General features: G+C 53.9%; 6 protein-coding genes across 6 annotated transcripts; 3 read left to right on the top strand and 3 right to left on the bottom strand.

Moving 5' to 3' along the window:
- Positions 1-56,881: 56,881 nt before the first annotated feature.
- On the top strand, positions 56,882-63,436 carry EGFL7 (EGF like domain multiple 7; the record flags this gene model as incomplete). Its single annotated transcript, XM_079544545.1, has 8 exons — positions 56,882-56,961; positions 58,247-58,369; positions 58,459-58,571; positions 59,323-59,418; positions 60,510-60,674; positions 61,393-61,457; positions 61,733-61,895; positions 63,344-63,436. The coding sequence occupies 8 exons, from the start codon at positions 56,882-56,884 to the stop codon at positions 63,364-63,366; spliced, it is 828 nt and encodes a 275-aa protein (XP_079400671.1). The 3' UTR covers positions 63,367-63,436.
- A 2,578-nt stretch (positions 63,437-66,014) lies between these two features.
- Positions 66,015-72,351, bottom strand: AGPAT2 (1-acylglycerol-3-phosphate O-acyltransferase 2; the record flags this gene model as incomplete). The annotated part of the gene is made up of 6 exons (XM_079544891.1): positions 66,015-66,166; positions 66,928-67,000; positions 68,173-68,268; positions 68,369-68,544; positions 68,756-68,889; positions 72,164-72,351. 6 exons carry the CDS (start codon positions 72,349-72,351, stop codon positions 66,015-66,017), a joined length of 819 nt encoding a protein of 272 aa, XP_079401017.1.
- A 4,814-nt stretch (positions 72,352-77,165) lies between these two features.
- On the top strand, positions 77,166-81,480 carry DIPK1B (divergent protein kinase domain 1B; the record flags this gene model as incomplete). The annotated part of the gene is made up of 5 exons (XM_079544527.1): positions 77,166-77,228; positions 78,841-78,975; positions 80,081-80,188; positions 80,345-80,521; positions 80,668-81,480. The coding sequence occupies 5 exons, from the start codon at positions 77,166-77,168 to the stop codon at positions 81,478-81,480; spliced, it is 1,296 nt and encodes a 431-aa protein (XP_079400653.1).
- Positions 81,481-87,796: 6,316 nt separating this feature from the next.
- On the bottom strand, positions 87,797-89,370 carry MRPS2 (mitochondrial ribosomal protein S2; the record flags this gene model as incomplete). The annotated part of the gene is made up of 4 exons (XM_079544711.1): positions 87,797-88,484; positions 88,974-89,103; positions 89,195-89,263; positions 89,343-89,370. 4 exons carry the CDS (start codon positions 89,368-89,370, stop codon positions 87,908-87,910), a joined length of 804 nt encoding a protein of 267 aa, XP_079400837.1. The 3' UTR covers positions 87,797-87,907.
- Positions 89,371-89,463: 93 nt separating this feature from the next.
- On the top strand, positions 89,464-90,258 carry PIERCE1 (piercer of microtubule wall 1; the record flags this gene model as incomplete). Its single annotated transcript, XM_079544710.1, has 3 exons — positions 89,464-89,570; positions 89,648-89,726; positions 90,073-90,258. The coding sequence occupies 3 exons, from the start codon at positions 89,464-89,466 to the stop codon at positions 90,256-90,258; spliced, it is 372 nt and encodes a 123-aa protein (XP_079400836.1).
- A 4,421-nt stretch (positions 90,259-94,679) lies between these two features.
- Positions 94,680-98,720, bottom strand: PPP1R26 (protein phosphatase 1 regulatory subunit 26; the record flags this gene model as incomplete). The annotated part of the gene is made up of 1 exon (XM_079544709.1): positions 94,680-98,720. One exon carries the CDS (start codon positions 98,718-98,720, stop codon positions 94,680-94,682), a length of 4,041 nt encoding a protein of 1,346 aa, XP_079400835.1.
- Between the last annotated feature and the right edge of the window lie 18,840 nt (positions 98,721-117,560).

Raw genomic sequence — 117,560 nt, 5'->3', positions numbered from 1 at the left:
CCCCCTATGCAGCCCCCCCGTGTAACTCTTGCATAGACCCCAAACAGCTTCGGACTCTCCAAGCAGCCCCAGACACCCCTGTGCAGCCCCCCCGTTTAACTCCCCCCATGCAGTCCCTACATTCCCCCAGTGCAACCCCTCGCCCCCAATCCCGTAGAGCCCCCAGCCTCTGTGCAGCCCCATCCCAGGGCCTTACACAACCTCCTGCAGCTCTTGTGCAGCCCCCCCCCAGCCCCACGGGTCGCAGCAGCTGCTCAGCACCCCAACAGGGGTGAGATTGCCCCCACCACAGTGCAGTGCACCTCTGACCCACTGCAGATGTGTATGGGGCTGCTGAGACATTTCCCACCTGTAGGCCAGGCGGGGTGCTGCTGTGTTGTGCTGTGGGCTCCTAAACTCAGGGCAGAGCCCAGCCCATGTGCTGCAGCAACAACCAAACAAACAAATGCACGAGGGGAGACGAGCAGCCAACCCTGCCATGCAGCCCCACGAGCTGCAGGCGTGTGCAGCTCCTGCATGTGGTGCAGGTCCCAGTGCCTCCACCTCCAGCCACCAGCACTGCCCTGGATCCTGCAGGATGGGAGCATGGGCATGGCCCACCCAAAATCCAGCTGTGTCCTGGGCCTGAGGGCAGCCCCCTGTGCTGCCAGCACAGCTCCCCCCACGAGGTCACCTCACGCAGTGTGCACAGTTCCCATCGCATCTCAGCAGTGGCAGCAAATTGGAACCAGGTTGTGACTTCAGCAACCAAAATCGAGGCTTGAAACTCCTATTTGTGCGTGGGGATGCGTGGGACTCCAAGCACTGGAAGAGGAAGAGGCGGTTTGGGGTCAGTGCTGGGCTGATGGAAAGGGGCTGCCCCACCTGTGCCCCCCATCGCAGGGCATCCCCGCACCAGCGCTGCGTTCATCCCAGCCCATGCCATGGTGCTATCCCACTGCTTCCTGCTGTAAATTATTTCCAGAGCAAGTGTGAAACGATTAAACAAACCGAAGGGCAGAGTCTGCTCATTAGATCAAAGCTGCGAGCCCTGAAGCGCTCCCTCATTCTGCTCCTTCCCCTTCTTCCCACAAGGGAACAGGCCAGGCTCTGGGGTGCTCACTGGGGGCTGGGGGACGTGGGGCCATGGGGGCTGGGTGATGCCGAGAGCTGTGCAGGACTTCAGAGCGTCCCAGAACCACGCGCTTTGCTTTGCTGCATTGCTGCAGGACAGGGGCAGGGTAAGCAGATGCAAAACAGTGCAGGAATTTGGTGTAATGCCCACCTGCACGGACCTTTTGCACCTTTTGGGAAGTGGGTACCCCCGTCCCACCCCCTGCAGTGGCTGTGCAGTGGGATGCAGCCCTTACTCCTGCCCTGGCTGAGCGATATCTCTGTGCCACCAGGTTGTGTCACCTCCACTGGAGACGTGCGGTGGCCCCTGGAACTTCCACCACCCTCTGGCTATGGGGATCTGTGCTCTGCTCCCCCCATCTCTCTCCCCTTTCTCCCTCCTGCTGCAGCAACCTCGCTTTGCCCGGACATGTTCTCTGCGTGCAGAACCTCTCACCGTGCTGCGTTTCCTTCCCCACATCTACAGAAATGCCCTCAAACAGGTGGCCACCGGGGTCCCCAGTGTGCCCTGTGCCAAAGTGGGGACCAGTGGGGAGGTGGCATTGGCCACTGTGCACGGAAGCAGTGGCAGCACCGTGCGCCTCGGGGTGATGGCACAGGGCAGGACCCAACCTGGACATGCAGTTTTGTGGCCTCGGTGCCCTCCGTGCCAGCCCCAGCTGCACCCTGAGCCACCTCTGTGCTGTCCCATTGCCCACCCATTGCTCCTGCAGGGATTCCTGCAGCAGAAGGGGAGGAAGGAAGGAGGCAGAACCCCACGCACGGCGCACATCTTTTTGCAATACGAGGTGGATGTGACATCAACCCAAAAGCCAGTTTCTCAGTTGGAGCGGTTTCAGGGGTTAAATGCAATGGGGGTTTCAGAGCCTTTTAAAAACACTGTTCATAAAAGGCTTTAATAGAAACCTTGGCGCACGTCCATGTGATTAGTGATGTAAAAACCCGAAACCTCCGCACATGCTTAAAAGTTTTAATAAGTCCAAATTAAACGAGTGAAACTCTGGGAATATTTTTTTTGTTACTGCGAGCTAAGAAAATTACGTCCACGGAGCAAAACTTCGTACAAACACAAACAGGTAACGCACATCTGTAAATTATTTTCATGTCTCCAGGGGCTGGAAAAAAAAAAACCCGAGCGAGAGCAGCGTTCTTATATATATTTTGCCTTGACAGCTCAGGGAAAAAAAATTGCCAAAAAGCAGAGTTAGAGAGCTGGGCTGGCGTGGGAAAGTTGGTTTAGCGAGAAATGTGCCCGGGGCTATTTAAATAAAAACAGGCGTTTTTAATGGCAAATGCCTGTTAAACACAACCAACGCGCTGCCGACCGCCCCGGTAAGCGGTGCGAGAGCTCCTCTGTGACACTTGCATCTCTTCATCAGCACCGGGGATGTTTTTGCTTCTGCGCTCGGTGCAGTGGATGCAGAGGGTGGCAGAAGGGGCCCTGCACCGTGTGGGGGTTGGGGTGGCGGCGGTCCGTGCAGTGCTGCTGTCCTCGGGGAGAAGAGAGCAGTGCTGGGAATGAGGTGCGAATGGAAGCGGGTGCATCATCCTGCGGTGCTGGCAGAGAAAGATGCTGCCGGTTGTAGGGATGGCGATGTAAAACCCAAACTGCCTCATAATGGGATCATGCTGCAGTTCCCGGGGGATCTGGAGAAAGGAGGGTTTGCAAGAATGGGATAAAGCTTGATTTGGTTGTTTGCGTGTTTTTTTTTTCCCCTCAAAGAGCTGAGTGAAGGAATTGGAATGGGCAGTGCTGCAGCTGCACCAGCACAGCGCTCTTCAGTGGTGGCACGTGGCACATGGGGACGGGGGGACGGTCCAGCTGGGTGCTGGCAGCAACTTCTTCTCAGAAGCAGTGGTGCACTGGCACAGGGTGAGCAGGGAGCGGGGCAGTCCGGGCACTGGGGGTGTTCCAGAACCACGGAGAAGTGGCACAGAGGGCTGTGATCACTGGGCAAGGTGGGGGGTTGGGCTTGGGGATCTGAGAAGGCTTTTCCAGCCTTCATGGCTCTGTGACTGCATGACACCACCTGCCCCAGCCTGCAGGTCTTTGTACCTGTGGCCACTGGGAAACGCTGCCATTGCAGTGCTGCTCCTGGGCACTATTTCTCTGTGTGCAACGTGGGCGCAGGAACAGTCCGTGTGGGATCAGGAGTTGTTCCAGGGCAGCAGACCTCCCCGCACCGAGTGTACCCTGGTAAAAGGTGCTGCCAAGCTATATTGCGCTGTAAAATCTGTGCCGTGTTTGGAATGAAATGCCTTTATGGGCCGGGAGGGAGAGCAGGTGTTGTGCACGAGCCTCAGCCCAGCCCTGGCCTCCTGTCCCCGGCGCTGCTCTTATCCGCCTCCATAAAACAACTGAAACATTCTCTGTTGTGTAAACAGAGGCAGACTGGGAGAGGGTTTGTGGAGCTGCCGTGACGGAGTGTGTCTGGCACCCGGCTCCACAGTGCCACCTCCAAAACACTCCTGCAGCCCTCCCTCGTGCCTCTGACCCTTCTGCTAAAGCAAACTGTGCCGTACATCTTAGCCGAGAAAGTGCTCACCTGCAAGAAGAAGCCAGGATTGGGCCTCCCGTGATATTTGCCTTTAATAATTGAAAAGCATTCCTTGCAGCAGCGAAAGCCTGAGTGCAGCTCTGTGCACACACGCTCAGGCATGAGCCCAGTGCGGTGCTCCCGGACCACCACGTGATGCTGGCATCACCCCGATAGCTCCCAACACCCCTTCTGTCCTTCCGGGTGGAAACTGGAAGATATCAACGTTTCATTTTGCAGAGTGGCTGCAAAGCAGCTCCTTTCCCTCTAAAACACGGATGGAAACGACCAACCACACATCCCCTGTGCTGCCGCAGCGCCAGGCACGGGGCACTGCTGCATGCAGCACAGCCACACGTGTGCTGGGCCACCAGCGGGGAACGCTTCCCACCCAGCTCTGACCTTGAGCACAGACACCTCCTGGATCGGGGCCAAGCACAATAGCCGGTTCCTTCTACTCCCTTCCTTCCCAGGCTGCCATACTATCACAGGGCTCTGCCGCCCACCGAAGCCCTGCGCACAGGGATGGGTGCCATGAGGACACAGCCCCGTGATGCTGCTTCCACCCACCTCCGTGCTCATCTGCTGGTGCCACGGAGCATCACGGCGCTGCAGCCGGAGCTGAAGGGTTTGGAGAGGCCCCAGGGCCCTCTGCCACCGTATGGGCAACCAGAGATGAGTGATTTATATCCTGGGAAATAGTTGTGGATTTACTAGAGGATTAGGCTGAAAAATAAAGAAACCAAGAAAAACCAAAACCCCTTTGCTCACTCAGCAGCCATGGGGCAGGATAGAGTCATCACAGAGGAAAGCACACAGACACCACTGAGGGCACTCTGTGCTGTCCCCTTCTACCCCCCCCATCCGCCCTTTGCCGCTGCCCCGTGCTCTCCCGGTTGAGCTCCCTGTTCCACTCATGGGGCTTCTCCCCATCCCCACACCCAGGACGATCCCCATGCCCTGAGGCAGTGGCACAGACCCCGCCGTGTGCTGCACCCCCCAGCACAGGCTGGGCAGGCAGCGGCTGGGAACGGCCGGCACAGAGGTGTGAAACCTCCCCAGCGCCAGCAAGCTGTGGATCAAAGCCGTTCCCATGCAGCGGCTCTTCTCAGAGCAGTGACTCACAGCCTGGAGGAAACGCCTGTCCTGCAGAGCTGAAACGTGGGGACTTTAAGAGGGGGACACTGCTGGCACCCCGCTGCCCCTCCAGCACAGCATCCACTCCATGCACGGCTGAGCTGTGCTCCGAGATGCACGTGGACTTCGAAGCGTGCCAGCCGTGCCCATGCACCATGCAGGGCCGCTGGGTGTTGTGTGCTTGTGCACACATCTGGCTGCGGTGCAGTGCAAGCTGGGTGAGCAGCACAATGTCACCCCCTTTTGCTCCCCAGCGTGTCGTGAGTGCACAGGGGAAAGTGTCTTTGCCTTCCCGCTGGGAGAGAATGCCTCCTCTCCCATGGATGTCCAGCAGCAAATACACATCAAAGCCCGTCTGATGGCAGCGAGTAAACAGGAAGGGAGAGAAAGACAAACAGGGCTACTTGCAGCCAGCGGGGAGAAAAACAACTCACTTTCCAGGCTGCAACCCTGGGGAGAAATGAAACAAATGAGCCCAATGAGCCATATGAACCATATGAGCCAAATGAGCCAAATGAGCCAAAAGGGCTTGGGAACGCCTTGCCAAATTCTGCTGAGGCTGTTGTGGTCAGGGCTCCTGGGGTGGCTCCCACTGCCTGGGTGTGTTGGTGCATTACCCCGACACCTTGCAAGCACCGATGGAGAAGGATGGAGGCACTGCGTGGTTTTGCTGCAGAGCACAGCCCAGTCCTCGCCCAGTGCCGCCTCAGCGCCCCGCAGGAGGTTGGTTCCCAGGGCAGGGGTGCGCCAGGGTCTGGTTAATAGGATTAGGGGCTCCTCACCCGGTCAGCCCATCCTAATCCCACTGGGAGGGGAAAAGTCAGCCTGGGACAAAAGGCAGCAGCCGCCCGCGTCAGGCTGTGCCCGCTGACCCCTGTGCAGGCGGCGGGGATGGGGCAGCAGTTGCAGAGCGTGCGGGTGGTCAGAGCCAGCACTGAGCTCCTTGTGTGCACTGCAGCTCTGCTTCCACGTGCCTGCAGGATGCTGGGCACGGAGCATGGAGCTGGCACTGCTGTGCTCGGTGTCAGCAGGATGAGGCGATTCCCCGCCTCGCAGCAGCTGCTGTCCTCCAAAGTTCCTGTTTTGCAGTGAAATCTCCAGCTCCATGCGTGGAAAAAACAAGTGAGAGTGGAGCAGGTGCCTGGCCCGGGTGCTGCTGCAAACAAAGTGCAGAGAGGAGCTGGTCTGTGTTCACCAAATGGTGAAAGTGAGCATAAAACGAAACGAAATGAGACAAACCCTGAAATGAAGGGGTTGGGAGGGAGTCAAAACTTCTGCCTTGGAACAAGAGCCAAGCACAAGAGCTGGGAAAATGAGAAGGCAGCCTTTTCTGGGCAGGGATGACCCCATGTGCCCCCCAGCCGCAGGGCATCGCTGCCGCCCGTTGCACCGGAGCGCATTGGAGCGACGGAGTGATGGGACCGCAGTGTCACCAAGGACATCCCAACCAGCACAGCTTGGCTCGAGCTCACATAGCTTCACTTTGCTGAGAGGGATGTTTTCAAACCTGCACTGGAGGGAGGAGGTTTTTGCCAACGGAAATATGCAACTGACTGTAAATAATGGCTTTTATCTTCAGAAGTACCGTGAAGCGTGCGGGAGGCGGACGGGGCAGGTGATGCAGAGGGGTTGGGTTATGGCTCCTGTCCCCACCGTCTGAGATGGGTTCATTGCACTGAGCACTGCAGAGCTGTGGGAGGTTCGGTGTACAGGAGTGCTCCTCCCTTGTCCCGGTGCAGGTTCCACTGCTGGGATCATGCATGAGAGCACAAGTTCAAACAACAGCAACAACAACCAAAAATAAAAAACAAACAGCTGGGAAAAGGAGACCTGTTAAATAGAACCCGTTAATAACGAAATAATTGTTCCTCTGCATGTGATTCAGACAGCTGCCTAATTGTTAATTACCCCAATCTGAGAACAACAGGTAATGTGCAGAGCTGGCTCTCTCTGCCCACTGCTTGCTGCTGGTGGTGCCGGAGCTGCAGCGTGTCCCAGCAGGTTGGGATGGAGCGGGGCAGGGGAGCTCGTGGCTCTGCAAAGGAGAGCTGTGCCATTGGAATCCCAGCACCACGTTCTTCAGGAGACACTCTCAGTCCATTCGATCGCTGTTTGCCTGTTTGCTCTTTGTCTACAAGCTCATGCACACCTGCGTGCAGCTGCCAACCAGGCACCCCCCAGCACACCCTGATGTTTTCGGGGCCAGGAAATGCTGCTGGGTTCCTTTCTCTTGCAGCAATCTGGCGCCAGTGAAGCCGATGCTGTTCCCCACGTGCGCAGGCCAGCAGCCAGCGGAGCTCCGTGCAGGATGCAGAGCTGACAGCAGCCCTGGGGAAGGTGGCACTTTCTGTCCTTTAGCAGCCAGAGAGGTGCAGGGACTCAGGGTTTGTCCCTGGTTTTGCTATATCCTCCAAGAACAGACAAGGATGCATCGTTCTGGGGGAGAGCTGCACATCTCCATGCTTGCTTTATGGAAGGTCCCATGCCCAAGGCCCATCCCCTCCACTCCTGTCCCTGTCCTTTCTCATCCCAGCATGGTGCAGGGACCATGGCTGCTGCTCCTTGCAGCCCTGGCAGTGGGCACGTCCCACTGCCAGAAACATGCTGGGGAGCGAGGGATGCTCTGCTCGTCCCTGGCTTCCTGCAGGCAAAAATAGCAGCATAGGAAGCCCTGTGCTGCAGCCCTGCGTTGTTGTAGATCGGGTGTATTTATAGAGTGAATGGCCCCACAGCACTCTGCCCTTCTGGCTCTCACCTGTGCTTTGGGGAGGAAATATTTTCCCCCTTTCAGTTCACAGCTTTCCCACCGGAGAAGCCTCGCGATTCCCACCAGCACCAAGTCACTGTGGGCCCAGTGATGGGAGCTGTGTGCTTGCACCCTGCCATAGGGCGTGGGGCCAGCCTGAGCCCCTTCCTGTGCCATCCCAGGGCTGCAGTGCCCATCCCTGCGGCTGCACAACGCCTGCGAGCCCATGGGCAGTGCTGGCACAAACCACCTCCCACCGTGCTGACAGCAGTTTATTTTTCTAAGCAAATCACCAAAGAGGTTAAATAGACATTTTCCATTCAGGTCCCCAAAGCAGCGATAGTCCGGAGCCTAAAAATAAATCCCTTTCAATTGTGCCCAGTCCTGAATTAGATTGCCTTTGGACCAAGGCCTCGTTCCGCCCCATCCCACGCTCAGATCTTTCTCTGCGCTCCACGCATGGGACGGGCTGTTCCTGTGTCCCCCACGCTGCCCCCAACCTCACATCACTGTGTGCCAGGGGACCCTGCCTGTCCTCCCCTCTGCTGCTGGAGCTGTAACTCCTGTTACGTCTCAGTGAAATAACTCACTCGAAAGAAAGGGGGGGAAAAAAATCCGCCCCAGACCCCGTAAAACTGAAATTGTAGTTCTCCGGGGATGCAACGTCTGAAATATTCCCACAACCTTTGCATAATGCATTGCTCATGTCAGACCTCGGGAGACAGGACTTAATGGCTAACAGCACCAGGCATGGCACACACGTGGGGGCTGAGAGCCGGGGATCCTTTTCCTTTCCGCTCGGCTCCAACCATTCCCTTTTAAAAACACACACGGAGAAAAGGAGCGCGGAGAAGTGAAGGAGCGTTGGTGCCAAACAGGAAACATTCAATAAATGTTTATCCCTCAGCACAATGGTGGGTTTTGAGCACTTTCTATGGACGTGCTTTCAGGTAGAAGGCACCCAGGTGACTCTCTTGGCGCTGGGCTCAGGCTCTGCCCACGGCTCTGGGGATGGATCCTCCCTCACTGCCACGGGCGCCCACAGCCCTCCACCCCATGCCTGGTTTCCCCAGCAGTGCTGGGAGCATCCCACAGAAGCACAATGCTGCTGAGTCCCCCATTCCTGACTCGCTCTTTCCCAACGCTTTCCCGATCCCATCGGCTTTTTCCAAACCTTCCTTCCCCTCCCCCAAGAAAATGTGAAAAAATAGCTCCATCTGGATGCTGTTTCCACCCAGGCGCAGGCCCCGGGGCCGGGAGCCAAGAGCGCGGCAGCGCCTGTGAACAGCCGACGTGGGAGCGGGGAGGATGTGATGGGGAAGTGTGAGAACAGCCCGGGGTCTGCAAACCTTCGGCCTCACCACGGGACCCGCTGTGCCTTGTGGGATGGGGCGATGCGCACCCCTGGTGTTCGGGGATGGGTGGATGGAGGGGGACGTGGGGATGCTCTGTGCTGGGGGGCCCCGTTTTCCCCTCCTGCAGAGCATCTTGGGGACGCTGTGCTGCTCCTTCAGCGGGAGGGGATGGGCCGGCTTCCTGCTTCCCAGCCTTCCCATGCCAGCACGTGTTATTTATGACCCTCAGGTTTTCCAATGAAACAGAAATGATGGGAGGTCGGGGGCGAGCCGGGTCCCGAGCGAGCGAGCCCGGCGTGGGAGGGGTTAACTCAACCCGGCGTGGGGAAGCCACCTCCATCCTCCAAAATACAATCGACCAGGAAATAAACAGGAGCTCGTGTTTGTTTCAGTTCACAAGTGAAAAATAAAAGGATTTCCTCCGAGCCGCAGCGCCCCGGGTCCCGCAGCCCGGCCTGGAGCTGCCTGCCGCCCCGCGCCCATTGTTTGCCCCTCCAAATGGGACATTGTTCCCTACAATGGGAGCTGGAAGTGCTCCCCGGGCTGTGTGAGCAAAGCAAGGCTGCCCATGGGGTTCACCCGTAGACCCACAGGCACCCGACGTGCCGTCCCCCAGGACTGGGATGGCAGAGGCACCCCGGTGTGTCTGTGGTGACACCCAGCCCTGGTGGGGACGTGGGGGACAGGGTGGGGCTCTGAGCCCTCTCCCAGGCGGGTTGCTTTCGTCCCCTCCTTATCAACTGCATCTCCTTGCAACAGCAAAACCTCACGTTTCCTGCTGTTGGGTGATATTTGATGACTGCGGTGTCACAACAATGGTGCTGGATGAGTGGAAAGGAAAGAAAGGCTCAAAAAGGAGCTCTGCGTGGGGGCACGCTGTGATCCTGAGCCCCAGCAGTGAGGGGCTGCTGGAAAGCTTTGGGCCCAAAGGGCAGCATGTAGCAATGGGGCCCCGCTGGGCTCTGCGCAGTGCTGGCATGGGCTGCACACCTTGGTGTGAAGTGCTCCGGGGCTGCAGCACGCTTTCACTGCCTGATGGATGTGTTAAGGCAGTCTGAAAACAAGGGGAGTTTGCATTTCAAGCCTTTCCCCACCTGCGGGGTCAGAGCACGGGCAGGGAGTGGCCTGAGGCTGCTTAGGAAAACCTGAGCCCAGGTAGGAGGTTTTGCAGCTGAAAGCCAAACCTGCTCCTTTCTGCTCTTGGGAGCGCAGTGGCTGCATTGCTTCAGCCCAGGGAGCACAGATGGGACACGCAGGAGTTGCATGCAGAGCAGCCCCATGCGCAGCAGCGAAGGCACTGCCGTGCCTCCTGTAAATACAGTTTGTCACTTTTTTCTTCGTGTTCTTCTCTCTTGGTCCCAGCCTGCTTGCCCTCCCGCCTTTGTTTTGCCTTTTGGCCGTGTTTTTGTAACCAGCACTGGGTGGCAACATCCCAGTGCCACACTCGGGCTGCTGGAAGCTTCATTGATGGCTCAGATCACTGGGCAGCCTCTGGGTTGGGAAAAGGCAACAACACAATGACACTCGGAGCAAAACTTGCCAAAATGGGGATGAAAAAAAGAAATAGTTTTTTTTTCTTTTTTTTTCTTTTGGTCTTTGACAACTGTAACCAAAACCCCTCGGGCTCAGCTCAGCATCTCGGCTGCTGGGAGCTCTGCTGGGATGGCTCCATGGGTTCCAGCTTCATGAATTCAGAGGCAAAACTTGGGACAGATACGCTGAGCTCAGCTGGAAGTTTCAGAGGGGTTTTTTCTTCACACCAAACTGTCACATTGGAGGTGATAGTGCAGTGACACCTTGGTCCTAATGGCATGGCAGGATGCAGGCAGCTGTCCCTGCCTGGGGCTCTCCCCTCCCCGATGCGCCATCGGTGTCCCCATGGTGGGACACGAAAGGCACTGCTGTCCCTGCAGCTCCTCGCAGGCAGGTGGGACATCTCACAGCTACGGACAAAGTGGGAGTGCAGCATTAAAACCCAGGGGGGTGCCTGTGGGAACGCTGCCCTGGGAGCAGCCCCTTCCCAACCCTGCCCCAGCCAAAAGGAGGGGGGAACCAAATATAGTCCCTCGGTCCCATGGGAACACGCACAGACATCGCCAGCCTGCATTTCCCTTGCCCGTCCCGCAGCTGTCTGCGTTCCTAGAAAACCACCCCCTCCAGTTCGTCCCCCAGGTTGGATTTTGCCCAGCTTTGCAGCTTTGCAAACAAATCTGGGAACGCTAACAGCGCAGCAGCCAGAGCTGCTTTGGTGTCCCTGCGGTTTATTTTTCTTGCGGCTGCAGCCGGAGGGGCTGCGTCACCCAGAGACCTCAAATCCGGGGGCAGAGAGAAGGATCCCACATCGCAGCCCCTCCTGCACCAAAGGGATGCTCAGCAGTGGGTGAAGCTCAGCTGCTCGCTCCCACCCTGCCAAGGCTGCAGCCCCAGCCAGGCGTCGAGCCGGCAGGTCCCGTCCCACCGCAGCCACGTGGCTCAAAGAGAAGCAGCGCAGCGACAGGAGGGGGAGAAGCGGCTCCGGTTGTGTCTCAGGGAAGGAAAAAAAATCTCCCAACCTTGGGGAGAGGGAGAGAGGAAGCGAGGGGGGAACCCCATGGGAAAGCACATACATGTTTGGGCAGCGAGAACAGAAGTGCTCATTGCTCATGAAAACACACAGAAGTTCTTTTCAGGCATCGGCTTCCAGCAACAAAGCCAGATTGATGGAAAAAAAAGAAGAAAAAAAAAAAGTGCTTTTATTTTTTGCGTTCGCCAATGGAGAAAGCTAAAGAAAAAAAAAAAGAAAGAAAGAAAGAAAGAAAAGGATGCAAAGAATAATCAGGGGAATGCAGAGAGTCAGTGGAGGGAGCGGGGTCCCAGACAATGCAGACAATGCCTCCTGCCCCCGGGGTTTTTAATTCTTGTGCTCAGGAAATCAAACAAGCGTGCTATTATTTATTCGGAGTCGGCATCGGTTTCCGCGTGTTCCGTGGGGCTGTGCCTGGGCGCCGGGCTCGGTGCGTTTGGGGCCGAGCCCGCAGCTGCCGTTGTGCACCGAGATTCGGCCCCGTTGCCCCGCGGCTCACAGATCAGGTGCAGATTTTGGGGTGCCGAGGGGTGAGCAGTGCCTTTTCCCGGTGCTTTGGTTCTGCATTGGGTGCGGGCAGGAGCCGAGCGATGCTCCCTGGGCCGCTGTGCTCCCCTCGTCCCTTCCTCGCCCTCATCCCCTCCTCATCCTCACCCCTTCGTCCCGTTCCCCTCGCAGAGCCCCGAGAGGAGCCCTCGGGATGCCGCTGTGTGAGCTGCAGCTCAAGTGAGCGTTATTCAGCTCCGCTAACCTTGGCAGACAGACCCCAGGGAAAGGGACAAAAGGACAATTGTTTGCAGCAATTTTGCCCTCAATTGGTTTCCCCATCAGCTTTCAGAGCGGCGCAGCCCGCCAGTTACTGGCTGACTAACATCATTAAATTCAACTCGCGCCGCTGGGAGCGGGAGGGGGGGGGGGGGGAGTGGAGGAAATGGAACTTTTGGGGCCCCCCGTTGCCTTTCCATGCCCCAAATCCCGAATGGCAGTGGGGGAGCAGGGGGAAGCTGAACTGTATTCGTGGCCCTGTTGCAGGAGGGTGTCCGTGGGCCCGGTGCCTCCATCCCAGCCCCATCAGCTGGCTGCAGCTCAGTGCCCGGGGCACGATATCCATGCTCATAGTTGGAGCCATCCCAGTGCCCAACTGGTGCCTGTGCAGCCATCCCAGTGCTGCCATTCCTGTCACTGCACCCTGAACCAGAGACATCACAGACCCAAACCCGTGCTGGACAGCCCATCAGGACCCAACCCAAGAGGGTTCTCTGTGCTCCTACATGCAGTGCAATGATCTCATGCATGGGTGACACCTCCCAGGACACCTCTGGGCATCCAAACTGCGTGTGAGTGAGATTTGGGTATCCGTACGGGGCCTGTGCCCGGGCACATCCCTGCAGCACAGCAGCACGTGAGCAGCTCATTCCCAGCCACTGCTCCACATGCTGCAGTGCTGCGGGGCGTGGAAGCACCCACACCTGAGATGGGTGTCTGCAAAGCTCTGGGGTGAGCAGCACCCACTGGCTGCAGCACAGTGAGGGGCAACGATTATTATTAATGCAGCCCAGACCAAATCTCTGTGGGAGTGGGGGTAGGAGGGAGTGAGCATGGGGCAGCGCTTGCACCCCCGAATCCATCAGCAGAGGTGTGCCTGGGCTGCAAATCTGCAGGTATCCGTGTGCCCAACAGACTGAAAGCGCCCGGGAGCCGTGCCCTGTTGTTTATCTCCTGTGTAATTAAGTCATTAACAAAGCAAATGAAGTTTGGTTTCTGTCTTCAGGGCTGGATTTGGCCCTGTGTTCTCCCTGGTTTCAGGGCGCAGTGAGGAGCACAGGGTGTGCTGTCCCTCTGCCCTCTCTCTGTGCAGCCCCACGGGATGTGGGGGGGTTCAGCCCCCACCAGCAGCCATGGGTTCCTTCGTGAGCTCTGACTCCAGGACTTTGTGCCAGGACCTGAGCTCAGGATTTCCAGCATGGAGCCCCCGATCCATTTGCTCAGTGCCTTGGAGCCCAGGAGCCCTCCTGGCACTGCCACAGTCGAATCTGCAAAAAATGGTTGCCAGAAACCTTTTGCAGAGTTGGCTCTTCATTGCTACAAAGCAGAGTTTTAGCTTCCTGTTCGTTCCCTTTTCCCAATCCCATGCAGACAAGGAGAGCCCTGTGCCATCCCAAGCACTAACGGAGATTTTGGGTATTTTTCTTGCCAAGCCACTTTTCATCCACACAGATTGCTTTTTGCTGCAGGGACCTGCGAAGGGAGAGGCTGCGTAACAAAGGCAAAACTTCTCGGCACATACCGCACAAATATTTGCCATAGCAGCAGGAACAGAACAGCAGACTAACAGCCAATGAGGTGATCCTGCTCCTGCTCCAAGTCACCAGGCAGGAAAGTCCCCCTGCAACGCTGTGCTGGGCTCTGCAGGTGAAGTGCAGTCCCGCAGCACTCCAGCAGCTGCCACGAGGTCAATGTATTCCTCCCTGTCGCTTCCTTCCCAACGGCTGCCGGTCTGCAGGCACAGAGAAAGGCTGCAGGGGAGGGAGCAGCCCCAGCACGGCACGGAGGGGTTTGCAGGGAGATGCCATGGTAACCCTGCAGCGTGATGCTGAGCGCCGCGCGTCCTGGGGCAGGGAGAAGGAGAGGGGACAATGGGGCCGTACTGCCTCCCCAAGCTGTCCTACTTTGCGTCCTGCCCCATCTGTGATGCTTCAGCACCGGCCCCATGTGAATCCCCGGCTGGCACAATGCTGTCAGGAGCCCCAACAACCCCAGCCAGGCTGCAGGGCGCTCGGGGACAACGTCTTCCATAAATATTGTTGGCTCCTTGGCTGCCGTAAGGGCGTGCAAACGCCTTGTGTCGGCCAACACAGCTCCGTGGGGCTTCTCCCACGGCCGCCCCCGTGCCTGTGGGCGCTGGGTGCTTCTGTGCAGGAGGGGAGCAAAACTTGCACGCCCCAGCAGGAGCCGTGCAGGGTGCAGGAGCACGCCTAAATCAAAGGGGAAATTTAATTAAGATTTCCGACAGAGCGAGATAGCGAAATGAGCAGAGCTGAGCCCTCACCTCCAGAGCCTACCTCTGTCTGTGCCGGCACGCCAGCCTTCATTTGCATCTTTAAGTAGAATGTTTTTAATTGATAGCGTGCCACAATAACACACAAGGAGGGAAAACCAAAGCGGTTTTTTCATGTCTGGGCCTCAGCTCTCCTGCAGAGCCCCAGGTCCTGGGGAGCACAGCCGCACGCATGGGGCAGGGCATGGTGATGCTGCAGTCCCAATGGGGATAGAGTGGGGATGAAGGGGGGATGGAGTGAGATTGGAATGGGGATAGAAGGGGGGATGGAGTGGGGATGGAATGGAGATAGAGAGAGGATGGGGAAGGTATGAAATGAGGATGGAGGGGGGATGGAGAGGAGATGAAACGGGGTTGGAATGAGGGTAGAGAGGGGATGGAGTGGGGATGGAAAGGAGGTGAAGAAGAGATGGAGTAGGGATGGAGAGGGGATGGAGCAGGCTCTGAGTGCTCTGATTACCCAGAACTCGTGCACGAGGAACGTCGGGGGATGTCGGTGCCGGGAGAGGGAGAGGCGGCACGGCATGCTCAGCAAAAGCCATCTGAGGAAACGGCGCCAGCTAAATCAGGCAGCTTCATTCAGCTCCGGCTCTGCCCCGGAGAAAGGGCCGCCTCTGTGGGGCGGCGAGCAGTCGAGCCAGCCGCCCACCTGCCCGCAGCCCTCGCTGCAGCTCCGGCCCAGCAGGGCAGCTGTCCGTCCGTCTGCTGCTGCCAAGGGCCGCCCTGCAGCACGGACCGCTGCGCAGCGCTCCCTCTGACGGCACCGGGCACGGGCCGGGCTGGCTTGGGAGGTGTGACGGCTCCCGGTGGCGTTGGCGGTGAAAGGGAGGCTGCGACGAAGCTTTTGGATCCATTGACCCCCCCCCCCCCCCGTGCCCCTCCATCCAGCAGCACAGCTCGGGGTGTTGCACCCCAGCACGGCCCTGCCGTTTGCACCACGCTCCCGGCGCTGCCTGCCCCCATCCCCACTGGGCTCTATCTTTAACCTGTGCTCCCCCCCGTACCATTTGCTCCAATTCTTGAGATGCTCTGCATGTCACAGAGCCCCAACCCCCCCGGGTATTGCTGGAGGGATGGAGAGGGGCTTTGATCCACCCCACATCTCCCCAGTTGCTCTGCACAAGTGTGGCCGGTGAGCAGCTGGAAGAAGGGGCCAGAATGGGAGCACCCTGCCATTCCCATTTTTTTCTGTCTGGTTGGGGCCCTGGGACACATTGGGGACATGTGCTGTGCCCATGGGGACGTGGAACCTTCCCCTGCACCCCGCCAGCTGTGATTGCTGCTCTGGAAGCACAGCCGCACTGGGAGCATTCGCTGTTTCCGGAGAGGAAAATGACATAATTCATACCCAGAATAATTCCCTCCTTAGAGCGAGCCCAGCCGTATCTCCTGACTGACAACGAAGCCCAAAACACCCTCATTGTTCCCTGATCTGCAGCTCAGGGTGCGCGGGGTGGAGGAGCAGAGAGGTGGTGTAAGGGAGCTCAACATCAGAGCTGGCCGAGGGGGGATAACAGCCCCAAGGACAGCAGTCCCTCATTTCGCCAGGAGGTTTGGCAACAGCTCCAGAAAGAGCTGAGGATGCCTGATTCCTGCTCACCCCAAAATAACTCCGAGCAGACATGACTTAAGTGGGAAAGTGGCCCGGGGGCAGCGGCGCTGGGGGGGCACGGCTGGAGAGCCTGCAGGGTCAGCACTTGGGGGGGGCATTGCTGAGGGGGATGCTGTGGTGACATTGGACTTCGTGGTGACATTGCTTTGGTTCTCGTGCAGCCCCTCCCCATGTCCCACTGTCCCCAAGGGCTCTGGGGTGGGGATTGGGGTTCTGCCCCCCCGTGCTGCCTGCCACCAGCAGGACGTTTCCCACCAGGGCCGGGCCGGGGCTCAGAGCAGCGGAGGGGCTGCGCCTGGTTATCTCCCCAACGAGGGGCCTGGAGCCATCAAGATCTGCTCCAAACAATCACTTCCTTTCCCAGGCACCTTCCAAAAAAAAAAAAAAAAAGAACGACAACAACAAAAAAAAAAGAACAAAAAACCCAACAATAATAAAAGACAAAAAAAAAAAAAACCAACAAAAAAAACGAGCAGACTTTTCCCACTGCCGCCGCATTTCCCTGCCTTGTGTTTTCCTGCCCCCACACATCTTTCTTCCTTGCTCGAAGATTGTCCCCAGCTGGCTCCAGCGGGGCTCTGCTCTGCTCCCTGGGGCCGGCTGGGATCGATCCTGCTGGGATTGAACCCGCTGGGATTGATCCTGCTGGGAGCAGGGGGGGCTGGCTTGGTGCGTGCGTGGTGCAGAAGGGACACCAAGTATAGGGTAATGTGGGGATAGGGCATGCATAGGGGTACAGAATAGGGACTCTGCAAAGTAGAGATGGATCTTACACTGTAGGATCCTGCACGGTGTAATTTTGGGGGCTGTGATGGCAGCGGGGGGAGCTGATGGTTCCCATGGCTGGAACCCCCTGGGGAGTGCTGGTGAGGCAGATGCGGGGGCTGAACCCAAGCAGTGCCTTCTGCCCAGTGAGGAAGGTCTGTAATTCATGGCAGCTGAACCCGGGCAGCTGTGGCCAATGGTTCCCAGGGCCTGGGTTTGTCACTGGGGACAGCACCAAATCCATCCCCTGCTCCTGCCCTGATCCACAGCACTGCTCTCCTCCCGCCTGGCTGGCCGAGTCACTGCCAACAGCTGCAATGCCCAGGCTGCAATAAAATGCCACAAAATCAGCAAGGAAGGGCTTCACTGCTTTGGGACAGGGGCCCATGTGCTGCCAGAGGAAGCCAGGGCGATATCTCCCCTCAGCTGCTATCTTTGTCTCTTGCACTCACAGTTTCCCCTTCGCAGAGCAGCTGGCTCTGTGCGATAGGGTTGGGGTGGACAAGAGGGAAAAAAAATCCCATTACCCAAACCTGGGGGCTTTGGTGGATGTGCTCCCCTCAGTCGAGGGGGCTGCATGGCCTCAAGGCTCTCTTGGAGCATCCCTTGGTCCCACTCCTGCTCCTGGGGTCTCCCGTTGAGGAGCGCTGCTCCGTGATTCATCCCCTGCTGTGGGATCCTGAACCCGTTTCTACAACAGATGTTCCTGTTTGTTTGTGGGTTTGCTTTGCTCTGTGTTTGCTCCTCACGGCTGCCAGGAGGATGTTTATTGCGGAAGATGGGATGGATGAGACCTCACCGCTGCAGCCAAAACTCCGGGTGCTTTTACAGAGCTTTTCTCCACAGCAGCAAAATGGAATATGCTGGGAACAGAGCCCAGGCCTGGGGTTGGGCACTGGGTTTGGCACTGGATTTTTTGGGCAGCCTGGGCTGTTCTTGGTACAAAGGGAGGTGACAGCGTGGGGACATCCAGGGAGCAGTGTGTGCCACATGGGGCAGCCCCACCACACCACGTCCTGCAGGAAGCGTTGGGAACAGCACTGCTTTGTCACTGCTGCGCCTGGGATTGCACAAAGCAACACGGTTCCCCTCTGGACTTTCGCCACTGGGTAATCACAGCCGTGCTTCTCCCTGACTGCAGCCTGGGGCAGGATAGCAGGGACCACAGTGATGCTTTTCCCATATTTTTGGGGGGTGCTCAGGAAGCAGGGCTGTGGGAGAGCTGTTTGCCATCGGCAGCAGGCGGGGATAGACCTGCCAAGCTGAGCGGGGGCAATGGGCTCCCATGCACCAGGAGTGACCCCAGAGCCTCCCATCACTTCCAGCCTCTGGATCTGCCTGGCATCAGAGCCTTTAGTCGGGTCGTGCCTTGCAGGTGAGAGCTGAGCACCTGCACGCTGCAGCAATTGGTCCTTTCCAATGATGCTAAGCAAGGATTGGCCTCCTCCGACCCACGGCCTCATTTGTCAGCAATAAACCTGGGGGTTCGAGTCTGCAGCACAGGGTGGGTGAGAGAAATTTTGTGCCTCCTCCAAGGCAGGGCTGGGCAACAGCAGCGTAGCTGGGTATGGAGCAGCTGGGGGGGCCCGTTGTGGGACACTGAGTCATGAGAGGCTCTCACTGTGGAAATTGGAGCCAGGTGCAAACCTGATACCTTAAGTAGGGACTTTTATTTGAAATTCCTTTCCTTCATGGATTTTGGCTTTTTGCACAATCTGGGAGCCCCACAGCTTTGCAAACGGGGGGATCTTTTGTAAGAGGAGGGAGGGGGAAGTTTTGCAAGCCCAGAAAACCTGCACGTCTTTTGAAAACAAGCCTGATCTTGGGGCACAGCCACTGCTCCTCTGGCTGCTGCCTTCCCCTTTCTGCCCGGAAAGCTGCAGCTGCAGTCTTGCAGGAAGGGTCACCAGTGCCACGAGCTGCATGGGGACACACAATAGGGCACGGTTCCTCATCCCCTATGGCCACAGCTCTCAGAGCCACCCAAACCCATGCAGATATCTCCAGAGCAGCGTCTGGATCGTATTTGGACATGTCCCACTGCTGGGCTGTGCTGCACTGCATCCGGCCCTGCTCTCCTCCTGTGGCCTGCACGGTCTCAGTTACCTAATAGGAAGGGGTGGGTGTGGGTGTGGGTGTGATAACTGCACGCAGATAATTTCACTTCAGGGTAAGTCAATAAATTACTAAAGAGCCTTTGATTGTGCTCTGGGTGATGCATGTTGATTCAAAAACCTAAGACATTTAGCCTCAATTATGTCTATTTGTATGTCTTTCCTGCCTCCCTTCTGCAGGGCGCAGGGGAAATAACCCTGCCTGTCTGCGTTCCCACACCTCTCCCACCTCGGCTGTGCTCCAGCTTTCACTCCTGTGCTGATAACGAGCGGCAGAGAATCAGTTCTTGGCCTGGCTCTGTGCTGCACCAGGAGCAAATGATGCGTTGTGGTGCTGGGATGGGGCTCTGCAAACCCAGCTCTGTGCTGCAGAGCGTATTTCCCATGGCACGCATGGGGAAGAGCCAAAGGGGTGAAGGCAAAAGCAGCACTGAGGCTGAAGCACGGCCCCGCTGTGAGCCCCCAGCCCTGGGGTTGCTGTGCTTCTCCGGGGCATCACAGCTTTCCCCACACCAAGAATGCAAAAATCCAGTTGTGGAGTGGGAGCCTGTGGTCAAAGCCCTTCTGCATGGGCTGAGGGCAGCCTGATGCTACTCCTGGGTAAGAGTGCATAAGACACAGACATTGCTCTGCAAACCAGAGGGCAATCATTGCTGTTTCTGGACTGACTACGTACATGTTGTTGCATGCAAATCTGACAGTGGCTTTTCAAGTGCAAGTCTCCCATTGAAGCAAAGAGTCCCCAGACTGGGGCACGTATTGCATGGAATTACACTTGCTGCAACACTTCCCCAGAAGCTGCACCCAGCTTTTCCTTCCCCCATGCCCTGTGCCTGCAGAGGTGCACTCAGCACTTTGTTTCTCTGCTCTCTGCTTTGCTCTATTTTTAACTTGCACAAAGGAAACATGCATTACCCTGCGGTGAGCGCTCACCCTCAGCAGACACTTCTGCTCAGCAGAGCTGCCACATGACTCAGCCCAGGGAGACGACTGCTCGGGGCTGAGCAGCAGCAAAGGTCCTTACCTGATGGGTGAGATGGCATTGGAGGGAGGAATGGGGCCGCAGGGGCTGCAGAGGGTGCCGTGCCATCCAGGAGAGGTGAATCCACGCACCAAAGCACTTTGCTGCCTGCTGCTTTGCTTTTATATTGAGGGGGCAATTGGTGAAGTGCTCCCAACATCCCAGCAGGCTCCTGGCAGGAGGTGTTGGCCCCAGCAGGGTGAGGGTGCTCTGGGATGGGCTCCGCTGCTGCTCAGAGCTGCTGGGAGCTCAGCCCTGAACACAGCTGTGTTCTGCATTGATGCACGCTTGGGGCAAACAGAACCTGTGATGGGACATCAGTGTGAGACAACAGCCATGCAGAGTGGCTCAGCTCACTGCCAGGATGGAGCTGGCTGCATGGGATGGAGCTGGCTGCATGCCTGCAGGACAGGGCCATGCACTGCAGGTGACAGCAGCAGCATGTGCATGTTGCATGCCACAAGCCACTGAGTCACCAGCCGGGTCTCCTTCTGCCCCACGGGCAAGCTGGCTGGGTCACTCCCAGTTCCTAATTGTTGTGATCTGAGATTCATAAATCTCACCAGAAAGAGGAAGTCTGGGAAGCAGAAAGCTCCCACAAGTGAGGCCGGCTGAGCACAACCAGACACCGACTGCACCACGTGCTGGGACTGCTTCCATGGAGGAGACAGAAAGTGCTGTGCTCTGTGCTGGCACTGCTGGGTGCCCTGACAGTGGTGTTTCACTGAGGTACCCCTGGGACTCCCTGCTGCCAGCTCCCAGCGAGGCTGAGCAGAGCTGCCACAGAGGAGCAGCGATGGATGGAAAAAAGCAACCCCTGCCCAAAAAGTCACACCACACCCATGCATCTGAAAGGGCTTCAGTGAGCGTTGGCTATTTTTGTCGTTGCCTCTGCCCTTCCTGGCCTGGGCTGGGACCAGAAGCACTAATGCCATGAAGGAGGGGATGAGGCAGCTCACATCCTGGGTAGGATGGAGGAGAAGTACCCAGGGACCTTGATAGTAGCCATGTGGAGGTGCTTGCCCACATTATGACCACTGGACCGTGATGCTCTGTGCTTTCACAGGCTGGATGTGGCCTGGAGGTTCTCCTGATGCTCCCGGGGTGTTGCAGTGGGCTGTGAGATCTGCAGAGATAGGCAGAGCACAGAAACATTGCCATCTGCTGTCACACCTGGGTGCACAGCATGGCCGGACCCTGCGCTGTTGCAAAACTATGGGACACTGGTGGCCATCCTTGCTGGGCTCAGCAGGGCAGAAGTGTGGCAGGAGGATGAACATAGTGCACCTCTGAGTCTTGGAGATCTTGCAGACTGCCTGTGGTACTGCACAAACTCCTACTGCCCACTGCCTGGAGATGGACATCACCTTGCTCAGCCCCAACGAGTTGAGGAACTTTTGCTTTGGGGCAGCGTCCAGCACAGCAGCCATGTGCAGACAGAGAGGGCGAGTCTGAGTAATTACAGCCTCTCCTGCAAAGGATTTGGGAAAATGTGCACTTGGTTGCAAAAAAAGGTTTTGATTCTCCTTTTGTCTTTTCTCCCCCTGAACTCTCCCCCGTGCCCTCCAGCCATGGACCTTTGGGATTTGTGCCTTGGACCGAGTTTGCTCTGTTTTAAGTTCCCTGGGAATCTGGCACCGGTGTTACCCAGAGGAAGGATGCAGCTTCCTGAGCACCAGATTTGGCACAGGGGCAGAGACCTGGGAGCCCCCCCTGTGCTCTGGCCTTGACTTGCTGCGCCTGCTGAGAGCAGTCAGCCTGCAGGCACCGAGCTGCAGCCCTCGGTGAGGCCATCCAGCAACTCCTCATGGCCTGGCCTGCAAATTTGTCCTTCGACACCGGGTGGGCACCCGCCGTCCCACCCTCCTCCCATCCTCATACCCTGGATCAAAGACTTGGAGACAAGTCCATGTGGCTTCTTTCCCTGGCTTGGCCCCCCTCCAGCCTCCTCCCTTCCAGACAGGGGATGCTGCTTCTCCCCCCTTACCCTTCCCCACACACCCCCATCTCCCCCCTCTGTTTTCCTCCCCGGGGCCATAGGCAGGTGCACACACCTCTGCTTTCCCACCGCCCTGCGCTGCTCAGGGCTGGGCTGCTGCCAGAGAGGGATGCGCTGCCTCTCGCCTGGCCTGGCCATCACCTGAGGGCACGGAAAGGGGAGGTGGGCGTGCTGAGTTTATGGATCAGAATGGGGCTGCATGGCCGGCGCTGGGCAGTGCAAAGCCCTGGGATCACGCTCCCATGTGCTCCCTTCGCAGAGGGACCCAAGCCCTGCGCTGATCTGGGCACCCTGGGATAGGGGTCTCTGCAAAGTGGGACCCCAGCTCCGGGCTTCTTGCCCAACACAGCAGGACAGGAGGGCATGGTGGTGCTGCTCCTGCTGGCTTTGCCTTTCTCCACACTCATGGCTCTGCAGCTCATGGTGCTGGTGCAGCAGGGATGGAACTGCAGCTCTGAGCTCTCCTGTTCAGGTGCTGCATCCACAGGACATAGGCAAAGCCCAGCACGTCCCAGTCCCTCCTCCTGCAAAGAGCCCTTCCTCCACTCAGCCACGACCTGGCAGCGAAGGCAGTGTTTCACTCCTATGTCAACATTTGGAATTAAAAAGGGAGAAAATAGTCATTTCTGTCAAACCCTGGGAATGTGGATGTCCCACAAACAAACAGAAGCTCTGTTTCTGCACTGAAAGACCGTTTTAAATCTGGTCGGCAGCCAAAAAGTGATAAAAATGATTGCTGTTCCGGCACTAGAGAAGAGTTCTGTTGGAAATGTCACCCCCCCACGCACCCTCCCCCCAAATCTCACTGTTATGAAAACACCATTTTTTATCAGGAGGCCGGCAGGCAGATGTTTGGCTCAGACCCCACCGGAGCCAGATGCACCCAAACCATCACCATTCCCAGCCCCCTCCGTGTCACCATCTGATGGACAGCTGTCAGTCACCACTCACAGGGGCTGAGACACAACTGCTCTCCGTGTGTCACCTCCCAGGTGCCATGGGGATCCTGTGGCTCGTGGGCTTTTCTATGGGCATTCACCCACGCAGGGGTCTCCCCGTCATCTTGCAGCAAAGTGGCGAGTGCCCTTGATGGGGCGTTGAGGGACGGCTGCAGTGGCTGTGGTAGGGGATCAGGAGACAGATGGCTGAGATGGGGGATCAGGACAGAAGTGTCACAGCTCTGCTGGGCCCAGCCATGCTGGGCTGCTGTGTGATAGCTGCCTCCAGAGAGCGTGGAAGGGAGGATGCTCTCCTGCATGCACGGTGCTTTAAGGAGGGCACAGGGAAGGGAGGGTGTTGTGTCACTATGAGCCAGGCTTGTTGGGGCTCGTCTCCTGTTTATTTATGAACGGTGGCAGGTTTCCAGCAAGTTGTTTTCATGGTGTAACATTAAACTCCCAACCTTTTGTTCCTAGGTATCGCCCAGCTCAGGTACAACAGCTCCAGCCAGGACAGCATCGAGCCCTCCAGTGGGGTAGGACAGGGGCAGAGGACAGCTCAGCAACATGCAAAAGCACAAGGAGAGCTCCAAACATCCCCTGTGCTGGCGCTGACACGGATGGCTGGGGCTTTCCATGATGATCCTGCATTTGGCTCGCCCTCGCCCTGGGGCAGCGCAGTGCTGGTGGGGACATGGGACGTGCCAGACATGCAGCCAAGGGCCATGCCAGCCACGGGGTTGGGCACTGCTGGCATTGCTTGTGATGCTTGCAAGGAGAACATGGATGGGCTGCTGCTCTCACCTTGCTCAATCCGCGGCTGTGCAATTCAGGGCACGTGCCCAGGCGCAGCGCTGCCCTGTGCCGCCGCTCCACGGGATGAAAATCCCACGGTGTGAAGCTCCTCCTGCATGGAGCGGGCAGGTGGAGCGCCTGGAGGCACCATTCCCATCCCAAACCACACGTGTCCCTGCTTCGAGATGGAGGCGAGAGCAAAACCTCCGGCGCTGAGCGGAAACACGCGTTTGCTGGGAGTGCTGGAGGCAAAGAGTGCGTGCTGAGCTTCTAAGGCGTGTGGCTTTTGCTTTTGCACACGCAGACAAAAATAACAACAGGAAACACAGGCAGGCTCCCAATTAATTGATAGCGCACCCCGTTCCCCGGGTGGATCTGCATCCCTGTTTCTGGGCTGCCTGAAGGCTCTCCTTGCCCCCAGCAGCCGCTCTTCAAGGAAATTGATTTTCAAGCAGGCTGTGCCTTTTTTGTTCGATTCCTTCAGGCTGTGGCTCAGTCTCACTTTCATTTAGGAAAAATACCATTTTTTACACTTGCAGCTTCGCTTAGAAAAGTCACATAGGCCTGGACCAGCAGAAAGGCTCTTCTCCAAAGTGCTGAGCTTTGTCCTTCGTGTTTTTCACTCCCCTTAGAGAGCGTGGAGGGACACAGGGCCATGATGGGGACCTGTCCCAGAGCTCCTGCCTGCACCAAACCCTGCACGAGGCGGCATGCAGTGCTCCTCGGCTGCAGCAGGGAGCTGGCTTATGCCCGGACATGTACCACAACCTGCTCGGAGACAAGGGCTGGTTGCTGCTCTGCAGCACTGGTGAGAGTAGTAGAATGCAATGCTCAGAGCATCTCTACAAGGATCAGGTTGGAAGGATCAGAATTAAGGGTTATTTCATTGCCTGTTTAAAAGCAACACATGTGAGTTGCCTCTGCTGCATCTTCCATCTCCTGCAGCTGGTCTTCAGCTGCACACCAGCTGATCCCAGCCCCGAGCTGTCACAGAATCACACAGAATCACAGAACTGTAGGGGTTGGAAGGGACCTCCAGAGATCATCGAGTCCAACCCCCAAATGTCTCCCTTCAGGTGAGCTCATTAGTGTTGCTGTGAGTTTGACTATGTCCCTGACCATGGAGATGGATAGACACTGCCAGGGTGATTCTGCTGGTGGAGCTTTGCTTATTTCCTTCCCAACTGGCCACTTTGGGGGGCCCAGCCCAACCCATTGCTCTACCATGGGCAATGCACTGCCTGCAGGGCTGTGCCTGCTGCCGGCCACGGGGGAGGAGTGTGGGCATCATCCGGCCCCTGGTTGCCCATGGGCAGCTCCATGCCCAACATGTGCATGCAAGCCCGAGCTGAGCAACTTGCCACGTGGAGAGATGGAGGAACCCAAAAATCCCAACTTCACCATAAAAATATCAATCATCTCTAAACATCCGTGCGCCGCTGATCCTTCTCTCCCTGCTCGGTATTTTCTCACGCTCTGAAGCTGGCAGCAGGCACTGGGAAGCAGTGTTGGAACTTGTCCTGCTGTCCCATCAAGGCTGGTTATCTCCAGCATCGAGCCCTACAGCTGGAAGGGCTGCAAGTAGGGGCAAGGCACGCTCCTGCTTGCCGCTTTCCATTGCGTCACTTGGACAAGAACTGAGTGAATGCCCCAGGGCCAGATCCCACACACAGCACCTTGCCTGGTCCTGCACAACACGGCAGGTCCTGGCAGCCCCACGCTACCAGGACGCAGGGACCCTAATGATGCCCTCGAGCATCACTGGGAGCCCTCCCTCACCTTCCCTTCCCGACAGCTTGCATGGAGCTGGTGTATGTCCAGCTTCCCAAAAGTCATCGTGTCTAAGGGCTGCACCCTTGGACGTGATTTCTGCTTCCTGGTGGGGATGAGGAAGCCTCTTGGCAACCACCTTTGGAGCAGAGCATGGCCAGAGCTCCCACCAGGGCAGTGGAGACAGGAAGGGATTGTCACCCTTCCAGGGACAGCTGCGTTGGTAGGAGACAGGGAGGCACCTGTCCACAGCATGCAAGGCACAGCCCAACACGGTGTGCTCAGTGTGGGATCCTGCTCGGAGTGAGCCTGCTTAATTAAAGTAATTACGAGGCAGGCTGCTCCCTTGCCCCTCCCTTGCCTGTTCCTCCATGAACCAATGGGTTTGAAAACCCAGCTGGCTCCATGCTCTCCTCCTACTGCGGCACTGCAGCCTCTGTGAACAGCAGCCTGCAGAGCTCATGCTGTGGCCTCCGTGGGCTCCTCGCTTGTACCAGCACTTGGCCAGAATGGCATAGCATGGCACAGTACGTACAGTTTCACTTGGCATGGCACGGAACAGCACATCACATGATGGGATAGCACACTGTGGGATGGCACAGCACGGCAGGGCAGAGCCATGGGCATAAGGTGGGTCAGTGCAGCCTGGGGGAGGGCACACCTTGGGCTCACATTCTCCATCACAAGGAGTTCAGTGCCCAGCGCTGGTTTCCTGCCTGGCCCACATTGCCACCAGAGGTTGTGGAGATCATAGTGTGATCATTGCTGTCACCAGCACTACAAGACCCACATCCCTGATCCTTGCCACCTCTTTCTATGTCTCAGGACAGGGACATGGCCCAGCCCATGGCTCTGCTGTCGGACTTGGGAGCTGTAGGGCATGGAGGTGCCTGCTGGATTGAGCTCCCTTTTTCCCAAGAAGAAGAAGAGAGCAGCGAAGCAGAAAACCAGCGAGCTTCCTACATACCCAAAGCGTTTCTCCTGTGTGCATGATCTGCTGTCTAATAAGAGCCTGAGCTCTTTGCAGTCTGAGGTGACACCAGCAGCAACACCGTCACCTCTCCAACCTCATGTTATGCCACCTATGTGCACAGCAGTCACTGGCAGAGGCTCCTCTGAGGCCATTTCTCAACTTGTCTTTGGCCAGCACAGTGCTTGCTCTTCTAACAGACAAAACAGTTTTGTTTCACGTCCCCCAGGCCACGGTCACTCAGTGGATTTGCAGTGGGACGGCCTTTCCCATCCTTAGAAACGGCTGAGTGCTGTAAAAAAAAAAAAAATCCTCTAAGTGGTACAAAAAAAAAGAAAGAAAAAAAAAAAGGCAAAGCTGCAGATGTTTGTTTACTCCCAATAATTTCCCGTTTTGGTCATTTCCCAGCTCACTCGGGTGGGAGCCTCTACAAGCAGCATCACATCCGTGCCGGGCTGTGCTGCACTGCAGCGCGGGGTGAGGAGCGCGGGATGCAGGGAGCAGAGATCTGCTGGGCAGGAAGGATGAGAAGCCAACAAAATCAGGCTGTGCTGATGGCAAGGAACCAAACGTCCCCCTGCGCCCTGACCTTCATTGTGTGGGGAAAGAGGGAGAGCTGCCACTGAGAAAACGTGATAAGGATGGCCAGCAGGAATGGGCAGCCGGCGACGCGGTTTTGTGCTGCGTGTGCATGCAGTCGGCTGGGGATCGCGTGCGGCGAGCTTGGCTGCGCTCAGCAGAGCGGTGAGTGCTGGGTGCTGCAGCAGCTGGGGGTGCATCGCTGCATCCTGCAATTCTGCAGCTGGGAGAGGGGCTGGAGGAGACGCAGAGCTGCCGGAGGAGGCAGGAGTGGGGAGCAGAGGGGAGATGCTGAGCTGGAGGGCACGGCTGTCTGCAGTGACTCTGCCCCTTCCCCAGAACGGGGGAACCCAGGAGGTTCTTTCTCTCAGGTGGGAGGCTGCCCCACACCCAGCCACGGGCTGCACTGCCAGCTCGGGGGGTAGGACTGGAAGCAGGGGGGCCAAGAGGTGTCCCCTCCCCGAGGGCTGTGCCTGCACAGCAAACGGCACAATTAGGGCCGAGGTTTAACCGAGTGCGCTAATTTGACATCTGGCGATTTGATCGGGCTGAAGAAACTGTTTACATTCACCTTCCACTATGTTTGGTTTGCGATAGCAGCAGAACAGAAGGCGATGCTGCGGGTGTCCTGTTCTCAGAGCTTTTATGGGGGTTTCCTATGAGAAAAGCAGAGATAGGGCTGAGCCTGGCAGCCGCCCATCCAGGCCTTTTTCTCCCAATTTTTATTTCTCTCCGTTTAGCCTTTGCCTCATCTCAAATAAAAAGAGTGATTTAAAACTCTTCGCAATAAAACAGTTTAAACAGAAGTCAGTCCGGAGCGCTGCATAACAGGGGAGAAGGCTTGTGTTATTTACTTAATTACAGGCTGATGTTTGTCAAGTACTTGTGGGTGAATTGCTTGCAAATAACAGGTGAGTTTACTCATGCTCGGAGCCCTGAGCCCTGAGATTACAGCTGGGTGTGGAGGCAGGAGGGTGCTGGGGCTGCGGGTGGCCTCCAGCAAATCCCTGTTGCTGGGGCTGGGTGGTGTGGTTGGGGTGCTGAGCCCCTCGGGGGTCATTTGTCTGCTCTCAGACACACGGCAGCTTCTCCTTTTGTAACCTACAGATCAGACTTAACTATTTATGGAGCCACTTTGGAAAACGTAGCACATCAATGGGAGAGAGCGGAGGCTGCTTTGGTGTGCCTGGATTTTTGGTGCTTGGCTTGCAAATGCATCCTGACCTCCTGGAGGTCTTTGGGGCTCTAAAAGGGCACCTTAAGCTGCTGAGAGTGGAAATGGCTGCTAGGTGCTTGGCTAATGCAATGGAGAGCATAGGTGGGTCCTGCCTTCCACGTTCATGGAATTGGGAATGGGCCACAGCTGGTCCCAGCCATTTCTGTGACATCCCAACACCCGGGCATGGGCACCTCTCCTTTGTGTCCAGGCTAATGGAAACCACAGCTGCCCTGTGTGCACAGAGCAGGGAACACAGTTTCAGCAGAAAAAACAACGTGCAGGAGTTAAAAACAATCTCTGCTGCCACTTCTTTCCTCATCACAGGACACTGAGAGCAAAAACCCAGCTGCTCGGGTGAAGGAGCATTCCCAAAGCTTCACCAGCAAGTGAAGACATCTGAAATGGAGACAGAGACCAAAGCGACGAGGAGCACATCAAAGACAAGAGCTCCATCTCTCACCCTGCTCAACCCCACGGACACGTGGCTGTGTGCAGCACGAGGGGGTGAAGGAGCTGCCCACCGAGCACCTGGTGCAAGTGCTGGGGCTGAGAGCAGAGGGGAGCTGCCCCGACACGGGGTGATTCAGATCCGAATCACGCAGCGCCCACTGCACTCCACCAGAGCTCTGGACTTGCTGCTTCGCCCGCGCTTGCACACTGTGCTGGGGCTGATAGGGAGCCGGCACGGAGCCACGGGTGATCCCTCACCGTGATCCGGAGTGTGGGAAAAACGCAATCGCTGCAAACAATCAGAGGCAAAGCCAGCAGCAGCACGCAGAGAGGAATTCGGAGGCGCATTCCAGCAGGGATGACAGAGAAGGGGCTGGGAGCTCAAAAAAGAAACATGCTGCGATTCGTTTTGTTTTGCTTTTCCCCCCCCCCCCCCCCCTCTGCAGCACCATCACACCCTGCTCGGCTTTCGAGTAAAGCTGCTGCATGCTGCAGAGTGGCACAGCGGGCAGCCGGAGCGTTCTGTGTCTCCAGCAGAGCAGTGGAAGAGGACCTCTCTGCACCTTCCAGGCCTACAAAGAGCAGTTCTGGGCACGTGGACTGCAGGCAGGACTGCAGGCAATGGGAGATGTGGTGGCCACCAGCCCGGTGTCACCGCTACTCAAGGCAGCAGATCCCCTGCACAAAGCATGCTGCCTTCCCAGCTCCTCCTGACCCACTTTCCACATGGCACAATTAAAGCAAAGCAAAACAGAGCAGGAGGAGGGGACTCTGCAGGGCTGGCACAGGCGTTGTGTGGGGACCAGCACAGGCCAACACACAGGGCAAAGAGCACAGAAGTTCCAGGGAGCACAACAGCAACTTGGGCACAAATTTACAGCCTCCTCCTCAGTGCCCACCTCCCTGCCATCAGCCCTCTTCTCACAGGGGTGCCTGATGGGCAGAGGGTCCTTCAGTGGCACAAGTAAGGGATAACTGTGAGAGGTGCAGGGTGCCTGGTGCTGTATTTCACTCATTGCTTCAGGCAGAGCAGCCATCCGGGAGCTAAAAGCATTCAATTGTTCACTGATGCTTTTCTTTGAAGCCCGCATTCATCCTCCAAGGTCTGTATTGATTGGGGACCCCAGGAAAGCATCTGCCCTTCTCTGCCTTCATCAATGACTTTCCCACATTAATCCACCTCTTCCCTTGATAACCACACTAATTACTCTCAGCTAAGTTGACTCTGGCAGATCACAGGAGGATGAGAAGAGCAACCTGCTCCGCAGCCAGGCTGTGCCTTAAAGCTGCAGATTCCTGCCCCGGAGTGGCCCATTGCCCCAGAGAGAACTGGTTGCACTGGGAATGTGAGCACCGTGCCATGGGGCTGGCAGTGGGGCAGCACTAAAATCCACCAGGGCCACGTTGGGGATGCATGCAGCTGAGTGAGGGGGTTTGCTTTTCACCTGGGGAGCTTCTGTGCTCCAAGGGAATCACCAATGGTTTCACATGGATGGGGACAGGAGACCCTGGCCCACTGGGTGCACATCCACACCCCCTGCACCCAACAAGGCTCAGATGCTATGAATGAAGGGCTTTTCGTTGTGCTGCAGGGTGTTTTAGACCACCCCACAGGTTCACACCCTCCAGCCTGGGGTGGTCTAGGAATGAAATAAGTTACCTTTCACTTCTTCACCTGGGTTTCCTTGAAGGGGGAACAAGATGTGCCGATCTCTGAGCTCTTCCATTCTCAACCACAGCAAGATGGCATCAAGAATGGCAACCTGATCTAGCTGTGCATGTCCCTGTTCTTTGCAGGGGAGTTGGACTAGATGACCTTTAAAGGTCCCTTCCAACTCTAAGGATTCCATGATCTCCAAAACATATTTCCAAGAACAGAAGCAGCCCTGCAGGGATGGACTGTGCAATAGGAAGGAAGGCTGGGTGGGATGGGGGGAGAGGTGGAGATGGTGACAATGAGGCACATTCAGATGTCCCATTGCCTTCCACATCTCGACCTGTGCACCCGGAATAGGAGTGGTCAGAAACACGACAAAGTGATGTGGCAAATGGGTGTGAAACCCTGAGAAATTCTACTCCTGCCCCATACCTGCTGCCTTCACTTGGTAAGATGCAGTAAATTTAAAAGTATGTCAATCTAGCAAGGGGAGGGAATTGCTTTATCCTGACACAAGTCAGCTCCTGAGCCAGAAGATAACAGCTTTCTGCTTTAGGGCTCCCACAGAAAAAGCTTCCCTGGATCTTCCAACCCAAAGCCCATCTTTCCGTTTCTCTCCAGAAACATCATGAGCAAAATGCTGTTTAATGTACACCGCAGGAATTCAGCTGTCCAGCAGGTGAGAGCAGCCTCTACTGCTCTGATATTCAGAGCCTCTTGTCCTTTTCCTCACCTGGAAGAAAAAGTAGCTCTTCAGGCTGCAATAAACTCAGACTTGAAATTAAAAAAGAGCAGAAGCAAAGCTTGCAGAAAAGAGAACCATGCGTACATGCAAGGAGTCCCGGGGCCATAAAATGGCTGCTGAGCTGGTGGTGATGAGGGACAGCCCCATCAGGTGAGGCTGCAGTGAGCAGCGAAGCCTCCTACCCCAGTGCACGAGGTCTCTCATGTCTTTGTTTAGATTGCAACACAGGCTCCCCTTGTCCATCCCTGCCTGCCATCTGCTGCCCTGGGCAATGGAGGGGGCACCCCGTGCCAGGGGGAACACCCAGCAGCGTGGGGTCCCTGTGGGGTCTGGAGGTCCCCATCGTTGGATGGAGGGCGCTGTGCCCCATAGAAGCCTGTGGGGCTGGGCAGGGTGAGTGCTCCCCTCTATGCTGCTGTCGCCATGGCAGTGTGGGTCTTGCTGCCTTCACAACCTGGTGCAAAGCACAGCTCTGCACCTAAACTGGCTGGGAATCACGGCTTGGGTGACCCCACACGTCCTCATTCTCCTCAAAGAGGCTGCAGGATACATGACCCAGCCCCACATGCACCCCTCTGCCCCCAGATTTCTTGCCCCATACTGGTGCTTATGGAAACACGGGGTGACCGTGGAAGACACAAAAGCCCCTCGAGAAGTCCTATAAGGACAAGGGAAGCCCCCCAGCTGCCCCCCCCAAGCTGGTCCCACCAGCCCTGGAGGCCATTCCTGAGGCACTGTCGCCATCTAGCGACACGCACCGGGTCGCCCGCAGGACGCTGGTGATCCCACGCCCATCGCTGTCCCCATCATCTACCAGCCCTTGAAGGGGCGAGGGGCTGTGAGGGCAGAGCTGGAGATGGGCAGAAGGGAATGGAGTTCTATGGGTGACATAGAATCATTAAGGTTGGAAAAGACCTCTAAGACCTCCAGGTCCAGCCCCAACCCACGCCCACGTCCCTCAGTGCCACATGCTCACCTTTCTGGAACACCACCAGGGACAAAGATCCCCCCCTTCCCCTGGGCAGACTGTGCAAATAATTCACCACTCTTTCAGATAAGAAACTCTTCCTAATATCCAGCCAGATATGACTGTGTGGTTGTCCCATGCCATCAGTACATCTTTAACTCCTCAAACATCTGAACTTTGCCTCCATCTCTGAACATGGAACAAAAGCGTTGGCCATCCCAGCAGCTGCAGGGGATCCATCTCCCATCTCCATCCTCCATCTTCCTCTCACTGGCTGCTCAGAAAAGGGATTGAGCCTTGCCTGCCACATGTGAAAAGCCCCTGCCTCCCTTGTGTTTTGTGAAGGAAAATCTCCGTGGGAGAGCAGCCAAATGTTCCCAGCCTCCCACTGGGTGTCTCAGAATACTGGGGCCATGGCAGCCCTGAGGGTCCAGGGGGAGCATGTCAGAGATGCTGGAGGGTGAGACAAGAACATCATTGCTTTGCATCGGTAGCCAGAGCCTGCACTGCATCTGTTGCCTCAAGAGATGGAGTGCCACCACTGGGCTGGGAGTGCTGAGCCCCACGTACATCCCACCACCAGAGACACGTGGGTTCAGCTGTGAGCTGGACATTGGCTGTGCCTGCAGGCACTGGGAAGGGTCCCATCCCCGCAGCATGAGATGGGCTCTGTGCTGTGCCATGCTGGGTCTGCGCCACATCTGGCTCCATTTCCTCCTTTACCATCACCAAGCTTTTCCCCTCCTTTTCTTTTTGCTGTTTCCGAGTGGTTTTCTCCCTCACCTCCTTTGGACCACAACCTCATGCACTGGAGACCTTTCAGACCCAACAACTCTTTCAAACACAGCCAGGAGAGCCCCAGGGCTCCATCCTGCCAAATCAAACTCAAATTTGCAGCTGCTGTGCAAACATAATAGTTGTGTATGCAGGGGCTCTGCTGGCACGCAGAGCAAATAAACAGTAACACATGGCAGAGCCTAGAAGAGCAATAACCTCTGCTGCAGCTAAGCCTTGTGGCCGGGAGCTGGAGTTTGCAGAGGGCTTTCAAAGAGCAGCACCCAAAGTGAATTAAGCACACCTGACCACTGCTGCATTGCACACTGCTGTCCTGAGCCCTCAGCAGCAGTAGCAGGGCTGCTCTGAGCAACAAATGGGTGTTTGTAGACTGTAGCTGCACTAAAAAACACACAAAGTTCAGACAGGGTCAGGCCCAAAGACAACTTTCCTGACATATTTCCTTCTTGGATTTCACGTGAAGCTCCACGTGAAGTGAGAACTCCCCCTTACTCACTAGAGGTTATTTAATAGCCATCAAAACTTTTTTTTTCTTCCCTCCTTCTCTCTCTTTAAGCTGGGACCATCAGAGAACTCGCCACTTCCCAAAGCACATTTCGTGTCTGAAAATGATGAAACAAACCATCTGGCAGCTCCAAAAAAGAATCTTTTCATTGGCAGGCACTGATGCAAAGCACTCCAGTGTTTATATTCCATCTATCTTTCTTCCCCTTCCTACACGAAAGCCACAGCCTCAACCCAACCTGCCTACGAAGGCACCCCAGTCATTGCCAGACACTGAATTTATTTGTCTGGCTGAGCAATGTGCTCCCAAAGCACTCAGCTCTGCAGCTCTCCCACTCCACCTTCCTGTCACCCAGTGGTGCTGCTTCTCTTTGCTTTGTGCATCTCCCCCTGGAAGCTTTCTCAAAATGTGACCAGCATAGGAGCGTTCCTGAGGCTGAGAACAACACCTAAAAAGCCCTCTGACCCCCTCAGCACTCTCCTCCCACAGCCCAGGCATTGTGGGTTTGCTGCGATCCCCAAAGCCCTCATCCTTTTTCTGATACCAGCAGCTCTAAGGAGTGCACCAGTGGCCGCAGCGGGGTGTGCTTCTCCTTCCTAAGCACGCAGGCAGACACAGGCCATGCGTACAGGCAGCATCCCCCCCCCCCACAACTGCACGTTCCCAGCCCTCAGCCTTGCTTCCTCCTCCCCATCACATCTATATTTAGTCCCAGACACAGCAGAACGCTGCGCGCAGCTCCTGCAGAGCGCCTGGCAGGATCAGGGCTGGGATTACTTATGGTAATTCCTCGTGCTGGGAACACCCCGTTAGCGTTAATAACGAGGGCAGATCGCGCAGCACAAAAAATGATCAACCCCCGCCGTGCTGAGGGCTGCGCAAAAGGCTTGCCTCCATGTGAGCCAGCAGCCCTTGGCCGATGGGAATGAGCCAAGGAAAACCTCCCACGGCTGCTGGAGGAGGGCAGGAGGAGGCAAGGGGACCAGGGCCCCACCGAGCTTCCTCTGATCTGCCTGGGTGTCCCCACGTTGTGCCCGAGCTCCTGCATGGCCCTGGAACGGCCACCACCTATCATGTCACCATACTGTGATCGCCACCCCCTCGTCCCACAGCCCAGGAATGTCTTTGGGGGAGTGCATTCTCCCACGTTACTCTTTCACATCAAGGGCAAAAGAAAAGGCAGATAAGGGTTGCATGGGATGGCTCACTTTCCCTTCACATCAAAGCCAGGCGTTTATCTCCAGGGGCCCAGCTGGGTGTGTGGAGCTCTTCGTGTCTCCTTCTGGGCAGGCTGGGAGGGGAAGAGGTCAGGCTCTGTTTCTCCCGGTGCCTTGGCTGAAGTTGGAGGGGTTTAAGCAGTGAGCAGAGCTGCAGCAGCCCTGCTGTCACTGCTATGAACCCAGGTCCCCTACAGTGACCAAACCTCTCCAAAGACTACAGCTGTGTGGAACTACCTTAGTGCCATGAGCCCAGGTGAGAAGGGATGCCTGCTTTGCCTCCTGCCCCAGTTCAGGAGTCCGTGAACATATCCGAGTCCTTTCCATTATCTAATGAGACTGGTGATGTCCTAGAGACATAAAGCTAAGTGCACTATTAGCTAGTGAGGCATGGGGCAAGTCTGCACTGCAGGGAGCAGCAAGCAGCTGGGGGAACTGATGGCTGTGGGTGCAGGCAAGGTTGTGGTAGTCAGAGAAGCTCTTCCCCCTCGTAAGAAAGGCTTTGAGAGGTCCTGGAGGCTTCTAACTGCAGGGGCCCTCTGGCAGTAAGGAGATGGATGAGTTTGATGCATGAAGGAGGCAGCAGGGGGAGAAGTCATCATATTGGGGAAAGGGGTTAAAAAGTCAACATCTTTCCTCATCCCAGCTCCTCAGGGGCAGAGGGAGTTTCTCAAGGTTATCAGTGGGGGTCAATAGCAGGGAAGAAGGAAATGAGAGGCTGGGACTCAGGGCATGGCCAACACCAGATGGACATAGCGAGGGACACCCTCTGACCAGCTGCTGTCAGCATCAGAGGATGTAAAGTCAGCAGCATCATCCCAGGGTGCACCCAGCATAATGACACCCCACATCATGATGTAGAGCACAGCAATGGCAGCAGAGTAACACAGTCCTAGACTGCAGCAAGCAAGGATACAACAAACACAACAACTGTAGATGCAGAAACAAAGGAAAGAATCCACTTACCCTCAGAAGGCCTCAGGATCTCCAGCAAGATGCTCTTGCTTCCACTGCCAACCCTTAAATGAGGTCTGGGCAGGGGTGGATCCTGGCTCCAGCCCTTCTGGTCAGTGCATTGAATACACCTGAGCTGCCCTGGGTTGGCCCTGTCTTCCCACCAGGTGCTCAATCACTGCTTCAAGCCCTGACTTAGCATTTCCATTACACATCCTTACTTCAATCCCCAGCAGTTCTATGGGGAAGGGTCCTGGTGTGCACTGTGCTGTACAGGCACAACTCATGGTTCAAGTCCTTTGCATCTTGCCCACATTCACATGGCCTATGACCTGGGGAAGCACTGTGGAGCTCTCTGGGCTTGGTGGGTGTGAGATGAGGCTCAAGCTGTGCTGCAGTTGCCCTGTTTTGATGTTAATGTGACAAACTGAATTAATTAAGTGCATTTGGAGGAGGATCCAAGGTTTCTTTTCTTCCAAGGGTTTTCATTTCAAAACAAGGCAAGCCACAAGAGCATCCCTCCCTGAACTGCCTGAGCCCAGTACATCAAGGCAGCCACTTTGCAATCCCACTCCTTCTCCTTGTGCTGGAGACAGAAGCAGAAAGTTTTCAGGTTAATGGAACTGCAGCTCTTCATGTCACAACAGCGCCTGGGAGAATGACCCAAGGCCATGGAGTCGAGGAGAGACTGGGCACATGTCTGTGAGCTGGGATGTTCCTTGCTGAAAGCATCAGTGCCCAGCGCTGGAATCACTCTCTGGTAGAGTTATTAGGAGACTTGGTGGGAAAGGTTCAGAAAAGAAAAAAGTGTAAGTAGGAGCAGAAAGTGCCAAGCTCTTCCCTTCCTGAGGAGATTTCTCCCTATCGAGCCCTGCTCCCGTTTCCTTCTGGGATAAACCAGGAGCAAGTGGATTTGATTTCCTTTGGTTTCACTGCTATCAGGTGGTTCAGGAGCTGGCTGTGCACTGGGGATGGCCCCAGAATGGGGAAACTCTCTTACCAGGGCCTCTTCTTCCACAGGAAAGTGGAGGCGCCGGGGGTCCAATTACAATGTGTTTAACATTTTCCAGCTCACTGAGGCCTTGCTGTCTCATAACTGGGTCACATAATCAGCCCCAAGCTGCAATGTCAACCCGGCTCAAGGATTAAGTGTGTTGTAACCGGAGCTGAGAGCCTGGTGTGCAGGAGTGGAGATTTTATCTCACTGTGGTTGCAATGTGGGCACAGGAGTGAGCTCAGAAAGAGCAGAGCATCCGTACAGCAGCATCCCTGGGTCGGGGAGCTGAGCCTGCTGCAGAACTCCCTGTCTTGTCCCTGCAGGACAGCTGAGCTGGTCCTCAGCCCCCAGGCTAAAGCTTGTCAGGGTTTCCTTTGCCAAGAATGCTCACAAGTGCTGGATTTGTTCAGTACATGTCCCAGCTGCCTTCACGTTCCCCTTCCCCAGAGCACTGCTTGCTTTGCTTACGCTCTGTCTTCATTGCAGTGATGGTCAGGGAAGCTTTCTGCTCTCAGGCTGCCTGGGGAGAGCTGGGTTTGAGTTGCCTGGAAAGGATTTCTGACTTTTGACACTCCCTTAATGGATGGAAAATGAAACAAAAGCGGTGCTGAAATTTCGTGTCAACCCCCGCGAGTGAAAACACCATCATTAGGGGCTAATCAGCACTCGCTTTGTGCTTTGAAACGGTGAAAAGTTAAAACGACATCATTTCCTAGCAGAGGAGGAGGTGAGTCTGGTCCGATGGAGGTGAAAGGCCACCATCTGCCCCACTGGGACGCTTCTGTGAACATGGCATGCCATGAAGGTCTGCACGTCCCCAAACAGAGGATCCGGCTGCAGTCGGGGGGAAGTGCAAGTGAGAAGGTGACACCGATGTCTTGCTCAGGGAGGGAAGAAAAGGGTTTGTATCAAAGGCTCAGCTTTGTTTTCCGCGCTGTAGTTTGCTTTGTTCTGGGGCTGTGCCTCTCCCCTCTCCAACACATAATCCTGTCCCCAGGGGAAGCTGCAGCCTGGAGGCACCGCGTGGCTTTGTGCTGCTGTAGATGAACAAACAAACCGGCAGGTTGTGGGGCAGCCATATGGCCCAACCCCACACCCAGCCTGGACCTGGGGCACTGCATCCTTTCTAGCACTGGTCCTTGGGGTCAAGGACTGCGGGGAAGCATGATTCCTTGTAAGAGGAAAACAGGAAACGGCATTGATGACAGGAATTCATTTCATCTGGTGCTTCACGTCCTGAGGTACACGGGGGCCAAGGCACTGTGCATCACTGATGCTGGAGACTGGGATGTGAGCAGTCCATCCTTCGATACCTGGGACCCAACGTGGGACTCAGTGGCCACGGGCTCCGCTGTGTCCCCAGCATGCATCCAACTCCACTGGCCTCAGAGATCCAGCAGGATTCATCTCGATCCAGTGGGATGCTCTGTGTTACCTGCATTTAAACATCTGCAGGTGGCCCCAGCACGTCATTACACCAGGGTTTGCTCTGCAGGGACGCATGAAGGATTTGCTCTGTGATCCTTCCTGCAGGCAGGCACCCAAAATCCTCACTGCCGCCAGGCTGTTGCACAGGGAACTGCCAGGATTTCTGGCAGGGACAGGGAACTGACTGGATTTCTGGTTCTTGGCTCTGAACTGTCAACTGTGGATGTGTCAACTTCAGCTCTCAGCGAGCTGCATCTGGGCACTGGTTTCTACGCATGAAGTAACTCACTGGAGCTGAACCCACAGCCACTGCTGTGGAGAGCCATGCCTTTGCCCTCCAGCCTACACTGATAACTGCCAAACTGCCAAGCTCCCTTGCACAAACTGTATGTGTTCCAGGGGAAACAAAGCTGCTTGCATTTAGGGCTGAAATAGTGCCTTGGAGAGGCTCGGAGCCCTTGGAAAGCTCAGCCAGGAGGCAGCTGCAAAAGAAGGGAATGGAACTTGTGGCAATTGGTAAAGATTTCTGCCCATCTCCAAGCTGTGCCACACCACACACATCTGCGGTCCTTCCTGGCTCATCAGGACATGCCCAGGTGCTCAGCATCCTTCACGTGAGGCTGGAGCTGGGGAGCTGAGGATGGGCTGCAGCTCAGTGCGATCCCCTCCTCGTGCACAGCAGCACACTCACCCTGCGCCGGCCCTCCTCGCACCGCTTCCCGTTTCCTCTCTGCAGCGGCCGCAGCGGGCGGGATTAGTGATTTATTAATGAAGCGGAGCAACTGTGCTGCTGGGACATGCCAGGCGGAAATGTCTGCATGGGGAGATTGGATAACCCTCTGGCCTGTTTCCCTCGCAGCCTTCAAACGGCCGCAGCTCCCAGCAGCACCAATATCCTTTTCCCCTTGTTGCCCCAACCCTCTCTCCCTGGGGTTGCTTGGCTGCCACCCGAACTCTGCACCAGGAGCTCAGATGGCACTACGTGCTCCCCAGAGCCCAGTGTGGGTGTACAGCCCCAGCTCGTAAAGGGACCTGTGCTCTTCTGACTTCAGTGTCTGAGCAGTGGCACCGTTTACAGCATCGTTGGTTGGCATTTGGTTGCCACAAGATCCACAATTGGCTTATTACAGTAATTGGTGATAATACTGCCAATGTGGTTGCTTCAGAAAAAAAAAAAAAAAAAAAGCTGCTTTTAACTCCAGAGAACCCTAAAAGTAAACAGACAAGAAAAATCACGAGCAATTGCTCTTGGGCTGAAACCTTGCCTGGGAGAACCACATCCAGGAGCAAATATTTATGGCTGACGTGCAAACAGTGGTGAGGATTGCTTTGTAGTGGGGCCACAGGCTGCCTGCGCCATGCCAGCGTGTGCTGGTGGGCTCTGCACTGTGCACTGCGAGGTGCTTGGGCCTCCACGTTAGGATAAACATTAAATAAAGGTATTTTTCCAGCAGCAATCCATCACCCAGGGTGACAGAGCTGGTGGTGGGCAGGAGCACGGCATGTCATCACAGTGCTGCTGCAAACCAGGGGTGCAGAAGGGACGTGTGTGCAGCTGGGCACGCGTGGCTCTGCATCCCACAGCTCCTGCCCACCTCTGTCAGCACAAAGCGCTTCCAGGAAACGAGCCGTGAGAGGAAACCAGGGCTAATGAAGAATCCCCTGGTGAAAAGTGTATTTCTATGACCGTTAGATTATTTTGTTCCTGCGAGGCCAGGGAGCGAGATAATAAAGCTGCCTCGCTGCATTCCAGCCTTGGCTTTGGGGACGCTGCTGTCGTGCTCTCTGAGGGCCGTGGATGGGAGTGCCCATTGCCTCCTGTTCCCAGCAGAGTGACCCCCCCCCAGTCCTTGGCTCACAATGAGCAAGGACTCAATTCAGCCTCTGTTGTCCCCAGGACCCAGGCAGAGCTGTGACTGAGCGGTCGTTGTCATCTTGTTGTCCACTGGTGAGGAAGGGACATGAGCTCAGTTTGTTGCTGAAATGAGAGGTGCTCGTATGGCAAGCTGCGCCCAAAGGGTGCCAAACTCAGCATCCTCATTTCAGAAGGAGCCCAGGGGAAAATAAAACCTCATTTAAAGAGTGGAAATGATGCCTCCTTTCCAATCACTGTGTGCCTCTGGGTTTTGTGCAAGGAATGCTGTCCCCCAGCCTGGATCAGCGTGCACCAGGGACAGAGCAGCAGCAGGGACAGACGCCCTGTGAACAGCCTCCAGCCCTTTGCAACATGGCCACACAGCAACGACATTCCTTCGGAGATGAGACGTTTCTGCTCAGGAAGGCCTGAAAAAAGCCAGGGACAAAGGGGGGAAGTGATGGTGGCTGTGTCTGGAGTTATCTTGCCTCTGCACTCGCAGGGGCTGCTGAGTGACAGCGCTTTTCTGTTTCGCTCCCGAGAGTCAGGAAACACTCATCTCCGCTGGCTCCCTTCCTGCCCTGCCTCGCCCTGCGCTGTGACTGGAGAGCAGCATGGAGCCCAGTACCCCTCCATGACATGCCCATGTTGGGGGCTGCCCTGTGAGGCTGCCTTGCTCCCATCCCGGGTTCCAAAATGAAATCTAGAAACCAGAGTGGGCTTTCTTTTGCGCAAAGAGCTCATCAGCCGTGGTGATGATTGAAGGCAGGGCGTTGAGTGTGATAATGGGGCAGAACCATCCGTACTGCAGGAGCACAGCATGTGGTATGTGTGACCCATTCCCACAGTCCAACCAGGACCTGTGGCTGCAAACTGCCACCTGTTGGGGCTCAGAAATCAGCTGCACAAGGATGGGATCCCCAGAGCAGGGTGCTGGTCATGGTGTCACCCCCCCCCCCGAATTAGGAAGTGAAAGAGCAGCAGCAAAAGGATGTTCAGCTTAACCCTGTCTGCTTTGGAGTATCCTGTGCTGAAATGTTGCTTTGCAGCTTCTCTCGGCGCTGCTCGGCTCTGGCTGCCAGCAGTGCACCTGGGGCTTTAACAGAAACAAAAGAATCTGTTTTCTCTCCCTTCGGGGGTGGAAGAATCACAATAATATTTTCAATCGGAAGGGCTGCTTTTTCCACCGTGAAGAAAAAAAAAAAAAAAAAGTGTTTTCTGTTTGCTAATAATATAATGTTTAGCACCTCTCAGGTCAAGAGCAGCTCTAGAGGGGCGAGCAGAATGAGCTGGCACTGCTCCTGCTCCATTGCTGCCCTGCAGGGATGAATTTCAGCTGTGTGCAGAGGGATGGGAGCGAGGACTCCTCCTGCCCATGTGCTCAGTGCCTGCACAAACTCCAGCTCCTGCCATGGAGACATGGAGGGAGGCAGTTACACAGTGCAATAGAACACAGTGCGAATGAAGTTTATAACTAGAGCAGTTCTGAGCACTCCGTTCCAGGCCTATTCTGGGGTTTGAATTGCATTTCTGCTCTTCCCGCTGTGATGGTGCTTTGGGGGCTCTCCACTTTTGGGGACACATTTGGCCAGAGTTTGTCCAGTTTTGCTGCCAAGTAGAGAAGAAAACATTGCTGGAGATTTCCTCTCCAAGCTGCTCAGGCCAAATCATTCGAAAGCAAAGAGCTCCACAGCAACATATAGATTAGGAAACGGGGGCATGCAATGGTTTGGATCTAAAGCAGAGCTGCTTGCAGGGGTACCCACACCCCGAGCCCCTACAGAGCCACCACCTCTGGGCTGAGCACTTCTGCGCTCACAACAGATTTTCTAGGGCCAAGTTCCTAAAGTCCTGCAAAAACAGGGCTTTGTCATGGAAATGCTGAGACGACATTAATGGCAGTGTCCCGAACCCCACGCTAATTAGAGGAAGGAGAACTGAAGCAGGATGTCCTGTTTGGCTGCTCAGGATGGAAAGCTTGTCACAAATAAAGTGCGTTCTCGTACTTTGTCTCTGTCCCTCTGCACAAGGCTTTCCCAGATTCTGCAGACATTCATTTTCTTATCTCTCCTGGATCCTTGTTTCTTTTCTTTTGAAATAACTCCTCGCAGGAATGTGTTTTTGCTGCTGTATTCCCCACCGAGCTCTCAAGCACACCAATCAAACACGTGTCAACTCCTCGCGCACAAGTGAATGCGTTTTCTATTTCTCGAACAAAATCACTGGGGCACAATAGCTGGTTGGCTCTGTGCAAAGAAACTCTCCTGTGAACGTCTCAGAATCAGCTCTGGCAAGCAAACAGGACAGGCAAATCAAAGCTGGGGAGAGGTGGCAAATGCTTCCTTTAGAGAACAGCTTTCTGCTGAATTAACACAGGGAATGGCACAGCCAATCTCAGAGCTGCTTTCTGTGATGGCAGAAAAACAAATCAAAATCAAAGCAAAACAAAGAAGAAAAAAGAGAATTCAGAAGTAATAGGCATGCAATTTAGTTTACTCTGGGGCACCTGAATCCCAGTTCTGCTCGTATTTGTGTTCATATTGAACATATTGAGTCTTGGTAGCTTTGTGTCTGGGACTAGTATCAGTAAAGCTCAGATTTAAAGCTGATGTTTGAGCTCAAAGCATCGTCTCAGCAGCAGGGCCCAGCATCTCTGCTGGATGTGTTGTCACCTCTCTGCTGGGGCCCGTGGGTGACATCTGTGTGCCCACAGTGTGGTGGGAATCCCAATGTCTGTGCACAGGCCTGCGTGGGGCTAATTTCTGCTGTTTTCTGATGGCCAAAGCAAGGAGTGGGGAGGGACCAGCGCTCTGCTTTTCAATCAACTCACTGCTGGCTTTTACATGCTGGTGCTGCCTCGCTCTTCCCTGGCTGACTCTGGGGAGAGCCCCACCAGGAAAACCAGTGGGTACCAATTGGTGAATCACACTTTCCTTGGAGTGCATCTCTGCAGGGCTGTTTGCACATTCCTGCACCGCTGGTGGAGCCTGCCCTCAGCACACAGCTGGCTGCCAGCAGCGACTGGGGGAAAGTTTAGATCTCATCGTTCCCGCAGGTTAATTAATGACTTTAATGCACTAAGGTGGTGGCTGGGAGCTCAAGGGGAACAGAACTGGCAAATGCCTGCTCACTGCCATCCCTGCCCGCTCTGTCTAATGCTCTCACAATGATTCCAGTGACATCCTGGGCTTGATGTGGAGACAGCTTGCCCAACAGATCTAACAGCAGAACCTGAGCTTCAGGTCAAGCTGGGGGATCATGGTCCAAAACTCGTGGTAGCAGAAGGCAAAAGCGCTACTGGAGTTGGGGGATGCTGTGGATGCGAGGGAGCAGAGCTGGTAGGTGACACCATTTCCTGCAGCACGGTGACTCAGTGCAGCTCCACAGCTCCAGAAGCACCTTTGCCCAGTGCAGACGTATGACCTGAGCAATGATTGTGTTCTTCTGGCTCTCTCCCAGCTGCAGTGCTGTCCTTCTGTACGCTGGCAGGGCATCTCTCCAGCTGCATGCATTGAGCCTGGACGACTTTGGGGAAGAAAAGTGGAAGCCTGCCAAGGCGTATTTGCAGAGCTGCAGCTTCAGTACCGAGAGGTGACTTCATCGGAGTGCAGGTGCTGGCTTTTGGCGATAGCTGCCGGGGGCTCTCAGCCGTGCTGCTGTGCCCACAGTGCCACAATCAGTGGCAAAACCAGCGTGGAGGATACACAGAACGATCTGTTTAACCACTGGGGAGAAATAATTACAGAAAAACTATCCAGGGTGACTGCTGGGGAGGATTGAAATGAGTAGGACTCGTAGATGAGACCACATATGTTTGGACACTTGGTCTAGCCTCAAGGCCTTGGCTCATGTTCTCTTCCCAGATACGTGTGTTGGATGGTTTGTGGCTGCCTGAAAGGGGAACAGGTTTAGTGGGGCTGGTGTGAGCTCCTGGTTACCCAGCTTGTGCCTGGAGACAGCCACCAACAGCACTTCAGGGAGACATAGGCTGTCATAGAGCATAGGCGGTGTGCTGTATCTCATCTGCCACATCTCACCCTGGGGAGGGACAGAGTGAAAAATAGTAAATATTTTGAAGAATGAAAGCCAAGGCTGGCCCTCCTAAGCAGGAACTGCAGACAGGGTTGGGTGCTGCCCTTCTCTGAGGACGACTGGCAGGGCAGCGCGGTGCGGTGCTCGCATAGGGATGGGGCGAGCAGCCGGAGCCACTGTCAGGAAAAGGCCTTTATGGCTATATTTGTGCAGGCAGCTCTGAATGCTCGGACCTTTATTCTTTCAGGCTTTTAAACTAAAGGTCATTTTCTCTTCCCTTCCAGAAAAAAAAAAAAAAAAAAGAAAAAAAAAAGTGAATTCCTCTTGACGCAGATCCCCTTCCCCTCTGGATGGGAGTTCGATTGTTCTTTACAAGCAAACTCCAAATCTGCCCCTCGCATTCACTTCCTGTTTCCTGCCAGAAAGGAAACAGAGATTTCGGGCTGTGTGAACTAGTCCTTTATTTAAGGATACAAGAAAATAGCTAATCCTAATCCAGTGGAGTGCTATGCATTTCGCCACGCTGCATTACAGAACAAAGAACGGGCAGCATACACCCGCCCTTCCCAGCTGAACACGGAGCTGCACACTGGTTTGAGTATAATGGGTATTTATGAACGGTATCCTAAAACATTTACTGAAGTCCAACGCAAACCCAAGCCCTTCGGCCAGGAAGCTTTTAGCTACCAAAAATAATCACCAGGCCTGGTTAATATTTTTAACGATCGTGCATTCTTGGGAATTTCCTCTTCCCTTCGTGGAGATAAGTGATTAAACAAAATAAAGGCAGTGGCCATGTTGATACACTGCGACGTGTCAGGGAAGAGGCATATCAACAGTTCTTTTTTTGTATCTTTTTCTTAAGTCCTGACTTCTGCATTCACCGTCTGGCTTTTAGGCTGAATTCCACTTCTCTATTATGTAGCTGAAATCCAGTGAAGTCAGCAAAAAGACATAAACGTTTCCTGGGGAGGACTTTCAACCAAGGAATTAGATCCACTAATAGGGAGACAGTTATCTACGACACACTCCATTAATTTTATTAAAAAAAAAAAAAAAAAAAAAAAGCACTGACTCCTACACATGGATGCTGATTGTAATTTTGGTACATCGCTATTTACCCATTCTTCAGGACTTCTCCACAGAGACCTCATCTGGGTTTGGTTCAGATCAGAACCGGCCTTTAGAGCTTGTTTCTCAACACGCTGATTATTTTTAACGTAGAAAACTTGTAGTAGGCGGTAAGGTTTTGTTCTGTAATTGGATAGCTTTAACATTTCTGTTACTGTTGTCTGGAATGATCGGGAAAAGTTGGTGGGAGAGGGAGGCGGAGGGCTGTTGGCAGTCAGGGCTTTGGCGGAGAATGGAGCAATCCAGAAGAAGGTGCCCTATGGTGCCATTTGGTGAGCAAAAATCGCTTTTCTGTGATGAGAAGGCAATATTTCTCCTTTCAGGGCCTTCCTGCTACAGCCAGCTCTGTATGAGTCAGTGTGAAGGCTTTGGGCACCGGGATGGTCCTGTCCTTGCATCACCCAAATTGCACACAGCTGATGCCCCAGCTCCTCGCAAAGGGCTTTATTCCTTCTCCTCTGTGTTGACAATGTGTTCTTTCCACCCAGTCATTCCCTGTGGTGTTGCCTTAGGATTTCATAGAAATAAATAGTGTCTGAAGGTCTTTCAAAGACTATCTGGTCAGGTCTTTCATAGGGGACAGCACAGATGTCAGTAAATCATCTTGGGGAAATGCAGCTTACTTTCCAATATGCACAAAGGTCAGGGATGATGGAGAAAGTGCCTTGCTGCAATAAAATGCGGTTCTCACTGATCTACAAAAGCAAACATTAATCTGGATTAGCCCTCAAAATGTCCATGGATCACCCAGGTTCTGAAGCAGGACAGTCACGGTGGGATCACATCTCCTCCCCACCAGGGGTTTCAGCCCAGCAGGGTGCTGGAACACTTGGCTGAGGAAATCTGTTTTGTCACAAAGACAGCAAGACATTGAGAACCCCACAGGGTCAGTCTGATCCACCCTGTGTGTCTTTCCATTGCACACGGGTTTCAGAAAGATATGGTCATGCTCAAATGTTTTCAGAACGCCTGATACCCACTGCAGCGATGGGAGGTGAACAGTGAGATACAAAGCTGCTCTGGAAGTCAGCACTGAAACCTTATCTCGCCCAAAGCAAGGATAAGAGAGCCCGTCACCAAGCTGGCTTAACATAAGAGAGGCTCTGAGCTTTTTCCTGTTTCTGTCCTCCATGCTGTCACGACAGCAGCAGCAAGGCACGTCCCTGCTCCCTGTGGGCTGGGATGTGCTGGGGTCCCACTGGCACCACGAAACACAGTGCTGCAGGACATGAGAGTTTGTCCCCATCCCATTTGATTGCCCGTATGGCAGACAGCATCTTACACAATGTTTAGTCTCTGCTCCCCGTCTCTCCCGCTTTCTCCCACTCTTATCAGGCTGTTCTTGAACTCTGCTGGGAGGCAGGGAGCAAAAGGGAGGCTGAGACATAGACCTCCTACAGAGGAAGCCCACATTTTGGGGGAGTTTTTGTTTTAATATTCTTTATTAAAAAACAAACAGGAGAGAAATTTCAGTGGCAGAGGTACCACTTTAGTTAATCACTCCAACTTTGGGGCCTACAGGCTCAACCTTTGAACTGAGGGACTTTGATCATCTCAGGGGACATTTTCCCAAATCCAGACTTCTCCAAGATGGCACTTTCTAAAACACAAAAAGTGAATAAAGTTCCTTTTCATGTAAGAATTTCACCAGGAGCAGACAAATCTATTTCCTGGCAAAGCTGCAGTTGCCTGCCAGCCTCCCAAGGCTCTCCCACATGGTGAGAAGTGCTAACGAAGAAATAAATCCTATGGCAGCTCACAACGCCTAAAATTAGCCAGTTAAATTTATGCAGGCAGGTTTCATGCAGGAATTTAAAAGCAGTCCATGGGTGTTGGAAGAGTAAGCAGCAGAACATCCCTGCAGTGGGACTGGTGCTTTTGTTATCCACAGATGATAAAACAAGCAAAAACAAGCAAGGGGCAGTAAAGTAGTTTTTTCCATGGAGAATACAGGAAGGGGGAAGGAAAGAGGACCTTGAGCTGTCACTCAAAGACTTGGAGCAGCCCAAGCCTGGAAACGCTTGGTGCTATGCTCCTGAGGCTGCTCAGAGCTGGAGGTGAGGCTGGGGTTGGGGCTGGCTCTGCAGAGGAGAAGCAGTGCCCTCAGCATGCCTGGGTTGCCTCATGCTCCCCGCACTGCAAAAAGCCGTGCAAAGTGAATGTGGAGATTTTGTCAACTGACTTTGATTGCTGCTTGATGATTGATGCTGTTATTGAAAGCGCTGAGGGGATCAGTGTGGGCAGGAGGTATTCATCTGGAGTCCGTCAGCTGAGGGGAGAGCAGCATGCCATGCTAATTGGCTGGTGCTAATGAGGAATCTAAAGCCTTTCTGTTCCTCTGCACAATTCACGCCTGACAGGCCCTGAATGATGCAGGGCTGTTGGAAGAGCACGTGTCCTGGCTTTGTCTTCTTGTGTGAGCCATGCTCAGCCTGCAGTGAGTCCCAGAACCATCTCACCACTACTAAAATGTCCCTGTGTTGTGGGCTGGGGTGGCTGCTGGGGCTGTGTGTGCTGGCGGATGGCAGCAGCAGGTCTGGAGATGCTGGAGGTGTGTGGGTAGAGAGAGGCTGTGAGCAAATGCCAAATGTAAAGCCACCCATTTGTCTGGCCCCTACTGCCTGCTTCCCACTCCAGCAGCTGAAGGCTGAGTAAATACGAAGCATTTTCCACACATCCCATCCCATCCCATCCTTCCCTGTCAATGAGCTCAGAGCACTCCTGCATGTGGCCCTGTGTGCAACAAATGCCCCAGCAATGAGGGCAGGGGACACAGGAACAGTGGCATAGGGCCAAGCAGTGCTGTGGCTGATAGAGGCTGGGTCTCGAATTGTCCCCAGAGTTCAGGGGTTTCAGTCCGGAGGAGGTGGGGAGAACCTCCCATGGAGTCCTTTGGTTCGCAGTACAAAATCACCTATTGCTGGAAAGAATGATGGGCAGCAGAAAAATACCCTTTCTGCCAAGGAAAACAAATGGGGTCTTTCTTTAGCCATGCATTTATATAAATAAACACAGGAATATTTTGCAAGCCCTATGGGACTTGCCTGGAGTAGTATTTTGCTGAATCAGGGTGGGAGTCATCCTCCGTTGTTGAGCCTGCGCAGGAGCATGGCCGCTCTGCCTGGGCTGAGGATGCAGTGCGATGTGGGCTGTGTCCACGGAGCAGGGCAGATGGGGCAGCTCTGAATTCCTCCGGTGCTCATGCAGAACCATACACACGTGGCTCAGTGGAAATCGCAGCACGCTTTGCTCCAGAACAGCCAGGTTTTTTTTTTTGCACCTGCCACCGCAGGGACCATTTTTGCTTTCCAGTGAGTTGAGTGGCCCACGCGGCGCTGCGCCATTCTCATCCCTAACGCAGGGATCACATCGTGCTGGGATGAACCAGCCCAGAACTGCCTGGTTGCTGATGGATTTCAGACCGTCCACAAAAAACCAGGCTGGTGCTGCACACCAAGATGGCCGGCCTCCTGTTGGGAAGATGGCCGCTGGCCCTGCCACGTTTGACACGAGCCGAGGGTGCCCTGACGCGGCGGGGATCCCCGGCGGTCCCCTCTGAGCGTGGTTGTGACGGGGAACAGCCGAGCTGCGCTGTGGGCTGCAGGGCTGAAGGGCAGGGGCAGCCATCTTAGATCCGTGGCTGTGCTGTGGGTGGGGGCCCAGGCGGTGGTCAGCACCTCCTCGCCAGCCACCCGGCCCTCCCCTCTGCGCTGTGCCCCCACCTCGGGGGGCTGGCAGGCATGGCGCAGGGGTGCCGCCCCACAGCCCCTCTTCCCCTCTGGGCCCGCGGCGGCCGTGTTTGTTCTCCTCACAACGCCCCGTTATCAGCACACAACACACACAGGAAGTCCTGTCTGGGATTGTCCATCCCCGGCCTGATTTATACAGGAAGAAAAGCATAAAAAGCCGCCCTTCCACCTCAGCAGTCACCTCCTGCCTGTGCGCGGCCGGCGGGCGGCCATGCGGGGGGTGACAGGAGGGTGCCCGGCTCTGGGCCCAGGGCGGCCATGGGGGGATGGCGGCCGGTGGCCACGAGGCAATGTGGCAGCGGGGCTGGTCCCAGCACGGCGAGGGACAGCGGGGCACTGCAGGTATGGGGTGAGCTGTGGCTGTCACAGCAGCAGGGACGGGTAGGATGGAGAGGGTCGGAAGGGTTGTGGGGCTGTGGGTGGCACTTGCCAGCTGAGAGATGTCCCCAGTGCTGGTTCGCCAGCCTGACCTGTAGCACTGCTATGTATGGATGGATATTATATATATATATACATAGAAGCATATATATGCTATATCCAACCCACAGGATGGAGGGTTCGTTTTATCTCTGCGCTTGCGGAGGGAAGCTGCAACACCTGTGTGTGTGATTTCCACCTTTCTTTCCATAACTCCTTCTCTGTTTCCATCTGCGTGTCTCTGAGCACCTCCGCTGTAACACATTACAGGGCATGTTATGCGGGGCTCTGCCAGGGCTGACGCTGTGAGCCTGGAGCGTGCCAGCAGCTCAGCAAAGCCTCTGGAATTTGTAACCACGGGTGTTATGTGTGCTGTTTGAGTTACCTGGGGGTCCTGCCATCCTCATCTGCGGCATTACGCAGTGCAGGCAGGAGGCTCAGTTCCTCACCTGAGGTGTTGGGGGATAAAGGCTGGCTGCGGGTAGGAGCAGCTGGGTACCCACGCACGTGAAGCAGCATCGTGCCATTGAATAGCTCTTGACAGGCACAGCCAAGCATGCCTTTTCACAGGATCTAACATTCGCAGAAGAAATAATAAGATTTTGCAGGGAGTAAAATTAATGTGAAGCTCTGGCATTGCCTGGGGAGCAGTGCAAGGCAGAAGCTTGGAGGCCCTGAGCCTCCCTCACAAACCTGCCTCGACTCTGGGTAACAGTGGGGCTACAGGTGGGCACACACCTCTGCCCTGGCAGGCTCTGAATGTTATCCCTTGTGATCCTTGTGATTCCTCCCATCACTGAGTCAGTTTCTGTCTATGCTTCTGAGCTATCAGTCTGCACTACTTTTCCCTAGAGGTAAAGAAGAGAAATTGAGTCTGGGATGCAGGCTTATTTGAGCCATTTCCCAGACTCTGATGCTGCAGATGGGTCTGGCTCCAGGGAGACAGATTTACAAACTGCAACAAATTAGTGTAAACGAATCTGACTCACAGTCACACCAGCAGCAGAACTGCATGCAGAAAAAAGATTTAACTTAAGCTTTCAGGGCAGGCAGAGAAAGACAAGGAAAGGGCCTTTGCAAACAGAGGAAGATAATAAAACCTGTTATTTAGTTCTCTGTCCCCTCTCCCAACGTAAATGTTATAGGTCTGCCCATCACTCAGGAGGTGATGGCAAGAAGGAGCTCCGCTTGGCCCATTTCTGGAGCTGTGGTTTTTCTCTTGATATAGAAGGATAATTACAGCAAAAAAAGCTGTGTAATGCCACGCTCACTGGCATGGCTGTGATTAAAGGACCAACTGAGCCATGCGTGCTACTTGCAGCCATTCCCACCACACTTTCTGTGCCCTCCTCAGGGAGTGATTCACTGGAAAAATGCAGAGGGGAGAGCTGGGGCCATTCCCCACTGACTAACGCCAGCTTTTGCCAGGGAATTTTCACAGAAAGCAGCAAAATTCAGTTTATTCCTAAGTGCAATGGATCATTTCCCAGTTTTTATGCAGCAGCCATTACTGCTGCCTTGAAATGCAGATGAGAACTCATCGGTGCTCTAACGGAAAATAAATGTGGCTGCAGGATGTTGTCCTGTTTACGCATGTGTTTTTGCATGGCCACATTTAGGTTGCTGTATGTCTCCGGTGGACTCAGGTTCTAACATACAACGTTTGTTAAGCCCTTATTGAGGCAAAACAAAAATCACTTTGTGGGAATCTGATCTGGGTCATAATACTCACTGCACTCAGCAACTGGTGATGAGAGACTCAGTGCTATGGGCCAAGCACTTTTCTTGGTTTGACCTGCTTTGATCCCACTGACATCAATGGACTCCACTAGATTTCCACTGAGATAACTGATCTGCAGCTGACGCAATGGAGAACAATATGGAACATAATAGAATAGTGGGAGGTCTTTTTTCTTGCAGAACTCTGCAGAACAGGGGCTGCTCCGGAGCCTAAATTTCAGTGTAACACTTACAAACAGCTTTATGAAAAGCCTGAGCAAAATAATTTGTCCTAAGACAGAAAAAGCTGATTCCCCTTTTTTTCGGAATCACCAAAAGTTCCAATTCCTTCAGCAAGAAGCCCCAGCTCTGAGCCAGATCCCCATGGAGGCCAGCGAGAGACCGCTGTGCACAGCAGGTACAGGGTCAGCCGTGCCTTGTGGTAGCTGAAAGGTTTTGCATCTGTGTGTGTGTCACTCTCCTGCCTTTCTCCCCATCCATCCATCCATCCATCCATCCATCCATCCATCCATCCATCCATCCATCCATCTCCAGCTGTCACTTCAGCCCTTTCTGGCCCCTGTATGTGAGCACATTGCAGGAGGGTCGGATCTGGGACTGGGTGGCAATTCTACCTTCTGGCTCACCTGGTGTGTGGCTAGAGACCTGCTCTGGGTGAGGCACCCTGTAGCTTGCACTGATGGTAGAAGCAGTGGGAAACGAGGAGATTGAACATTGTTAAATCTAAGAGGGAGGTTGGCCAGAAACATTTCTGTCTTGGCCTGGAGACAAGTATTAATATTAGATGTCGTGGGAGTATGCTTCTAAAGTGCAAGGGAGAAGGCTTTGGAGGAAGCAGGGAAACTGCCTGTCCAAGGAAGACTTCAGATTCAGGCAGACGTGCAGCTGCAAACCAAAATGCCTTACTGCCACGGTGAGCAGCTCATCACACCGATGTTAGCTGAGCCAATTTCTGACCTTCCCCTGCTCAGAGCTGGTGCAACATCACTGCCTTCAAGGGAACTTTGCCAGGCTATGTCCTGCGGGATTTCCTCCCAGCATAATGAATATTGGCATACAAGGCACTGAACCCTCCCTAGGAGTGGACGATTAAGTGCTCTTTTAATGGGCTATCTGCAGTTCTTAAGCAGATAACATGGGCTCTGGCTTGTGCAAAGATTTGGCCAAGTAAATGGAGCTGAAAAGCACACATTTTGTAACTCAAATAATTGCAGAATTTTAAAATTAATGCACTTCAGGAATTGTTGTGGAATGGTTGAGAGGGTGATAAGGGAGACCGTGAAAGCGCTGTGTTTAGTAGCCCCGCACTGAGGGATCTTTATATGAGCACGTGAAAATGCTGCAGGTGGTTGAACACAGTGCTGGGGTACAGCAGGTGGGATCCCAAGTGAGAGGAAGGGAACTCTGACATAGCTGGGGGGTGTCAGCAGGAATGGGGCACCCCACTTCTCACCGAGCTTTGTGAAGTCTCTGGGACCCCACAGCAGGTCCCTCACGGGCTGGATCACTGATAACCTGCCTGCAGGACAGAGGGAGTGTAACCAGGGGCTTTTCTGTTCCGACAGTGAGAAACCAAGATGCTCCTTAAGGAGAGGAGCCACGCTCAGGCCGGGTGACGGAGCGCTGCGGACAAGGTGAGTGCACTGGCTGTGCTTTTAGACCCTGTGCTTTCCATAGAGCCAGACAGAAGCTTTCCACTGCCCTCTGAGCACATTTTGCAACTATTGAGCAAGTTGAGTATCAGGCACCATTCATCTCCCCCATAAACCAGAAAACAACAGTAACGCTTTCTGCACAGTGAGATAATTACTGTCCCTCTGAGGCTCTTGGGAAAAGCTGCCTGTGCTTCGCGCTTCGGAGATTACGTGAGCTGCAATCGTTCCCCAGAGGTTGGCTGAGTGAGCAAACTGTTCTGTTTCCTGCTTGTGCAATGTACGATTGCTGTGTAACACGGCGCTGCGCTTCCACCAGCAGCCAGCCCTCCCCTCACTGCAGGCAGTGCTCCTGCCTCCGGATCCCATCGTCCTGCCTGACAGTGGAGCTCCATCTCCACCAGCACATCCCAGAGCTGATTCCCAGCTGTTCCACACTCTCCCCCAGGTAGAACACGAGCAAAACTGCCACACAGGCCCACCTGTGGGTCCCCCTGCACACCTCGCATGCAGCGGCTTTGCTGCAGGGCGCAGCACAACTGGTGGCAGCTCCGATTCCACGGGGAAGCCAGTGAGCTCAGTTGCTCTTTCGCAGCGATTATTGTTTAACTGGTAAATATTTCCTTTAAATGCCTACATGATCTCAAAAAAAAAAAAAAACCAAAAAACAAACAAACAAAAAAACTTGCAAAACTTAATGGGAACAAATATTCCCAGGAGGGTGTATCCTGCCATTCAGTTACACATCAGACCCCTGCTATCTTTAAGGCTGGTTCTGAGCACGGGCAGGCGCCTAAGTCATTTGAAAAACAATAAGCCTCTGTGCTCTAATTTCCCAGGGAAAAATGTAGACAAAACAAGTGGCAGTTTGGCACTAACCGAACTGCGGATTTTTTTTATTTGATAAATAAATGAGTGCTTAATAGCAAAAGCCTGCGGGCAGCCGGGGGACCGATCTGCCTCATCGGTCCCAGGGCATCCAAGGGAGCCTTCAAGCGTCCCAAGGGCTCGCAGGGCTGATCCCTGTCCCGGCAACTCACTGCACTCTCCTGCAGGAGTTTGCTGTTGGAATGAGCTCAGGGAGATCACCGGGGCACGGTGGGACCCCATGGAGCGATGTGGTGTGTCGGGTGTCCGGGGGAAGGAGATGCAGAACCAGACACAGTCTTTATTAGCACAGAGAGATAAATTTGCCCTGGTCACTGCACCGGTGACGGGAGATTTCACGGTAGCCTGGGAAGGGCTGGGGGCTTCGCAGGGATCTCCCTGCCTCCCCGTTAATCCCCTGCCCACCCAGGAGAGCCGCTCTGCGACGGGGTCGGGGATCTCGTAGCGCGGTGCGGGGCCGTCCGGGCGCTCTGCAGGTGAGCCTGGAAGCCGGCACAGAAGCGGCGACAGCAGAGGGGCACCGCGGCAGCGCGTAACGGGGCCAGGCTGCGGCGGGGGGCTCTGCCTGTGCCGGAGCGGCTCGGCGGGGGCAGGTGGCGGGCGGCGGGGCGGAGGCAGGCGGAGGCTCCCCGGGTCCCGGCGCTTCCCCCAGGCCGGGAGGCACCGCTTTCCTCCCCGCCGGGAGCTCATTGGGTCGGGGCGGAGGGACCGGCTCGGCCCGGGGGGGAGGAAGCGCGCGGGGGGCCGCGGCGCGGCGGCGACTCCGAGGCTCCGCCACCGCCAGCGGTGAGTCCCGGCGGCTGCGGCCGCTGCCCGGGGTGGGGAGAGGGGTCGGAGCGGCGTGGGGGGACCGCGTCAGCCTCAGCCGCATCCTCCGCGGGGCGAAGCGGGCGGCGGGGGGAGCGGGGACGGCACCGCGCCGGGCTGGAGGCGGCGGCGGAGCGGGACCGGAGGGGCTGCGGGGCTCCGGGCAGAGGCCGGTCGGAGGAGGGTCCCGGGGGTGCGGGCAGGGTTCGTAGTGCTCCCGGGGAAGATGTACGTGCGGGGTTTGGGCCTGTTGTGGGCTGGGGGTGGCATCCCTGCGCGGCCGGTGTCTGCACCGTGCAGCCTCTTCTGCTGTGCACGGAGCCAGAGCCTCTCTTGTGCTGCTTCACTGCATCCAGCTCCGTGGATCCCGCTGTCCCGCACGCTCCTGTCCCTGCACCCTGCTCCCATCGTGCCTGCATCTCTGCTGCTGTCGTGCCCATGTCCCCGTGCTCCATGGTGCCCAGGTGTCAGCTTGTGCAGAGAACAGCTGGAAATGTTTGTAAGGGAAAATCCATCCCCCTGATGGTGGTGCCCTCCAGAAGGGTCTGGCAGCTGAGGGCACCGCTGGGAGCAGAGGTTCCACCTGCAGAGGCAGGCCGTGCTCTTCCAAGAAGTGCATCTTGTGTTGTCCTGGGGGTTATTGCTTCCTCCTGAAGGGCAGGGTTCTCTTGCATCACTTTGGAGACAGATCCTATCTCATGCTGCTAGCATCACCTGGAGTTTTAGCCTGGCTTTTTTGGGCAGAACTGGACGAAGTACAGCCCGTGTCAACTCCCTTATGGGTTGTATTTTCCTGTTGGTTGCTGTTGCAAGTTAGAAAGCACAGAGGCAGAATGGAAAAGGTTCTGGCTGGCAGGAGCGGCCCCACAGCCTCCCTCCAGGAGCACATGGCTGAGCCCATAACCAGAAAAAGCTCAGGTGCTTCTTTGTAGCTTCACGTGCTTTAAAAAAGGAATATTAGAATAGCAGTGACAACAGGTTGGAGGATCTCCTGCAGTTTTGGAGGGGCTGATTTTCACAAACTCATAAAAAACACAAGTATTTACTATCATATTTTCCACTTTTGAAACTTTATCCGGTATGAAGCAACCATAATTTTACGAACCCAGAGGGACATTCTGACCACTTGAGGTAGGACAACGCTGCTCTATTTCGAAAAGAAAGAAGCAGTGCCTGCGTTTGGAGCTTGTGCCCTGTGTTCCTTGCCTTCCCCATGGGGAAAGTTCCCATGGCGGCCGCAGGAATTCTGTGGGAGGACTGCGATGGTTGGCAGAGTTTGACTTACAGACCTCTGCAGTAGCACCGCTGGCCAGGGGATCTGTGGCTGGAAGGAAAATATGTGTCTGTGTGTAGCTCTGGAAAGGCACAGGCAGGCCGGGCTGTGTGCCTGCATCCTGGCTGCGATGGTGCCCGGCTCAGCGCAGAGAGCCTTTGCCTCACTGGTGATGCCGTTTGCAGGAGGGGCTTCTGTGCCTCCTTCACCTGAACGAAGAGATGCTGCTGCCTGGCTTGGAGAGGGATTTGGAGATTTACAGGTCTACAGATGAATATTCCCAACAGCTCAGAGTTAGGATTTGTCCCAGAGGAGTTTGCAGCTTTCTGGTCCAGTCTCACCCCACGTCACCAGAGGATTTTAGAACCTTTTAGGTAGCTCTCTTTATCTGCAGTTTCAGAAGATTGTTTCCTCTTGTGTTGCGTCCCAGTAAAGCAACTTCTTTTCCAAAGATTAATCAGATAGTCTGACTCCTTTAATTGTCATGTGCTTAAGGTGGGATTCTTTATTCCTTCCTCCTTTAACTGCTGCCATCCGGAGGCCAACTGTTTTGTTTAAATTGGACATGTTTTTAAATTAGGCATTGTTATTGACCTTCTTCAGCCCTGCTTCGTATTTGTCCCATTGCTAGAAAATCCAAGCCTCCTTCTTTCCAGCTCAGTACTCACTCTGTATACAGATGGTACATGTGGCCCTTAAAGCAACTTTTCCCTGGCAAGAACTTGTATTTTAAAGAGAAGAAGATCAGATTTCAGTATGTTATATGGTGGGAAAATGCAGCTTTACAATGTTGTATGGATTAAGAAATTAAATTACAGGCCATTGTTTTGGCCTTGCTGCCTGGAATTGGCTGTATGTTTCGGAATGATGCAGGTTTTTTCTGTGCAGCCCCCTGGTGTGTGCTAGCAGGAGCCTGCCTCAGCGACGGCCCTGTCCCACATGTCCCCTGTTCCCTGTGCTGTGACCCGCTGGGTCCTGTACCCCCCTGTGTGTCACTGGAAAGCAGAGAACCTCATTCTTCCTTGTCTTACATCCTGGCAGAGCTTGCAATAAGGCACAGCACAGCACGGCCAGCCCACCCAGCACCGTGGGGATGTCTCACAGGGACATTTCTATTTCCTTAGCACAAACCTGGCCATCAGTCTCACGTCACCATACATCCCTCGGATGCCACCAGCTGGGGATGGGCACCATGTGCTCACACTGCCATTCTCTCTGTTCCAGAGTTCGCCGCTGAGCAGCAAGCCATGCAGTAGGAGCCCATGCTTCCCACCGAGGAGTGACCTTGGTGCGTGCCACACAGCCCAGAGTGCTGCAGGACGAGACAGGACATGCGCCGAATCAGCTGCCTTCTTTCGGGACTCGCCATCATCCTTAGTGCCACCAGTACAGACAGTTTCGCCCGGGTGGGGTAAGCCTCCTTTTAGTCTGCATCTCCCAGATCTGTGCTCATGAGCGCATGCTGAGCCCCTCTGCAAGGCATGGCATGGCTCGCCCTCACCCGCGATGGAGAGCACCGTACAGCTGGTGGGGCAGCAGGGGCACCTGGCTGGGCGAGGAGCTGGGAGGAGGCTCTGCAGAGTCACTTCTTGGCTGGGGTCTGCTTTCGTCCTAGGAATTGGGTCTGATGCTGTCCCTACATCCCAGCACAGCCCGAGCATCTCCATGGTCAAAGGAGGCTCGGTGCTCAATGCCCCAATTTCTTCCCCCACTGAAAGGAGCTTGAGCTCAGCCCCCGCCCCCCAGATCCAGCTCATTTTCTCCAAAGTTTGTTTTTACATTGAAATTCTCTCCTCTAGAATTAAACCTTTCACATTCTGGTCGTGACTAAACCCACAGGCTGAATTCCTCTCTCGCACGCACGCAACTTCAGCTATAGCTTTATTATAACATTTGCAAAGCAAACAATTTCCATTTAAAAACTGCATCTTCCGTAACGTTAACTAGTGAAGCTGAAAGGACTTTTCTGGAGTTAATGGAAGCCAGCTGATGTCCATGCTAATTCCCAGCCTCTTAATTCTAGCTCATAATTGAGCTGTGAGGCTGAGACGAGCACGCAAGTTCCTTGGTGGGACAGATCTGCTGGAGAATGTTGAAGAGAAAGAATCTTTAACTGATACTGCTTTGGCTGTTGGCCTTGGGAATGTTTTTGACTGGGTCTCACTTATCTTAAGAGGAACCGAAGGTGACTTTCCACTGTCTTCTATCTTTTTACCATCAGCCTGATTCTTTCTGTGGAATCATTAATTTGTTGGCCAAAGGCACATCAGGTTCAGGGGCACAGAAAGCTCAGAAAGGAAAAGATACGTTTCAAAAGTGATTGATTTTAGGTTGAAGCGAGACAGAGAATGGAAGGAGAACTACTCTGAATACATTTCCCTTAAATCTGGACCCCAACTGTTCAGGATGGAGAAAGTTTGCAGGGTGTGAGGGGGGTCAGTGCCTTTGTGCAGGGGCTGGGGAGGAAGGGGCCATGCAGCCCATAGAGCTGCAGCTTTGTGTCGCTGCCCCTAACAGCGTGAAGTCACCTCCTGGGTCACTTGGGCAATGAGCCACTGCCTCTTAAATAGCCATGTGCAATTAGGAGTTGTCAGGCCACGTCCCCAGCTGGTGTAAATCAGCACGGCCCTTTCAAGACGATGTGGGAAGCAGCGAGTCGTTTGCCAACCATTGCCTGACTGCTCTCCTTTGCTCAGCCGCAGGACGTGCGCTGCGGAGCCGCGGAGCCGCACTGCTGCCCACACCGAGTCCCACGTGCAGCCCGTGTACCTGCCCTACCTCACCACCTGCCAGGGCCACCGCCTGTGCAGCACCTACAGGTGGGGGAAGCAGCGTCCACAGCAGCGTGAGAGCCGGGCTGGGGGCTTGGGGCTGCCCCCCGACACTCAGCCTCATCTCTGTATTGCAGGACCATCTATAAGGTTGCCTACCGGCAGGTGTACAAACAGGTACCTCAGCCTGTGGCCTCGTGCTGTCCTGGATGGAGCAGAACCAGCAGCTACGAGATCAGCTGCAACACAGGTAACAAAGCCACCGGGCCACCCCAGGGCCCTGTTCACTTTGCCGTCCCCCAGCCCCTTGATCCTGGGTGGGTCACATCGCAGCAGCCAACTCTCTTGTTGACCAACACCACTCTGATTCTTCCATCTATGTTTTTTCAGCATCCAATAGCACAACCAAACGTGGCTCAATTTCTGATTAATTTCTAGGCTTTCTTGGCTGCCTCAGGCCTTTTTCCTGTGGGATCGCTTATTAACTTTAGAGTTACCAGAGGATGAAGAAAGTTAGCAAGTTCTTTCCACATAAGTCAGCAGTAATGGAAGAGAAATGCTTTCAGGAGGACATTGTGATGTGCAACATAAAGCAAATGCAGAACACATCGGCACATCAGCAGCTAATCTGTCTCCAGAAGAGACACAGAGCAACACCACTCTCCTGAGCCGTCAGGGTGCAGCATGGCCCTCCTTCACAGAATCACAGAATCGTAGGGGTTGGAAGGGACCTCCAGAGATCACTGAGTCCAACCCCAATGCCAAAGCATCCTTCCCCTGACCTGTGCAGGCCCCTCAGCCTCTTTCCAAACCAAGACCTGTTTGTCCCACTCCTGCTGCTCCCACCGCACCCCCAGCACAGCCCAGCCCCACCAGCATGGAGCAGCCCATGCCCAGAGCTGCCACAAGGCTGTGCTGTCCTGTGTTTGCACACACGTATGGAGACAGGGGAGGAGATGTCCAGTCCCACCAAGTGATGCTGTGCTTGTTTGCCCTCACAGCTCTGTGCCAGTTGCCGTGCCAGAACGGCGGCCACTGCACCTTCCCTGGAAGATGTGCCTGCCCGCCCGGCTGGATGGGGCCTTCCTGCCAGACAGGTACTGCTGCACCCTGCTCCCCTCCTGGCACCTCCTGGCATAGGGGACCATGTTAGGTCAGCACGAGCTGGGGCTGTGCTCTGCTGGGACTGCAGTCAGCAAAGGGCCTTCAGCAGAGCAGCCCTCACACACGTGGGGCTGTCCCAAGGCTGCGTATTTACAGTGACCCATCTCCCAGCCTTTGTAAACTCTTGCTGTAAACGAAGACGCTCATTTGCTGCAGAACCTAAATCTGTAAAGCAAAAAGATCCGGGGGTGGAGGGGAAGGGCTCCTCTCCTGTGCGAGAGCAGCCTGATGCCTCACTGGAGCACGGGGATATCCAGCAGAGCACACCAGCATGGTGCAAACCACTTCCAACACTTCTCCTGGCCGTCCGCCCTCCTGTAAGGCAGAGGAGGAGTGCGTGGCACTGACCCGTGCTGGGCAGGGCAGGGCTGGGCTGAGCACATCTCTGACGGCTCCAGCTCCAGTGCTGGGGAAAGGATTTTCCCACTGCCTAGAACAGATTTGCCCAGGCGTGGGAAGCAGCTCTGCTCATTTTGCTTTGTGGGAACAGCTTTAATAACTCCCCCGTGTGAGGAGAGGTTACTGGGTTTTATACACACTTGAAAGGCTGATAGCTCCTCACCACGGCTGGCTGGAACCAAAACCCTGACCATAAATCCAGGATGAGAGCCAGACACTGAGAGCAGTGATATGGAGCCGCCTGCACCCCTGTGCTCAAGGATGATGCCTTCTCTGGCCAAAGTATGGGCATTTCTAAGTTTATCTTTGGCTTTTTACCCTTAGGAGGGTGAGAGGGATGTAGGAAGGAGGCCAGATTTTTCCTCTGGATAAATAAGTAATATGGGCATCCTATATTTACACCAGCATCTTCTTGGTGTGCTCCTACCCTGTCTGAGGGGCACCCACACAGCTGCCAGCCAAGTTTGGGGAGAGTGATCTGGGCCTTGGCCCATCACATCCCCACCCTGAAGATGTCAGCGTGGCTTCGGCAGGGGGAGCAGCATCTCTACTCCATCTGCACCTCTCTGCCCCTGAGCATTTTACTCCCAGCCCTGTCCTCATGGAGCCACCCCTGTGCTTTCAGATGCAGATGAATGTGCCAGCCGGAGCCATGGGTGCAGCCAGCTCTGCGTCAATACAGCTGGGAGCTTCCATTGTGCCTGCTGGGATGGCTTTAGCCTCGCTGCTGATAACAAGGCATGCCAGCCCGTGGTGCCAGGCCCCGAGCCAGGAACCTTCAGCCAAGCAGGTAACTGCCCATTGCTGCAGCATAGCAGCAGCTGCCTGGGGGCTTTGGTGAAACCTGGGATTAACACAGCAGCACAGGACGGCTAGAGAAGGACTGGCAAGAGCTAGAAGATGGAACAAAACCTGCCTTGTGCACAAGCCCAGGCCCTGCAGGGGTGACAAAGCCTGGCTGTGGTGTGTGGTGGTCGGGACTGCGGCTGTGCTCTCCATCATCATCGTCATCCTTCCTATGGGGCAGATCCATCCAGAGCCACAAGGAGCATCAGGAGCTGCTGGTGACGGCCCATTATTACTTTTGGTACGCGCTGTGACACTTCAAACTCGTACCGTGAGTAATAATGCGCTGTGGTCAGCGCTGGCATCACGTGGCAACACCTGGGGGAGCCATCTGCCTGTCCCAAACACCACCTGCTTTTGTCATGTCTCTACAACAGAGCTCGCCCTGGGACAGGGAAGACATGGGTGCTAACTCATCTTTTGGCAGCAAAGGCATGAAAGGATATTTTGTCCTTTAAGCATCACCCCACAGCCTGAGAAACTCCCTCACTTTATTCTAGGTACTGCTGTGCTTGCAGTGGGCATTGCATCCAGTTCCTGAACCCTGAGATTCCCTCGGAGGGGAGCACCAAGCAGCACTGCTTATCCTGAACCCAGCACATCCCACTTCACCTCAGGCAATGGATTTTTACTAACCAACCCATTTGGTCCTTTTTTTTCAGATCCCTCCAGTGAAATGAAGGAAGAAATGAAAGACCTGAAGAACAGAGTGGAAGCACTGGAGCAGGTGTGTGTTTGATGTCCCCGTCTGCCCCTTCCTGCGGCCATGTGCAGCCAGCTCCAAGCCTGGGCTGTGCACAGCCAGGGTTTCCCTCCACCCCTGCTCTATTTTTAACACCACGCTGACCTCACGCAAGCAGGGAGCAGGCAAGGATCCCAGCTGGGCTCCACACTGCAAGCAGAGCCTCCCAGCAGCTCTTCCAGCCCAGCAGCCCTTTGAACGCAACCAAACATCGCGCTGAGGCGCCTCCTGACTGCTCATGGCTCCTCTTATCCCTGCAGAAACTCCAGTTGGTGCTGGCTCCCTTCCACAACCTCATGCCATCTGCACCAGAGGACGTTGGCACAGACCCCATCAGCCGACTGTCCCACTCCCTCCAGCAGCTGGACAGAATTGACTCCTTGAGCGAGCAGATCTCCTTCCTGGAGGAGCGGCTGGAGACATGTAAGTGCCTGCAAAAAGGAGGGGTGAAGCATTGCACTGTCCCCATTTTCCCCTCACACATTCAAACACCACTGACGCAGCCTCAGACCTCAGTGCCACAGCTTTGCTCGGGGCTGTTTGTGCCACGGATCTTGGCTGTGGAGAGCAGATGCAAGCCAGCAAGATCAGTAACACATATATCACTATTCATCTTGATCTTCCCTCAAACTCAGCAGCCTGTAATTAATAAAAGATGAATGCAAACAACCCATTAGCTTCATTCCAAAGCTGTCTGTTTGGCTGCACCATCTGATTGCGCTCATAGCAGCCAGAGTAAGAGAGGCACATGGAAACAGGGCTGTTGGGCAGAAGCAAAGGGAGGCTGCCTTGAGCAGTGGGGCACATCTCACAGCACTCTCACCAGCTCTCCCCCCTCCCTGTAGCACCGTAACTTAGTCCAGGATGAAATGAAAAGCCCCGAGTCTTAAAAACTTAACAGTGCAAAAAGTCAATCAGCAAAGTTTAGGGAGCGTGCCCAAGTCGGCAGATTTATGAGCCTGGGAAGTTTTAGGCATGTTTCTTCTTGAAGTCTGTAGAGCAGCACTTTGTCACGCAGTGCACCACAGAGGTGCCTTAAATAGTAGGCACTGAGTCCAGCAGCCTCGTGCTAAAGGCACAGGGATTACGTTGCCTGTTAAGAGGAAAGGACAAGGGAGGTTTCAGGGCATACCCAGTCCCAGTTCACTGCTTGTGCTAATGGCTTAGGTATTAAAAACTTCAAAGAGCTTGCTTGAAGCTGCAAATTGACGCTTAAAGAAAAAACTCAGAAAGGGGTAATTACGAAAACCTGTAAGTGTCTCAGTGGGCCAGGTTTCCTAGCATTGCCCTATGCTTATTATTAGTGACAGCACTGAGGAATGGAAGCAGCATCACAAGGTAACGTGGATTTGTTCCAAGGGATGACTCCAAAGTCCTGTATTTAGCTTCTGCCAAGCCTGTTCCAGCAGGCAAAACTTGCCTTTGTCCCTCCCCTGTTCTTGGAAGTCCCTGGAGGATACAAGACTGTTCTGTTGTACTGCAGTGAGTGCAGAGCATCAGCTGCAGCTGTGGTCAGGACAGCCCAGTCCCAGCTGGCATTCTTTTCAGTGCCTTCCCTGCCTTGAGGTGCTATGCATAGGCTTACCAGGCTCAGGGCCAGCAGGATGGAATCAGCAGGGGGCTGTTTGGCAAAGGAAAAACAGTAGAGGTAGATGACTTTTATAAGCGCTGAGGTCAACCTCATCTTTCTAGGGGGAAGAGACAGTGAGATTATTTAGCATGTGAGAAGACAGGGGAGTTGGTTACAGCCAGCACAGAGAACCTGCTCTTCTGTGCCCATTGCTGTGTTGGTTGGAGGTGCCACCACCACACCAAACCCTGGCTAACAACAGTGCTGGATTATTTACTTTTTTTTTTTTTAATCTTTCCAGGTTCCTGCAAGAATGAACTCTAGCTGGGCACCCAAAGAATCAGAACAGGCAGACTGTATCTGTACTTGTCTCTCCAGCCCCAGTCTGGGGCCGAAGACGCATCATCTCCAGGAAGACGCAGGGTAGAATGACAAGGCTGGTTTCCCATCAGATTCCCAGTATTTTCTCTTCCAACTCACCTTACCAAAAGTCATGAAGTTACTTCCAAACTGGACTTTTAACCCTGAGCATCTCACCCCACTCCTGCTGGAGAGGCAGAAAATAAATGCCTTACCTCATGCCATTAGCAGTGCCCGTCTGGCTGTGCCAGAGATTGGCTCTACACGAATTCATGTGGTGCTTGGTTTTGTTTGCCTCTTCCTTAGCCCTGTAGGGCAGTAATCATCATGCTTTTACACAGGCCTGAAGGCATAGAGCCTGGTTTTATTGTTTTAATGCAAAACCTTTCCCTGTGACACTCCCATCACCAGCGCAGAGCAGACAGGGACAAACCTGCATCACTCAGCCGTGCCAACAGGGTGAAGCCAAGTCCCCTGCACACCTGCTCTGCAAATGGAGTCCAGACAAAGCCCACTTGTTTACACTGGCACAGCACCAACTGTTAAGGTGGCTGTTTTCCCCCACCCAACCGTTGCTGCTTTGGCAGTCCACGCTAACCTCCCTAGCTCTGTTTGTTCAAGCCAAGGTTGCAGGTGTAGCAGAGCAGACGCGAGCAATGCGGTACAACACTTTGCTACAACCACAGTTGCAAGGAGGAGCCCTGTGGGTACAGCCATGCTGCAGAGTTATACTAAAATAAAGAGTTACACTAAAATAAAGTCTCCTACTGTGCACAGAGGCCGCAGGCTCATTACAGGAAGGATGGAGCTCCCTCCGTGGCCCCACTTTGCTGTGGGCTCTTCCTCCCACAGCAGCCCTCCTCCCTCAGCTCCCACACAAAATCAAGAGTCTCCTTCATTTAAATAATCAAAGACATACTTCTTTTTTTTTTTCCCCCCCCTCTTTAAGCAAAATACATTATTCTTAACCCAATGAAAACTGAACAGTAGACAAATGCACACAGAGGCATTGCTTCTTTCTCCCAGGTGCTGCATGAGTTGCTCCATTGAGCACTCCTTTGATCTTCCTGGGCTTCACCTCCATAACAGCCATTTTTCTGCTGTTCTTACAAAGTGCTGGTTGGGTTTTCCATCCTCCCACTCCGACCCGTTCCCTTGGCAGGTCTGACCCCTGAGACTGTACCATAAAGACCCTAGGATAAAGCCCCAGCTCCACAGCAACTCAGCCCAAGGACCGTCTGCCTTGGAGACTGCCGGCTGTGCCTTGCCCAGGTGAGGATTTACCCTTCAAAATGCCCTGCGAATCCACTTAGAGCAACTCAGCCACAGGCAGGCTCCAGAAGCTGGCTGTGCTCATCTCGTGGTGCTCCCTGCTGCATTAGCAAGAGTGCTCATGCCTCCCTGAGCCCCGGAATCACAGACCTGAGCCAGCCTTGCTCTTTGCAGAGAGCAACAGCAAGGGATCCAGAAGCACTGCCCCATCTGCCATCCCAGAGCTGGGAAAGCCCTTTATCCAAACTCCTCTAAAAGGGATGGAGCCTATTTTCCCTAGGGGGAAAACTGAAACTCTCCCCATTACAGATTCAGCTCACACACCCTGTAGGCTCCCCACAAGTTTTGCAACTCCTGCGGAGCAGCAGCTTCACTGAGATCAGCACAGAGACATGGGACAGGCACCATCTTTCGGCCAGTGCTGACCATGACAAGACGAGCGTGGCAGAGCCCTCTGCATCTGCACCAAGCACCCCAGGCGCCAGGATAACTGCAGCGAGGAGGTCGAACAAACAGCACAGCCAAACCCACACAGGCAGCGTGCACTGCCTCGGTGAGACCACAGCTTTCCCCTGCACTGCTGTACCCCTAAGTGAGGGAGCACTTGTTCTAATGAGGAGAAGCTGGGCTTTAGGAAAGGCTCACGGCTGACTGGCCCCATGCATTCCCCTTTTTTAGCTCAGTTATTGGCCCTAGGAGCTTTCCTCAAAGGGGGAAGGCTTGGCTCCAGAACGCCTGGGCAACGCAGAGCCCCAGCAACAGATGCTGCTGAGATCCAAGGGCATCTCTCAGGAAAAAGCCTCGGTGCTCTGCTCCACCTGGGGATGCTGGCAGAAGCACGTTGCAGGGCACAGCACTGAACACAGGGCTGTGCTGCTGGACAGCCAGAGTCTGGATTTTCTCCCAATTCTCAGCACCAAGGTTGTGCAGGGACACACTGCTGCCTGCTGGCTTTCCATCTGGGGCAGCACCTAACAGCCAGCAGGAGCACGGGGACATTCACACAGGGCAGAGCCCAGGCTCCTACCAGGCCCTCCTCACTGCCCCACGGCAGCTGCCTGAGCTGGAGAACTCACCTCTCTGGTCATTGAGCCCTTTGGTAGCGTACGTTTGGTGCCTGAGAAATACAGAAAGAGGAGACGTTTCATTGCAAGATAAAGAACCCTTAAGAGAAATCCACTCAACAGGGAGCCTCGCTGCTGGCTCAATACGCCTCGTGTGCCAGTCCACAGCATCCCCAGAGTTCCAAGTCACTGCGGAGGAAGAGATGTTCCTTTGGTGTTTGGCAGCAGATGGGTCCCTTCGGCCACCGCCACACGGTGACGCCGCTGGAGCAGCACCTAGGAGGAATCCTTCCCCTCGCCTGGGCGGCCCGACAGCCTGAAGAGGGTCTCCCTCATGACGTTGTAGCATCTGTCAGTGAGGTCAGAGACGTCGTCTGATGTCAGCCCTTTGGTTTCTATTGGCGGGAGAACCTCAACCTTGATTTTGCCTGGAAGCACAAGAGGAGCCTGTGAGAAAGCTCCCATCGCAGCAGTGCTGCTCTCTGCCCTTACAGAACACCTGCCATGGACAGGCTCATTGCAGCCCCCCAGGTACCCATCCCTGCAGTCATCTGCCCCTGCCAGCAGAGGTTGTGCTGCCCTCAGGGGAAGAGATCCTCTGAGAATTACACCCTGCCCCAAATAGCTGCTCCAAGGAGCAAAGCATTTCCCAGGCCCTGATCTGGGGACATTAGAGGCTGCTCCCACCCTGAGCTCTGCAGGGCTGAGGTGAGCACACAGAGCTCAGCACCAGGTGCTCCATCCATCTGCTCCTGCCCAGCCCTCCTACCTCCAGCCAGCAGCAGAGGGAAGGCTTGCTCCCAACATTACTGATTCACACTGGCTGAAAGCCAACCTGCTGCCCAGCACTTACACTGACAGATTTACGAGTTTTAACACAACTTGCAGAGGGGTCCCTGCGGTGAAAGACCAGAATTCAGACCATGCTTGCTTCTTCCCCCCAAACACAATCCCTCTCCAAACCACCTGGGCTGTGCCAGCTATGTGAGAGAGAGGTGGCACCTAGTTCTTAATGAAAACACCCCTTAGAACGTTTAATTACATCCTCCCCTGAGTTAATCCAGCCCAGCTCTGGTGCCAAGTGCTTTGAACTGCCTCCACGCATCTGCTCAGCTCGGCCTCCCTCCCACATCCCCATGCAGACACGGTATCACTCCATCTCTGAGAAGCTATGAAGGCTCTTTCATACCTGATGTAAACAGATTCTTCTTCGGGTTGTAGAAAGTGGTGAAGGAGGAATACACCACGGGGATCACCGGGACCTGGGGAGGAAGAGGAGTAATTGCAGTGGGGAGTCAGGTTCCACTGGGACATTCGAGGCACTGGGGATGGCTGACATTTCAGCCTCAGGTCAGCACTGCTTGCAGAGCTCAGCTCGGCTCCTCCAGGGCCAGGCTGAGCTGTTCCTGACCTGCACACACCGAGGCTGCCTGTTTTGACAGGCCTTTCTGTGCTGCAAGAGCACATAGCTGGGGCAGGGCAGCCTCCGTGCCTTCAGCTTCCGAGAGGGGTGTCACCAACTGCAATCAGTGCTCCCAGGAAGGCTCAGGCAGGCAGAGACAGAGCCAGGAGGGCAGGCCCAGAGTCACGTTATTTTGGCACTGGTAACACAGACATGGTTTGCAGTTGGTGACTCATGGGGAGCGGCAGCAGTGGGAGCAGAGGTGGGCAACATTTCCACTGTCCTCCCCTTCAGGCCCTGCCAAGCCCAGAAGGAGGTTGGCACCTGCTCCCTCCTCCAGGATCCCTGCTGCAATGCTCTGTGAAAGGGGAACATTTCCCCTTGGGTCTCCAATGATTCTGGTCCCAAGAACGGAGGCACAGCATGCACTGGAGGCTGAGGCACAGCGTGTGCCTTCCTTTGGCACCAGAGAACAGAGTAGGTGTCCCAGCTGGCAGCAATCCCCCTTGGCCACAGTTGGATTCTGCTGCTCCTTCAGGAGCACCAATAGCTCCAGTTTTCCAGAGCCCAGGAGCTGTTTGCTGCTCTCCCATGGACTCTGCCATATTGAGCAGAGAAGGCATCTTACACAGCACAGAGCAGCCCTTGTGGCAGCCTGGGAAGAGGCTGCTACTTTTACCAAGAGGAAGCCCGGGTGATGCTCTAAAGCACTAACATCAATAAACACAAATCAACACTCTGCTGTTGCTACATGGGGGATTAAGAAATTAATTGCCAGCTGTGGGATCCCCAAGGCAAGCTCTTGGTGTGGTGCTGGGCTCTCTGTTGGAGGGGAAAAATAGGCATTCTATTCTTGCTAGGCAGAACTCAGGACACCTAAGGGTGGTTGAGCTGAGAAGCACAGCTGTGAGCTACGAGCTTCACCTGGGAACAAACCAACCACACCACAGCACGGCCAGCCTGCAATGCCACTGCAAAAGCTTTTGGGTCCTCACGTTTGGGAGGAGCCTTTGGGAAGCAAAGCACTGTTACCTGTGCCTGGACAGCAAGATGAAATGCTCCTTTCTTGAATGGCATCAAATCTCCCGTGCAGTTCCTCGTGCCCTCAGGGTACACCCACACCTTCACCTGCAGGAGATAAGGCTCTGCTCCAGCAACCTTCTTGCAGCATTCCCTCCCGCCAGCACTGCCACGTCACCCCCCCAGGCAATGCCACAAGGCCACTCACGTTCTCAGCTATCATGGTCTTGGCCACCTCCGCCATCACCATCTTGGCACTGCTGGTTTTCTTCCTGTTGATGAAGATGACACCCCCGAGGTAGGTGATGAGTCCCACCGTGCCGGCGTACATCAGCTCCTTCTTGCCCACCTGGACACAGCCGTCGGGCAGGACCTCCATCAGCCCTAACGTGACGGCAGAGGGTGAGACCCAGCAGCCACCCCCTCCCCAAGCACCTGCACTTGGATGGGACAGAGGGAGGGGGGAGGCCCTTCCAGTAACCAGCACCAAACCAGCGGCCTCGGGAGCACAGAGCAGTGCCGGGGCAGGGGATGCCAGCAGGGCCTCCCACAGGGTGACCAAGAAAAGCGCTTCCCCCCTTGGGCTGCTCCTCACCCATCATGTCGAGGATGCTCTGGTGGTTGGACACAATGATGGCGGGGCCCTCCATCTCAAAGTTCTCCAGTCCTTTCACCTCAAACCTCAGGCCGAAGAAATACTTGAAGGACTTGACCACGGTTTTGATGATCCTACAGAGGAGGAGAAGAGCGGTCAGACAGCAGCAGGGCAAGGAGACAAGAACAGCTCTGTGACAGCCTCCAGCCCCATCTGTCTGTCATTCACCCACGTGCCTGTCCTGCATGGCCAGTCCCATGTATTTGAGGGTGCTCAGCACACAGCTGAAGCACTGCAAATCACACCAAGAGAGCACAAATGTCAGTGGCATCCTGGGAGAAGCAGAATGTAAGGTAGAGCCACAGCTCTCTGCTTCCCTCAGGCTGACAGCATCCCCTCACAACCAGACTCACTACAGACACTTCAGAGGAGCCAAGCCCAGCCTAGCACAGGTGCAAGGACTCTGCAAACAGAGGGCAAACTGGAAGCCCTCCATCCAGTGCAGGAGGGAGAGAGGCTGATTACGCAGCCTGCTCAGGGATCGCTCTTCCTGCTGCCAGCCCCACTCATTCACCACTCCTTTTTTCCCATGTCAGGGCTGTAAACCTGGCTGGATGGTACCGGTGCTTTCCTGCTGCAGTCAGCACAGCCCCACAAGCTGTTTCAAACAGCTTTTCCAGGAACTGGCACACCCCAGCACTCGTTATTAACTTCCACCCTTTGCCCCAGGAATGCTGTGCTAATCCTGCTCACTGCAGCACTTCTTTGCAGTGCTACCAACACGGGGTGGCATTACCTGAGAAAAATCTGCAGTCTTCAAACCAAGAGCTTCCTCCTGCCAGCTCAGCTCCGCCGGCGACCTTAGGGTCCATCCTCCAAAGCTCCCAGCTTTCTTCCCCAGCAGCTCAGCTCAGCCCTGCCATACCCTTGCTGGGCACAGCCAGCCCCATGCTGTGGCCAAACCCCTGTGAGCTCACAGCGCTGGGACAGGTGGGAGCTGGGGACCCTCCAAGTGGATCAAAGGACGCAGCCAAAAGCTGGCAGCGCACAAGGGCTATTTTGGGCAGGGGAGCAGCCATTTGTCAGGACGGGAGGCGGAGGAGCCTGCACGTGAGCAAAGCCCCCAGGAGCAGCCAGCAGCTCAGCCCTGCCTGCCCTGAAGCAGACCTGCAAGCTGCCCTGCCCTCCTCCTCCTCCAAAGGATGCTCTGCACCTCCTCCCTGACAGCAGAGAGCCTTCCTCCCTGCAGGGATGGGTCTGAGGGTCAATATTAAGTCCCATTCATTTGGTACCCCACCGCACCCACCACAGGGTCCTGCTGGAGGGTTCCCCACCACCACCCACCTGGGAAGCATCAGTCACCCAGGGCAGCAGGTGAGCAAGCTGCTGGCACCTCGTTCTGCCTTGGCAGCAGCTGTTTCCCCAGATGATCCCCATCCCTTCAGCCACAAGCCTGCACCAATGCAACATCCATCTCTGCACCCCATGCACAGACCCTCGGGGCTTTCTGGCTCTAACACCAGAGTTCAGGGCAGGGCACTGGCCGCCAGTTACACCACTTCATGACACAACTGCCGTCAATCCCTGGCATGCAAACCTGCTGCAAAGGTCAGACCGCACCCAGAGCCCCGCACGGGATGAGGGCAGCACAGCCAGGGCAGGGCAGGGCAGGTGAGGAGAGCCGGGGTGACACTGACCGGGGAGGTGGGGGGGAGGCCGGCAGAGGCTGCACCGCCAGACTGACCTACATCCCACTTCTCCTCCCTCCTGCCTGCCAACCAAAAACAAGGTCGCTGCTCCAGCAGTCACGCTGTTCGGAAGCGGCTGGGAGAGGCTGGTTACTCATTACTCAAGAACAAACCACCCAACTTCCTCCTGCCAGTGAAGAGCCAGCGTTTCCTTGCATAAGATGTGGCCTGAGCTGCTCAAAGAGGCAAAGGGGCAGAGCTGGGAGCAGCAAGGAGGAACTGGGCGACGGGCAGCCCTGAGCAGCCACGTCACCATGGGGCTGGGCAGCTCCTGCCCCCCCCCCCAGCAGCTCCCTGTGGGGAAGATGATCCTGGCGTGGTGCAGCCACAGCCGTAAATCTGATGTCCTACCCGCCAGACACACGGAGCAAGGGGATAAATGAGAGGCAACGTGCCCTCGAGCAGCTCTGCGAGGCTTTTTTAGGACTCTCTGATTGTGAAGAATTCATGCAGGCTGCTTATCGCACTAGAAGCTCTCACAAGAGGTTTCACCACTAGATAAACACATCTATCTATCAGAGGAGGGCATCTCTCCCACGGCCCAGCACAGCAAGGACAGGGCATCCTGCTCCAGCACTGACACAGCCTGCCCCCCAACATCAGCACCAGGACAACCAGCTCCACGGGGAAGCTGTAGCAATAAGGATCCACAGACCTCCCAGAATTTGGGAGCTGCACCAGCAGCTGGAGCCAGCGAGTGGAAATGATGGGCTTGGGTTACAGGAAAAGGGTGGTTCTGGCTACAGCTCAGCTCTGAGCTTCAACAGGAGGATAGCTCTGCACAAGGAGCTCTTCTTCCTGAAAAAGTTCCGTTCTAAGTTGACAGATTTCAGAAGTTTTAGGGATGAAAACAGAGCCGGCATCGTACGCTGCCCCGGTTACAAGGCTGGGTGTCGACTTCTGGGAGGAGATCCTGCCCTGGGAGCTCAGCATGGACTGCAGGGCAGAGCAGCTCGCAGCAGCACCCAACGCACAGCACAGGGCACTTCCTACCGGCACCGCTCGCTCCTCCCCAGCCCCTGCTCTGAGCTCAGCTCACCACAACCCCACAGCTGCCAAAGCGTGGATCTGCCCCACCTCTCATCCACGCTGATGCATGAAGGCAGAGGGCTCCACTCCCCCCCCCAAGAGGAGCCTCTCTACAAACACAGCTTGGAGTAGGGAAGACAGAGCAGAGAGGGAAAGCTGACAGCAGGGCCCGGAAGCCAACACCAACCCAAATTCCCCTGTGCCACCCACAGCAGTGCTAACCCTGCCCTCAGTGCCCCACACACGTGGGTCTGGCCCGGAAGATGGGACCCAGGCCTACCAGCACAGCTGGGGCTGCCCCACATCCCTCTGAAAGGACACGACGTGCCACCCGGCAGCTCTCTGGGCACAGCCATGGCTGCTGCGTGGCCTTCAGGCCCCAGCATCCTACAGCCCCACTGAGGTTCCATCTCTGATTGATGGTGGGGAGGAAGGAGATCCCAACCTAGGCTAAAGATTTTGTGGTCTTCCAGCTCATCTCCCAGCCTGAAACAGTTCCCACGTGAAGCAGCACACACAGCCTCCCATAGCATCCCCCAGACCCCCTCCACCTTACAGGGGAACCGCAGCTCCGTGCCACCCCCTGCAAGGACCCCAATGCCCCCCACTTCGCCCCCACCTCCCCACCCACCTCATGTTCTTGACGGTGCGGCCGCCGTTGACGAGGAGGCAGACGGGAGCGGTGAGCCCGGAGCAGACGATGCACAACACGTAGTAAAAACCGATGCGCAACGCGAAGTTCACAGCCGGGCTGAGCTCCATCAGGAGGTGCAGCAGCAGCAGCACCGCCGCACCCCATAGCAGCCAACCCAGCTCCATGCCGCGTCCCCGGGACCCTCCGAGCCCGACCCTGCAACCACCTTATCGCCCCCCACGGCCGCTCGGAACGGCGTGCGCTCCCCCCGCCTTATGTGGGCGGTGCGCCCGGCTCGGCTCAGCCCCCTCCGCCCCGACTTCGGCCGCACCGCCCCCCGTGGGGCGGGGAGAGAGCGAGGAGGGGGGGCGTTGAGGGCTCGGAGCTCTGTGACGGGGCCTGGAGCGGGTGGGGGAGCCGTGGGTGGGGGTTGGGGTGCAGTTGTGGTGTTGTGTGGGGCGGTTTTGGGTCCCCCCTCTTGGTGCGACGCCGGGTTTTTGTATCCTATGTGGCGTGGTTGGGGAGCTTTGGGGTGCCCGCGCCGTGCCCATCAGGGTCATAGGGTCCTTCCTTGAGTGAGATTGGGTTTCTTCGTGGTGCTATGGGGAGGGCTGTCCTGGCATGATGTGGGGTCTTTGGGGTCCCTCGTGGTGCTGCGTGGGGTGTTTTTGTGTCCCCTCACTGTGTGATGTAGGGTTTTTGTATCCCACATTGGTATGGGGTCCTTCCACGCCTCCAATGCATCCCATGGCATTGGTGTGGGATCTTTGGGTCCCTTCTGGTGTGATGTGGGGTCTGTGGGTTTTCTCATGCTGCTGTGGGTGATCTTTGGGTCGCTCTTGGCATGCTGTAGGATCTTTGGGTTTCTTCATGGTGCCACAGGAGGATCCTGCTCTTGGTCCCTCTTGGCACAACGTGGGGTCTTTAGGTTTCTTTATGCTTTCCATGTTGGGACTTTGGGTCTCCATGTGACAGCCTTTGTGGGGAGGCCAGGGTGGGTCACTGGTTCTCCATAGGCACCAGTGGGCAGGGCAGGGGGAAGTTCCCTCACCCGCACTGATGTGAGCTCAGGATGAGGCCTAAGAGCTTCGTGGGCACAGAGCTGAGATGGAAGGCAGTCTGCTGGATTCACCACAAACCACCCCACCGCCTTCAGCAGGTTTCACAACACTGCATTAAAATCCCCATCCCGGGGCTGTTTGGGACTCCATCAGGGTGAGCCACGGCCTCAGCAGTGCATGGGGTTTGCAGCCCCAGCATCATCAGCACAGCCAACCTTACAGCTCCTGGGGAAGTGGAGGAAAAGCCATCGCTCCTTCCCACATAACTGCTGTTCCTTTGGTTCTCTCTTGACCCAATGTCAGAGATGGGCAACCGACCCACTGATAGCCCCGGGGGCAGCTCAGCAGCTGTAGCATCTGACCCACAGACAATCCCTTTCTCTCTGTGGCAGAGCGGGGCCAGAACTCCCCCAGCTGCCAGGCAATGACATCTCAGAGCTGGTCTCATGATTCCTGCTCATACCACAAAGAGCCCTCATTGTATCAGCATCACAGCGTTGGGTTCATCCCTCAGGCCCATGCTGGGGAGGAGCGACTCCCATCCAGCAGAGCACAGGCTGCCTGCAGCACATCTGTGCTATCCTTGTGATTTTCTCTCTTTTTTTTTTTTCTTTTTTTTTTTCTTTTTTTAACAGGGAGAGAAAGTCCCTGGTGAGCTGTCACTGGGGTGTGTGTGAGCCACACAGTGCCACAGAGCATCTCCCATGCGTGCAGGGGGATGAGGGCACGTGGGTGCTGCACAGGCTTCTGCTGCCCGTGGTCCCACCATGCTGTGTTCCTAGGCTGTACCACGTCAGTGAGCTCATGGCAGCAGAGCAAACAGCTGAGGAGGAACTGGGATGTTGACTCGGTGTGGCTGCACTGCAGTTGTCTGCAGGACTACATAGCAACAGGGCTGCACAAAACCTTGGAGCCCTCAGAACTGCTCAGCTGTGCTGGGGTTGGGAATAGGGATGGGGCTGGGGGATGAGGTGGGGGTTGGGGATGCACAGCCTGCTGTGCTCTCTCGGAAAAGAAAGCGTAACGAGGAGAGAGTTTGTCTTTAGAAATGAGCGGTCAGAAAGAAGAAAATATTGCAAAAGGATATTAGATAAGCAGGGAAGGAAAGCTCTGCTTGTGCAACCTTTACCCAGCGACAGATAATGATTGGGAAAGTAACTTCTCTATCTGCTCGGATGCTAACTGCAGCCAGATGTGGTTTTATGGCCCCTTCGGTCAGGGGACACGAGCACTCAGCATATTTCATACCTGCAGCAAACACCTCTTGTGTTCTGCGGGTCTGAGAGCACAGCAGGGCCAAGGCCAGGCCGAGGGGAGCAGCAAGCTGCTGCTGGTGGCCATTTGCTCCCCAGAGCTGCCAGCTCTGCCTGCCTGTCCCACCTGCAGCACCTGATGCCATTCCAGCCTGGTTGGTCCTAAAACAACTAAAACCATGCATGAGATGAACACCCCACCAGTAGCCCCACTGAGCTCACATGGCTGGAGATTGGGGATAGCAGAGCCAATGCACCACCGTTTCCTACATTACTGCCAAAGTTTGCAGCCCACCTGACCCCCAGCACTGCTGTTCTGCTGCTGGCAGACTGCGCAGGGAGCAGCAGGCAGCAAAAACACAGCGCTCTGAGATCTGTCTGCTGCATTTCAGAGGCTGGAATTCTCCCTGCACCTGGTGTTCTGCAAAGCACTGCACCACGTGCAGCAGGCAAGGTGCTGAGCAAAATGGGAGCGGGCCATTCCTCTGTGAGAGCAGGGCTGCAGCCACAGCAGCTGCTCCCAGCCAGCACTCCTCCGTGTGCCTGCACCCCTGCGGCAGCTCTGTGCTCCCTCTGCTCCCTCTCCCTTTGAGCCCTTTGCTGGAGATGCGCAGCTGTAATTACAGCGCAGGGGAAGATCCTATTCCCCCAGAGAGCCACGGTAATTACTGCTGTGCATTGGCCCAGGAGAGCTGGAGCAGCGTGCTGCTGGGGCTGGGGGAGCGAGGGGAGATGCAGATGGAGAGGGAAGCTGCTCCCTGCTGGGATCCCCATCCCCTCCTCCAGAACAGCTTTCCCCTTTCTCTGCAGCATCGCTTTGTGCGGTCGCTGTTGGCTGAGCCCATGGATGCTCTCACCCAGCTCTGAGCCATTCCCCAAAGCACACACAGCACACACAGCTCCACCACAGCCCCGGGATGATGGGGTCCATGGGGTCAGGTGCCCCCAACTCCTCACATAGCTCGGCAGAGCAGCGCTGCAGCAGCTCCCATTGCCTCCAAGAGCTGAAGTCCATCACTGCTGAGCTCCCATCCTGGCAGCCCTGGCTAAAACCAGTCCAACAAAACCCACAATAAATCCACAGAGGCAACGTGTCTGCGTGAAGATAACAGTGTGCCTCCCTGCGTTTCCTCTCTTATTGATTAACACCTCTTAATGACTCTGGATAAAAAAATCTCTCGTAGTCACCGCCTGTCACAGAAGATCAATGGAAAGGCATTTAGTGAGATACAGAGGCAAACAGCCCCACAGTTCCCTGCAGGAGCCGTCCCTGAGAGCAGCACCACCGCTGCCCAATCAATAGTTCACTCTGACCTCTCCCTATTGCTTGCTTTTTTTCCCCTTGAGCTGGCGGGGCAGCAAACCTGCTCTTGGCTTTATCAAGGACTAGATTATAACTATCTCGATTGATCTGATATGTAAAGGACATCGGGGCCTCTCCAGCCAGCTGTCTGCACTGGAAGAGCTCCCGGAGCTGCACAGGCCCCTCATTAACCCCTGGATGCATAAAACCCACGCCAATTAGCCCCAGTGAGCCCAATCAGCTGTGGGCGCTGTGCACGGTGTGGGTGAATGGCCCAAAGCTTTGTGGGGGGCACAGGAAGGAGCATTGGAGCCTGGAACCCTCACCCACGTGCCTGGGACATGGACAGGGGTGGGGACCATGGGGACGTCCCACTGCCCCCACTTATGAGATACAGCCACACCTGCAGCGTTGCTATCCCTCGTTTGATTGGATTAATTAATCATTTGGTTATAACTGCTCATTAAGCATTCCAGCAATCAATACTAATCACTTAATTACTTGGCATATTACAGCTGGGGAAGGTCTGCTCGTTCCTAATTAGATTCTTTGGACAATCCACCCCCGGCAATCTCAGAGCCCCATAGCAGAGGCACTCGGAGCCGTTCGGCAATGACCCACATTTGGCAGCCCTCATCCTGCGCCCATCCTGGCAGCCCCCGCAAATGCCGTTAATTGCCGGCACGCGGTGCCCGTTCATCTCCAGGCCGCGGTGCCGTCGAAGTCAAATGGAAGTGGGGGATCTGAAGCGTGACAAAGGGACAAGCAGATAACGCGAGGAGTTATTAATAGCGAGTGAGAGTTCTTTTAGAATCGGCCTTGTGCGGAGCCGTCCCGGAGCGCTCCCCGTCCTATTTCTGCTCAGCCGGCGTACAAAGCAGCCCCTGTTTCGCTGGAGGTTTCCCAAACGCAACACTGAGCGCTGCTGCTGCTGCTGCTGCTGCTGCTGCTCGGCTTTCGCGTTCGGAAGGCAGCGAGCGCACAAGGAAGAACAGCGTTACACGCAGAGCTCCGCAGCCGCTCGGGGCCGGGAGCGGCATCCCCGGAACGCAGCGGGGTCAATGCGGAGCTGGAGGGAGGCTGATGGGTGGGCACAGCCCAACCGCGCGGCGCCGAGCCGGGCATCCTCCGCTCCCCCCCTCCCCAATCCTTCCCCCCCGCCCCCCCCCCCAGAGCTGCGGCGGAGCTGCGTGCACCGCCCCGCGCCGGGCGGAGCCGAGCCGGGCCGAGCCGATCTGAGCCGAACCGGGCCGAGAGCGCTGCGGTGGTGCGGACGGGCGGCGCGGCTCGGCCCCCCCACCTCCCGACCCCCCCGGAGCGAGGCGGGGGCCGCCGCCATGCCCCCCGGAGACTGAGGCCCGCGGGCGCGGGGTGCCCGCAGCATGCGGAGGGTCCGGCGGTTGGTGCACCTGGTGCTGTTCTGCCCCATTTCCAAAGGCCTGCAGGTACCGCCCGGGGGGAGATCCTGACCGGGGGGGGGGGGGGGGGGGGGTTGGAGGGGGGCGGGATTTGAGATGGAGAGGGGAGATCCGGGCCGGGGGAGGCTCGGTGCTGCCCATCCCAGCATCCCGGCACAAAGGGATGCTTCGTAGCGCTGCGCCGGGTGCTGGGGATAGCGATGGGATGGGGATGGGGACCGGAGATGGGCACCGGGACACGGTGACGGGGGACCGAGCATCCACGGTGGTTGCATAACGCGCAGCTCGCAGCACTGCCGGCATGCTGATGTGTGCATCCGTCCGTCCGTCCATCCGTCCACCCATTCACTCCCCATAGATACACAGCGGTGCAGCAGCATGGCTGACTGCCATCCTTTGCTTTTTTTTTCTTTTTTTTTTTCTTTCTGTTCTTTTAATTCTGCCTTCCCATCCTCAGCCCATGGGGCCGGGAAGGACTGCACGGCCCGGGGGGGCACAGAGGGGTTGGGAGCTGAGATCTGTGGCTCTGCTTTGTCACCCTCCAAGTCCAAGGGCCTGGGGAGTGGCTGCACGGGGTTGGGGTCTTGCAGGGAAGGCCAAGCTGGTGGCATTGGGGCAAGGGCACGTGGGAGTGGTGACACTGTCCATATTGCCTTTGATGGCAGCTGTGGCCCCAAATCACTGCCATGTCCCCTGGAGTGATCCTAAAACCAAACACAGGGTAACTAATGGCAGTGGAAAGGGCACCCCTGTGCCCCGAGAGGGGGGTGGGGAGGAATGCAGCATCAGCCATGAATCCAAAATGTGCCCCAAACCCAATGGAACCTCACTGCGGTGCATCCCAAACCTCCACGCTCCTTTCCACCATTTTGATGGACAATGAAATGCCCCATGCGCTGTGCTCAGGTTTTGGCCTTGACCTCACATCTGCTCAGGAACAGGATGGATCCTTGGTCTGAATGAGCCCAAAGGGACATTTTAGCCACTCAAGGCTTAGTCACCCCATGTTAGGGAAGAGATCCAGGAGCAGCAGTGGAACCTGACCTGTTGGTTCAGACCAGAGGTGCCTCTCCATCAGCACACTGCACTCTGCTGAGGGCAGTGGTGGCTCCTTGTCCTCAGCCTGTGGGGGCTGCTGTGCTTTGAGGGTCTTGCAATGTATCTGCCTTCAGTGCTCTGAGCTGCCTTTGGGTCTGTAGGTACAACGCAGCCCTATGGGGAAATCCAAACATCCTTTATTTTTACCCAGCCCTCATGGCGGATTCTCTTGGAATTGGTGTTCATTAGCAGTAGGATTGGTGGATGGGCACAGAGGGCACCGTGGGGCCATTCATGCTTCAGTATTTCCATTTATGGTCCATCACCTATGTGAGAGGTGCAAGGAGGGTCAGGTGGGCAAGGAGGGCCACGATGGCACCAAACTTCTGCAGAGCGCTTTGCTGGGGAGCAGCTGTAATCTCAGCTTTGAGGGAATTTTAAGTGACCTACTTGCAGCAGGAGTTGCATAATAGGTGGCTGGATGTACATAAAAAAGGCTGAAGGTTCCATCAGTGGGTTTGCTTGGAAAAGCCCTATCCTTGACAGCACCCATGGGCTGAGCACCACCGTGTTCACCCACTGCATTTTCCTTGCCTTGCAGAGCCGCCTCCCAGGCATCAAGGTGAAGTACCTGCTGGTGGTGTGGCTGGGCATCTTCGTGGGCAGCTGGGTGGCCTACATGCACTACTCGTCCTACTCTGAGCTCTGCCGTGGCCACATCTGCCGGATGATAATCGTGAGTGACGGTGTGGGGAAAGGGTGAGCTGTGCCACTGCTGTGTATGCAGTGCTGGGGCTGTGTTACGCTGGCTCCATCCCCAGCATCATGCTGAGCTCGCAGGCTGGGGAGGTGACCTTATCCTGGCAGGGCAACGTAATGAGATGTCAGAGGAAAGCAGGCCAGGCATCGGCAGGTTAATGTCTATGAGCTGAAATTGTGATGTCAGGACCTGCAGGCAGGCATTGTGCCAGCCCCCCACCTAAAGCTGAGCAAAGGACGAAGGGGAGCAACCAGACTGCAGGTGCACTTCTGTAAGTGTGCTGCCGTGCCCTGCAGAAAGGGCAAGAACCTGCACAGGAGCCCAGCTGGGGATGGTGGCCAAGCAGGGCTCCCTAGGACTGCTGCAGGAGCTGCAGGTCTGCCCAGCCTGGCAGGGAGCAGAACGGCGAGGCTTTGCCTGGAAACACCTCGTTCATCCATCCTTCTGCAGAGAATGGAGGCAAGAATTGCCATAACAACAGCAGCAATCGTTTAATTTGATTTTCTGCGTGATTCCAGCCGTGGGGTCTCAGGTGCTAATTCCTGCTCTGAGCTCGGTGTTCAAGGTGCTGCGTCCTGCCATGGGCCACATAAACGGGTCTGAGGGTTAATTCCCATCCACACTGAAAAAGAAAAAAATAATAAAAAAAAGAAAGGCAGTAGATGCTGTGAATTTCTGCAGCGCCTGTTTCCAGCCTGAGGCTGTTGAGCCCGCGCTGCTGACTGCAGAGCTGCAGCCTCTCCCCCCCGCGGATGCTTCCAGCTCAGCGAGCGAGCCGCCCTGCCTGTGGACCAGAGCCACAGCCTGGACAGGGGCCAAGCCATCTCACAACATGGGCTGCTGCTCTGCTGAGAGCCTCCCGTGCATCCTCACCATCACCCAGCTCCTGCTGGAGATGCTGCCCGTCGCTTGGCAGCAGCCTTGCCTCCCAACAGCCCGCGTGGCTTTGCAATCAGATGCGCTTCTTTTAAAGGGTGTTTTTGTCCTGTATGAGGCTTGCATGAAATCAGAGGAAACAGGCTCACCATGGATGCAGTGGAGTTCATGAGAAATTGCTCCTCCCTCTGCTTTTCCTCCCCAGTGCGACCAGTACAAGAAAGGAATCATTTCTGGCTCTACGTGCAAAGATCTGTGCGAGGAGCACAGCCTCCGCTTCCAGCACTGCCTCTCCTCCTCTCCCACCCAGCAGGTAGGTCTCTGCTCACTGGGGATGAGCTGAAAAAATGGGACCTGGGAACTGTCCTTCTGCCCCCGATCACGCTGCTGCTCCTTGATTGACACCATTGCCAATCCTGGCCTTGCTCCTGCTCTCCTCTTCTCATTGCTCCCTTCTCCTTCGCTGCAGGTTTACAGGGGGCTCTGGAAGGAGAAGGAGGTGATCATCAAATGTGGCATTGAGGAGGCCCTGAAGGCAGACAGCAACCCAGACTCCATTCCCAGGAGGGATGTGGTTCTCTTTGACAAACCGACTCGAGGGACGTCAATGGACGAGTTTAAAGAAATGCTCCTGAACTTCCTAAAGGTGAGTGCACAGGGTCCCTCCGGAGCCCGCTGCTCTCCCAGGCCACGCACTCACAGCTCTTTGCTTCTCCAGATGAGTTTCACCACACTGAGCCCAACCACAGGGAGCTGAAGGAGTCTGACACCATTTTTCTTGCTCTTTTGCAGTCCAACCTTGGAGATCAGACCTCTCTCGCAGCCTTGGTGAGCCAGATCATCACCATGGCAGACGTGAACCGGGATGGGAAAGTGTCTTTAGCAGAGGCCAAATCCATCTGGGCGCTACTTCAGCTCAACGAGTTTCTCCTTATGCTCTCCTTGCACGAGAAGGAACACACGTCCAAGCTGCTCGGGTACTGCGGGGATCTCTACATCACAGAGAAGATCCCTCACAACTCCCTCTACGGAGCAGACATCCCAGCCTTCCTGCAGTCGCTGCTGCCCGCTGCCCTCCACCAGGTCATCCACCAGTGGTTTGCACCAGCCTGGCCCCGGAGGGCCAAGATCACCATCGGGCTGCTGGAGTTTGTGGAGGAGATATTCCACGGGACCTACGGCAACTTCTACATCTGTGAGACCAGCTTTAGGAACGTGGGCTACAACGACAAATACGACTTCAAAATGGTCAACTTGAGGAAGGTGGCAACGGAGATGACCATCAGAGGGTTTCTCAAGGGACGTCACTGCGAGCAGAACGTGGACTGCACCTACGGCAAGGACTGCATGGCGACCTGCGACAAGCTCATGAAGCAGTGCAAAAGCGACGTGGTTCAGCCCAACCTGGCCAAGGTCTGCGGGCTGCTGCAGGACTACTTGCTGTACGGGGCACCGCCTGACCTGAAAGAGGAGCTGCAGAAGCAGCTCCGAACTTGCATGACCCTCAGCGGCCTGGCCAGCCAGATGGAAGTGCACCACTCCCTCGTGCTGAACAACCTCAAGACCTTGCTCTGGAAGAAGATTTCCAACACCAAATATTCCTAGTGGGGCCCAGGGCTTAGAATCTGAAATCCCCAAGTTCAGCCAAGGCTCAAAGGTCTGCTTCTCCATCCTCTCCCCTGCAGGAAAAATACGCCCTACCCAGGGAGTTCAGCATAGCTGCAGCGCCTTTGCTGTCATGAAAAGCCAAACATCTTGACTTCCACCACCCAGCAGGATCATTGGTAGTCTGCATCGACAGCTGTGAAGCTGGGCTGAACGAGTCTGGGGGAAGGAGGAGGAAAGAGGAGGAAGCAGAGCCCAGCTGGATGCATCTGCTTCTTGATTAACAGGAAAGCAGGGCAGAAAGATGAGAATGAATCATTCATGCTGTACTTGTCACATCTTATTTCGATGAACATCTCCGATGTAAATAAAGAGCTTTTATGTGAATCACACCACTACATCAATAGCAGAACAGCCTTTAAGTACCAGCATTCTTGTGATCTAAAAAGGAGAAAGAGGTAGATTTCCAAGTCAGAAGTCCCTCCTGAAGTACCTGAATCATCTACCATGAGATCCAGCCACTACCTAGGAAGTGGATAAGCTGTCTTTTCCACAGCAGAGAATCCTGGCAATTGTTTCACTGCTTTTTTAAGTGCCTGACCCACGACAGCGATGGCTTTTGTGAGGATCTCCGCCCAGCTGCTTCTGCTTGTAGTGTGAAACTGCCTGCCAGGAAGTGGCCATTCCTCCTCCTGTGCCAAGTTTGGAAGCACATCAGGCAAGAAGAGCTTAAAGGAAACCTAAGGGCTACAACCTGATTGGTTCTGACCAGCTACCATACATTGTCCATCTACTGTGTTCCTTCCCACAGTACTCAATCACACAGGCAAGGACAAGCCAACCTTTCAGTTTAATTCTCTAAGCTGGGTTACCACTGCAGAGGTTAAAGATTAATGCCAGAATAATCCACTGCTTCTCCCATTATCAAAATGAATTTCCAGAGAACCTTTCAGCAGGTATCATTTGCTTGGCTGTGTAAATACTGCAGCTCTCTACCTACAGCCCGTTTCCTTTCAATGTTCAGTTGCAGCCATCTTTCAAGACTTCAGGTAGAGAGGAACAGTTTATGCAAACAACCTCAAGCATGCTCTGCTTCCAGCACAGTAACACTCCTGCTGGCAGAGCCTCTGCTGGCGCTGCTGCCAACAATTGCTTAGTGAAGTGGAGCATGTATGTGAAGTACAATCACTGACAGAAAAGAAACACATTCAACAGTATATATGGTCTGTGAAGGTAATCTGCAGTGTCACAGCTGCAAATTTATGGGCCCTCTGGAGGATAAATATCAGCATTTCCTTCTATTAGTTCTATAGGATCATCATTACCTCTCACTGTTATTTATGAAGGATATGTTTCAGTGTCAACAGCGCTCTAAATCTAGCAGGCAGCTAGCAAGGCTTGCTCCCTGCAGAGGAGTCAGCATCGTTCAGCTGTGGTAAGGCTGAATATTTGTAAGTTTCCTGTGTTTGAAAGGCTGCAAGTTACTCAGCCTGTTGGAGCCAGGCACAATGGAGTGATAACACTGCAGTCAGGACTGCACCTCCAGCACAGCACTGCTGAGTGCAGGTGCCAGCATGGAAGGGCTGCTGGTGGGGAGGGAAGGCAAGGACTGGAGCTCTTTCTGTGAGGCTTCACATAGCTGCACCCAGCTCCTCCTGTTGTCCTGTGTTCTCGTGGCAACCAGTTCCACTGGCGAGATCATTTTCTTCTGCTATTAGATAAAGAAACACCACCATACCAAATCTCATTTGCAAGGAAGCCATCTTTCACCCTTCCATCTGTTTGAAGCCTCAAAGTAAACTGCTGTGACAAATGGCACTCCCTACTGCACTGAATCCCCACTGCTCCCTTCCCCAAAAGCCAGTACATAAAGCAGCAGGTAAGCAGCTACAGAGATTGACAAAAACAAGTATTTTTTTTTTTCTTCCTACCCACACCACCATAAATACCACCTTCAGGCATTTACAATGCGGAATTGTTCAGGAGAAGACAGCCCATGGATTGGAGAGAATTAGCTGAGACACTTTATTCAAATAAAGACTTTTGACAAAACCCACAGTGTTACCATGTTGTTTGCACACCCATTAACAGCACTGGACAGGCGCTTGAGATTCAGACTTACCTATGACTCACACATGCCGAGAGCACCAAGTTTTGTTCATCACTAATACAATGCACAAGTGTTTCCAAACAAGTGATTATGGTTTACGAGCATGGAAGAGAAATGACTCAAGGCAAAGCTATTTTACACTCCTAATGCCTCCTCCCAACTTTCCACATTAGTTGGAAAAGGAGCAAGAGCCAAAATGCTGAGAGACCGACAACACAACAGGAACAGATGCTGCTGTTTTAGCAATGTAAAGGATTTAAGTGAGGTAGGAAGCAAGCTTCCACACTTCACTAAGGTTAAAAAGAATCACAGTTCTCATATCCACAGACAAAAACATCCTAGGATGTATGAAAAGCATTGCTGTTTCAGACCTGCAGGTAGCATACTTAGTGCTGTTCTTGTTAAACCTTCTCAGCCACGTGGTCAAAAACAAGAGCTTCAGAACATGGGTGTGAAAACAGCACAGGCTGAAGTTACTTGTAAAAAGGAAAGATCACATGCACTCTCATTCAAGCTTGCTTGAATCCATGTACAGATAAGATGAAGTTTTCAGCATCTTGAAGTGTAGAAATGCTGAACCAGGTCTCTTCCTGTAGCCAGACTTGCTAGAAATTCTAGAACTCAAGCATGACCTGAAAATAAACACCCAGAATGTCAGACAACTAACACTAGTAGAAGTTAGCAGTAATGTCAACACTGAGAATTAACCCATCCCATGGAGATTCCTCCTATTTCACTGTTCTACAGCTAAGAAACCATACTTCAGCCCAGAGCAACCACACGAACCCTGCAATTCACTCACTGAAAACACTGCAAGACAACGGAAATCTGAGTGCCTGAGAACCTGTGCAGATCAGATCTAGAGCACTGGCAGAAAGCACTCAGCAAATTCAGATCACTTTAGGAGGGTTCTATGCCTCTATATAAGGCTTTTTGGGGGAAAAATATGGGATTTCTGCTTAGTCAAAGGAATACAAAGTTAGAATACAAGTTAGTAGCAAATGGCACCAGGGAAATTTTGAGACAAGCTCTGCCTTACACAGTGAAGGTCTTAAAGGGAGCCTCATCAGGCACTCAGCATCCCCTCCACGGCCTTTGATGTGAGTGCTGATGGAAACACAACCCATATTTCAGGTTAAATGGAGGAGTTGCATCACAGTGCATGCCTCTACACATAGCCATATTCCCAACAACCTTATTAGCATTCTTTTCCACCACCACTGCTGGAAGGCAGTTGCCTTTTCCCAATTAAATGGCTCATTTTGCAGCCAGCAGCCACCCGCTCAGCTAATGACACCTCTGGCCCTCCCTAATGCCCATTTAATGATGACATTTTCCAACATTTAGCACTGCCAGATTTTGTAAAGCTATTAGTCACTGCAAAGCCTCGCAGTTTCACAATGCTTTGTGTGGTGAGGGCTTCTCACTCGCTTTAGAAACACCATCAGCACAGCAGATGCTCCATAGCCCACATCAACTAAGAAATGACAGTGATGCATTAAACCATGCAGCACTTGGGTACCTGAGCTGCCCAGTGGCTTGCTGCCCTAAAGGCCACGCTTCCTTGTCAGCATGCGAGCACAGACACAGCAAAACCAAGTTAAAAAACAGAGTTCAATTGCATTTTCAGATTCTGTCTACTGTGTTAGAGCTCAACATCACAAACAAGGAAGCTACACCTCGCCATGAGAAGCAGGAGAAAGCACTCCTTCTGCACTTATTGAAAGTTGAACCCATCTCATTTCTTCAGTATGTCTACGCCACCACCTCACTGCTCCACAACCTGTGACATCCTTCCAGCAGCATTCTGTGTGACACCATTTTGGGAACACACCGAGGCCTGAGCACGTTCTCATAATACCTACCTTCAACAGCTGAAGGAAACTGCACAACTCAGACTTGTCCTCACATGTAACCGCATGAAGAAAAAGTATCTTCAATTTCTCCTTCTGAAAACAAGCACAGTTTTAAAGGCATTTCAGAAGATGCTGACTGCACCTTCCCACCTGCAGCACCCTTGGAAATCAAGAAGTTGCTGACAGCATTTAACAAACATAAGCAGAAGAAAGCATTTTGCTCCATGTGCTGCATCACACCCAACTGCTTCCAGACCACGCTGGTATTGTCCACACTGCACAGTTTAAGGTTAACATCACAGAAAATAAGAGAAAACCAGAAGCATTTGTCAGGCTGCTGATCATTCCTGAGTGCCCACGGGTTTCAGAGCATTAGCACAGACACAGCCTGTTCCTTTCTGCCACCTAATGACACAGACATGGCACTGCAGCCATACCTGCAACACGACTGGGGCATGGGTCTACGTAATGCATGAGCTTCTACCCACTACTGCTCACCTCGGGTTTTTGTGACCTCTTGAGTTTGCTACATCACGTGCCTCCCTCTGAAGAAGAGCAGACAACACACACAACATTGATGATATCAATTTAGATACGCTTTAAAGCTGGTTATACATTTTCTTTTTTAATGCTAAGAAATTGAAAGGTCCTGAAGAAGAGCGATTCTAGAGAAATAAATGCATATTACAGACATATTTTTCACCTTCACACAGGAACAGCACCAGGGCTGCCAGCATACAACTCCCAGGACTCAGACATCTGTAACAGCTTTCTATTCTACTACACACCGGTTCCTCACTTAAGAGTAATTAAAAAAAACCAGGACAGCAAAACTACATCTAAACAATGTCAGGCTGTCAATCACTCTGAGTGCTCACCGGTTTCAGAGCAAACGAGCGTAGAGCACAGCCTGTCCATCTCTGCCACCTAATGACACAAAGATGCCACAGCAGCCACCTTTGTAACGCCTGTGGCAGGAAGGAAATTAATAAAGAACAGAAACAAACCCACGAGGAGTGGAGATGCTCTGTGCATTGCTTACCGTCGGGTTTTCAACGCGGAAAATCCTTTTCATCCCGCCCTTTGTCTTCTGCCAGCAAAAGCATAAATAAAAAGAGAACGTGGTTAACAACGGATGTTGAGCCCACTAAATAATCCTTTCCTGAACCGCAGCACTTCACATCGGTTCAGAAACCGAAAGACTAAAAGAAACAAGCCAAAATCCCCCCCTTCTCCAACAGATTCCTTCCAGTTTCTCCACCTTCCAGCCCGACGAGGCCGCAGCCCTGTTCTCAGCCCTGCCCACGGAAGCGCGCCCCGCTGCCGCCCGCTCCCAGCGCCGCACACCCCGCACGTGGCGCCGGGCTGCCGGTGCGCGGCCACGTGGCCGAGCGTGCAGGCCGACCGCCCGCCTGCGGCCCGTTCACCCCGCTTGGACACGCGGCTCTGAGGCCCTCGTCCTCGCTCCGTGAGCCCACAGCTCCCGCACAGACCGCTCGCCACTCCGCGCTTCCACTCACGCTTTTCTCGTCCCCCTCCTCCCGCACACGGCCCCACAGCCCGCGGCCTTACGGGCCCGCCTCCCGTCGCTGCAGCGCGGAGCCCGCGCCTGACAGAGCGAACGGGGGGAGCCGCCTCGGCCCGAAGGGAGCAGAAGAGCGGCCGGGCAGGAGGGGAGACTTTCCATGGCTCCCCACAACGCAGCGCCTGCAGCCCAACCCCAGCCCCGCCGAGCGCCGCGCCGAAAGGCCGTCCCGCCCCCCGACTTCCGCTTATATAGGGCGGGCGGCGCAAGCGCCGCAGGGGACAATCCTCACTGAGCGTCTGCTTTCTCGAGCGCCCCCTGCTGGGCGGGAGGACTGCATGGCCGAGCCCCCTCCCAGAGAGTAGAAAAGCCAGGATGCGGACCGGGCATCACCAGGCCTGAGCGCAGCGCTGCAGGGCTGCCCTGAGCGCTCCCATATTGGCACATAGAGAGTTAAGGGCTGGACTGCCCTTTTCCTGGCAATTCCCTGCAGTTTCTGAGCACCCATGGATGGCCCTGCACGGTGCCCTGAAATCCCGAGGCCGGGGACCACCACCAAACCTTTCTCCCTCACCCTGTGAGCATGAATTTTTGCCAGAAATTTCCCCACCTCCCCATGTAACAGGGAAAGAAAGAAGAGGCTCAAAGACCCCTTTATTTGTGGCGTGTGATACAAGTGGCTTTGCAGCATTTCACAACAGGAAGGTCGCGGGACAGAAGTGCTCCTCACAACAACAAACCAGGACAGAGCTGGCACTGTCCCCGCTCCGTCTCCCCTTGGATCAATTGCTCTGGGCAAATTGTTTTTCAGCTGGAAATGTCCCTGTGCAGCAAGCAGCCCAGCTCTGCTGAAAGCCAGGCTGTGTGATGCCATAGGTGCAGCACAGTAGAAGTGGAGCAGGATGCTCACCTCCAGCACGGAGATGAGCCCCGTGGTCAGGCCTGGCCTTCAGCCAGCACGGGGCGGCTCGTATCGCGCTTCTCTCGGCTCTGCAGATCCTGGAAGACCTCAATCTGCTTCCTCTTGTTCTTGGCGCGGATGATGGTCATCTTGAAGATCTTGCAGTAGAGCTCCATGGCGGTGGGGCTGTCGTCATTGCCAGGGATGGGGTAGGTGATGAGACACGGGTTGCAGTTTGTGTCCACCACCCCCACCGTGGGGATGTTCATCTTGGCAGCATCCCGGATGGCCACATGGGGCTCAAAAACATTGTTGAGGCTGCTGAGGAAGATAAGGAGGTCGGGCAGGCGGATGCCGGGACCGAACTGGATGTGGGCATTAGTGAGCAGGCCGCCCTGCCAGTAGCGTGTATGGGCGTACTCCCCACACTCCCGTGCTGTGCTCTCAACCAGGTGGCAGAACTGCCGGTTGCGGCTGACGAAGAGGATGATGCCTTTGCGGTAGGCGACGTGGGCAGTGAAGTTGAGGGCCAGCTGGAGATGCTGCATCGTCTGATCCAAGTCAATGATGTCCTGGTCCAGGCGGCAGCCAAAGATGTAGGGCTCCATGAACCTGCAGGGATGGAGGGTGGGTGACATGCAGGGCTACTGGCATCAAGGAGGGATTTCCAGTGCTAAAGAAACCTTCCCACAGCCCAACTGCCTGCTGATACCAGAGGGTCGTTTGAGTTGGAAGGGTTCCTTAAAAGCCATCTGGTCCCACTCCCTGCAGTGAACAGAGACACCTGCAGCTCCACCAGGTGCTCACAGCCCCTCCAGCCCGACCTTGTGTGTCTGCAGGGACGAGGCATAACCTCCTCACTGGGCAACCAGTGCCAGTTCTTCACTACTTCTATAGTTAAAAAACCCTTTATCCTTACACCCAGTCTAAGCCTCCTCAAACTAAAAGATTTAGTTTGAAACCATCTGCCCTTGTTCTATCACAACAGACCCTGCTAAGGCAGCCCCAGCCCAGGTTTGGTGCTGCCCCCAAAGGCTCGCGTGCCCTAGAGAAACACTCCTGTTGTGACCAAGTGCTGGATCACAAAGCGGGCTCACTCACTGATGCCGACATCCCTTCTTGTGCCCCAGATGCACTCGGGCGTCGAAAAGATCCTTCAGGGAGAACAGCTCCTTCACGTTGAAGAAATCGGGGTGGCGGAGCGGTTCGCTCAGCAGCTTGTCCTCCGGGTCTGGGGAGAGAGAAGAGAAAAAGCGATGCAGCCCAACGTGCCGGCAGGGCCGGGCAGGAGGGGAAGAAGGGCCGTGCCGGGCGGTGCTCACCGCGGGGCCGCGCCGCTGCCGCCGTCAGTGCCGCCGGGGCGGGGATGCCGCTGTAGAACCGCGGTGCCGCTGCAGGGAGAGAAGCGCGTCGGTCACCGGGCGGGACGGGCACGGCTGTGCGCTGCTCGGCACGGCCCTACCCGCTCACCCGCCCTTAAGATCCGCGGTACCGCCATCTCCGTGCCCGAGGAAGAGGAAGAGGAGCGGAACCTTCCGCTTCCCCCGCGCTCGCTGCCTGGCAACGCTGCCGCGCGTCCCGTCCGGCCCGCATGGCACAGCCGCAGCCCGCCGAGAGCCCCGCGCCCCGCACCGGCACGTGGGTGAGCGCCACGCTGCCCCGCCGCTTCCTGCAGCTCCCCTGCTTCCGCGGCTACGGGTGAGCCTCTATAGGTCCCCCTCCGGCCCCCCAACCCCTCTGCCCTGTGCCCGGCTTGATGCTTTGTGTCCCCGCAGGCAGCCGGAGCCGCACCCGCTGTACCGGACGAGCAACCAGGAGTACGGCCGCAGAGCGCCCACGGCGTACGAAGTGCCGGTAGGTGCGAGTCCGGGGCCTGGGCAGGATATATACAGAGCGGCCGGTTTGGGGTCTCCCCGGGCTGGCGGGGGGGGGGGGGGGGGGGGGGGGGTCTGCCTTCCTCCCAGGGCACGGCGAATCTTTCTCCTGCCCAGCAGCTACCAGGGAGGGAGATTTTAGCAACGCCATCTCAGTCCCTGCGGCTCTGAACCACCGCAGTTCCTCGGTTTTAGTCTGCCCCATAACAACGAACTCCTGGAGGGGCGTTGTGACAAAGTACTCTTAGAATGTTGTCCGAGCTCCCGCAGGCGCTGTTGGTGTCTGAACACATCTCGTCTCATTTCCTTCTCCCTTTCCCGTGCAGATCTCCTACCACGTCACCTCGCACGCTTTCTCAGACGCTCTGGCCCAGTGTGGCATGTACAGGAACGACGGGCTCAACACCTCGCTGGAGAAGAGCCGTGTCACCGGCCCCGCCAACTTCATCACCCCCTACGACACCCTCAACTTTCACCCCAGCTACAAAGTCGGTGGGCCCTCGCACTGTTAGAGCAATGAAACCACTTCAGTTCATCGCTGGCTGCTTAGTTCGAAAAATAACTCCCTCCTCCCCTAAAAAGTCAGGCAAACGACAGCACCGACCCTACCCCAAACCTGCTGCTCAGCCCCACTGTGAAGCACCACGCACTTCAGGTCCAGTTACAGCCCTGCCTGCTGCCACCAGGCTGCAGGTGACCTTTCCTGAAAGCAGTGGGTTGTGACGGGCTGTGAGCAGGGAATTCAGTGTGCAGGCAAGCTGTAGCCTTGAGGGTGTCCTGAACTTACAGAACTGTTTCCGAGCTGTTGTCTTAATAAAGAAACGCATGCAGGAATCCGCAGCACTGAAGTGATCCTGAAAATTATTTCTGAGAGGAAGGAAATGGCACAGATTGTCAAAAAGAGCTCACATGGCACAAGGAATAGCAGCAGGATAACACAAGTTCATGCAGTTAAACAGTTAAGTTGGAATTTAATGAAAACTCCTGAACACAGTAAAGAATCTTTCAGCTTGCTATACAGTGTGACAAAATAGCTACGTGAACAGATTAAAGGTAGCAACACATTTCTAGAAACACCCCCCCAGCTTCAAACTCTAGGATGTATTTTTTTAACAGGACTCCCAACCAGTCGAGGCCTCATTTGGCTTTGGAGGAAGAACAGATTGCTCTGTTTAGTTAAAGTCACTGAACATCCAAAGTCCAAAACTGAACAGCGTGCCATCAGGGCTGCGTTTTGTGGTGAGTTTTTGTTTTAAAACATTTTAAACACTCAAAGCCCAGTGTATGCTCCTGGGCCAGACACAACTTTGAGCAAGCCTAACAAACACTTCAAGCCCTGCACTGCAATTCATTTAGTTATCCCAAAGGCAAAAACAGCCAGCTGAGTTCATCCTTCCAAAAACACACCAACACATTTGAGCAAGTAAATACTGGGCACAGAAATGAGCCTGGGAAGTTAACCTTTTAAATATTCAACGCATTAAAATAGATAAGCAACCTCCTCTCACTCGCTGCTGTTCCTCCGTTACACTCTAGATAATGCTTTGAGTTTCTCTTCTCTTTCTTCTCCTGAAATGAGAAGTAACATTAAGGGCAGAATTAATGCAAACACTTGTGGCAGTTTTACAAATACTTCTATCCACAGATTTTTCTGCAGGTTGAATAATTCAGGGATGGAGCTCTTAGAAATATAAACTTTGTGGGTTTTGTCACCTGTTTTCCATCTCTTTCCATACTTGATCTAAAACCACCCAGGTCCTTTCCTCCGTGCCTTAATTATTCCCCTTTTTGTTTAATTCCTGACCTGAAACCAGTTTGTTTGAACGGTTTTGCACACTGTGTGACTTGCATCACCCTCACATAACTTGCATCCTCTCGTATGTTGGGGTCATGTTGCCTCATGCCCTCCACTCAGGTTGGCTGAGAAGGGAGTGAAGTGTGAGCTGTGGCTGCAGCCAGCCCCAAGCATAGACATTAATAAAGGAAATGGTGGCAGAGATGGAGTGTTTCTTCCTTTGATACAAAGCAGTCACAAGTTGAAACAGACTCCTAAAATAGCAGCAAAGAACTGCCTATAAGAAATGAAGGCAGTCCTCCTGGGCCCCCGAGGATTCCTGAAGATCGCCTTTCCTGAAGCACAAAAACACAGAGTTGCTGTCATAAAAATAAAGCAACGTACCTAATCATGGTTGGTTTTGTTTTTGTTTAATTAAAAAAACAAAGGCAGCTCATTATAAAAATAGGCAATTTCTTCACTTCCTTGAGTAGACCTGAGTTCATGGCTCTATCCTTGTATACGCTGCCAAAGCTGCACCATCAAATTAACCCCTGTGAAGGCTGAAGTAAGGAGGGCACTCAGCCAGTGCCTTTGTGGTCATCACTGCAGAAGCCAAAACAGGGTCAGCTGCCTGGCTGATAGGAGATTCTTCTTCTTGCTATGAAGAATGTGTCCCTAAATGGCCACATCACGTAAGAGCTGCGTTCTGTCCCATCCACAAGGACATCACACACTGCTGTCCCAGGGGATGATGGCCTCAGGTTGCTGGTGGCTGAGAGCACAGGAGGAAAGGTGCAGGAGCAGCAGAGGAGCTGTGGCCCTGCTCCCAGGTTCAGCCAATGCAAACTGGATTGACTCCGAGGCATCCTTCGCTCACAGGTGATCCTGACATGGGTTAATTGCATCTCTGCACTGCAGACAGGAGGGAAAAGCTGCAACACAACACACTGCTCACCAATGACGGAGACACAAACCACAGGAGCACTCTGGTTTCACGGTCCACAGTCAGAACCCCATTTATTAAACATTATAAACGTATCAATGTACACCATTTCCTATATACAAATCAAGTTTCATCATCTTTTTTTTTTTTTTTTTTTTTTTTTTTAAAAAGTGCTGCTTGAAATTAGCTTGTATTTAAAGCACAAGGTAATCAGAATTGCATCTTCACTGGAAGTGAATCAGTTCACAAGTAGTACTGAGAACACAGACACACCGACAGGGGCACAAAACACCTCGTAAGTCTTAAGGTTGGATTAGTGAAAAACGTTGAAAAAACATTCAGCTTATTTCATACACAGTGCTTCCACCATCCCTACTAAGTATGGTTGAATCCTTTGAAAGCAAGGTACTCTGAAAAATTCTATTTCAAAATACTATTCACCTATTCCAAACAAAATGCCCAAATCCTGCAGCTGAATCAAGGCAGACACAACGACATGCCTGTGCAAACTTCCTGCAGGCACGAGCTAAGTAAAAAAACCACTTTTCCAAGGTATCCTACCACAAAAACGAAGTGAGCCAGCAGTGAACTCCTCCACCGACCAGCCCAAGGACTACAAAAAGGTGGCCTGACGCTAAGAAATGCCAAGTGACCACTCTAAGCATGTTTAAAACGCACCTGCACGACAGTATAAACACACCAAGGATGTCTTCTATTTCTCTACATGCCACGGTTACCTTTTCTACTCTATGCCACGCCGCAGTTTGCCAGCATTCTGCCAATGCAATCACATCTGGAGACAGCAGGTGATGCTGGATCCGTTCTTGACTGCTTTCGCTCCGTTTCTGAACATTAAGGCCAGCCTTCAGGAAGACTGCTGAAGGGATTAAGAAACGAGGTGAGCCGAAATGGGAGTCTGGCTGAGGAGGTCAGTAGAAGACTGAATAGAGATAGCATCAAATCGATTCACAGGACGAGAGGCAGGAACAAACTACTCAGGGGACTTCATTACGCACAAATGGAAATGAAAGAACCGGTCAACAGCTTCAATTCACACCTTTTGGATTTTTCAGTGGAACTGGTGTGGAACACTTTCATTGCGATACAAAGGCATTACTTGAATGCCACTTAGAGTCAGTTCAAATAAAAAAAGACAGTAGTGAAAAACTGCTTTATTCCGGGTGCTGGAAAGAGAGAGAAAACTCTCTAAGTATGAAAGAACAGTGCTGAAAATATCCGTGGCGTTTCAGTTAGGGACTTCCTGCAGCAAATCTAGCTTTGCTCTATTGCACAAAAATTGATAATGAAAGTAGAAGTTCACAGAAATGTAACACCTTAGAAACCACTTCTGAAAAAGGAAAGTAAGGGCACTCAGTTGAAGAAAGTTCATTTGGAAAAATCCAAACACGTTGCTGGGTAACTGCAGGGCATCAGAATTAGACTCGAGAGTAAGGAGGAAATTGTTTCAGGCTCGCAGGCCCAGCAACACCCAAGTCTAGTGACACCCACAGAAGTCATGTCTGAACAGACATTCCTTCACTTCACTCCAACTGCAATTGTGCTTCCAATCATCTGCTAGCAGGAGGTGTTCAGCATTCCAAAGGTGCTTTCTGTGGCCACTGCGGTCGCTGCGCAGGGATGAGCAGACAGACAGACCCTCTGTGCCTGCCTGGATTTGCATGTGGATCTTCGTGGCCTCCACACCTGCAGCTGCACCAACTCTGCTGGAGTTCTGCTTGCTGAGTTCACTGCGCAGTCCCTGGGGACACAGGATTGTCCTAAGGCAGCTCGAGTGTAAACACATGGCAGGCAGTGAGCTTCCAAAGCACTGCGCTATCAGTAAAGGCTGTGTTCGCCTGGGATTTCCTCACAGACTGACAAACAGGTTTCCTTCTAACACGATTAGAGGCCTCATAATTTAAAGCATGATTAGGCAGTATCTCTTCATCTACAATAGCTACAGCACTCTGTAGTAATGTAAGCACTAAAAATCATTATAAAAAATATCTCCTTAGAACGCTTTAAATAATTTACAAAATTCTACAAAACCTAAGCACGTTTATCCATGATACCCCTGTTATATAGAAGCATCTTTCACCTTAGTGTGTGTATGATAGGCGTTTATCACCTTCTCATGTCTTATCAAGGTAATTACAAGGATAGTTGTTTTCTAAAAAGCCTGTTACTGTGGGAGGAAAGGTAAAAAAGTGTACTTACTTATCTGATACCTGCAATTTCATGAGGGAATCTGGGCTGTCCCCTGCTGGTGTGTCAGTACATTTTGCACAGTCCTTCTCTAAAACTTCCTGCCCTTGGTCCGGTTCACAATCAGTTTCCCTGTTCTGCAGGACAGGCACTTTGCCTTCCCAATTGGAGCTGGATACCTGAATTTCTGACTGTCTGTCACTGTCCTGGCAGGCAATGCTCTCCTTCTCCACGCACACGTGCACACCGTTTCCTGCACATGCTTCTCCACTAGCTTCACCTGCTCTTACTGCTGTCACACTTAGCTCCTGCAGTGCACAACCTACACGTGGATCCTGCCTGTTGTCCTGCTGGTTATTCTCTCCACGACCACATACGTGTATACTCTGCTGGAATGTTTCTTTGCTACCTTTATCTGCTTCTACCACTGCCGTGCTGCTCTGTAGGAGTGGGGGACTTACATTTGAATCTGCCCTGCTGTCTTTGTGGCTATCTCCTTCCTCAGCCCCCATCTGCACGTTCTCAGCTTTGTTTGTTCTTCTGCAAACCTTATCTACTTGTCCTGCTGCCACACTCTGCTCCTGTGAGGAGAGATTCAGATGTGAATCCGTCCAGCCTCCTGCAGCAGCCGCCTTTTTGCAGCCCTCTGCCTCTTTGATACACAAAGGAGCAGCATCTGGTCTTTCACAGGTTTCTGCTACATGGGGACCTGACACTTCCACAGCGAGCTTCTGACAAGAGCTGGATTCTTTTATTGCTGTCTCATTCTCCCCACTACATTCACCTTTTGGCAGTGGGGCTCCTTTTTCCCGTGTAAGTACATCTGTATCCTGGGAAGCTACCTCTGTTCCTGATGCGCTGCTCTGGCTGAGCAAATGCTCTGATTTCTGCTTTTTGTTCAAAAGCATGGATTTCTTCCTCTCCCGAGCACGTTTCAGACCTGCAATAAATTTACTCGAAATCTTTAATGGAAAGGAGTTCTTTCTTTTAGATCTAGACTTTGCATTGCTCACTTTTTGCCTTTTACGACCTTCATTTCTGCTGGTTTTAGAAGGCAGTGTTTTCTGCACAGGCTCTGTATTAGACACATCCTTTTTCCCTGTCGCTTTCCCAGGTAACTCACCAGCAGCAACACCTTTAACCCCCACCATTGCTAGTTTAGCTTTTGACTGACCAGTAGTATTAAAAGAAACATTCTCTGCAGAGGAAGCAGTTTTCCCACTGTCAAGTAACATTGCACTTTTCCCTTCCATTCTCTGAGAGCTCTTCAACTCATCAGTTTGCTGAGATCCCTTAGTCTTTTTAGTCTGACCCAGCAAGAAGTCCATCTCATTTTCAACCGACTGCTGCTTCACTTTTCCTTTACTTGCAGTTTGTTTGCTCAACAGGTCTAGAGTTGCCTCATTTTTTTGCATCTCTGAATTGCCTGCAGAGTCTTTAGCCTTTTCTGCCAAAAACTTCCTAATTTCTTGTTCAATGCTGTCATCACTGTCCACTGAACTGCTATCATCAGTGCCTGATGTAGCTGTGAAAGCACATTTCCTGTTTTTAGCTATCTGCAGGTTATTCTGGTTCGAAACAGGTTCAGGTTTGCATCCTTTTTTAAGCTGTAAATCACACTCTATGTTCTTAACGACTTCAGGTCTTTCACTTGAAAGGCTGACATTTACTTCATCTGGATGATTTCTGACTGCATTCTCCTTCACAGCTTTTCTAGATTTTGAGAGGCAGCTTTTCAGTAGCACAGGATTTTTACCTTTCCACTCACTTTGCTGCAGGTCACTGACCTCATCCAGCAGCTGACTGTCTGTGTCGGTACACCTGACTCTCTTCTTGCACTGAGATTTCTGGTCCTTAGACTTCTTCTTTAATTTTCTTTTAGATCGTAAGAGGTCCTTAATAGCACTATCAAGGTCCTCATCGCTATCCAGAGAACTGCTCTCATCATCTGAACCATCCCTCTCTTGACTTTGGACGGTCTTTTTCACAAGCTGTCTGGCACCACTCTGAACCTGCAAAAAAGGATTTCCAGAATCCAAGGCCACACATTCGCCAACAGATTCAGACGGCTCAGAAGACATCAGCTGCTGCTGCTCAGTCTCATTGCTGCTGAGCATCGGAGCGCCACAGAGTCCTTCAGAGCTGCTCAGGGTGCCCTCCTGGAGCACAGGAACTTTTGAATAGGCATCTGGCTGACAAAATCCCGTCCCCAGCTGTTCGGATGCTTTCGATGCACTTTGCTTTGCTACTCCGCCTTCCCTTTTAAGTCTCTTTTTACGATTCGGTGATAGTTTCAGTGTTTTGGGAAGAGAAGGCTCCAGGGCACCAATGAGGCTGTTTTGATCAGAAGTCAAAGGCGTCTGGATCGAGTGTGACAGGCCAGGAGGCTTTGTTACAAGGCCAGGAGGCTTTGTTACAAGGCTTTCTGACTGAGCTTTCAGAGCCAAAAAAGCCCGGATTTCTTGCTCTATGCTATCATCGCTGTCCACAAGGCTGCTGTCACTTTCACAATGGGAAGATGAGAGAAGCTGGGGAGAAAAGAAGGAATCTGCAGCGAGGGATTTGCTGTCACTTCCCATTTGGGATGGCATGATTGTTTTGGAAATATCAAGAATAGCTTCTGCACACATGAGTTCTGCAGATGTGTCTGCTCTGCAAGAAGCCTGCAATGTGAGCTCGCAAGCAGCAATCTTGTTTTCCGGAGGTACAAAATGCCTGGCTTTTTTCAGTGGTTTAAACAGCCTGTTAAAGTCATTGCTGGAGCTTTCTAATTCTGCTGACTTTGAATTAATCTCCTTCCTCTTGTTGCTCGTAGGGCTTTTACAGATTTCTGGTGAGGCACTTTTTGTCGAGCTAATTGTCAGGCTTGCTGAAATGTCCGCTATACCCTTTGTGTCAAATTGCTCCCTTTGCAAAGGGACACAGTCCGTTGTGTGACCTGCCTCTTTCCTGATCTTCTCCAGCTGATAAAGCTGAATGGCTTCTTCGATCCCGTCGTCGCTGCTGGAGTCGGATGCGTGCATGCTCTCATCCATAAGGGTTCCACTAGGATGCCAGTAGTTAGTTCCACTTTCTTCATTTTGCTGCAGTAACCAGGGCTGGCTGGCTGCTTCTAGATAAGCTTGGTCCACTTGGTGGAAATCACCAGGCATTTCCTGGATTTTAGACTTCAAACACTTGGACTGCGTGCTGGTTTTCCGTAGCTTGGGATGGTGTCTCAAGAGGAGCGCGTTACAACCTCGCTTCACAGCACCGCAGTTTGTTTTGTTAGAAGTTTGTTTGTTGCTTTTAAGGACAGATCTCACATGGGAATCTTTTTTACCCTGCCCAATTACACACTTGCTAATTTCTTGTTGCTTCTTCTCATTCAAGAACTGCACAATTTCAGCTTGTATGCTCTGTTCAAAAGAGTCATCACTACTAATGCTTTGAGGGGAAGCAGGCTGTAGCCTTTTACCAATTCTAAGCTGGTCAGAAAAGTACTCTTCAGAGAGCATATCTGCTTTAAATTTCACAGGGAGAAGGTTACCAGACATTTTGTCCTGGGAGAATTCTCTCTTAAGCCTTTTGTCTCTGGCTATGTTTTCGGAACACTCTGCATTCCTCTGTAATGACTGGTCACTTTTTCCTTTTGCTTTCAGGTACTCCTGAATAGCTTCCTCTATACCACGGTCAACAGAATCGTCACTATCAGAATCAAGCAAGAGAGTCCCAAACTCCACATTCTCTTCAGCGTCATCTGAATCAGCAGGACAACCCCTCTGGGTGTATTTGGGATGCTTCTGGATAGATGCAACCCTATCACTCGTGCCTTTTTCTCCCTTTTGTTTCTTCTGCATAATACATTCACACTCATTGTTCATACCCAGGGGAGACTCTTGACTTTGCAGGCTGCTTATGATCATTTGAACTTTTGCATGCACAGAGTTTCTGGCGATGCCCCCTTCAGACTCAGAGAAGCAAACAGGGTATCTACAATTCCTCACTGGTCCAAAGGATTCCCATTGTGTCTGAAGAGCTACCAGAGGAGAAGCATTCATAAGGAACATTCTAGCAGACAACCGCAAAGCCCACAGAGGGGAAAGTTTTCAGGCTGGTCTCTTTTCCATCCTACAATAAAAAAAAAAGAAAATACTTTTTATCACATGTCCAGCTTCTAAAATTTCCATGTAATAACACTTGGTAACACAAATTGTAAATTATTAACACTCACACTAACCGTGCCAGATAATCACAAGGGCTTCTGCTCAACATCCCTTGAAATGGTAAATTCTGCCATTACTGTCACTGAGGATAAGACAGAACACTCATCATTTGTGGTTTCCAGTGCTCCTGCAACAACCACAATCCAATTCAAGTAAGCATCTTCACTTTTGAGATTCTTCCTATGCTTCCCATTGAAGGCCGCACACTCTTTGGAGTAGGTTCCTAAACAACCCTGCCTTGCCAAGACCCATGGAATAAATCTTGCTGATATCTCACTGCACAGGTGTGTGAGACCTCCCTCCTACACTAACATTCTGACAGTTTGCAATGAATTTTGTGGCAAAAGAGAACGAAAGCTTTGCTATTTCATTTGCCAACTCTTTGCCAAAGAACGCCCTTGTACAACACACTTTAACCCAAGCCCTGAGCTCTGGGAATCCATTGCTCGCATTCTTTTCTCCTCAGTTGGAATCCGCTTCAAAATATCAGTCTTGCACAATTCCAGCTTTAATCGTGGGGATCAAGAACATCCTTCACCCTTCACGTGCTGGGCCACGAATCCACCTGGCTCACGTCTCACGGCAGCAGCTGAGCAGTCTGCTGTGATGCGGGTCAGAACCAAAACTTCTATAAAAACACGGATACAGTTTCCAAAATGCTCTCCAACACATTCACTGGGGCAACGATAAATTACAAACGGCCTTCCTCCTAAGAAGCACCTAAAGTTCAAACAGAAATTGGAACACCTAATTATCCCAAAGAAATGCAATTAACACGCTTAAGTTCCCGGCTTCACAAAGAACCCAGCTGATTTCCTATTAACCTCTTTCCACAGTTCCCAGAAGTGGGGCAGACGTCTTCATCATCCCGCGCTCAGATGGCTGCTGCCCTACAGCTGCGACACAGGACTGAGGTTCGCTTTCACATCGCTCTTTGGGGCCACAGCCAGCACCCCAGTGGCACCGATACACCACAGGGATGTGCACTAATGGCACCTGTGTGTATTTACCACCTCTGGCGCTCAAATACAGCTGACTTCCTTTAGAGATAAAGCCCAGCAATTAAGAGCTATAGAAACACACCTTGCGAAGACACGAAGGGACAGAATCATAGAATCGCTCAGGTTGGAAAAGACCTTCAAGATCATCAAGTCCAAACACGACCAACCATCCCACCCTAACTCTAACAGCCCTCTGCTCAATCCTGTCCCTGAGCACCACATCCAAACGGGTTTTAAACACATCCAGGGTGGTGACTTGACCCCACCACCTCCCCGGGGAGCCCATTGCAGCGCTTCACAACCCCTTCCGGAAAGTTTTCCCCGACGTCCGATCCAACCCGCAACTTGCGGCCGTTTCCCCTCGTCCTGTCGCACGAATGCACGGCGGCCACAGCAGGCGGCACAACCCGCTCTGAGGCTGCGGCAACTCACAGAACCATCGCTGACTTACGGACGTTTCGGGAGGGCCCGCGCAGCTCACGGCTGCCATCCCCACGTCCTGCCCCGCCTGCGGCACCTGCAGCGATGGGGCGCCCGCCGCTCCTCGCTCACCGCGCCCGGCCCTCACCGCCTCACGGCGCCTCAGCAGCCGCCGCTCCGACCCGGCGCTGCTGAAGCCGTCCGCTCCTCGGGGACGGCGCGAAGGGGCGGCAGCCCTCGGGGCTCCGCGAGGGGCCGCTTCCCCGGGAGTCCGCGCACGGAACGGCCCAAGGGGCGCGACGGGACGCGCGGAGGCCGCGGGGCCGCCCGCCTTCCGCCGCCCGCCCAGGCCGGGCCCCGCCGCGCCGCGCCGCCATGGTTCCCTTCCCGCCTTCCGCCGCCCTCGGCCGGGCCCGGCTCGGCCCGCCGGCTCGGCGCTCACCTGCGGCCGCCGCCTCCTCCTCCGCCGCGGGGGGAGGCCGAGCAGAAGGGGCGGTGGTGCCGGCGGACCCTCGGCGCTCCGTTCCGCGCGGGAAGAACGGGCGGCGCTTCCTCTCCTGAGCCCCGGGGAGCGGGAGGCATGCGCCGCAGGGCCCGGCGCGGAGGCGGAGGGCGGACGGAACGCCGCGGTCAGCGGCTGCGGGAGGAGCGGGGCGGGGAGGAGCCGGGCCGGGGCGGCGTGCGGAGGGAGCGCGGAGCTGAGCGGGCCGCGCCGCTTCCAGCGGAGGAAGCGCATCGGCAACACGTCGGCCCGCCGTGCCGCGGCCGGGCTTTGGATGCGAAAGCAGAGCGGGGCTCGGAGAGCCGAGCGCGCGTCCGGCCCGCGCCCAGGTTCTCACGCTCGGCTCCCGAGCGGCACGGCGGGGCGCGGAGCTGCTCAGCGTCGCTCGCGGCTCTCGGTCGCAGCGCGTCTCCGTGTCACCGGATGACAGACGGACGCCCCGAGCCCGGCGCTGCCTGCCTTCCCGTGGCCGGCTCAGCCCTGCTCCGAGCAGACGCCGTCCGTACTGCCGTACTGCTGGAGCTTCTTCTCCTCCAGGAGTTTTTGTGCTCGCTTTGCGCTCACTTGAGCGTTGAGGAATGGATTCCCATCTGCTTTTGCCCCGGAGATGCTTGCCCGAGGCACAAGGAATCGTGCTTTTTCCTGGACCCCAGCCTCACATCCTAATTCCTTTCCAAACCTGGCCTGCTTTTCGGGGAAAGTGGGGCAGGACCGTGCCAGGCACAGTCACAGACTCAGACTGATTCATCTCCTGCTCTTACAGTACATTAAACAGCTGACAAGTCCTGTGTTTTAATTTTATTTTATTTTTTCCCTGGGATATGTGGTATGCTTTTATATCCCGAAACGGCTCGCTTGAACAAGGCTGCTGCAAACAGCACAGCCAGCATCTGTGTGCAGAGAGAACAATGAGCTGGCTTTTCCTTAGCTGCAGAGTTGCAGCCTGGAGGTGAGGAAGCTTTGCTCCGTTTCACCATGTTCCTCCCAGTGCCGCTCTAGAGGAAAGAGAGGGCTCTTGTACTCATGTATCCTCCCAGGCCAAGTCAATTTGCATGCGAATGTGCTTTAAAAATAAAATTAAAGTCAAAGCTGTGGGCAGCAACCTGATAGATGTGCTTGTGCACACGCAGTTGCTCGGAGCGGAGGGAGGGATGTTGGCTGCTGGGAGCTCGGCTGTCACCAGCTGAGGTGGCATTCTGTGGCTCTGCAGAGCAGTGCTCTCAGTACGTATCCTGCAGCTCGAAATGAACAGGGAGCTTCTCCCCCAGGTCCCATTAGGGATGATTTGTCTTCCTGATCCGTGATCTTTGTGGAAATGAGAGCAGTGGTCCACACGTCCCTGCTGGGTGGATGACAAAGTCACAAGCACTAATTGGGCCCCTTGTTAGGGGATGGCAGGGAAACGTTCGTGTTTTCAAAATGAAACGTCCTTCCTGACCTCAGGATCTGCGCATCCCATTTGCAGCTTATTACAGGGGGCAGGGATGGGCTCTCATTAAAGGTGGCTCTGCACACATTAGAGGCAAAAGCTGCTGCGGGCTATCAAGGCTGAAGCCGGAGCTCAGGCGATGCATTTCTTTTTCTCTTTTTCTTTTTTTTTTTTTTAATCCAGAAAGAAAAGGGACGAGATTAAAACTGAAACGGTAAGAATGAAAGGACTCACCTCGCAGCTCTTCCTGTTGTCAGGAGACCTGTGGATTGTGGGCCAATTACTGCTTTCGCATGGAGCTCTGTTAACGCCGGTGCATTGCTGTCGGTGGGGTGTGAGTCAGCGTGCTGCCAGCTGGGGGCATGGGAACAGCGACAGCCTCAGGTCCTGCAAACCTTTCGGTGGCAGTTTTGTGTTCCCCAAACACGTCTTCAAGTTTGGGGGCAAAATGAATCCGTTAAAGTGCAAATCTGGTTGTGTCCGTGAGGTTTTTTGGTGAAAGCATTGTGCGGGGAAGGATGGGGAGGGAGCGTGGACTGAGCTCAGCAGGTGTTTGGGCTCCACGGTCACGAGCTTCAGGAGCTCCAAAGCTTTTGTCAGAGAAGTCGTGCAAGCATTGCCTTTAAATAAGTGGCATGGGCTGCATTTCTCTGGTTGGGAATGGGGCTCGGGGGGCTCCAGGACTTGCTTCCCTCTTGCATGGATTTGCTCGTGCTGTGAGCTGCAGCAGCGTGTGCCTGGATCATGTAGTAACATGGTAAATCAGAGAGTGTAGTTGTTATTTAATAAATGCCAAGGAGACTCATGAGGCCTTGAAGTTGTAATAGAAAGATCTAATTTAGAAAGAAAGGAATAGAGATGCCTGTGAAAACTGCTAGCGAGCAGCGCTGGGTATTGAACGTTTCTATTTGCCCCATGAGCAGAGCTGTGCTGTGCAAACAGCATCATCAGCAGGGGAAATGGCACCAGGACTGCATGGAGTCACAGCTGGAGAACTTCCTGTTCACAGAGCTGAGCGTGTATTGGGCACAGCTGCCCGGTTTGGAGGAAGATCCTTTTCAGCCTCTGGGATGTGCAGAGGGGAGCGGAGAGTGTGGGAAGACCCTGGGTGGGAGGACTGAGGGACATACAGAAATAAGCCCCTTTTTCTCCCTCCCTCCCTCCCTCCCTCCCTCCCTCCCTCCCTCCCTTCCTTCCTTCCTTCCTTCCTTCCTTCCTTCCTTCCTTCCTTCCTTCCTTCCTTCCTTCCTTCCTTCCTTCCTTCCTTCCTTCCTTCCTTCCTTCCTTCCTTCCTTCCTTCCTTCCTTCCTTCCTTCCTTCCTTCCTTCCTTCCTTCCTTCCTTCCTTCCTTCCTTCCTTCCTTCCTTCCTTCCTTCCTTCCTTCCTTCCTTCCTTCCTTCCTTCCTTCCTTCCTTCCTTCCTTCTTTCCTTTTTAATGAGCCATTTGCTGACTTTCCCCCAGCAACACTTTGATTTCAGTCACAATCAGGGATATAAACACAGGTATTAAGTGCCAGCAGCCATGGTGGAAGGTGATGAAAAAGGTCTGTGCGCTTCAGGATGGACTGGTTAAAGGGCAGCATCAAAGGTGGGACAGATGTTGTCCCCACTACACAAAGAAAAGCTGTAATGAAACTGATGTGCTGTGGTTGCTGTATATTTCAAAAGGAAACTTATGCTTTGTGTGCCGAAACTGCTGGGAGCTTTAAGAGGACGAAGGGAGGATAAAGAAATCACTGTGTGCTCTCCAGCTCCCTTCATTACTCCATTTCAGGTTGGATACTAGGCAAAATTTCCTCTCTGAATGAATGGTGGTGCATTGGCACAGGCTGCACAGGGAGTGATGGAGTCCCCATCCCCGGAGGTGTTTCAGACCCACGGAGGTTTGGCACTGAGGGGCAAGGTCAGTGGGCATGGTGTTGAGTTGGGGTTGGGCTTAGGGATCTTAGAGGTCTTTTCCAGCCTTATAATGAGTCTATGACTACTGCTCTGCTGACTTCTGCCAAAGGAGCAATTGCTGAAATCCCCGTGTAGGTCCTCACCTGGAGGTCCTCACCAGTGGAGCAGAACTGCTTCTGCCATGAGTGCGCAGCAAGAAAGCATCCTGCATTGTACAAACTGAGGGTTAGGAGAGCAGCCTCCTTGAAAGCCTTCACGTGTTTTCATGTGAATTCTGGGCTCCTGGGCTCAGGAAAGTCTCAAACTTGCATTGGATATCGGAGCTCCATCAGCTCTGCCTGTGATGTGCTGCTGTGGCTGATGCCCATGCGCAGTCCCCATCCAGCCCACCAACCCTAAGCATCTTTGTATGTAGGAAAGATTTTCAGATCACCTCCAAGGAGCGCTGTCTGTTTTTAGCACTCACGAACACTCTCAGCTGCAAAGAACTGAAACCTCTGGTGGTGAATGCAGCACGGGGCTGCTGGCAGCTGCTCAAAGGCTCTCACTGGAGCATGGCACAAAGGAAGTGGCTTTTCCCTGAGTCCTCACATAGCAGGAAGAGTCCAAAGTGCCACAGCAGGATGCCACCAGTCTGGGAACGCTGCGGTGGTCAGGGATGGTGCAAAGGCTGTGGGGCACAGTGGGGTTTGCTCACCCACATCTTACAAATGCAAAACCTGTTTTGCATGAGCAGGTGTTGATTAAGGATTTGCAAACAACTGCCTTCCCTAATGCTTCCTTAAGCAAGTTCTGGATCAAACTGAAAATCACCATTGTTCTCACTCCGTGTTTGCATCCTCGTGTGTTCCTCCTGCTTTTCCTTGGGGCTCTTAAGGCCATGGCATCCCTCCAATGCTGATAGCTTCAGACTGAGTGTGGGCTCAGATTCACGCTGCCATTCCGCAGAGCTGTCAGGGATGGAGAAACACTGAGTGAGCACTGAGAACGGCTTCAGGGCAACAGAGACAAAACAGCTTTGGAAATGCTGGAAGAGATCAAATCCTGTCCTTTGGTGAATACTAAAATCACGGTGTGAAGGAAAGCTCTTGCTTCTGACTGGGATTTGTGATTTGAGCCCTTTGGGAAACAACATGCTTGCACCCTGGGAGCAGCCATCAGCTGCCTGGGAGCCACCCCAAGCTTGGCTCCTGCAGTGCTGCACATTAATCTGGGAAATCCTTTGCGGTGCCCATCCCCATCACCTGAAGCACTTTGCATTTTGCTGCTCCTCACTGCACCTTATGCTGCACCCTATGCTGGGGACACCCTGTGTCTGTCCCCTGGATTGGCCAAAGCTCAGCAAAGCTACAAGCATGGGTGGGAGGGAGCAGAGGCAGATCTGTGGGCTGGGAGCCGGAGCTGCCTGCAGGAATGAACTGGAGATGGTGGGAGGAGAAGGAGAAATCTGGGTGTCAGCAAACAAACTGAGGAGGACCGGGAGCTGAGATGTGCTCATGGTTGCACTTGGGATGTGATCAGTGTTTCCTTGTGACTTATGCAATCTGCTGGGGCCTGAGTGGTAAGGAAAAACAAAATTAAAACCAGTGGGAATGGAGCTGCTGCCTCCCCTCGTGCTGCAGGAAGCTGCCAAGGAAGGAGAAGCCTCTCTCCCTGGATCCCTGCAGGCAAACCTAGGAGGGGGTTTGCTCCCCAGATTTTGTAGGCAGAGCTGTGTCTGCAGCACCTGCTCATGCTGGGCATGCTGCAGGAAGGGCAACAGGACCAGCAGGGCATCAGGGCACTGTCAGGCACATGGGCACATCCCTCCACGGCGATCTCTGAGTGCCACTGGTACATCTGCCTGGAGAAGGAAAGGCTCAGTCCAACTGAGCCACAAAATTGCTTTCACACCGCTGTTTCCAGGCTCGGAGGTGTGCGGTCAGCCTTGCTGCAGGCTGAGAATTTTAATTTGCTTTTTCCTTCCAGCCAGAAGAGATCAGTCACAGGCATAGATGGTGATGATGGATGCAGGCGGTGCCATCACCTCTGACTCCTCTTCCTCCTATTCCCATTCCCTGCTGAAGATGGCCCATCTGGTCCCCTGCTCTACCACCCGTTTCTTATCTTCGACCCATTTCTCCTCTAGATGGTGCAGCTGCCACAAAGCACCGCTGATGCACTGGGATGCAGCCCGGACCTCGGCCCTGCAGCAGGCTGTGGGGCTGCCCTTATCTCCCAGCCACTGCTTCAAGGTCCCCTCTGATCCACAGTGGGTGCTGTGATGTACAGCCCTGCTCACATTAGGGTCTGTATCAGGTACCTGTGAGGCACCATCACTCTGCTGTGGAGGCAAAGCGATGGGAGAAGTGTGTCTGCTGCTGTTCCTGGTGTGTCTGTCCCATCGGAGAGCCAACCTGAAGGTAGCAGGGGGATGCACACAGATGCTCTGCTCCTCCATGGCCACCATGGCACAGATGCAGCAGCTCAGGGCACTGAGGGCTGTGTGGTGCAGTGGGAGAAGCCCCTGCTGCAGAGCTGCTTGGCTGTTTGACCCCCAGAAGTGAGGGGCATGTTGGGTCCCTTTCTCACTGCAACATCCCCATTTGTTTAGGCTGAAACCAAATAAATACAAGCTTAACGATTTGGGAGAAACAACAGGAGACTTTCCAGCTTAAAGACAGGTTTTCTCCCATTAAGTTTTGCTGGCAAATCTTTATAGCCTGTATTTTAAATAAATGTTACGGGTGCATTTGAAAACACACCATATGTTCTCCTGCAGATCTTTCTGGAGCTGTTATCACACGGCCCTCGGTTGGGTGCATCCCCTCCATCAGCAGTGTTCTGCTGTATGCCCACAGGGCCGGGTCTCTGCTCAGAGGGGCTGCACGTAGGAACATCCCAGCTCCTATCTCACTGGTGCTGGAGCCTCTGCTGTGAGTTTGGTTCAGCACAGGGGACAGAATAAACTCTTACTGAAGATCAGCAGAGCTCATCAGCTAACACTGGGGGACGTGGCCCCACATCCCTGGCATTCTTCCCTTACCAGGAGCATCCCTTGTATTTTTTCGTTTGAAAAACACCTCCAAACCCAACCGGAAGGAGAGGTGGGGAGGACGAAAAGCCCCAGGACAGCACCTTAATTCTTAATTCTCCCAGATCGCTGTAGATGGCAGTCCAGCCCCGCGCCGCACAGCGCCCAGCCCAGCCCCACTCGCTAATGAACCTTAATGCATGCTGGCAAGGAGTCAAGGGATGAGCTCTGACTAAGTTTACAGCAGATTTTCCCTTCTGACAGATTACTGCTTCATTTGTAAGAGGAGAACTTCTCATTAAGTACATTTTTGACATTTTGTTGAGATGGGGAAAAAAAATCCACGCGTTGCCAAGCGTGCTGGAGCGCGAGTGAGGCTGAGCCTCCGCAGGTTTGGGTGCTGGTTTCAATTTTTTACCTTGGCACCCAAATCCCCTGTCATAATTATTCTGCTCCGAGCACAATTGCTGCAGGGGGGGATGCACGATTAAAACCAGCAGGATTTCGTGGTGGAGAAGCGGCCGCTCTGCGTTCCAGCAGTGCTCAGATTCCAACACTAATCCAATAAGTGTTGATTAAAGTGTATTTTCAAGGCAGAACTGAGTCTGCCCGCTGTTATTGCTGCTCTCAGTGCTGTGCTGGTCTCTGACCTGGCTCTGCAGAACCCAATCTCGGTGCTGGGGACCCAGACACATCCCAAAGCTGGGGTCTGAGGGGTCTGGCTGGCATTGCCAAACTCTCAGTTCTCCTAATCGGTATGGCAGAGGAAAGACTAATTTTGGATGTTAATAGTGCCCATAATTGATGGGAATCTTCAGATTGAGGTTGTTCCCTCCCTGCTTTGTAAAAAATGACAATTTCCATGGCTGACAGAGGATGGAGAACAGCCCTTTTGGAAAGCACTTCTACACATGCAAACCTTTCTGTCCCCCGGGCTTCTTTCAAGATGCTGAGCGAGGCTGTTATCAGAAGCTCCTCGGACATTTTCATTGATCCACTTCATACTCTTAGAGTGAGAAAGTATGAAAAGCATTGCGTGAGGTATTTTAATTGCAAAAAATGTTGCCAGCACCTTGCAACAGGCAAATGCCTCACAACAAACACAGCATTTCACTCATTTTCCCTCAGAAAACAGTTTGTTTTTTCTCGTTAAGCCAAGTGCTGAAACAGTCCGTTCCTCAGGGGATGGGATGCATGATGCGGGCTGGGACAGGTAACGTGGGATATGGAATGGGATGGGAAAGGTGACATGGGATATATGAATGGGAGGTGTGACATGGGGTGGAACAGGTTGCATTGGCCACAGGGAACAGGCACCTTGCCATAGGGTTTCTCCCACAGGTCTGCTCCATCTTAGCAAAGTTGATGAAATCCTTCTGCCTCCCTTAGTAAATGACAAGAAAATCAAATTGTGATGTCTTTTATCCATGACGGCTTGAAGTGCTGCTGCTGACTTGTTTCAGGGAAGGAATCTTGCAGACAGAGACAATCTTATTGACATTTCACCTTGAAAGATGGTGAGAGGGCTGAGTGCCAAAGGCACACGCAAGAATCTGCTGTAAGCCATGGATTTCCCAGACCCGCTCACCTCCTCACCTGCCAACACAGTGTTGTCATAATACAGATAAGGGTGTGTGTGGGAGATGCAGAGCATTTGGGGGTTTTTGCAGTGAGGGAGGGATGCTCCATGCAGCCCAGCTCCCAGCACCCCCCGTTCCATTGCACTTGCTGGGATGGTGGGAGAAGTTATTCTGAAAGACTGCCGTGACTTTCACAGCGCAGATCTGCCAAATGGTGTCTTGAGAAAAGAGAGGGAGCGTGTTGTAATGCTGCTGCATATGATGCTGCATACATTGCTGCAGGGATACATCTGATGCTGCATTTCACAGCAGGGGGAGAGGCAGCCTTGAGCTTAGACCCCACAAGTGCCCACGCTGCCACTGATGCCCTGTGCCATCAGACGTTCCTTTTCATGGCGGTGCCCGTTCTCAAATGGATTCGGCTGTTGTGTGCGAACAGCTTCTACCAGGTTTACCATTTCTGCTATTCGGACACAAAGCAAAACAAAATAATTAAAATAAAATCCCATTCCCAGTCAGAGCGTAGCTCAGGTCAGGTTTATGCAGGAATTATTTCCATTCTCTTTCCACGGCTTTTATTTCAGGGTCAGTTCCCCTCTACAACGCGCCCACACTGGGGACAGGAGCGGAAGCACCACAATGCTCCTCTCCCATTTTTGCTCCCTATTAACTCTTCCATTTGTCTCAGCAGCTGCATACATGAGATCCCCTCACCCAGGCAGGCTGTGGAGGACGCTGGTATTCCCCAGATCTACAGAACCCCAAGGGAGGAGATGGGGACATTGGGTCTCAGCAGAACACGTGGCAGCAAGAGGCTGAATGAGTGCAGGAGAACCCTAGGACCCTTCGGGGTCCCTTGGGCTGCCTGGTGCCCAATCCCCAAAATGCTTCAAGGGAGCCTTTACCAAGAGATTTAGGGGTGATTTAGATTGGATATAAGGAAAAAGTTTGTTATGATAAAGTTGGTGGACGCCCCATCCTTGGAGGAACCCAAGGCCTGAGCGCCCTGATGGAGACGTAGGCATCATTGCAGGGAATTGGACCAGAGGACCACTAAAGATGCCTTCCTATTCAAACAGTGCAGTGATTTCTGTGATTAGAGCCATCTGCAGCCCTAAGGACACCACAGCTCATTAAGGGACACTGAGGAATTTGGTCCAAACTCCAATGGCATTGCAATGGTTTTATGGAGAGTTAGCTCAGTTTTTCTCCCCGCCCTCTTGTGCCAGGATGATGTGCCATCATGAGATGCCACAAAATCATTTCCATAAGACTTAAAAAAATAATAAAAAAACATAAAAAAAGCTTTTGTTCATCACTGTGCTTTGTGCCAATAGCCTATGCTCTTTAAAGAGAGAGCGTGGCCAGGGCTGTTCCCGCTTCCATCTTGCAGAATAAAGGATCTCTTTGCACTCTGGTAATAACCTCTTTCATCTGACGCCCTCAAAGTGCTTTTGGACATAAATTAATTAAGCCTCACAACACCCCGTTGAGTTCAAACTCACTCAAGGGTTTTCATCATGCGTTCAAACAATCCGTCGCATCTTCACGTTGGCGGTCTATGGCAGCCCAAGGGTCACATCCAGCTGGGGTGGGAGCAGGCTCTGCTCCGCTGTTTGTCCCATGTCCCTGCTCCTGCCCAGGGCTCAGGTGGCCCTCAGGGTTAATGGCCCTTCTATGGAGCCTCGTCACAAAGCATCTCACAGCCCTGAGAGCACCCACACACTGCTGTTCAGCCTCACCCCGCCTGTCAGCAAGTACTGAGGTACCTCTGGATGTGGGATGTTTTCCATATTCTGTTACTGTGGGATGTATGATCCTCCATATGCCTCTTTGGCGTTACCAAGGCTGCGTCCAGCAGAGCCCCATCCGATGCGGAGAGACTCCTCCTGATCTCAGTTATCCCACTGCAGGTTCCCAACTGGAGACGCTTCCAAAAGGCAGCTCAGGGGCTGAACCCAGACTGTGGGGATCTGCCCTTTGCAGGTGCCCCCCCCACTGCATTTCTCTTCTTCTTTCCATAACCTATATATTTTAGAGGCATGGTTTAGTGGGCATGGTGGTGACAGGTCAGCAGTTGGGCTCGATGATCTCAGTGGTCTTTTCCAACCTTAATAGTTGTATGATTCCATATGAGGAAAAAAAGAGCAGACCGGATCAGCTAAAGCATGCAGGAAAAACCCCAGCAGAGAGGCTGCAGGAAGCGAGGATGTGGGGCTGCACCACACGATCCCTCCTCTCCTCCTCCAGTGCTTTCGCCAGGTTTTGTTTTTTTTGTCTCCCCTGACTGAGGAAAAATGCTTTTCAGAAGGGGAATGTGCAACGACAAATAACTGAAGGTGGTAATTAACGGCACAGCCAAACACCGTGTAAAATAAAAGGAACACTAAAGGAAAAGTGCCACTTGCAGTTGTGTGATTTAATTAGGTCTGCTTTTTTCCATAGGCAGGCAGAGCCCACAGGCACGGGACTTTCTGGTGCTGCTAAAAATACAAGGGAGGTGGCAGAAGGCTCTGCAGTCATTTCCCAAGGAAAACTGCACAACTGCCAAACATTAAAAGGCAGAAATTAGCAAAAGGCCTTTTCATAATTCCCCCCCCCGAGAACAGAAGAGCTTCTTGAAGCAGAAACCTTCAATAATTAAAACCAAAAAGAGAAAAAATAATAACTGTTGGTATGGAAAGCATATGAAAACAGATCGTTGCTCTGAGCTGCCACCTGCGCCCATTGCACTGCTGCTGGTTGGAACCTCCCTGGCAAAGAGGCCACCAAGGGCAGGGCAGAGCCTGGCCAGGGCGAGAGGGGTCTCCTGGTGACCACAGCTCCAATGGGAGCACCGTGGATGCTATAAATCCTTCCCCTCCTCAAAGGAGGGAGCGCGCACATAAATATGTAGATTCAGGCTCCAGTCCTCATGACTTATTCACCAGCAGCATCATATTGTTTCTAACTTCGGAGCAGTTCCTGGAAACTGTACGTTCTTCAAATTAAAAAAAGATAGATGGCTGTGCTGGAGGAGCCCTAACGCTATCAAGAAAATGCTCCTCTTGCTGAGCTCAGGGTGCTCCGTGCCATCAGCACTGCCCTCCCCCAAAGCCCCACTGCAAGCAAAGAGCAGAAATCTGCTCCCAGAGGGTGGGAGTGGATGGGCTGATGGGCGAGCGCTGCCTGCCGGCTCTGTGGCCATTTCCTGGTAAATGAGCAGCCCTGAGAAAGCTTAACTGCAGCAATTGTTGTACATAAAAAATATCACGCTTAATAGACTCCATCAAGTAAGTATTGTCCTAAATGGTTGGGAGCAAGGAAGGGTGGAGGCAGCAGCGATGCGGACGTGCCATTTGCAGAGAAATTATGCCTTGTCGGGATTTGTTGGAGAGCTCAAATTGCTGTTAATAAAACCTGCTTTTGCTGGTGCAAGGGAAATTGGTTTTCTCCGAGTCTGGAGGGATCCAAGCAGAATATCCTGGGTACCATTTCCTGCACAGCAGGGATGAGCGCTCCTCTATTCTCACATCACTCCCGTTAGCAGCGCTGGGATGGTTCTCTCCATTGAGGGGTGCAGAAGGGAGAGGCCCCTTCTGGATTAACCCCTACTGACATAAGCCCTTATAATGTACATTTCCAACGTGTTGTAAACTTTGCTCCATCCATCAGGAAAACCCTCCATCCACAGCCCCCTTTGAGCTCATTCTGCCCTACTCTCCTCATCGTCTGCCTGCTCTACGGCTGCGCTGCTTTCACCTGCCACCACCCCACGTTTCAGAGCACAAATAAAGCAGCCAGCCCGTAATTCCTTTGCTGCGCTTGTCTTATTTCCCTTGCCTAACTGCATGCCTGGTGCATTCGGAGGAGCGGGTGCTACAGAAAATGCTGCAATTTGATTTGGGAGTCATTCTGCACAGAGGAACTGCCGAGGAGGAGATGGAGATGGCTGGCATCAATAAATTACGACACATTGGGAATTTCACAGCTCTTCGTAGAGCTTCACGCAGTGTGGGGCGGGCATCACTCACCCCCAGCCTGTCTGCAGCGGGCATGGAGACACCCGAGATGGGGAATTAATATTTATTCAGTTTGTTTGCCTAAGAGGCAAACATTTGCCTGATGTATTCTTGGCAAATGGAGGACATTCATTACCGGGTACCAGCACACTGGAGTGCCTGTAATCCACTCCACGCCTCGGTGAGTCCCTGCTCTCATATCTGCTAATCCAATGTTTGGAAGACAGCCTGCACCGGGAGCATCGTGCAGCCAGAGGCAGAGATTCTAGATGATGCCCTGGCATAGCATGCTATGTGCTGGCAACAGGCACCCACCTTCCCAGCTTGTACCAGGGGCCCCCAGCGCCCACTGCATCACCCTCCCACAGTGGCAGAGATCAGAAGGTGGCTGGAAAATTTCAGAGCAGACAAATATTCCCCTTCCCATCCCCTCCTCACGCAGATTGAAACAAAGATTGAAGTCACTCCGCAGAGCTGAGCTGCCCTCACCACCACTGCCAGCATAGCAGTGACTGGGAGAGATAATTAGTCGAGCATCTCCAACCTTGAGAATTAATTGAACCCCTCCAACCTAACAATTAACCGAGCCCCTCCAGCGCCGATAATTACTTAAACCCCTCCAACCCTAATAATTAACCTAGCCCTTCCAACCCAATGCTGAAGGCCAGCATGCCCCAATGCAGCATCTTTGCATGAAGGGCACAGGGAGGCTTTGGTCTCTGCCCCACAAGGATCTCTCTGCACCAGCTCCTTCCAGACAGCCCCCAAACAGCTGTATATTTGGGATGGGATGAGAGCATCCCTCCTGCAGCCACAGCAATATCGGCCAGGTGCTCAGGAGGTGGTGGGGCATTTTGCTCTGTGCCTATTCCTGTTTGACTAGAGCCGGCAGTATCTTCATTTCCTGCTCTCCCAGGCTTTCCTGGGGCTGCCGTCCCCTCTCACCCTGCAAGGGCTTTCAGCATTTTGCTTCACTTTTTATGGCTTTGATCCCATAACGTGCTGTTATGCAACAAGACAGGCTTTTTCCCCGTCGTTTCCCTGGCTTCAGCCAGGCCTTTTGCTGTAATAGGCACAGCCCTGCCTTGAAATATTAACAAGTTTTACCTTAATTACCTTTTGGGATTCTCAAGACTCTCTTCATTTCCCTTCTCACGCTCTAATTCCAGCAACAAGCAGAGGGGCTGACCTCCCCTCCCACCACGGACCATCCTCAAAGGGGTGGCACCATATTTTTGGGGGGGTACTTCTTTCCTCACAATAAATCATTTCCCCTCAGAAATTCAGTTGCAAAAAAGACTGTTTTCCTGGTGTTTTGGACAAATTGCCCTCGTTTCATGCTCCTGGCCCAAGAGGTTCTTTATCCTGTGATGCTGCACACAGTATGGGGATGGGGTCCCAAGCTCGTGGGGCTGTGCTCGGGGCCATGCTGGTGTTGCAGGCAGTGGGAGCAGCTGCCTCAGCCTGCTTTGACTCAGAAAAATGCGCAGATCAATACGTTCAGCGTTAGATTTTTCCTTTGCTCTGTGCCTTACATGACTTCCTCAATAGGAGCTTCTGTCGGGGTGATGTAAGCCCGCCCGGGAACAGCAGCACTGAGAGCTACAAACAGCTGTGCTCAGAAGGACCCAATCTGCAAGGGGAGAGGACAGAGAAACCCCAATCCCCCAAATCCCTCCAGGAACAACAGCATCACCACTGTGCAACGCACTGCAATCAGACCACCAGAACACAGCCATGAATCAAACATCCCCCTGCAGCTCCTGAACGATTGTGTCCCAAAGCCCCAGATCCATGGGGCGGGAAATCAGGAAGGATTCCTCTTAGAGCAAGGTAACTTTTGTTGGAGGAAAAGACATCAGGGCCAGGTGATGTGCTGGGGACATGCGTAGGGTCCATCAGCCTCAAGGGTCTCTGTTGGCCCCATTGGACAAGGAACCCCCAAAGCAGCTCAAACATCAACTGCCAGGTCTGGGGAGAAGTGACAGCCATCACTGCTGCACCTCTTCCACATCTCCCCAGCTTCAAAGCTGCTTTTTCCCTGGCAAGTTTTGCAGCGAACAAATGGGCAGCATCTGAGAGCATGCTGCCTGCATGCTTCATTAATTACTCAAGTTATAGGGCCATTACAGCCAAGAAATTTCATTATTAAAAAGAAATCTCCACAGACACTTCAAATGCGTCAACCTTTTCAATAGCTGACACTGGGTCATAATTAAACGTAAAAAGTATGGGCCAGAAGGGGACAAAAAATGGCAGATTTCCTGAATATGGCTAATGGAAACATTATTAACATTAGGAAATTGCATACGAGAAATCACTGGCTCCTGGCCCGGTTTAAATATGCATAAGGCTCCTGACGTGTGCCGATGGTGATTAATTGCGTTAACAAAAAAAAAAATTAAATTAATCAGGCCACCTTTAACAGCTATATCTGTGTGGGGATCACAGGCTGATAGGGTCTTTGGTGCCCTTCATCATGCCAGGTCCCCCCTCTGCCCCCTGGCTCTGGTGATGCCATCACTGCGCTGCCCTCGGCCCCAGGCTGGTGGGTTTGTCACCACTTTGCTCCTCTTTTCTTCCACCTCTTGCATTTTTACATTCTTGCTCTATGAATGTCGCCGTGCATCCATCTGGCGTCAGGCCTGTTCTCCACCTAATATTTCTCAATAATTTATTATCAGTGGTTTAATCCTCGTGGGAGCTCCCTCCACATTAGCAGCCTGTTGTTCAGTCCGGTCATGTCTTGAGCTGGAAGCACTTCCAGCCCTTTGATTTGTTTGTGTTTTATGCTTTTGTTGGGAGAGCAGTCAAAGATATGAATTTTTTCCCCTCTCTTGAAATTGATTTATCTCGGTTGTTCCCTTTATTCTCTCCAATTGAACCATAACTTCCTGGCTCCTCTCGTCCTCCCTCGATAGCAGCCCTGTTGCATATGGATGCAGAGGGATGCTGACAGGGAGAGGAGCACGGGCACATATGCTGGCTCTGCCTCTGGGGACTGTGCTCAGGTGTCACCCAGCTGTCACCTGGCCCCCAGCTTCCCCCATCTCCAATGTTTTCCAGCCCTTGCTGCACCTCCTTGCCTGCCTTGCTGATGGATGCAGCCTCTCTCACTCTTTTCAACCCAAATTTAATTTCAGAAACCTCAGAAAGGAGTTCCAGATTGGAGCTCCCGATGGTTAGGGCGAGCTTATACGTGCTTCTGCAAAGAGACTTTTCTACTTTTCTTTTGAGACAAACACATCACTGCCATTGCTGCAGTTGGGCTGTGGTAGGACCTCAGTGCTCACCTCACTTTTCCCAATTCCAGATGGAGTTGGGATGATTTGCAATGATGATCTTAGCGGCCTCTTCCACACTTCATGACTCTATGATTACCACAACAGAGCTAAGCAGTGATGCTGCCAAGTGTTTCTGCAAGACCTAATTAAAACCAGTCATGGAGAATGACATTAATCAGTATTACCACCCTAGGAGGAATTAAGGTGGACACGTTCTCTGTCCTGTTCACCTTACAGCTTTGAATCCTACTTGCTTTAAGCAGGGTAACATAATGGCAGGTGCCATCACGGCAAAGTCTGTGGCTACAACAAATGAGGACAAGTCCAAATGCAGCAGCCACAGATGCAGAAGCCAAGAAAGAAAATTTGCTTACCTTCAAAAAGTATTAAGGAGACAGGGATCAGCAGTGAGATACCCTCACCTCCACTGCTAACCCTTAAGTGAGGTCTGGGCAGGGGCTGATCCTGGCTCCAGCCCTTCTGGTCACTCAGTGCATTGAATACACCTGAGCTGCCCTGGGTTGGCCCTGCCTTCCCACCAGGTGCTCAATCACTGCTTCAAGCCCTGCCTTTCTATTTCCACTACACTGCCTTTCTACCTGCCCTCTATTCCCTGCCCACTCCTATTTACCTGCCCACTCCAAAAAGGGCCATTTCCAGGCTCCAAGAAGAAGAATTGTTCACCCCCATACAAAAGCAGAGCCAAAACTATGGGGTGGTCTTTGACAGTTCCAACCCACAGCTGCTGACACACCATGGTTATCAAATGGAGAAGCAGCACAGGCACAGAATGGACGGTGCACCAGCAGGGGATGCAGTGCCATCCTGGGTTTGTCACACACTCTGTCACGCTGGTGTTGGTGCAGAGGCCACAGGGAGGGGGAAATGAAAAAGCAGCCAAAAGAACTCAGAAAAACTTCCTCTCGCGGGGCAGCAGCTCACCCCTTGTGCCTCTGCGCCCCAGGGATGCGTGCACCAACCGAGCAGCTCAAACCAGAAACAGGGGCAGCTGGCTGGAGATTTCCGTATGAAATATTGAGATCCTGAGACCTTCCAAGTGGAAGGCAGAGCTGATGCGGCTCCTGAATAAATCATTGGAGCTGACACAAGTGCTTCCTCACCGTGACGTCTTCGAGGGGAGAGTGCATGTGTGCGTGGGGACTGGGAAAGAGGAAAAATCAAGCAATAAAACAAAATAGAGGGCACTTGTTCCCCTAAGAGCTTTTGTTAGGGAAATAATTAGCTCATCTCAGCCTCCCGTAATGTGTCAGCCTAAATCTGTTGGCTCGTTTGTCTCTCATCAGCTTCCTATCCATCGTCCTCCTTCGCTGTGTGGAGGAGCATGCCTTGGCAGGGAGGGGCCCTGGGGGAACATTGCATGGCTCTGTGCAAGTGGGGGTCGGTATGGGGAGGTCCTGGGACTGCCAGAACTGGGGCAGATCCAGAGAGATGCAACAGCGCTTGGTTGAAGGGATGCTCTGAGGTTTGTTCAGTGGACGGTGAGCCTTAAGACTCTCTGCCTTCCAGCAGTTGTGGCAGAAGTGAGTATTTTGTT

This window comes from Tetrao urogallus, assembly GCF_951394365.1.
Source record: "Tetrao urogallus genome assembly, chromosome: 19".
NCBI classification, from domain to species: Eukaryota; Metazoa; Chordata; class Aves; order Galliformes; family Phasianidae; genus Tetrao; species Tetrao urogallus.
The sequence above is the reverse complement of the archived record's forward strand: the minus strand, read 5'-3'. Positions and strand labels throughout refer to the sequence as shown.